This window comes from Quercus lobata, chromosome 9, assembly GCF_001633185.2.
Source record: "Quercus lobata isolate SW786 chromosome 9, ValleyOak3.0 Primary Assembly, whole genome shotgun sequence".
Classification (NCBI taxonomy): Eukaryota; Viridiplantae; Streptophyta; class Magnoliopsida; order Fagales; family Fagaceae; genus Quercus; species Quercus lobata.
The window spans coordinates 11603027-11733432 of NC_044912.1; the positions used below are offsets into that span (position 1 = coordinate 11603027).

The 130406-nt window shown below is 34.1% G+C and overlaps 9 protein-coding genes and 7 pseudogenes across 11 annotated transcripts; 9 read left to right on the forward strand and 7 right to left on the reverse strand.

Annotated features, from left to right (window-relative positions):
- Positions 1-3218: 3218 nt before the first annotated feature.
- Positions 3219-5191, forward strand: LOC115959351 (annotated as a pseudogene).
- A 20887-nt stretch (positions 5192-26078) lies between these two features.
- LOC115960733 (kunitz trypsin inhibitor 5-like) lies at positions 26079-26945 on the reverse strand. Its single transcript, XM_031079714.1, has one exon. The coding sequence runs from the start codon at positions 26851-26853 to the stop codon at positions 26233-26235; it is 621 nt and encodes a 206-aa protein (XP_030935574.1). The 5' UTR covers positions 26854-26945; the 3' UTR covers positions 26079-26232.
- Positions 26946-32016: 5071 nt separating this feature from the next.
- On the reverse strand, positions 32017-32894 carry LOC115960694 (alpha-amylase/subtilisin inhibitor-like). Its single transcript, XM_031079665.1, has one exon. It carries the CDS (start codon positions 32797-32799, stop codon positions 32179-32181), a length of 621 nt encoding a protein of 206 aa, XP_030935525.1. The 5' UTR covers positions 32800-32894; the 3' UTR covers positions 32017-32178.
- A 4916-nt stretch (positions 32895-37810) lies between these two features.
- On the reverse strand, positions 37811-38683 carry LOC115960627 (kunitz trypsin inhibitor 5-like). The gene has a single exon (XM_031079562.1). The coding sequence runs from the start codon at positions 38589-38591 to the stop codon at positions 37971-37973; it is 621 nt and encodes a 206-aa protein (XP_030935422.1). The 5' UTR covers positions 38592-38683; the 3' UTR covers positions 37811-37970.
- Positions 38684-42306: 3623 nt separating this feature from the next.
- On the reverse strand, positions 42307-43125 carry LOC115961037 (annotated as a pseudogene). Its single transcript, XR_004085285.1, has one exon. The product of XR_004085285.1 is annotated as a kunitz trypsin inhibitor 5-like (transcript).
- Positions 43126-46233: 3108 nt separating this feature from the next.
- Positions 46234-47094, reverse strand: LOC115960490 (alpha-amylase/subtilisin inhibitor-like). The gene has a single exon (XM_031079422.1). It carries the CDS (start codon positions 47014-47016, stop codon positions 46396-46398), a length of 621 nt encoding a protein of 206 aa, XP_030935282.1. The 5' UTR covers positions 47017-47094; the 3' UTR covers positions 46234-46395.
- Positions 47095-54593: 7499 nt separating this feature from the next.
- On the forward strand, positions 54594-55469 carry LOC115960582 (annotated as a pseudogene).
- A 1505-nt stretch (positions 55470-56974) lies between these two features.
- On the forward strand, positions 56975-58128 carry LOC115960581 (acidic endochitinase-like). Its single transcript, XM_031079524.1, has one exon. The coding sequence runs from the start codon at positions 57017-57019 to the stop codon at positions 57899-57901; it is 885 nt and encodes a 294-aa protein (XP_030935384.1). The 5' UTR covers positions 56975-57016; the 3' UTR covers positions 57902-58128.
- An 8345-nt stretch (positions 58129-66473) lies between these two features.
- Positions 66474-67545, forward strand: LOC115960580 (annotated as a pseudogene).
- A 7751-nt stretch (positions 67546-75296) lies between these two features.
- On the forward strand, positions 75297-76190 carry LOC115958938 (acidic endochitinase-like). The gene has a single exon (XM_031077213.1). It carries the CDS (start codon positions 75297-75299, stop codon positions 76188-76190), a length of 894 nt encoding a protein of 297 aa, XP_030933073.1.
- Positions 76191-82033: 5843 nt separating this feature from the next.
- LOC115960122 (hevamine-A-like) lies at positions 82034-82933 on the forward strand. Its single transcript, XM_031078838.1, has one exon. The coding sequence runs from the start codon at positions 82034-82036 to the stop codon at positions 82931-82933; it is 900 nt and encodes a 299-aa protein (XP_030934698.1).
- Positions 82934-88365: 5432 nt separating this feature from the next.
- Positions 88366-88960, forward strand: LOC115960123 (annotated as a pseudogene).
- Positions 88961-89966: 1006 nt separating this feature from the next.
- Positions 89967-96475, reverse strand: LOC115960124 (plastidial pyruvate kinase 2). Its single transcript, XM_031078839.1, has 12 exons — positions 96020-96475; positions 95636-95923; positions 94779-94944; positions 93574-93708; positions 93326-93436; positions 93130-93218; positions 92855-92917; positions 92542-92717; positions 91986-92088; positions 91704-91852; positions 91088-91196; positions 89967-90299 (listed from the first exon to the last, which is right to left on the reverse strand). Exons 1-12 carry the CDS (start codon positions 96227-96229, stop codon positions 90192-90194), a joined length of 1707 nt encoding a protein of 568 aa, XP_030934699.1. The 5' UTR covers positions 96230-96475; the 3' UTR covers positions 89967-90191.
- A 5665-nt stretch (positions 96476-102140) lies between these two features.
- On the forward strand, positions 102141-105738 carry LOC115961057 (receptor-like protein EIX2). Of its 2 annotated transcripts, XM_031080105.1 has the most exons (3): positions 102141-102257; positions 102338-105001; positions 105326-105738. In XM_031080105.1, the coding sequence occupies exons 1-2, from the start codon at positions 102251-102253 to the stop codon at positions 104974-104976; spliced, it is 2646 nt and encodes an 881-aa protein (XP_030935965.1). In that variant the 5' UTR covers positions 102141-102250; the 3' UTR covers positions 104977-105001; positions 105326-105738. The 2 variants fall into 2 exon arrangements, with proteins under 2 accessions (XP_030935965.1, XP_030935964.1); XM_031080104.1 differs by having other exon boundaries at positions 102141-105001.
- A 2645-nt stretch (positions 105739-108383) lies between these two features.
- LOC115962216 lies at positions 108384-110340 on the forward strand (annotated as a pseudogene).
- A 246-nt stretch (positions 110341-110586) lies between these two features.
- Positions 110587-114905, reverse strand: LOC115962217 (annotated as a pseudogene).
- Positions 114906-130406: the final 15501 nt, after the last annotated feature.

Sequence of the window (130406 nt, forward strand, 5' to 3'; positions counted from 1 at the left end):
TCATTCCATAAAACTGCTGCTAAACATGGTTTTTCTGTGCTTCATTGAAGTTCAGTTCCGCTGAGTTTCTTAAGGAAGCCCCCATCACTTTGCACCTGATATTGACCCCCACAATTGGATGTAATCTTTGTGTATCAGGGTGATCACTTGTAGTGTCTGCTGAACTTCCAGTGAAAACAATTCCACCAAATGTATTGATTCTCTGAATAGCTAAATAATGGTGGCTGGTAAAATAAGTGAAAAGAACATTTGAATTCATACCCTTTATTATTTTTATTGCTAAGAAAATGTATAACATTTAACAGATTAAAAGATGCAGCTCAGATTTTCAAACATTTTGATCGCTGATATTGACTTTCAACTGACACATCTATTTGGCTGAACTTTTTTTTTTTTTTTTTTTTTTTTTTTTTTTTTTTTTTTTTTTTTTGTTTTTTGTTTTTTGTTGTTGTTGTTGTTGTTGTTGTTGTTGTGATTTTTGATTATTTGGTTTGATCACTTTGCATATAAGAATGTGGACAACTGTAATTTGGGTTATTGTTAGATATTTAACTTTTTATCATGGAAAAATTATAGATTTATGCTTAGTTGAATGATAGAAATCCTCAAAGATAGGTCTGAATATATTGTAGTGTGTCACTAATAGGGCTTTTGTAATTTGTAGATGCTGAAAACTGTGAAGACTTGATTTAGTATGAAAGTAACATTGTTGATAGGTGATTATGAGAAAGATTCTGATTTTCAAATATAATAGTGCAGACAAGCCAATTGATAGAAGCAAGAACCTTATCATATGAAAATACAATTATTTTTTGTTGATATATTTAACCAAATAACTAACCTTTGAATATGTTTCTTGGAATTTCAACTTCTTCTAGTCTCCCTGGAGTGTTTGATCGTTAACAGAAATGGCAGATGACTAGCTACCAAATAAATCCACTGCCCACATTTAGTGATGCAATATGACAGCTTTATCTGAAGAAATCTGTAAGAACAAAAGTGAAGAGATAACAGGTAGGAGTTTTCTTTAATGATATTTATATGGCAAATACCAAGCTACTTTGGTGTAAGCTAGTATTGTGTGTATGTGGAGAAGTAGTCTAGCAATATTCCTAGCCAGCACTTTTTTTTTCTTAGAAAAGTAAACCTCAAAAAGATTACCTTGAAAATGACTCTAATAAGTACAAACAGGTTCTAAAGAAAGAGGTTTTTCTGTTATCATGCTAGCTTTAGAAACAACAATGTGTAAGTTTTAAATTCCAGAGTAAGAACAAAATGAAGATAAAACTTACATTATATTTGCAAGAGTGATTCTAAAGGTATTGTGATCACATAAGCAATTGATGACCATTTCAACTCCACACAACCAAAGAATAAGAAGAAGCTGCTATGCAAAGAACCATACAAGAGTGATATTGGTTCGGCTCATCTTGGAGCTTTGGATGTGAAAGTAGAAGACGAGCCGTAACAGTATCACACCTTGTCTACTTCCTCACGAAGGAGTAGTTTTTAGAACTTTCTTCTCCATACTTGGAAAGGTGGAGCCTCCTTCCTATATATAGGGCTGAAAACTGAAAAGGGTTTGTGTGGATGATGGTTAATGACATGCATATAAGGCATATGGATTGTGGAGCAATTACAATGATCAAGATTTAGGAATACCACTAGCAATCCTTTTTTATATATAAAATCGCATAATGGAAGATCAATATTCTTTAGTTAGGGCACAAAGTCTAGTATGATATATAGCATGCCACATAATTTTGCAAAATTCCAGGTACCTAATGGTTATTGAATCTTCAAGCTCAACATAACAATGCACCTACTGTGGTTAATGAATCATTGATTAGATTTTTTCAAACTAATTATTTCATTGTATTTTGATTTTGTACGTAAAAATGTTACAACTTATGAGAGGTCAAGAATTGCAATCTTTTGATAGTAATTATTGACCTAAGCCTATAGTATAAGGGGGTGGATTTCAATCCATCATGAATGTAGATATATGGTGTTAAGGTTCAATTATTTTGAAAAAAGAAAAATGATTTATTTATTTATTATTATTATTATATATATTTTTTTTACGGTAATTCATTTATAAATCTCTAAATTTTTCAGTAGCCTTAGAATATCTAGTGGCCTAATTGTAATGTATAATCAAATGGGAGCTGAAATCCTATAATTTGAGAGAGAGAGAAAATTAATTGCTTGTAAGATCTTGAAAAAGAACATGCATATATTTGGAATCTAATTGGTTGACCAAATCTAAATGAGATTGCAAGGAAATGAGAGTTCGATGTATGGGACATATTCTTATTTCCTGAAAACATAATTGGGAGATGTGGACTAGCTGCCATGCATTTCCAGATTTAACTATGGTAGCCTACTTGAGAGTTCAACCAAAAGTGGTTAATAAACTTGTACTTTTTATCTCATTTGTATGGCCATTTCTTGTAAAATTGGTTCAATGTTTTTTTTTTCAAAATTATTTTAACTTGAATGTGTTGTATGATTGTATCTTTGTGCTAATATTTCATTTGCTCAGTTCCATGCATTTTAGACCCTTGATTAAATAAAATGGAAAGAGGGTGGACTGTGCCACTCCTCCACATGTAGGTACTTTATTTTGGTGAAACCATATGTAGAATGTATATACTAGTAGGGCGGGGGTGGTGGGAATAATAGTTTTTACTTGGTGGGAATTCAACCTAATCAAGTCTATTAATACTTTTTTGAAATTTATTGTAGTCCATTGCCATTAGGAACAGATCTTTTCAATGAAATTGGTAAAGAATTTACATCCTCACTAATTATTGTTGCACACTCTAGAGTTATACACTATTGTACACACTACAGATGAAAACACGATTTTAGCTATAATTGTGAAATGGTGTACACAAAGTGTGTAATTATCTCCGTTAAACCTTCTCTCTCACTCGAGTCTTGAGGTACATAGTTTAACGGGTCTAATAGACTAAGCCATTTTAACTGTTGGGAACTTGGGACTGATGGTAGCCTAGTAGTATAGGCCAAGGTTATGAAATCCATTGAGGATGATAGACCATGGAAGTTAGACACTGGCCATATATCAAACTCTTTTTTTTTTTTTTTTTTTTGGAGAAACGCCATATATCAAACCCGTGATCTAATATCTAAATCAAGTAATCCGACTTTACTGTCCCAAACCTCAATTTCCAAACTCTAGTCTTCAACCATTCATGAAATCAGTCACTCCTCTTTCCTGCCATTTTTCTACTGCCAGGCAACTGTAAAATCTAGTCTCCTCAACCCCAAAGCCTGAGTTCACCCAGAAAAGCACAGCTCTCACTGAAGAAATGTGTGGTGAAATATTGGACCAATACCCAGACATCAAAATCTTGAAGAAACTCCATTCTAAGATCATTGTTGATCAACCCCTACACTCAAACCCTTCCCTTGGCATGAAACTCACGAGGGCTTATGCTGCTCGTGGAGAACCCAGTATAACACACAACATATATGATGAAATTCCTGAGAAGAACATTGTTTTCCTTAATGTCATGATCAGAAGCTGTGTAAACAACCATATGTAATATGATGCTCTTCTGGTTTCAAAACCATGGCTTGCCAGGGATTTGAGCCTGATAATTATACACATCCTTGTGTGTTGAAAGCGTGTTCCAGATTGTATAATTTGAATGTTGGGATGAAAATTCAGGGTGCTGTTGTTGAATTTGGGCTTGATTTGAATTTTTTTATGGGGAATGGTCTAGTTGCAATGTATGGGAAATGTGGTTGTTTAATGGAGGTTCGGCGAGTTATTGATGAGATGCTGAGCAGAGATGTTGTTTCCTGGAATTCAAGGTTGCTGGGTATGTGCAAAATGCAAGGTTTGATGATTCATTATAGGTTTGTAAAGAGATGGAGGCATTGAGGTTAAAACCAGATGCTGGTACAATAGCTAGCCTCTTGCCGGCTGTAACTAACACTTCATCTAACAATGTTTCATATGTTAAAGAGATTTTCATGAAGTTGCCAAAGAAGAGTGTTGTTTCATGGAATGTGATGACGGCAGTGTATGTTAATAATTCAATGAATAGTGAAGCGGTTAATTTAAGAGAATGGTGAAGCGGTTAATTTATATTTACAGATGGAAAAAATATAGGATAGAACCTGATGCAGTCACTATTGCTAGTGTTCTTCCAGCTTGTGGGGATCCTTTGGCTCTATCTCTAGGAAGGCAGATGCATGAATATGTTGAGATGAAGAAACTTCGACCAAATTTGTTATTGGAGAATTCCTTGGTTGACATGTATGCTAAGTGTGGAAGTTTACAAGATGCAAGGGAAGTATTTGACCGGACGAAGTTCCATGATGTTGTATCACGGACCTCAATGATCTCTGCATTTGGTCTTAATGGACAAGGTCGTGATGCTGTGGTACTTTTTCTAAAAATGCGAGACTTGAAACAGTCCAGATTCGATTGCCATTGTTTCAGTTATCTCTGGTTGCAGCCATGCAGGACTATTGGAGAAGGGACAATATTACTTCAAATTGATGACTGAGGAGTATAGGATAATTCCAAGGATTGAACACTATGCTTGTGTGGTAGATTTCTTGAGACGTTCTGGACAAGTAGATGAGATGAGGCCTATAGTTTTATCAAGCAGATGCCAGTAGGGCCTGACGAGAGAGTTTGGGTTGCTCTGCTGAGTGCTCAAACCAGAATATTGGGCTTCTAGGTTTCTAGCTGCTGATCACTTTTTCAATTGGCTTCGAAGCAGTCAGGTTATTATGTCTTGTTATCCAACATATATGCAATGTTGTGCTGAATGATTGGATTCACACCTTTCTTGCTGGTGACCAATCGCATCCACATTCTGAGAAGATATATGAAGAGCTAGATGTATTGGTGGAGAAGATGAAAGAGTTAGGTTATGTTCCCGAGACTGGTTCTGCTCTACATGATGTGGAGGAGGATAAGGAATTCCATCTGGCAGTTCACAGTGAAAAGCTGTCTTTTGTCTTTGCTCTTCTGAACACTAAGCCAGGGACATGAATTAGAATTTCCAAGAATCTCCATGTTTGTGGGGATTTCCATATTGCAGCCAAGCTCATCTCTAAGATAGTTGAACTTGAAATAATTATCAGGGATGCTAATTGTTTCCACCATTTCAAGAATGGTCTGTGCTCATTTGGTGATTCTTGGTGAGCCTTCTTTTTGAAGTACTGCTCACTTGCACTATTTCTTGGAGCTTCTTTTTGCCTTTTGGTTGAAAGATGTGGGTTGAAAACAATAGAAACCTTTACTGCAGCTGCCACCCTTATGAGATCGTGGATTTATTTTTTTATTTTTTATTTTTCTGACTGCAGCTGCCACCCTTGACCTTTACATGATCATCATTCCTCATTCTCCTAATGATATAACGCATGCAATTTGCATTGGCAAAAGCCCTATATATTTCCCAGATTTTTGAATTCCTGTATGGATATGTGATGATAAAAATATGTAGATTGAGATTTTGGTGATTCTAACTTTTTAGGGATACTGTATGAGCAGTGGCAGATATCAGTTCATTTTTCCCAGATTTTTGTTAGTTATTGTAGACCTGTTCAAGTGATTATGTAGATTGTTGTAAGGATGATTCTAACTTAAGGCTACTGTGGCAATGGTAGATGTGGAAGTCATAAAAATGTGCGTGAGACTTGCATGACTGCAATTGGGACAAGTCCAAGTCAAATACCAAATTTGGGTTAGAAAGAAAATTTATGAGAATGGATAGGTTATTTTGGGGTTTGTCAACCTGTATATATGTGCTCTGCTGAAAAGTTACCTATGAAGGGAAAGGCTAGTCCACCCACGCCTGCCATTTGCAAAAAAAGTTGCATCTATACCTGATACTAAGTAATTTTCATAAGTTATTGACAAGTTGGTCAAAGCTCTGATACCTATCCTCCGTACCAGTAAAAATTTTCAATTCCTAGAATTTTGTTTAGTTGCAAATTTTTATTATTATAATCTCATTTTCCTAGTTGATTCTAGCTGATTCTCTCATCAATGTCCACCTAAAGTTTCAGAGCATATCACGCATAGTTCAAATTATACTTTGTTATAAAAAAGCTACTGCACAAACATGAGTGATTACACCCTTCATATTGTCTTTGATAGTTTTGTTTGCCACAAATTGTCCACCAAATCATGCAGACAAACTTTCAGAACCATGGATATTATTCCATCCATTTATGAATTTTGCATTTTTCATTTATCAATCTTTTGCAATTCCTTCTTTTAGGAAACAGATATATCATTGAAAAGCCTGAGCTCATGCTGACAAGAAAAAACATGTAGCCTAAGATTCTTGTGCTGGTTGCTTAGTCCTCCTGTTGCTCCATAAAACTGCTGCTACACATGGTTTTTCTTTGCTTCATTGAAGTTCAGTCCTGCTGACTGGCTTAAGGAAGCCTCCCCATCTCTTCGCACCTGATATTGACTCCCACAATTGAATGTAATCTTTATTTATCAAGTTGATTACTTGTGGTGTCCAATGACCTTCCAGTGAAAACAACTTCACTGAACATATTGAATATCTGTATAGCTAAATAATGGTGGCCGGGAAAATGTGAGAAAAGAACATTTGAATTCATACTTTCATAGTCATACCCTTTATTATATTTTTTGCTAAGAAAATGTAAAACAATTAACAGACTAAAAATCAGCAGCTTGGATTTCCAAAAATTTTGATTGCTGATTAAAACATCTATTTTTTGACGTTTAAAACATCTATTTGGCTTAACTTTTTTTTTTTTTTTGGGGGGGGGGGGGGGTGGGGGGAGAAGCAAACTTGTATAATCATAATTTACATGAATAAAGGTGAACTGTGATTCGGCTTTATTGTTAGATATTTGATGACTTTTTATCATGGAAAGAAAAAGAATTGTAGATTTTTGCTTAGTTGAATAATAGCAACCCTCAGAGATGCCTGAATATATTGCACTGTTTGAGTAATTCAGGTTTTGTAATTTTTAGATGAAGGCTTCATTTAGTAAGAAAGTAACATTGTTAATAGGTGATTATGAGAAAGATTCATTTTTTTTCAAATAGAATAGTGTAGACGTGCAATCAATAGAAGCAAGAAGTCAATAACCTTATCATATTGAAAATACAATTATTTTATGATGATATTTAACGAAGTAACTAACCTTTGAATGTGTTTCTTGGAATTTCAACCTCTTCTAGTCTCCTTGGAGTTTTGGATTGATTACAGAAATGGCAAATGACTCGGCTGGCTACCTAAGAAATTCACTGCCCGCCCACCTTTAGTGATGCAATATGACAGCTTTATCTGAAGAAATTTGTAAGCACAAAAGTGAAGAGATAACAGGTAGGAGTTTTCTTTAAAGATATTGATAAGGCAAATACCAAGCTGCTTCGGTGTATGCTAGTATTCTGTGTGTGGAGAAATAGTCTAGCAATATATAACTAGCCAGCACTTTTTTTTCTTAGAAAAGTAAACCTCAAAAAGATTACCTTGAAAATGACTCTTTAAAGTACAAAGATGGTCTAAATAATTGAGCTTTTTCTGTTATCATTCTAGCAATAGAAACAAGCATGCGTAAGTTCAAATTATAGAGTAAGAACAAACTGAAGATAAAATGTACGGAAACTTTGCAAGAGAGATTCTCAAGGTATTATGATCACTTAAGCAGCTGATGACGGCTTCAATCCCACTCAACCAAAGAAGAAGAAGAAGCATACAGGTGTGATATTGGTTCGGCTCATCTCGGAGCTTTGGATGTGAAAGTAGAAGACGAGCCGTACCCCAATATCTCACATTGTCTACTTCCTCAGGAATGAGTAGTTTTTAGAACTTTCTCCTCCGTACTTGGAAAGTTGGAACTTACTTTCTATTTATAGGGATGAAAACTGAAAAGGGTTTGTGTGGATGGGTCCTATGCTATATGACATGCATATACTAAGCATACGGATTGTGGAGCATCCATGATCAAGATTTAGGAACCCATGTGCATGTGCACATAGGCTTCTTCAAATTGCCTTTATTTTTTTTTTCTTCTCCCCCTAGGCAGTAAAGTTGCCCCTTTTTTTTTTTTTTTTCAGGGTTTGGGCATGATAGTTGTTTTTTCAAAAAAAGAAAAAACTAGATGTGATTTTTTTTTTTGGTACATGATTTTTTTTAAAAAAAAATTTGAGTGATTGCTCTTTTTTTTATGTGATTATTTGTCACTTTTTTGTTTTAATTGGGCTTCATTTTTTAATAAAGGTATATGAGTGAATTTATTTAATCTCATTTTTTTTTCTATCCCTCAATTTTTCCACTTTCAACCAAACAAAAAAGAGAGAAAATAAATTTTTTTCTATCCTCTCACTTTTCCTGATGCTTAGTCTTTGCGTAATTTAACGATTGGTTGCACTTGCAAACAAGTCCAAAGTCTAACTTAATTTTTTGATGATGGGGCCACGGTTACTATTTGGCTCTTCCATTGTCGTTGGCGCTGTCATTAGGGATGGCAATTTTTGCCCGATCTGCGGGTACCCGGCCCGGCCCGACCCTAATGGGCCGGGTTTTACCCGGTCCGATTAGAAATAGGGTCGAGTATGGGTTTCCAAAAAAAAATCCGAAGCGGGTCCGGGTCGGGTCCGGGTTTTATTTAAAAACCCCGAGACCCGACCCGAAACCCGGCCCGAAACCCGATCCGTGTAAAAACCCGGAACCTAAAATTACAAAACTACCCCCTATATATATATACCTTAATCTAACCCTAACTTTCTTCACTCTTTCACTCTTCAGCAGCCTCCCTCCCTACTCAGTTCGACAGTCCCTCTCTCTCATTTCAGCTCTGACACTCCATCACCCTCACTCCCACACCACACTCCGACACTCCCTCACGCCGCCGTCCCTCAGTCCGACCCTCACAACCCTCACTCCCACACTCCGTCCCTCAGCGTCTCTGGTACCCTCCATCCCTCAGTCCCTCAGTCCGACCCTCACAAGCCTCCCTCTACTCCTGGTTACGGCAGCCGTTCGCGTCTCTGGTACCGTCGGCGTCTCTGGAACCGATCCGAACGTCGTTGCCTGCTTCAAGATCGCCGATCAGGACGGGAGTGATCTTGGACTTTCGGTTTCATCACCTACTCCAACCGCAATCACTGAGGATCTTGGACTTGAAGCAATCACCTGCAAGAAGGTTCGTCCTTCCACACAACAATGCCGCTCTATTTCCTTTCTTTCTATTCAAATTCTTTTTTTTTTTTTCGTCTTCTATTTTGCTTCGAATTGTGTTTGCATTTTGTAATTTCCATAGTGTGTTTGTTGTGTATGATATTGATATGATCAGCCCTACGTTTCAACAATCTTGTTCTATTTGTTTGAAGCAATGAATTACTTAGGGTTTTATGATGGACATTGCAATTGAATATTTTGTTGCTTTGGATTAACTTGTGATTTTTGATTTAGTAAAGCAAATGTTGAATTATCCAAAAAAATAGAATCAAATATTTAGTTTGTGGTTTTGGTGCCTTTGGATCAGAACTGATGTGTCATTCTTATTATTATGTTTTGGAGAGGTTGCGGCAGTTGGTGTTGATTATTGCTTTGTTTATGCAAATTGCGTGTATTTGATTTCATGGATTTGTAATAGTTGAGCTTGCTCTGTTTTTTGTGGCTGTTATAGTGATGCTTTAGATTGCATTGAAACTTTTGATACCATGCTACTTGAATTACCATTGGGTGAACATTTCTTTCCCCAAGTTGCTGAGAAACTTGGTAAGTATGGAAAGTTAGAACTTGCAACTGGACAAGAGAAACTGTGGTGCTTTGGGTAGACAATTGGATTATCGTGTGGTGACCAAGGTTGCATCAGTTTGGGTGGTTTTAGTCTGGTACAAATCAAGGTTTCAACAAAGTTTATTTTCAAATTAACTTTGTTAACTTGCATTTCTTGTGAAACTAAGTGTGAAATATGGTAGTGAAATATTGTTTTTTGTGTTTGTTGGGAATGTAGAGCCTAAAATTGTGTTTTTATATTTGCTAGTTACAATTTGATGAGATTTATTACATTTTTTAATTCATTGTTGTTGTAGGTTCTTTAATTATACCTGGAGATAGTACATTTCAGTCCATTCTTAATGATGGGGAGCCAAATGAAGATGATGGGGGTTGTGCCACAATTGATGGGAGTTGCATCACAATTGATGAAGATTAAATATTTTGTATTAATTTAGTAGTTTTATTAATTTCTTGGACTTGTTGAATTAATTTGTTGGTTTGTAATTATTCTAAACTTGTGGCCTTGTGGGATTTATTTTGTAGCTTTTTAATTTCTTGAACTCGTTGGACTTTTGATACTTATTTCTTAAACTTGTTGGATTTATTTTATTTTTATGTTTAGCTAGTGATTATGATTATGATATTAGTTATAGTTTATTGGTTTATTGATTTATAATTAACAGGTGATTTATTGATTTATTATTAGTAGCCTATGATTTGGCATTTGAGCCATGTTATTTATTGGCATTTGGGTCATATTATTTAGGCTTGAATTGCATTAGAATATGCAGGCTTAATGTAGGCAAAAATAAATTTAGGCTTATTTTATTTTTTTATTTTTGGATTGGGCCCAAAAATGCAAGCTTAATGTAGGCAAAAATAAATTTGGGCTTATTTTTTTTTTTTATTTGATTGGGCCCAAAAATGCAGGCTTAATGTAGGCAAAAATAAATTTGGGCTTAATTTTTTTTTTTTTTTGCATGGGCCACAAATTGGGCCCAATCTCTAAACGGGCCCGGCTGGGGCGGGTCCGGGCCCCGGAAAAAACCCGGTACCCTAAACGGGCCGGGTCCGGATTACGGGTCTTGCCCCGCGGGTCGGGTCCGGGTATGAAAAAACCCGGCCCGAACCCGACCCGTTGCCATTCCTAGCTGTCATCTCAGTCCCTTTGTAAGTAATATACTACATTCTTCTGTATAATTCAATTATAATCAATTCTTATTCTTCTTTTTCTATTAAGGCGGATACTGTTGCTCTCTTTGATGCCTAGCACCACCTACCAATAATCTTTTGGCTTTGCTCTCTGACTTCTTTTAGTGGACATTTCTGAATTGATTCTCTACTGATCACCAGCTGACCTAAGACAAATAGAGGTGTTGCCATGGATATGTTGGTTGGTTTCTCTACGCAACAGGTGCGTTGATCTAGTACCCTTATGAAATGAATTATGTCCAAATTACTAATTGATTTGAACCATGAAATGAATTCATTTTAAACAGAGATGGTCAATTTCTGTTAGAAGTATATATGGTCTAAGAAGTAATAAACGAGTTTATTGATAGTTCACAAATAACATATATAAGTTGTGAAATACTATTTGATAGTTCACAGATTACCAATATATTTGGTTTTTGAATTATACAAAACTATGATGCTCTTGCGGCCTGCTTTTGCTTTCATTCCCCTTTATACTTTTCCATGCCGGAGGGGTACAATGAACAATTTTCATTGCACTTTGTAATAGAAGGGACAGGGAGCTCGGTGCAATATGGAATAAGCTTGCCAACCTTTATGCACCCTTCATGGGCACTAACAAGAAAATTTTACAGCTTATGTGAGCATCAGAAAAGATGATTTTATAGTAGTCCTTAATTAACCAAAGTTGTCTTGCTATCATCTTTCATTTCTACATTTCTTTAAAACCAAACTTGTTTTAAGTTTTAAAAAACCACATATAAAAAAGCAAAATAGCTATAACATGCAGTAGAGTGAAATTTGCAAGAGGGCCTACCGAACTACCATGATCAAACACAAGCTGCTGCGAATGGGACTTCAATAGGAGACATAAGGAAGAGCTAAGCAAAGAAGCATACAAGAGTGATATTGGTTCCGGCTCATCTCTTAGCTCTTGATGGTATGCTAGATGTAGAAGATAAGCCGAACAAACATCACGCCATGTCTACTTCTCCGGAAATTGCTATTATACTATGCTTCTGTACTACTTTCTCTCCATGTTGGAAGTGTTGGAACCTGACCCCTATAAATAGACATAACGGTTTGTGACATTGCGTTGAGTTGTATATGACTCATCTTATTAAAAAAAAAAAAAAAAAAAAAAGAGTAATCATAAGGAAACAGCATATACTATATGAGCATATAGAAGATTTATTATGACAAAGATATATTGGGGAATCCCACAATAGCAATCCCTCTCATTGTTTATAAAACCAGCATAATAGAGGATTCTTGCATAAATGCATGTCATCACCAATGTCGTAAAACTAAAGCAAACCAGTTTTATTCAACTTTTAATTAAGTCCAACAAATCGAATGCACCTGATATGATTAATAGGCCTTATTGAATAGTATATTTCATAGACCATTAAATTGCTATAAAGTTCTTAGCAAAGATGCATATATTTTGGAATCTTACTGATTGACCAAATCTAATTAAGTTTTGATATTCCAGTTTCTAGCAAGATCTCAGCAAAGATGCAGATTAATTTATAAATATATAAATTACTAGTAACTTCTTTGCAAAAATGCATATATTTTTTAAATCATACCGAGGGACCAAATCTATTAATTAGAGATCTTCCCATTTCTGGCAACATCATTGTAAAGATGCAGGTGTGTTCAATGTATGGAACATATTCTAATTACCTAACAAAGTTGAGGAGGGGCTATTAATATTAATATATTAGTGGTAGAGACGAGTGATGCATATGGCATATATTACAGCCCAACAATCGAGTTAATTCATAGATTATAGAAATTGTACAATTGTTTTTTTGATGAAAAAGTATGCTTAAAAACATTCAATAGAAAAGGGACTATTATTCAAATGCTTTTGTGCGGTCTCATTAATTAGTCTTCTCCTTCTTGCTGTTAAGACTTAAGATCTTTTTTTTAATAACATTTCTATACTCTTTACGTACATAACCTAGATCATAGTTATGGCTGAGGTGTGTTTATGAATGATATGAAATTTCTATCTTAAGCTGTTACTACCTAGTATTTTGCTCCATGCCATGCATGATAAAGATACTTTTAGAATAGCTTTTACTATGAATTATATGAAAATTTTGTGAAAAAAGGAAATAAGGATACTTTTGGAGAAATTGATGATTTATGATAATATCAAATTCTCCTACATGTCGCGAAAGAGTGTTGAAAATAGATAGGACTGTAATTTCATTAGATTTTATGATTACCCTTTTAGTGAATATTTACAAAGAACAATTAGAGAGAGAGGAACTCTTTCAAAGTTTTGAAAGGAATGAAGATTAAAGAGCAAATAATCAATTTTAAGGGTTCATCAAGCAATTGATTCCCTGATGTGAGAACAAAGAGAATTCATTCTTGATATATTATATCTCTAAAAATACCTAGCTTGGACTTTTAAATTTAGGGGGCCTAACTTTGGGCTTTCAAATTTAGGGAGTTAATGTTAAGTATTCAGTTGTTTTAAATCAATTTGTTTGTTTGTTTAAACCCCTTAAAGCGGATTGTTTAACTTAATATATTAGTTAAGTGATTACTTAGGTTAATTATGAGATCTAGGTTAAATAAGGACAAATCACATCATGCATAACAGCGGAAAATAAAGAATACAACGATATGATGACTCAGGAAAAACAATGAAACCAACAATTTCAAGGTAAAAACCTAGGAAAGATTTGACCTAACTATTCTCAAGGTAAAACAAATTTACTATAGAGAATCGAAGTTTTTACAATCAAATTTAACTCTATATCTGATGCTACCTCTAGTAGTAACTTATTGATATGATCACGTGCAAGTTCCGAATTCATGGACTCATTCTCTCTTAGATTTGCAGAATACAAACTCCCACATTTGTGACTTTGAGATTTTACTCAAAGGTTTAGCAACACAAACTCTCCAGTTTGTAACTCTAAGACCACCCTTAAAGGTTTAAATCATTAGCTATGTATGATCTTGTAGCAGCTACTTCAGATCTAACGATTCTAAGAATGATTTCCGGTAGAGACTTTGATAGGAGAAGGTACAACACCTTTTAGATCTCCACAAGAGCACCTCCAAAGTCTCTTTAAAACGTGTCTTAGGATTTCCTTTAAATACTATGTGAAATAAATCTAAAACCCTAATCACTTAATGGGCTTAACAGGCTGATGGGCTTAATTAAAATTCTGTAGACCCAAGTTTCGATCGGTTGAACATGTTCTCTCGATCAGTCAAACTTGGCAAGTTTCCGAATTCATCTTTCTGCAGCTTCCTTTTCCTTATATTCTGACTAGCAACATTTTGAGTATTGTCTAATAAATCCTATAGACTCTAAGATTTATACCTAGACAAGTTTGTGCTCACAGTTTGCCAGTTGTTCTAAACTTTTAGAACCTAACACAATTTAATGTTTATGCTTCTATTCTATGTTACGGTGGATACTGGAGATTAATGGTAGATTATTGATTATAGAGTATCAATAAACTTGTTTTTCAGGATGTTTAGTGAGCAAATCGATCAAAAGCATGATCTTAGTGTTTGGGTTTCAAAAACAGAGAATGGGTAAATTGAATTTTTTATCTCTTAAATATGGGAGTTTTTGAGTTTGGTCTCTTGGAATTTCAAAAAAGGAATACTTTAGTCCCTTCATCCTTTTTCTATTTACATAACTAATAGAATGTATAGACGTCCCATTCTGTAGGAACCAAACCAAACCAATCACATAAGATCAAAATCGAAGTAAATATTAATTTCAAGATGAAATTATATTTGTTTTTGAAATTTCATGCAAGAACCAAAAATACAATTAATTATATAAAAAATCACGTATGTATTTTTTATTTTTAAAGTGGGGAGTTGGTTTGGTTTGTGAAAGGGAAGTAACACAAAAAGAAATTAAAAAAAGAAGGGAAAAAATTGTAAAAAAATTAGGGTTTCTATAAAAGCCCAATAGCATAGGGGAGAGTATGCCCAACTTCCCATCAAATCTAGTCGTGTGGAACGTACTTCTTCTTCTTTTTCTTTTCTTTTTTTTTTTCTTTTTCTTTTTTTTTGAGAACAAAAAAAAGGAGACTCGTATGTGGCAGTCATTGTCTCACACCCCACGGTACAGTTGGGTAAGTACATGGATACTACCAGCTCGAACTGGAGCTCGGAAACTCTGAACCCACACACACCCCAAGCTCTATTAGTTTGTGGGACTTCCAGAAATTGCAATTACAGTCCTCATGAGAACTCGAACCTAGGATGTGATGAAGTCTCAACAGTCACCTACCAGTTGTACCACACCCATTGGTGGTGTCTGGAACGTACTTCAGGCAGCAAAAGTTGACCTATATTATGTATGTCCTAAAAAGTTATAAACTTTGAGAGAATACTTGACCGAGGTACTCATACTAGCTATAATGAAATTTTAAGGATGGTTTCATTGTAGTTCCATATATAGATAAAATATATTTTTGCACTCACTTTGGAGGTATCTTAATTTTTCTTTTGGGGTATCTCATATCAAAATTAATTTAATAATTGATATTGAAAATTAATTAACAATTAATATTAGTGGGTGATTTGTCAAGAACTTTAGTATTTCCAGCAGAGACATCTGAGATTCAAATTCCCACTCTCCTCCCTCTCTGTTATAACTATCAAATTATAAAATTAAAAAAAAAAAAAGGTATTATTAACTCGAAGTAATAGAAACTTAAGTAAAATGCAATTTAAATTTATTTTCACGCTAAGAATATGTTGGAAAAACACCAAGTTGTATTCTATTTGAAAAAAACCTTACAAAAATGACGATATCTTCGTTAAAATGTTCTTATTTGTTAGGTTTTAAAGTCATTTAGTAATCTTTTTTTGTGCCAAAATACTATCTAAGATTGACATGAAGCAATTTTGGTGTTTAAATAGGTTATAAATACAATTTACTTAAAAATTTGTTATTTTTAACCTAAAGAGAATTAATAAAAATTCAAATTGCAATCTTTTGAAACAATAAGATTGAGATTGATGAAACTTGAAAATTCAAGATTTATTGAAAATTGGTGTCAAATCCTAGGATGTTTTATGTAATTATTCCTACTTTATTTGTTATAGGCTTGATTTGACTAATCTCGGTATTTGACTTAATGTGCGTTTGGGTTGAGCTAAATTTTTTAGCTTATTTTCATTTTCAGTTTATTTTTGCTACTATTCGTGAGTCTCATTACACTTTTTAGTACTATTCATGGACCTTACTACAGTATTCAGCTAATTTTTACTTTTATCTACAATACTTCCAGTAAAAAGTTTTCAGTTTCTGCTAAATAAGTTGTTCCCAAACGAACACTTAACATAGACTTTAAATCACTAGATTATTGTTTTAGCCAATGGGTTATTGGTAGGACCATAGGTTCAATTGAAAATTAAACAAAAAATAAGAATATTTATAAAAATAAAAATGGAAAAAATTGATATATCAATTTTGAAAAAGTACAAAAAAATTATATGAAATATTCACAATAAAATATATAAGCATATAATTGACATATTAAATAATTAATAATATTAATTAATTATTGAGCTCTCTTTATAAAAGGTAAACATAAAATGAACTTCACATTATTTTTTATAAGAGTTTTTCGTAATCAATCATTAAATGTATGAAATAAATGCGTTCAAATAAATAATACATGAGATAAGTCATAAAGTGAATTTGATTTAGTAAGGAAATAAATTAATAGATACTATTTTAATCACTGTGCATCTTTAGCATAATGGTTACTCTACAAATACAAAGTTCTTGCGAGAGATAATGATTAGATCGAGTTCAAAGATTATTAGAAAGAAACTTTATATACATATAAAAAAATATGTATAATTCCTCAGAAGAAACTTCCGATATTGTTAAAGTTGGTGAAGTATTCATAATTCATCGACTTGATGGTAACTCGAGCTAGAGGAAATCACAGAGCTCCTCGCACATCTAAACTAAAATATGTTCTGTTGATTTGCATGTAGCTCGATCTGCACCTGAAAGACCTTTCGAGTCATAGTTCACAAGGTGGGTCCACCAGCTACTATTTTGCACTTAGCTTTTTCACTACCGTTTATGCTGTCATTTCAATCCCTTTGTTTGGTGATAAAACAATACTAATCTTATATATGTACTGATCTATTAAAATGATTTGGTTTCTCAAAAAAAAAATCTATTAAAATGATTCTTCATTTCTTTTTTTTATTTTTTATATTTTATATTTAAGACAGATTCTTTCACACTCTTTGACGCCAAGTATCACTTGTCAATTCTTCATTTCTGAATTTTTAGAGTGAACCTTTCTGAATTAATTCTTTATTTACTAGCTAGCTACCAAAATTCTTGGAGATTGACCTTGGATATGCTGGCTAGTTTCTCGAATAGAATTTATCCTTATGTTAGCATAAGAATCATCGTCAGAATTGATATGGTCAACTTACTTGCATTGATAATGATGTATGCTACCATGCCATAACTATGGTTCCGCAAAGTAATAAAATGAGCATACTGAGTCAACTGTTTTGCATGCACTGTGATACCCAACACAATTTATTCCTTTCGTTATTCTTTGTTTTGCATATCTAACTTTGGATTACAACATAGTTCCCAGATTATCAGGATATTTCATTTACTACAACTGTTGAACAAAAGAACCCAAAAGTATGGAACTTGCCCACTGGCTGCCCCTTTTGTGTATTCTTCTTCTTCCTTTTCTTCACTCATCTCCTGGTGTACTTTAACTTTAAGATGCATGAGAAAAATGGCAGTGGCAAAACAGTTTCAGGTTTCAGCTTTTTTTTTTTAGAGAATAATTTCAGGCTTCAGCTATAATTTCTCTGACAACTACTAGATCTTCATTCATAAATTTCTGGCACATACTCTGGAACAATTTTTGGCATCTACCATTCATAACAGAAGTCTCACAAGATTAACTTATATATATATATAGTGAACAATAGAAATCTCACAAAATGCTTCTTATATCTACAATATTACTTTTCCTTTGATTGGCCACTGCATCCTTTGTTCCAGATCAACCTGAAACTTAGCACGCAGCCACACATAACACAACACACACTCATTCAATACACAATCAAATTAGGGCATCACATTTTGTGTTTACAAAAAATTGGGATATAATTTTATTCACAATAAAAAAAGAGTTCAATCATTATGCCTACATTAATTCTCACTCTTTAATTATGTGCGCAGTCTGCATAAGGAAAACTACATTTATGTAAGCACAAAAAAGACGGCATAATAGCAGTAATTACCAAAGTATTTATCTACAGATTTTGGCTTGAGGTGGTACTTTGGATTAATAACCATATGATGATAACAGCTGCCATTCTCATTTCTGTCAAGCAGTAGGGGACTAGAAAGTAGAAACCAAGATGGAGATATATTATATTATGAGAAATGATATGTCTACAATATTTTTACAACAAATCCTAAATGGCAAGTTGTTACTAGTTGTTATTGTTGGGGCAAAAAAGTAATCTTTGCATTAGTTTGAAATTTGAACCAATAACAACTAACCACCTGTGATTTATTGTAAAAATGTTATAAAAATGTTGTAGACGTAACATCTCTCTTATATTATATACGTTCAACAACACTTTTATCTATTTTTTATAGATAAAAAGGTGTATATTAAAACTTTCCACGTGGTTTGCTCCCATTAATGATATAACATCGACGTAGATGTAATTTCTAGGGCATGGTAGAGACTCGATTCAAAGATTTCTTTTATACTGTCATATAGCTAGGTTAATTTACTAGTTAGTACTAATCAATTACCATGACTACTAATTAATTAGAGCATTAATGACCAAAAACTTTGAAGGGGGATAATAAGTGGGAATTTGCTACTAATTAGGGTGTGCGGTAGTAGTAGTTTTTGGTTATTTTTTTTTTTCCTTTCAAAAAAAGTAACCAAAAACTAATACTACCGCAAACTCTTGGTGTGATGGTCACTCCACAAGTATAAGTGCTTGTGGGGTGTGGGGGGTAAGAGTCGAGATTCAAGTTTCCAGAAAGGAGTTTCACACACATATATACTTAAATTAAACTAAAGTAGAATTCTATCTTGTATATATATATATATATATAAACCAAAAACTACTAATTAGTGTACTAATTTGCTACTTTTGATCGTAAATAATAAGTATGAAAAAAATCATAATGCCTGTTTGTACAAGATGAGTATATAAGGTTTTTTGGCTATGATTTTACTGCTCTACATTTCCTTAAAAGCAAGCACCAAAATTTTTCAAAGCCACAATATAGGAGCATATGAAAATAAACAAAGAGAAAGAAATTTGCAAGAGAGAGACACTTTGAGTTACCGTGATCAAGCATAAGCTGCTGCTGATGGTTCAGGCTATATATGCAAAGAAGCATACAAGAGTGATATTGGTTCAGGCCCATCTTAGAGCTTTCGATGTGACCGTGAAGATGAGCCCGATCAATATCACGCCATGTCTACTTCCTTGTAAATTACTTCTTAGAACTTTCTCTTGGTTTTGAGAGAGCTGGAGTCTGCCCTCTATATATAGGACGACTACTAACATACCGTTCATCATAGTCGTTGAACTGTGAAAAGTGCTCTTGTTACAAAAGGACTAATAATAAAGAAGCAGCATATACTAGGGACATTTAGTCATAATCAATATCTAAGAATCCCACTAGGTCGGTCTCATGTTTATCAATGGCCAAGCTAAGATAGAGTTCATCTTGGAAAAGCCCAACTAAATCTCTCTCGATCATATATTATACTTACCAAGAGTCTTGTAACTTAAGACATTATCTACTCTCCTTTATTAGAAATACTATAGTTCCAATCTCTCTCTTATTGTTTTACCTATTGAATTATTAAAAAAAAAATATGATTATTTTTCTCATTCTTCGTCTATGTCATGTAGCACACTTGAAGCACATTAAATTAAAGTAGTTGTTCTAGGTGAAGCTCTATTGCTAAAAAAAAAAAAAAAAAATACTCTGATTAAAATTCTACCACTAAGAGTTCTAAAACTTTAAAAGAAGTTTCAATATTTATTTAATATTATTTTATAATCTATTATATTTTTTTTTTAATAATAAAAGTTGGGTCTTACACACAGTACTAGCACTATATGGTTCATGTAAGGATTACAAGTTGTACATCTTCATTTCGCCATTTGACTCATTATAAGTGTATCGAAATTATTAACATAGTTTACTTTAAGTGAAACTTCATAACTATAGTTCATTTTATATGTGTGTATGTATATAATTAAATTTTAATTATATTATTATATAATTAAATTTTAATTATGTTATTTAAATACTTTCATTAATCTACATACGATAGAAACACATTAAATTTACAATGTGTAAGACACATTTTTAATCCACTAGGTGTAAATATGGTGTATAGTTTTTATTTTAAATTACTTAATTTTTGATAATAGAATTTTCATTGAAGTAAATTTTTAATTTTTTTCAAACTTAGGTAATAGAGTTTTACGTAGAGTAAATTATTAGTAATAGATTCCTAATAATTAATATGAGGATAGAGTCTTGTCACGAAGAGAATATAGCCATTAAACTCAACCATGATTTCTATTTATTGTATAGTATATTATATAATAACTATTTGTAGGACAATACCCTGTGCTCTTTTTGAAAATATGTGAAGATAAGCCTAAATAATATGGGGTAAAAAAGAGATTTCTATTAATGATGGTATGTTTCACCTTTTCTATTTTTAATGTTGAAAAATTTTAGGTAAAAATTAGTCAATAACTTACATATATGAGTTTTATAAAATAATTCTTCTACTTTATTATTAATATTTTTTAAATATAAAATTATAAGTATGATAGTTATTAATGGGAATCTGTTGTGATAATTATTATTGTATATTTTTAGACCCTTTAAAATACAACCAAAATAACCTAGGTAATTAGCCAAGTGATTACTTAGCCAAATTATCAAGTCTAGGTTAACACAAATATCATATTATTGTAAAGTACGGAAAATAAAGAACACAACAATATGATAACCCAGGAAAACCAAACCGGTAAAAAATCTGAGGAGGATTTAACCTAAATATCCTCAAGGTAAAACTGAATTCACTATGAAAGAATTGAAATTTACACAATAGAGACTTAGACCATTAACATCCTATTGCTACCTCGAGTAGGAAACTTACTACCACAACCACGTGACAGTTCCGAGTCCACAGACTACTTCTTTCTTGAATTCCCAGCAAGTACAAGCACACCCGCTTGTGTATCTTTAAGCTCTTAATGCAGCAACTGAATCGATCACCAAGTTCTTGACATAATCTTGAAACTTGGAAACCCTAAGTATGTGTGAAGGTAAACACCTCTTGATCTCACAAAAGATTCACACACACAGTATAAGGAGCATCTTCAAAACATGGCTAGGGTTTTTCCTTTTATACTTAAGACAAAACATAAAACTTACACGTCAAACAGGCTTGGACTGAGTTGGAAATTTCTGCAGAAAAACAATCTGCACGACTTTTGATCGATCGAGTTTAATTCTCGATCGATCGAGCCAGACAAAATTGCACAATAAATTATGCAATAACTCAATTCCAACTTTACATAAAAAACAAATACTTTGAGCAAGTCTAAACAAGACTAAAATATTTTGATCATGGTTTGCCAAACATTACAAATTGAAGTTATAATACATTTAAACCTAAAGTCTTAGAACCCAACAATTATAATTCTTAATAAACATTTATTATAATTTTATTTATATATTAATTATATATGATTCCATTTAAAAAGAAAATGAATTGACATGAATATAGGATGTACAAATATAGGAGGTTTTATAGAAATCCTAATAAATTTTAATTCAATTAAAAAAAAATATATATATATATATATATTTCAATAAAGATGTGAAAAATTGTGAAGTCTCAGTTTTATGTGGCAAAATAATAAGAGGTCAAGCCAAAGTCAAAATGTTTTGATTTTATATATGTTATAGATGTAAATCGTCAATAAATATATGAGATAATAACCTCCTCAAATTCTTGTTTCAATAGTTTTGTGCTAAAATTATTTGAAAATAGCTTTAAAGTTTCCTAATAATAATTTTTATATAAAAAAAGGATATTAGTAGTTATTTATGAAAAGGGATTAAATATTTATTTGGGGATGCATTAAATCCTTATGCATCGTCTCCCTATAGTTTACGTGTGGCTTGGCCATTGATGTTTATTTAAAAAATGAACAAGGATTAAATCTTTGATTAGGGCACGTATATTAGTATATATATAGCATGCTACATGCATGGTCATGATTTTTACTTTTTATTTTTTAGATACTATATAATTTCTTCTTTTAGTCTTGACAAATTATATTTGTAGTCGAAATTGTTGCACTCGGTGAAAAGATGTTGGAAATGGCGTATTATCAATCAATTAATTAATTGATAGTTTTAATTGTTAGTACGATCTTCGCAAAGATGCAGATATTTTGTAATCTCACCACTTGACCTAATCAATGTGACATTGCGAGGAAATTGATGAATTCAATGTATGGAACAAATTCTAATAACCTAAATTAACAGTCGTTTGGAGAATTGTAAGATGGAAAAGTTAAGTTCCATTGTGTATTTTAATTTGAATTAAATATTGCAAAGAATGAAAAGGGAAAGGCATAAAGTTAAGGATAGGATGAGTTACTAGTAAGTGCCACCACGTTGTGGCAATCAATGTTAAAGTATAGCAATCAATTAAGGATTGGAGACTGTGAGATTCAAATTCTATTATTTGCTGAGTACTAGTTATATATCATATCAAATACTCATTGCACGTTGGTTGGAGTACCATTATCCAAATAATATTCCATATTTGATCTCGTTTGGGCGGGTGACTTAATTTACAAAAGAAATGTAATAAAAGTTAGTAAAATCTACTCCATTTCAAGTTTTATCATTTTCATCGATTTTATGGTTCAAATTAATTTTAAAAATTTTAAAGGTGTACTAGTTGCCATATCATTTAAAGTTTTAAACATGATATGATGATATAGTATTTTATACATTATTAGATCCAAAAAATAAAATATAAACTTTAAAATGGATGAAATGGACATAAACCTTAGGGTGTGTTTGTTTGGAGGTGAAATAGAGTAAATGGAAAACTTTGGAGAGAAAATGAGAAGGAAAACTTTTTTGAAGTGTGTTTGGTTGGGTGGGGATGAAGGAATATAAATGGTGGGGGTCTAGGTGTTATCTCTCTAAAATAGAGAGAAAACTGAAGGGAAAAATTAGGCATCATTTTTGGACGAAAATGCCCATGTGTAGTTGCACATGGGCTTCATCCATGATGCTTTTTTTCACACTTTTTTTTTCTTATTTTCCTCTTGGACGTTGCCTGCCTCTTCTTCTTTTTTCTTTTGATTTACTGGGCAGGCTTCTCCAATAATTTTTTTTTTCTTTTGCTTTCTTTTGGTTTTTTATTTTGTTAGATGTGATTTTTTTTTAATGGACATGATTTTTATTTTTTAATAAATTTAGGTGATTGATTTTTTTTTTTTTGTTTATCTTTTTTTGTTTTAATTGGGCATCATTTTTTAACAGGGGTATATGCCTAAATTTATACAAAATCACTTTTTCCATCCTTCCATTTATCCACTCCCAACCAAACAAAAATAAGGGAAATTAAAATCTTTTCTGTCCTTCCACTTTTTCATCCTCTCACCATTTTCTGTCTTCCCACTTTTCCATCCCTCCAACCAAACGGACCAAGATTGTGGTTAACTTAGGTGGATGTTTTTATTGTCTTTATATTTTCTTTCTCCTTACATTATGTACCATATGTTTTCTCCATATCTATATTATATATAAGAGGATTCCCTTCTTTGAATTGGACTTTTATATGATTCAAAAATACCCCTAAATCTTGCGTTTAATAGGGAAAAAAAACTTGAAGACAACCTAATAAAAATATATCTCCAACTCCACTTAAAATTCCTACAAAATATGACACTCTCCTATTAATTTATGTTTTCGAAAAAAAACTTATTCAAAAAAAAAGGGGACAATTATGACAATTATCCATAATTAAAAAAAAAAAAAAAAAGCGTCATCGCACCCGCAAAGCATGTGTGATGAGGCTAGTAATGTCTATAAGTATGAAAATATTATTATAATACGTTAAGTGTTTTTTTTTTTTTTTTCCCCTCCAAAAAAAAAAAAAAAAAAAAAAAAAATCAAGGAAACCCAAATCCCATGAAGCACAGCAATTCACTACTTCCGGAAAACTCTCAATTTGAGTCTAGGACCTTTCGTGTTGGCCACACTTCTCTCATATTGTTAGGATCTTAACGAACTCTCCTATGTAAACTCAAGAAAAGATCATTTTGCACTGATAGTGTTTTGAGTAAATCTAATTTGTCGTGTCTTCAGTCTGTTATTATCCCTTTAGTCAGTTCAAAGGTCTAACTACCCCCACTGTATGGTGCATGGAGGAACTCGATATTCATAACTCACACTCAGACTTCCAAAGAACAGTGAGTCCTCCAGTTTGCCTTGCACTCAAAAGTCGAAACTATCAAGTATTAACCCATTTGGAAATCCCAACCTCAGTTTGTAAGTCCAAATCCATATGTGATAGCTTCATTAGGAAAACAACATTGGGCTCTTCTTCCTACACTAGCATGTGTAATGCACAAACTGATCGAGAGTTTCCAAATAGATTAAGATCCTTTAAAGTTCTTTAGGTGTTCTACTATGTAGAGTTCTTTAAATTCTTACCATCCACTTAAAATAAAAGGTTAAGATTATGCCACATCATGAATCCACTATTAGGAACATTAAAAAAAAAAATGATTTCTCATAAAAAGTTCAAATCATTCATTGTAAAACCCTAAAATTCCCCTTCCTTCTTCCACTTCCGATCTTCGGCGATCAAATCCATTATTGATGGTTGATTTTGTTTATGGAGTTTGGTTGGAGTTGATGGGTTTGGCAGTAGTGTTTGATGAGAGATGGTAGCCGACAATAGATTTTCCATGGATTCTCTCTAAAGATTAGCAGGAAAAGAGAAAGAGGGACAAATTTTGCCTTTTTGGTTTTATAATGAATGATTTTGAACTTTTTAGGGAAAATTTTATTTTTGTTAGTAGATTCATGATGTAGCATAATCTTAACATTTCATTTTAAGTGAGTGGTGAAGATTTAAAGAACTTTACATTGTAGAGTACCCTAAAAATTCTAGAGGATCTTAATCCTTCCCAAACCCCTAAGAATTCTAACTTAAGGTTTTCCTGTAGTATATAAGCGTTTATTGCAACAAAACTTTTAGTTGCAATAAATCTTTTCTCTTGTAGTTAATTATTGTAGTGTGCGTCTATATATATATATATATATATATATATATATTTGAAATTCAATAAAAACATCAAAATTCTTTTAATTAATTAACTATATTTAGATTTAAAATTTATGATAGATAAAGATAACATTTATTTATATAAATTGGGTCATTTTTGTTTAATTGTGGATTAAGCAAGTTAACTTAAAATTGACCTATCTATTAATCGTGTTACATGAACACATTTACATAAAACATTGATCCTAAAAAATTTGTGCCGTATTTGTGCTGGGTGAAATGTTGCCACCTCTACCGTGGAGGGAGAAGCAACGTCATGTTTAGATGCTCTTATTGCTGGTACCTAGCTATTATGTTCTTTAGCATGTATCAAGTATGATAAGAAATATAACCGAGCTTAGAAGCTCTTATGAATGCTGCAAATTCTGCTAGCTGGGTTTGAAGAGAGGCAAGTGAAAAAAAAAGAAAAAAGAACAGTGCATGTTATGCAAATTTGCATTTCCTTTGAGGTCCTTACTGTGTTGTAATCAGTCCTGAGTCCTATCCTCAAGCTGTTTGGGATGTGTGGATGAGAGATATATTTTCTTTTTCGGTTAATGGAATTTTTCATTTAAAAAAAAAAAAAAAAAAGCAATAAAGGATGAAGAATGGTAAACATAAAACAACTCATCTTTGCCCACAGAAATAAGAGATTTATGTTAACACAAAAGAATGCACGTATATGAGAGAGATCTAAAACATAAAATTTACCTTTTTTTTCTTTGTTGAAAATATAATCACAACTTCCCAAAAGTTACAAAACACATGCCTAGCTTAATTTATTTATTATTGGAAGGAGCTAACTCCATTTATTTACTCTTACCTTTCAATAAGGAAGACTAATAAATTTAAGCCTTCCTCTCAAAGGTAACAGGAATCACATTACCATCAAAGGCTAACAACCTCTTTCCATTCTCAACCAAGTTACCAACAGTACCACAGTCAAACTTACAAATAGGACAAACTTCTGTAGGACACCATGAAATCTGGTAGATATCACCTCCAACACTAGCTTTCCCTATCCGGAAGTAATTTCTGGCTTTTCGTGAGCCTTCGTCTTCTCCGGTGACAATTAATCTCCTATTAGTCTCGGGGTCCTTCTCGCCTAACTTCCATGCAGTCGACTGAACACAGATTGTGGCCGCTGAGAAAGCAACCCTGAAGTCCCTATTCTCCCTAATCACTGTCTCTCCCTCCACGAAAGGTGTGAAGATGACAGGGAGACCTTCTAAGCCTGAAACATTTTCCTGCCCAACATAAAAGGGGCATGAGCCATTTCGATTAATCAAGGTGAAACGACCGCCACTGTCAGTAATAGCAGGATTGATGTAGTATTCTACACCACGTTGAAGAGGACGTCCGGCACTGTCAAGCACCGGTGCGGGTGAGGATGATGGTTGAGCTACTGCTGATATGGCCATCACTAGCATTATGCAGCTAAGGCTTCCAATCAATCTCATCGACTTCATTTTCAAGGATTGCTCACATAAAACTAAGAATTTGCTCTCTGGGGTTTGTAGTTTTTGAACTTGTAATCTTGTATAGGAATATTATTTGGTGTTTTGCCAATGGCCTTGGCATGGTATTTATACTATTTGGTTCGGCGATATATGGCACGTCATTGAGATCTCCACTCGTTGAGATATGATGAATAAAAAAGTCCATGAAAACTTATCCCATTGAGAATTACTTGTACCTTACGGTTGTCATTAATAGTATTAAACACGGTAAGGGCCAAGGCTTTTGCAACCTGCACATGTGAGATATTGGTCATTTCTGTACGACACAGTGGGCAGAAAGTTATATTAATTTGTAAACTCCAAAGATTTTAAGACGGTAGAAGAAGTTGAACCCAAGTACAGCCGTACAGGGGAAAAGTCGAAGCCTAGCCGTACATGCAAAGCTTTTCAATTTGGATATATACACCGAGGCCACCTTTTTAGAATGTTTGAATTGTCACTTGGTTACCTATTCACACATAAGACTTGAAGCTACTATCTATGCATGGACATTTCTTGGTTAGCCTCAAAACATGGTTAAGGTCTAGATAGTTGACTCTTTATTTTAATGTTTATTTTTGGTGAAAATATATTGTCAATGCTTAATATTTACAAATTGAGTGCAATTAGTTCTGGAAGTTTGAAATGAGCGCTATTAGCTCATAAAGTTTTAAAAATAAGCACTATTAATCCCTATATATTACCAAAGTATTTATGTAAATATTTTGGTGTGGATTAATAACAATTTGAGGCTAACAAGATGTTTTCTGTCAAGCAAAAGGGAGACTAGCAGCCAAGATAGATTTATATATTCAACAACTCTATCTACTTTTTTCTTCTTTAGATAAAAAGTTTGATAATAAACGAGGATGTGTTATGAGCAACTCTTTGTTTTGGTAAAAAAAATTAAATTGGTAAATAAAGGATAGTAGAAATACAGCCAATTCCAAAAATAAATAAATAAATAAATAAATAAATCGAGCTCTTAATTACAGCTTAAGTTGATAGAAAGGAGTTATTGATCAATTATTTCTATGTAAACCAACACTTCTCCCGTGGTTTGGTTTCATGCGAATGATATACCATCGACACTTCTCACACTCAGACTTGCAAAGAACAGTGAGTCCTCCACTTTGCCTTGTGGTGTGCTGTCGCAGACAACTAAAAATAAAACCTATACTCCTAAAAATATATGTAATAGTGCGAGCAAGGATCGTTCCCACAGAGAGTATCTAGCCTAGTTTTGTGCTACGTGAACAAGGAGGGGTGAGGTTTGAGTATAATGAAAACAATTTTAAGAAAAAAAAACACTAAGGAACAACTCAAATTAAAATATCGAAATCAATCAAAAGAACAAACCTTGGTCTAAGTCAACATCCACCATCGAAATTTTACAACTGATCATCGATGCAAGTATATATCAATTCACACTTTGAATATTCACCATTGGAACTATTTTCCTATCTCTCCTTAGTCGTAGTTAATTAGAAAACAAGCGATCTAATTAATCCTAACTACTAAACAACCCAAGACAAGCACTAAAGGTTTAATCTAGTAGCAGCCTTAAGAATTAGAGAGATCAATGAAATTAAACAACACAAACACAGGCAGTTGTATTTAATTTAGTCGAGCATTCTTCTTAAGATCTAATAATTTCTAACGCAGCAAATCATTAAATCTTGGTTGCTTCAAAAGTTAGAGAGACCAAACAATTACGGATTTGATATCTAACCTAACAGTAGATTGCAATGAATAATAAACTAGTAAGCCTCATAGTAATTAAACAAAACAATCATGAAAATAGGCATAGAAGAACATTCGATATTCAAAGCATAAATTGAACAATAAAAACAAATTAGATCTCACAGTTTTATTGATTCCGAGGCTTCAGTTTCCTTCAACCAAGTATAAAAGTTTAGCCACGTAGGGCCATGATGAAAACTCAAAGGAGAAAATCAGAGAAGAGGGGAGAGAGAGAGGCATGTGTGTCCAATTCTAATTTCTCCTCCCCCTTTTACACGTTAATTCCCTCTTTCCCAAGCCTACAAAATCTCCTAAAAATATTCTAAATAACAATATCCAAATCTGACTAATTAAGGAAACATATTAAAAATAAAACAAAATCCTACTATAACTAGGAAAGTGGTGTTTTTCAGCTAGAATTTTCGTGCGATCTGGAACCTTCCAAAAAAAAAAACGCATTAGATCTGCGTATTAGAATTGCAGGCAAAAGAACATTCTAGAACGTCAGCAGTGCAGGTGCAGCAACTTCAAGCCCAATTTCGACCTTGATTCAGCCTGTATCTCTCAAAACTCAAAACATGAAAGTTGTATAGCTTTGTCTTTCCATTCCATAGCATCTTGAATCATCTCAATCAGAGCTCAGATGAGAGAGTTATGCCTAGATTACGAAACAATGTCAAAGCTGTCTAGAATCACCCAATTAGCTACGTTTTGCACTTAATGTCTCCATTTGCATCCTAAATCAAAATATAAGAATAATGAGTACATTTAGGCACCAAATAAATATAAAAGACTAAATATTAAAGGAGAAAAATATGACATTTTGCATTACCATCACCTTGCACTTGAAAGATGAAACTATTAAGTATTAACCCAATTGGAAATCGCAACCGCAGTTTGTCCAAATCCATATGTGATATGCTTAGCTTTATCAGGAAAACAACCTTGGCTCTTCTTCCTACACTAGCATCTGTAATGCACAAACTGATCGAGAGTTCCCAAACGGATTAAAATCCTTTAAAGTTCCTAGAGTACTCTACCATGTAGAGCTATTTAAATTCTCACTATCCACTTAAAATAAAAGGTTAAGTTTATGGCACATCATGAAACCACTAATAGAAACATTAAAAAAATGTAATATTTCCAGTATATAAAAAGTTCAAATCATTCACAGTAAAACCTAAAAAATCCCCTTTCTTCATCCACTTCCGATCTTTGACGATAGAATCCATTATTGATGGCCAATTTTGTTTATGGAGTCTGGTTGGAGTTGATGGGTTTGGCCGTAGAGTTTGATTAAAGATGGCAGCCGACAATGGATTTGTTTTTGTGGCCTGAAATTTCCATTGATTCTCATTGAAGATTGGTAGGGAGGGAGAAAGAGGCACAAATTTCTCTTTTTTGGTTTTATTGTGAATGACTTCGAACTTTTTATTGAAAAATTTTGCTTTTGTTAAGTTTTTGTTAGTGTATTCATGATGTAGCATAACCTCAACATTTTATTTTAAGTGGATGGTGTGGATTTAAAGAACATTACATTGTCTAGTACCCTATAGAAACTCTAGAGGATCTTGATCCTTCCCAAACCCCTAAAAATTCTAACTTAAGGTTTTCATGGCTCTCAGTAGGATTGGTCATGACCAATTACCATTGAAGTGTATTTCATCCAACCTGCTACATCTACAACGTTTAGCTTCTTACCTGCATGTTTTAACCAAGCTGTAAATACAAAATTTCAAGTTTTAAAATTAAACTACAAAATAATTTTCCCAAAATTAATACATTAATAGAAAAAACTACTGCTTGGGTTAACCCTAATCTCAAGGAAAATATCAATATTAGGATTGAATTATTACAATTGAGACTTAACCAAATTCCTTATTGCTACTCAGTATGTAGATACTTATAGATGTGATCCCACAATTTGCTCTAAGCCACTTGAGCTCTTCTAATTTGAAATCTTCCACACAAACCATATCTATGACTTCAAGGATCACCTTAAAAATTTGACTCCACAATAATTATATTGTGATGATACTTTGTGGCTTCAACCTTGATTAGGAAATAAGAACTTTGTCTTTAGATTTGCTTTTTACACTCACACTTGTGGTGAACAAAGGTTTTTGATCATTCTATGGTAGCACACAACACAAGCCTTCTAAAATCTCTCAAATCTTTGTTTTGGTTGGCTATATTGTGACCTTGTATATATAGTTTAGCATGTAGATCATGGGTTCCAAGTTAGTAGTTGACTATATAAAACATATCGGGAATCTACATTCTACTTTGATCGAACAATCAACGAGTGTGCTGAGAACAAAGCTTGTATTGACTGAAGGGGAATTGAAGGCCTAATGAAAAACCCAACACATCTTTTTCTTAAGTTGCTTCTTGGATAATTGATCTTGTACTTCTGAGTGAAACTTTGCAATCAAACAATATTACAAGTTAGGAAATTTGTCTTTGTACTAACCAAACACATTAATTGAACAACATTCGCTATAAAAAATTATTTAACTGTGTTGCAATAAGTTATAGCAATGATTTATTTTGTTGCAATAACCTTATTTAAAAAATTATTAAAAATCTTTTAATGCAACAAAAGCTTATTGCAATAGTTGGGAACAAATTTTTTTTATTGCAACAAAAAATTTTGTTACAATAAATCTTTTTTCTTGTAGTTAATTTTTGAAGTATTTATATTTGAAACTCAATATAAACATCAAAATTATTTAATTAATTAATTATATTTAGATTTAAAATTTATGATAGATAAAAATAACATTTATTTATATAAATTGGGTCATTTTTGGTAAATTGTGGATTATACAAGTTAACTCAGAATTGACCTATTTATTGATTGTATTAAAACATATCGACTCACTTCGACATAAACACAATTGCATTAAACATTGATCCTAAAAAATTTGTGGCGTATTTGTGTCGGGTGAAATGTTGCCACCACTACTGTGGAGGGAGATGCGAAGTCATGTTTTGATGCTCTTATTACCTAGCTATTATGTTTTTTAGCATGTATCAAGTATGAAAATTAAGTAATATAACTGAGCTTAGAAGCTCTTTTGAATGCTGCAATTTCTGCAGGGTTTGAAGAGAGGCAAATGAAAAAAATGAATAGTGCAGGTTAATTATGCCAAATTTGCATTTCCTTTAACGTCCTTATTGTGTTATAATCAGTCCTATCCTCAAGCTGTTTGGGATGTGTTGATGAGAGATATAATTTCTTTTTCTGGTTAACGGAATTTTTCATTAAAAAAAAAAAGGTAACAGGAATAAAAAAAAAATGAAGAATGGAAATATAAAACAACTCATCTTTGCCCACAGAAATAAGAGATTTATGTTAACACAAATGAATACACATACATGAGGGAGAGAGATCTAAAACATAGCATTTACCTTTTTATTCTTTGTTGAAAATATAATCACAACTTCCCGAAGGAGTTATAAAACATATGCCTACCCTTTATTTAATATTGGAAGGAGCTAACTCCATTTATTTACTCTACCTTTCAATAATAAGGAGGACTAATAAACTTAAGCCTTCCTCTCAAAGGTAACTGGAATCACATTACCATCCAAGGCTAACAGCCTCTTTCCATTCTCAACCAAGTTACCAGCAGTACCACAGTCAAACCTACAAGTAGGACAAACATCTGTAGGACACCACGAAATCTGGTAGATATCACCTCCAACACTAGCTTTCTCTATCCGGAAGTAATTTGCGGTTCTTCGTGAGCTTTGGTCTTCTCCAGTGACAATTAATCTCCTATTAGACTCGGGGTCCTTCTCGCCTAACTTCCATGCAGTTGACTGAACACAGATTGTGGCCGCTGAGAAAGCAACCCTGAAGTCCCTATTCTCCCTAATCACTGTCTCTCCCTCCACGAAAGGTGTGAAGATGACAGGGAGACCTTCTAAGCCTGAACCATTTTCCTGCCCAACATAAAAGGGGCATGAGCCATTTCGATTAATCAAGGTGAAACGACCGCCACTGTCAGTAATAGCAGGATTGATGTAGTATTCTACACCACGTTGAAGAGGACGTCCGGCACTGTCAAGCACCGGTGCGGGTGAGGATGATGGTTGAGCTACTGCTGATATGGCCATCACTAGCATTATGCAGCTAAGGCTTCCAATCAATCTCATCGACTTCATTTTCAAGGATTGCTCACAAAAGACTAAGAATTTGCTCTCTGGGGTTTGTAGTTTTTGAACTTGTAATCTTGTATAGGAATATTATTTGGTGTTTTGCCAATGGCCTTGGCATGGTATTTATACTATTTGGTGCGGTGATATGGCACGTCATTGAGATCTCGACTGGTTGAGATATGATGAATGAAAAAGTCCATGAAAGTTTATCCGATTGTGAATTACTTGTACCTTACGGTGGTCATTAATAGCATTAAACACGGTAAGGGCCAAGACTTTTGCAACCTGCACATGTGAGATATTGGTCATTTCTGTACAACACAGTGGGCAGAAAGCTATATTAATTTGTAAACTCCAAAGATTTTAAGACGGCGGAAGAAGTTGAGCCCAAGTACAGGGTAAAAGTCGAAGCCAAGCCTTACATGCACAGCCTTTCAATTTGGATATATACACCGAGGCCACCTTTTTAGAATGTTTGAATTGTCAGTTGGTTATCTGTTCACACATATAAGACTTGAAGCTACTATCTATGCTTGGACATTTTTTTTGTTAGTGTATCAGCAGCAGTGAAGCTATTTTTTTTAGTTATTTGGTACTACAAAAAGTTATTTTATCTATTTTACCTATGCATTTTACAAAACATCCAGTAGCAGTGGATTAATTTTAACTTTCAACACTATAAAATAATATAAATATCACAATAAAAAAATATTTCTACTAAAATAAAATAATACATTACACTACCAAAAAAAAAAAAAACACCACAAACTGATCAATGACACTATCCACAACCATTGCCAACCAAGAACAACCACCCAACAACAACGAAACCCAAAGAAACCCACGAAATCTAGAGAAACCCAGAGCTTAGATCGACGATGAAACCCAAGAAATCTAGAGAAACCCACGAAATCTAGAGAAATCTAGGCTTGTCGGCGTTGGGTGAACGGTGAGATGGAGGACTGGGTGGAGGCGTGGGTCGAAGGCATGGGGCTTGGGTCAGCTTAGGACTTCGACATAGTGGGTCAGTGGTGGGCTGGTGACGTTAAGGTTGGCGGTAGTGAGACAGAGAGGTGATGTTGAAGCCAATGGCAGTGAGATAGAGAGGTGAGAGTTCTGAGGGAGTTGAGACACATGTTGGAGAGTTCAGAAGGAGTTGAGATTGAGTCATGGTTGGATAAAAAGAATAGAAAAAAAAAAATCAACAAACAAATAATATTTTAATCGGATGGAGAACAAAAAAGTATGTATATATATATATATATATATTTTTTTTTAGCTCTTAGCTACAGTGCACAACCATATATAGTTGTGCACTATAGCAAGGTAGGTAAAAAATATACCTATACCTTCACTACTGTAGCACTCTTTTTAATATATAGTGGTGTTAAAAATAGTTTTTTAGCTTTTTAGCACTACTATTGTGGATGCTCTTAGCCTCAAAACATGGTTAAGGTCTAGATAGTTGACTCTTTATTTTAATGTTTATTTTTGGTGAAAACACATTGTTAATGCTTAATATTTACATATTGAGCACTATTAGTTCTGAAAGTTTGAAATAAGCGCTATTGGCTCCTAAAGTTTTAAAAATGAGCACTATTAGTCCCTACGTTAATTACCAAAGTATTTTTCTAAATATTTTGGCTTGGATTAATAACCATTCGATGCTAACAAGATGTTTTCAGTAAAGCAGAAGGGAGACTAGCAACCAAGATGGATTTATATGTTCAACAACTCTATCTACTTTTTTTTTTCTTTAGATAAAAAGTTTGATAATTGTAAGGTTGAATTTAATCAACCATCTTGTTGGCTTTATTCCGTGCCAAATTTGCTTGTATTTCAGCATTTAGTAACCCTGTATTTAGGTGGGTTTGTTGTAAGGGTAGTAAGTGAGATAGAGTGTTGATTGTTCAAGAGTGTGCAAGAAAATAGAGACTCGCGGCTGCAAGCCGCTAGATTCAGCACACGTGCCAAGCATGCCAGAAAGTGAACAGTCATGCTAGCTGGAGCACTACAGGACAAAATAGGACAACTGGCCTTACGGTTATCTCGCGACTGGATCTCGCGACTCAGTCAAGTCGCGAGGCCAAGCCACGAGCCACCCCTATTTTGAAAAACCTGACATTTCACATTCTCTTCTCACCCCAGTATAAATACCCCTTATACCCACAAATGAAAGAGAGCTTCCAGAGAGAATTTTGAGAGAGAAACCCTATAGTAAAACAAGATTGATTCATCTACAATCTTTACATAAGAGTCTCTTCAAATTCCTCAACTCTCTTCCTCTCCATTGTTAAATGTTTGAGAGGCATTTTATCAAAACATTTTTCTCACCATATCCATTACTGTGAAAGGGCTGTTTGGTATTCTGGGAAGCAGTTAGGAAGGAACCAATCTACATTGGTTGATATTATGGTCAAGTAGCGGAATCTAGGAAGCTAGAAAAGAAAAAGGTTCGGCGCAACCTCGTTGGAGTAAGAAGCTTGGAGGGCTTAGGTGCACTGGGTAGATTAGGCTTGGAGGGTCTATTGTTGTCCATGTATCCCAACTATATTTTCTAGTGGATTGTTTACCACTTGGAGGGCGGCGGAGAGGTTTTACGCCGAGGGCTTCGGTTTCCTCTTCGATAACACATCGCGTGTTGTCCTTGTGTTTGCATCTTCCTTTCCTTTTATCTTTGCCTTTTATTATCTGCTGTGGGTTGTGATTTTAATTTGGCTTAGATAGTTTTCCAATTCTATATTATAGCTTTTGTTCATTTTCCGCACACTAGTTGTTTGACATAAAACTTGAATTAGTTAATTTGTAAATTGGGGGTCTAAACATTCAAGGGTGTTTTTACACTATTTGAACTTTCAATAATAAACAAGGATGTGTTATGAGCAACTTTTTGTTTTGGTAAAAAAAAATTAAATTAGTAATTAAAGGACAATAGAAATAAGGAGTGTGCTTTGTGGCCGTGTTGAAAGTAGCTAATTGTGATCATAGTTGTCAGTATCATACGATACGTATCGTACAATGTAGTAACTTTGTCTTTAGATTCACTTTTTATACTCACATTTGTGGTGAATAGAGGTTTTTGATCTTCCTATGGCTGCACACAATACAAGCCTTCTAAAATCTCTCTAATCTTTGTTTTGGTTGGCCATATTGTGACCTTGTATAAATAGTTTAGCATGCAGATCATAGGTTCCAAGTTAGTAGTTGACTATATAAAAACATATCAAGAATTAAGATTCTAGTTTGACTGAGCAGTCAACAAGAGTGTGCCGAGAACCAAGCTTCTACTGACCCAGGGGGAATTGAAGGTCTAACGAAAAACCAAATACATCTTTTTCTTAAGTTGCTTCTTGGACCATTGATCTTGTACTTCTGAGTGAAACTTTGCAACTCAAACAATATTACAAGTCATGAAATTTGTCTTTGTACTAAACCAAACACATTAATTGAGCAACATTCGCTATCAAATATTATTTAACTATATTGTATTGCAATAAGTTATAGTAATGATTTATTTTGTTGCAATAAATTTTTAAAAAAAATTATTAAAATTCTTTTATTGCAACAAAAGCTTATCACAACGAAATTTATTGCAAAAATTGGCAACAATTTTTTTTTTTATTTTATTATTGCAATAAGCGTTTATTGAAACAAAAATTTTTGTTACAATAAATCTTTTTTTCTTGTAGTTAATTATTGTAGTATATATATTTGGAACTCATTATAAACATCAAGATTCTTTTCATTAATTAACTATATTTAGATTTAAAATTCATAATAGATAAAAATAACATTTTTCTATATATATATTGGGTCTTTTTTGGTAAATTGTGCAAGTTAACTCAGAATTGACCTATTTATTAATCGTGTTAAAGCATATTGACCCACTTCGACATGAACACACTCAAATTAAAACGTTATCCTAAAAAATGTCTGTCGTATATGTCTTGGGTGAAACATTGCCACCTCTACTGTGGAGGGAGATGTAAAGTCGTGTCTTGATGCAAGGATGGAGCCAAAACTTTGTGTTAAGGAGGCAGCTTTACTATTGGTTGTGTGCAACGATTTCAACCTCTAACTCAGCTACTACTTAGCTACTGATTTTTTTTTTTTTTTTTTTTTTGGGTGGGGAAGAACAAAATTATTTTGGATAAAATTGGTTAATTGAGCTTAATTTTTTTAAGTTTTACCTTTGGAAATTTTTGTTGTTGAATCTTTTTTTTTTTTTTTTGGGGGGCTTGTATATTATGTTTTAGGTTTTAGATCTTTTTTTGTTTTTTTTAATAGTCACTAAAATGAGGAAAATACTATAGATACAAGCTTTTTTTATAAATTACTGATGTGATAAGTGGTTACTGGTAAGTAAAAAAATGATGTGAGTGGTGAACCCATATGCGAATCAATAAGAATTTGCAACCAAAACAGTTTGTAAAAATGTTATAAAAAGTTTGTGAGTATAGTGTTACTCTTAAAAGAATCAATGATATTGTTTAACAAAAACAAAATGTAATTTTATAGAACAAAATTGCTAAAATTAGTACACATATATATATAATAATATTTTTAAAAAAAATTGGGGAGCCATTGCCCCCCAAGTCTAATGGTGGCTCCGTCCCTGTTTTGATGCTCTTATTGCTGGTACCTAGCTATGATGTTCCTTAGCATGTCTCAAGTATGATAATTAAGAAATATAACTGAGCTTAGAAGCCCTTTTGAATGCTGCAATTTCTGCTGGGTTTGAAGAGAGGCAAATGAAAAAATGAATAGTGCATGTTATGCCAAATTTGCATTTCCTTTGAGGTCCTTATTGTGTTGTAATCATTCCTATCCTCAAGCTGTTTGGGATGTGTGGATGAGAGATATATTTTCTTTTTTCGGTTAATGGAATTTTTCATTAAAAAAAAAAAAGTAACAGGAATAAAGGATGAAGAGTGGTAAACATAAAACAACTCATATTTGCCCAAAGAAATAAGAGATTTATGTTAACACAAATGAAAGCACATACATGAGAGAGATCTAAAACATAAAATTTACCTTTTTTTTTTTCTTTGTTTAAAATATAATCACAACTTCCCAAAAGGAGTTACAAAACACATGCCTATGCTTAATTTATTTATTACTGGAAGGAGCTAACTCCATTTATTTACTCTACCTTTCAATAAGGAAGACTAATAAATTTAAGCCTTTCTCTCAAAGGTAACAGGAATCACATTACCATCCAAGGCTAACAACCTCTTTCCATTCTCAACCAAGTTACCAACAGTACCACAGTCAAACTTACAAATAGGACAAACTTCTGTAGGACACCATGAAATCTGGTAGATATCACCTCCAACACTAGCTTTCCCTATCCGGAAGTAATTTCTGGCTTTTCGTGAGCCTTCGTCTTCTCCGGTGACAATTAATCTCCTATTAGTCTCGGGGTCCTTCTCGCCTAACTTCCATGCAGTCGACTGAACACAGATTGTGGCCGCTGAGAAAGCAACCCTGAAGTCCCTATTCTCCCTAATCACTGTCTCTCCCTCCACGAAAGGTGTGAAGATGACAGGGAGACCTTCTAGGCCTGAAACATTTTCCTGCCCAACATAAAAGGGGCATGAGCCATTTCGATTAATCAAGGTGAAACGACCGCCACTGTCAGTAATAGCAGGATTGATGTAGTATTCTACACCGCGTTGAAGAGGACGTCCGGCACTGTCAAGCACCGGTGCGGGTGAGGATGATGGTTGAGCTACTGCTGATATGGCCATCACTAGCATTATGCAGCTAAGGCTTCCAATCAATCTCATCGACTTCATTTTCAAGGATTGCTCACAAAAGACTAAGAATTTGCTCTCTGGGGTTTGTAGTTTTTGAACTTGTAATCTTGTATAGGAATATTATTTGGTGTTTTGCCAATGGCCTTGGCATGGTATTTATACTATTTGGTGCGGTGATATGGCACGTCATTGAGATCTCGACTGGTTGAGATATGATGAATAAAAAAGTCCATGAAAGCTTATCCGATTGTGAATTACTTGTACCTTACGGTGGTCATTAATAGCATTAAACACGGTAAGGGCCAAGACTTTTGCAACCTGCACATGTGAGATATTGGTCATTTCTGTACAACACAGTGGCAGAAAGTTATATTAATTTGTAAACTCCAAAAATTTCAAGACGGTGGAAGAAGTTGAACCCAAGTACAGCCGTACAGGGGAAAAGTCGAAGCCTAGCCGTACATGCAATGCTTTTCAATTTGGATATATACACCGAGGCCACCTTTTTAGAATGTTTAAATTGTCACGTGGTTTCCTATTCACACGTATAAGACTTGAAGCTACTATCTATGCATGGACATTTCTTGGTTAGCCTCAAAACATGGTTAAGGTCTAGATAGTTGACTCTTTATTTTAATGTTTATTTTTGCCGAAAATATATTGTTAATGCTTATAATTTAATTACAAATTGAGTGCTATTAGTTATGAAAGTTTGAAATGAGCGTTATTGGCTTATAAAGTTTTAAAAATAAGCACCATTAGTCTCTATGTATTGTCAAAGTATTTATGTAAATATTTTGGCTTGGATTAATAACCATTCGATGCTAACAAGGTGTTTTCAGTCAAGCAGAAGGGAGACTAGCAACCAAGATAGATTTATATATTCAACAACTCTATCTACTTTTTTTTCTTTAGATAAAAAGTTTGATAATAAACGAGGATGTGTTATGAGCAACTCTTTGTTTTGGTAAAAAGAATTAAATTAGTAATTAAAGGACAGTAGAAATACAGTCAATTCCCAAAAAAAAAAAAAAAAAAAAAATCAAATTGAACTCTTAACAGCTTAAGTTGATAGAAAGGAGTTATTGATCAGTCATTTCTATATGAACCAACACTTCTCCCGTGGTTTTGGTTTCATGTGAATGATACTCCATCGACACTTCTCACACTCAAACTTGCAAAGAACAATGAGTCCTCCACTTTGCCCTGCACTCGAAAGATGAATCTATTAAGTATTAACCCAATTGGAAATCCCAACCTCAGATTATCCAAATCCATATGTGATACGCTTAGCTTCATCATGAAAACAACCTTGGCTCTTCTTCCTACACTAGCATGTGTAATGCACAAATTGATCGAGAGTTCCCAAATGGATTAAAATCCTTTAAAGTTCCTATGGTACACTACCATGTAGAGTTTTTTAAATTCTCACTATCCACTGAAAATAAAAAGTTAAGTTTATGCCACATCATGAATCCACTAATAGAAAAATTAAAAAAATGTAATATTTCCCATATATAAAAAGTTCAAATCATTCATAGAAAAACCCAAAAAATCCCCTTTCTTCATCCACTTCCGATCTTTGACGATAGAATCCATTATTGATGGCCAATTTTGTTTATGGAGTTTGGTTGGAATTGATGGGTTTGGCCGTAGAGTTTGATTAGAGATGGCAGCCGACAATGGATTTGTTTTTGTGGCCTGAATTTTCCATGGATTCTCATTGAAGATTGGTAGGGAGGGAGAAAGAGGTACAAATTTTGCTTTTTTGGTTTTATCGTGAATGATTTTGAACTTTTTATGGAAAAATTTTACTTTTGTTAAGTTTTTGTTAGTGTATTCATGATGTAGCATAACCTTAACATTTTATTTTAAGTGGATTGTGTCGATTTAAAGAACTTTACATTGTCTAGTACCCTATACTCTAGAGGATCTTGATCCTTCCCAAACCCTTAAAAATTCTAGCTTAAGGTTTTCATGGCTCTCAGTAGGATTGGTCATGACCAATTACCATTGAAGGATATTTCATCCAACCTGCTGCATCAACAACGTTTAGCTTCTTACATGCATGTTTTAACCAAGCTGTAAATTCAAAATTTTAAGTTTTGAAATTAAACTACAAAATAATTTCCCCAAAATTAATACATTAATAGAAAAAACTACTACTGGGGTTAACCCTAACCTCAAGGAAAATATCAATATTAGGATTGAATTATTGCAATTGAGACTTAACCAAATTCCTTATTGCTACTCAGTATGTAGACACTTATAGATGTGATCCCACAATTTGCTCAAGCCACTTGAGCTCTTCTAATTTGAAATCTTCCACATGAACCATATCTATGACTTCAAGGATCACCTTAAAAATTTGACTCCACAATATTTATATTGTGATGATACTTTGTGGCTTCAACCTTGATTAGGAAATAAGAACTTTATCTTTAGATTTGCTTTTTATACTCAAACTTGTGGTGAATAGAGGTTTTTGATCTTTCTATGGTAGCACACAACACAAGCCTTCTAAAATATCTCAAATCTTTGTTTTGGTTGGCTATATTTTGGCGTTGTATATATAGTTTACATGTAGATCATGGATTCCAAGTTAGTAGTTGACTATATAAAACATATCAGGAAACTACATTCTAGTTTCATTGAAGAGTCAACGTATGTGCCGAGAACCAAGCTTGTATTGACCGAAGGGGAATTGAAGGCCTAACGAAAAACCAAACACATCTTTTTCTTAAGTTGCTTCTTGGATAATTGATCTTGTACTTCTGAGTGAAACTTTGCAACTCAAACAATATTACAAGTCAGCAAATTTGTCTTTGTACTAAACCAAACACATTAATTGAACAACATTCGCTAATCCAAAATTATTTAACTGTATTGCAATAAGTTATAGCAATGATTTATTTTGTTGCAATAACCTTATTTAAAAAATTATTAAAAATCTTTTATTGCAACAAAAGCTTATTGCAATAGTTGGCAACAAATTTTTTTATTGCAACAAAAACTTTTGTTACAATAAATCTTTTTTCTTGTAGTTAATTATTGAAGTATTTATATTTGAAACTCAATATAAACATCAAAATTATTTAATTAATTAACTATATTTAGATTTAAAATTTATGATAGATAAAAATAACATTTATTTATATAAATTGGGTCATTTTTTGGTAAATTGTGGATTACGCAAGTTAACTCAGAATTGACCTATTTATTAATCGTGTTAAAACATATCGACCCACTTCGACATAAACGCATTTGCCTTAAACATTGATCCTAAAATATTTGTGCCGTATTTGTGTTGGGTGAAACATTGCCACCACTACTGTGGAGGGAGATGCAAAGTCATGTTTTGATGCTCTTATTACCTAGCTATTATGTTTTTTAGCATGTATCAAGTATGATAATTAAGTAATATAACTGAGCTTAGAAGCTCTTTTGAATGCTGCAATTTCTGCTGGGATTGAAGAGAGGCAAATGAAAAAAATGAATAGTGCTTGTTACGCCAAATTTGCATTTCCTTTGAGGTCCTTATTGTGTTGTAATCAGTCTTATCCTCAAGCTGTTTGGGATGTGTTGATGAGAGATATATTTTCTTTTTTTGGTTAATGGAATTTTTCATTAAAAAAAAAGGTAACAGGAATTAAAAAAAAAAATGAAGAATGGTAAGTATAAAACAACTCATCTTTGCCCACAGAAATAAGAGATTTATGTTAATACAAATGAATACACATATATGAGAGAGATCGAGAGATCTAAAACATAACATTTACCTTTTTTTTCTTTGTTGAAAATATAATCACAACTTCCCAAAGGAGTTACAAAACACATGCCTACCCTTTATTTAATATTGGAAGGAGCTAACTCCATTTATTTACTCCCCCTTTCAATAATGAGGACTAATAAATTTAAGCCTTCCTCTCAAAGGTAACGGGAATCACATTACCATCCAAGGCTAACAACCTCTTTCCATTCTCAACCAAGTTACCAGCAGTACCACAGTCAAACCTACAAGTAGGACAAACATCTGTAGGACACCATCAAATCTGGTAGATATCTCCTCCAACACTAGCTTTCTCTATCCGGAAGTAATTTGCGGTTCTTCGTGAGCTTTGGTCTTCTCCGGTGACAATTAATCTCCTATTAGACTCGGGGTCCTTCTCGCCTAACTTCCAAGCATTCGACTGAACACAGATTGTGGCCGCTGAGAAAGCAACCCTGAAGTCCCTATTCTCCCTAATCACTCTCTCTCCCTCCACGAAAGGTGTGAAGATGACAGGGAGACCTTCTAGGCCTGAAACATTTTCCTGCCCAACATAAAAGGGGCATGAGCCATTTCGATTAATCAAGGTGAAACGACCGCCACTGTCAGTAATAGCAGGATTGATGTAGTATTCTACACCACGTTGAAGAGGACGTCCGGCACTGTCAAGCACCGGTGCAGGTGAGGATAATGGTTGAGCTACTGCTGATATGGCCATCACTAGCATTATGCAGCTAAGGATTCCAATCAATCTCATCGACTTCATTTTCAAGGATTGCTCACAAAAGACTAAGAATTTGCTCTCTGGGGTTTGTAGTTTTTAAACTTGTAATCTTGTATAGGAATATTATTTGGTGTTTTGCCAATGGCCTTGGCATGGTATTTATACCATTTGGTGAGGTGATATATGTCACGTCATTGAGATCTTGAATGGTTGAGATATGATTGTAAGGTTGAATTTAATTAACCATCTTGTTGGCTTTATTCTGTGCCAAATTTGCTTGTATTTCAGCAATTTGTAACCCTGTATTTAGGTGGGTTTGTTGTAAGGGTAGTGAGTGCGATAGAGTGTTGAATGCTCAAGAGTGTGTAAGAAAACAGAGTCTCACTGCTGGATCTCGCGGCTGCAAGCCGCCAGAAGCTACACACGTGTCAAGCATGCCAGAAGTTGAAGCGTCATGCTAGCTGGAGCACTACAGGAAAAAATAAGACAACTGGCCGTTCTGTTATCTCGCGGCTGGATCTCGCGACTCAGTCAAGTCGCGAGGCTAAGCCGCGAGCCAGCCCTGTTTTGAAAAACCTAACGTTTCACATTCCATTCTCACCCTAATATAAATACCCCTTATACCCACGAAAGAATGAGAGCTTCCAAAGAGAATTTTGAGAGAGAAACCCTAGAGTAAAACAAGATTGATTCATCCACAATCTTTACATAAGAGACTCTTCAAATTCCTCAGCTCTCTTCCTCTCCATTGTTAAATCTTTAAGAGATATTTTACCAAAACATTTTCTCACCATATCCATTACTGTGAGAGGGCTGTTTGGTGTTTTAGGAAGCAGTCAGGGAGGAACCAATTTACATTTGTTGATGCTATGGTCAAGTAGCGGAATCTGGGAAGCTAGAAAAGAAATAGGTTCATCGCAACCTCGTTGGAGCAAGAAGTTTGGAGGGTTTAGGTACACTGGGTAGATTAGGCTTGGAGGGTCTATTACTGTTCATGTATCCCAACTACATTTTCTAGTGGATTGCTTACCGATTGGAGAGCAGCGGAGAGGTTTTACACCGAGGGCTTTGGTTTCCTCTTCGATAACACATCATGTGTTGTCCTTGTGTTTACATCTCTCTTCCCTTTATCTTTGCCTTTTATTTTCTACTGTGGATGAGATTTTAATTGGCTTAGAGTGTTTACCAATTCTGTATTAAGCTTTTATTTCATGTTCCGTACATTAATTGTTTGATATAAAGCTTAAATTGGTAATTTATAAATTGAGGGTCTAAACGTTCAAGAGTGTTTTTACACTATTTGAACTTTCAATGATGAATAAAAAAGTCCATGAAAGCTTATCCGATTGAGAATTACTTGTGCGTTACGGATGTCATTAATAGCATTAAACACGGTAAGGGCCAAGACTTTTGCAACCTGCACATGTGAGATCTTGGCCATTTCTGTGCAACACAGTGGGCAGAAAGTTAAATTTGTAATTTCTGAAGATTTTAAGACGGCGGAAGAAGTTGAACCCAAGTACAGGGGAAAAGTCGAAGCCTAGCCGTACATGCACTGTTTTTCAATTTGGATACTTACACCGAGCCTACCTTTTTATATAGAATGTTTGAATTGTCCCTTGGTTACCTATTCACACAGATATAAGACTTGAAGCTACTATCTATGCATGGACATTGCTTGGTTAGCCTCAAAACATGGTTAAGGTGTAGATAGTTGACTCTTTATTTTAATGTTTATTTTTGGCAAAAATACATTGGTAATCCTAATATTTACATATTGAGCATTATTAATTCTTAAAGTTTGAAATGAGTGCTATTGGTCTCTGAAGTTAAAAAAAAAAAACACTATTAGTCTCTACGTTAATTACCAAAGTATTTATCTAGATATTTGGCTTGGATTGATAACCATTCAACGCTAACAAGATGTTTTCAGCCAAGCAGAAGGGACACTAGCAACTAAGATGGATTTATACGTTCAACAATTCTATCTACTTTTTTTCCTTTAGATAAAAAGTTTTATAATAAACGAGGATATGTTATGAGCAACTCTTTGTTTCAGTAAAAGAATTAAAATGGTAAGTAATGGACAGTAGAAATACAGTTAAGGAGTGTGCTTTGTGGCCGCGTTGGGAGTAGTTGTGATATATGATAATTATTATATTTATTCGCATATATATATATATATATATATATATAATTCTTTTTTTGGTTGAGAAAAGTGATGTATGATAAATTTGCTCTTCTAGAAAATAGACTGGTCACGGAGAAAATTGGTCTCTACCCTTTTCAGGCAAAATAAATAGCATTCTACCCCCTTTCTCAAACTAATTAGGGAAATGCCCCTTTTTGAAACTCGACTTTCTCAAAATCGAGTTAAAAAAAAAAAAAATTATGGAGCTCTAAGTGGCGTTTTAAGGAGCCTATAGTGACGTTTTAATGATCAATAGTGGCGTTCTGTAACTTGATTTCCATGAAGTCAAGTTACATGCAATTTTTTTACCTATAACTTGATTTAATGAGCTTGAATTAAAAAACGCCATTATAGATCCTTAAAAACGTCACTATAGGACTTAACTCGATTTTGAGAAAATCAATTTTCAAAAGAGGGGCATTTCCCTAATTAGTTTGAAAAATGGAGTAGAATACTATTTATTTTGCCTGAAAAGGACAGAAGCCAATTTTGTCCGATTGGCCACGCAAATTTTAGGAAGATTAGTTTTAAACATAATAGTCTGAATAGATTTCATAGGGTTTCAGAATTGCGTTTGACATAAAAATCATTAGCTATAGGCCATAGCCATGCATATGATTGTTGAATTAATGCTGTATGTACACAGATACCATCATCAATTCCAATATATATATATATATATATATATATATATATCAAAGCCTCCAATCGAACTCTTAAAAGCTTAAGTTGATAGAAAGGAGTTATTGATCAGTCATTTCTATGTAAACAAACACTTCTCACGTGGTTTGGTTCCATGTGAACGATATACCGTCGACACTTCTCACACTCAGACTTGCGAAGAACAGTGAATCCTCCACTTTGCCTTGCACTTGAAAGACGAAACTATTAAGTAAAAATTAACCCATTTGGAAATCCCAACCTCAGTTTGTCCAAATCCATGTACAGAAAATAAGAGATTTATGTTAACACAAATGAATACACATACATGAAGGAGAGAGATCTAAAACATAGCATTTACCTTTTTATTCTTTGTTGAAAATATAATCACAACTTCCCAAAGGAGTTATAAAACACAAGTCTACCCTTTATTTAATATTGGAAGGAGCTAACTCCATTTATTTACTCTACCTTTCAATAATATGGAGGACTAATAAATTTAAGCCTTCCTCTCAAAGGTAACAGGAATCACATTACCATCCAAGCCTAACAACCTCTTTCCATTCTCAACCAAGTTACCAGCAGTACCACAGTCAAACCTACAAGTAGGACAAACATCTGTAGGACACCAAGAAATCTGGTAGATATCACCTCCAACACTAGCTTTCTGTATCCGGAAGTAATTTGCGGTTCTTCGTGAGCTTTGGTCTTCTCCGGTGACAATTAATCTCCTATTAGACTCGGGGTCCTTCTCGCCTAACTTCCATGCTGTCGACTGAACACAGATTGTGGCTGCTGAGAAAGCAACCCTGAAGTCCCTATTCTCCCTAATCACTGTCTCTCCCTCCACGAAGGGTGTGAAGATGACAGGGAGACCTTCTAAGCCTGAACCATTTTCCTGCCCAACATAAAGGGGGCATGAGCCATTTCGATCAATCAAGGTGAAACGACCGCCACTGTCAGTAATAGCAGGATTGATGTAGTATTCTACACCACGTTGAAGAGGACGTCCGGCACTGTCAAGCACCGGTGCGGGTGAGGATGATGGTTGAGCTACTGCTGATATGGCCATCACTAGCATCATGCAGCTAAGGCTTCCAATCAATCTCATCGACTTCATTTTCAAGGATTGCTCACAAAAGACTAAGAATTTGCTCTCTGGGGTTTGTAGTTTTTGAACTTGTATATATGGATTATTTGGTGTTTTGCCATCGGCCTTGGCATGGTATTTATACTATTTGGTGCGGTGATATGTGTGGCACGTCATTGAGATCTTGACGGCTTGAGATATGATGAATAAAAAAGTCCATGAAAGCTTATCCGATTGAGAATTACTTGTACCTTACGGATGTCATTAATAGCATTAAACACGGTAAGGGCCAAGACTTTTGCAACCTGCATATGTGAGATCTTGGTCATTTCTGTACAACACTGGGCAGAAAGTTCTTCTTGTAAGAAGTTGAACCCAAGTACAGGGAAAAAGTCAGAAGCCTAGCCGTACATGCACAGTTTTTCAATTTGGATACATATACCGAGACCACCTTTTAGAATGTTTTAATTGTCCCTTGGTTACCTATTCACACATAGTATAAGACTTGAAGCATGGACATTTCTTGGTTAGCCTCAAAACATGGTGAAGTTCTAGATACTCAACTCTTTATTTTAATGTTTATTTTTGGTGAAAATATACTGTTAACCTTTAATATTTACCTAATCGAGATTTATTGGTTTCTAAAATTTGAAATGAACACTATTAGTAGTTCATATGTTAATTGCCAAAGTATTTATCTAAATCAAGATAGATATATATGTTGAACAATTCTATCTACTTTTTTTCTTTAGATAAAAAGTTTGATAATAAACGTACGAGGATGTCTTATGAGCAACTCTTTGTTTTGGTAAAAAAAATTAAATTGGTAATGAAAGGACAGTAGAAATATAGTTAAGGAGTATGCTTTGGTGACCATGTTGGAAGTTGTGATATATGATAATTATTATATTATATTATATATATATATATATATATATATATTTTGTTGTTGAGAAAAGTGATGTATGATAAATTAAGCAGTCTTTATGCGTGGCCAGTATATTTTCTCGAAGGGCAAATTTCAGGAAGACTTGTTTTTAACATAATAATCTGAAAATTTTCATAGAGATACAGAATTGAGTTTGGCATGAAAATCATCAGCTATAGCCTTGCATATGATTGTTGAATTAATGCTACATGTACACAGATACCATCGTCATTTCTTAAAAAAAAAAAAAAAAAACAAAAACAAAAACAAAGCATCCAGTTGAAGTAATGAAAATTTTTAAACATTTTCATAAAAGCGTCATTAATTTATCAGTGGCTCTAATAGCTCAAGTTTTTTTTTTTTTTTTGAGAGAAATAGTAGCTCAAGTTGATAGAAAGGAGTTATTCGGTCATTTCTATGTAAACCAACACTTCCCACGTAGTTTGGTCCCATGTGAGTGATATACCATCGACGTACGTAGTTGTAATTTTTAGGGCATGGTAGAGACTCCAGAAAAACAAATTCTGTTCATTTACGAGTTAGCACTAAATTACTAATCAATCACCTTGACTATTAACTATTATATTAGTACAAAGTGTACAACCAAAAACTTTGAAGGGGGTCGATGCCCTATTTTTTCAAAAGGTACTCTTCTCCTGAACACCAACTTCTGAGAAAAATTTACTCTAATCATAAAAGATGGCCTAAAAAAAACCTTCTTTATCACTCTTATCGCGGATAAGTATGATACAGGTTTTTCATCTATATATCATTGTTCTGATCTATATCTACTTAAAAGCATGCATAAAAAATTATAAAAATAAAAAAATAAAAAAAGTTTAAAACCACAAGAACAACATGAAAATAAAAGAGCAGCCAGAAATTTACAGGGGAAGTCACTCTTAAGCTACCATAATCAAGCATAATAAGCTGCACGCTGTGCTGATAACTTCACCTCAGGAATGCAAAGAAGCACACAAGAGTGATATTGGTTCCGGCTCGTCTTAGCTCATGATGTGATAGTGAAGAAGAGCCGAACCAATATCACACCATGTCTACTTCCCTGGAAATCAATTCTTACATCTTTGTCTTGATGTTGAGAGAGCTGAAGCCTACCTCTTATTTATGTCACGAACTGTGTAGTGCTCTTGTTACAGGGGACTAATCACAAGGAAGCAGCATATTCTAAGCGTATGCAAAACATTAATTTATCATGATCAATATTTAGGAATCCCACTAGCTAGGTCGTTTCATGTTTATCAATGGCCAGACTAGGAATCTACCTTCTAAAAGCTACACTAAAACTATTCATCTCGCCCAATCGTATATTATATAATAAAAATTGTGTCGTGTTATGTTGTTGCACTAAGTGATCACCCTCTTAGTTTTTTAAAAATATTTTTTCTCATCCTTTCTCCATATTATGTCGTATGTCACACTTTAAGTACATTACATTAACATAGTTGCATTACTTGATTTTTCCAATAGAGATAACTTGAGTTCAAATTTCCCCCTCCCTACTTATTGTAAACAAAAAGAAAAAAAAAATCAGTTTTAGAAGGCCAAAAAAAAAATACTACTTGTATTAGAATTTTTCCACTAAGTGTTTCTAATTTCTTTTTTAAAATTTTATTATTTATTTTATATTATTTTTAAATAATAAAAATTGGTTCTTATACGTTGTACTTACACTATGAGCTTCCTCTAAGTATTACAAATTATATGACTTAATATTTTCATGTGACTCATTATAATATATTAAAATTATTATTATATTTTATTATTCATTATTCAATTTTAATTATTTAATTTGAAAAATTTTTAATTTAATTATGATTCTTAATAATTAAATTATGCATATATACGTGGATGGTAGATATATAATATTATTATATCTGAGAGCACAAATATAAAATATATGTGTGGGGCCGGGAAACTTATGATCCGGCCCACGCTCTATTAGGGCTCAGGGCCCATGCCGAGGAGGGTGTGTGCCGAGGACGAATGATGAAAGGCCGAGGTGTCAAGGGGAACAGCTGGGGACGACCCTGTCCTCGGCACTCCAGGACCTCAAAGGGAAGAGCAACGCCTTGATGAAGGACGCCCCCAAAAAGCCCTCTGAAAGAGATTTGAGTAGAATGGGACCCACATGGGGGTACGGTGCAAAACTGGTTCAGGGTAAACATGTCCCCTCCGCATTAAATACACCAGCCAGCGTCCTGACCATGTTAATGAGAAAAGATGCCTGGGCAGGGCGACTTCGATCATCGCAACTAACAGAAAGTAAGGAGGGACAGCTGATGGGACGGGTACAGAAGTAAGCACCTGCCTGACCAACAAGTGGAGGGCTAAGATCAACCAAGAAGGACTATATAATGTAAAGGTTAATGTACCAAGGAGGGGACTGGGAAAAATGGCCAAAAACCAAAACCTCCCAGCCCGCCTCCAGGAGAGAGATTCCTGGGGCGAACACGATTTAACTATGTATGAACACCACGGAAAACCCACCATCTGGTGACTAAGACCTAACCTTTCAAACCCACGCTCTATAAATGATATTGTTTAGGCCTTTTTACGTGCGAACCCGACACTATTATCGGTCGTTACAAATCGTGTCCTCACAATATGTATTGCATATCATATATTCTTGCTATAAATACTATCCGAGGAAAAATGGTATAAACACGATAATGAAACTTATATTGGTCAATGAATTGCAATTCCAAATTTAAAACAAATGCCATGAAAGATGACAAGTAATCCATATATGAAAACCAATCATAGGATTATCATATCTTCGTACACTTCTTGAAAAAATATGAAGATAAGTAATGCTAGGAATACTACCATTATACGAGATAGAGCTTACAAAATAAAATGTCACCAATCACAAAAATACATTTCAAACATTCATTTATTAGGTGGTTGAAGTTTATTAATTATATTCATTATCACATCAATTTATAATTTAATGTAATAAAACTTGTAGTAAGTTTAACATTTTCTTATATGAAAATAAGCAAACAAAAATGAAGGAGGCTCGAAAGATAGAGCTTTAATAATTATGATTTTTTTCCACTTTTAATTTAGAAAAATATAAACGTGGAATGTTTGCTATATAAATTATAAAAAGTCGATCAATGAGGAAATTAAGATAATAAGCTCCTCAAACATTCAGTTTCAATAGTGTTGTACTAATGATAGTTAAGAAATTTTAAAAATCTAAAATCATAATAGCTTTTTATATGACAAGACAGCAACCTCTCTTGCGATTTTATGAAATGATACTCCTCTTTTGAGGTTTGTATAAATGAAATACTTAATTTTCACTAACATAATATTTTATTTTATTTTAAATTCCTATTAATTTATACATACTGAAGGGGGAGGGCGTCATGCATCCACAAATCGCAAGAGAATAGAGTGTCATTTCATTGGGTAAGAATCTTTTTTAAAAATGAAACATTATGTTAGTTTAATCACAGTTTAAAAGAGTATTAGTTAAACCATTGCATTCATACAAAGCTTAATGAGTGAGTATTATTTATACAAATTTTTGGGAGGGAATATCATTTTCATAAACATCAAGAGAGGGGCAATGCATGTAATTTTCCAAAAGTTTTAATAATATTCATTAGTGATGCACATATTTAATATTTGAATAACCACAGCGCACTCTTGGCGCGATGGTTGTACTTGTGGAGTGTGACGGGTAAAAGCCAGGATTCAAGTCTCTAAGAAGGAGCTTCACACACATATACACTTAGATTATGTTAGAATATAATTTCTATATTGTATAATAATAATAATGATTCTCAAAAGAAAATTCTGAATATTAATTATTATAGGAAAATCACGTGTATTTCAAAGAACCTAGGGGCGTTTGGTAATACTGTTCTAATAACGTTATTTGTATTTTTTGGAAATACATGTGGTTGAAAGAGTGTATGAAAATACATGTAATGTTGTTTAAAAACTGAAAACATGTGTTTAAACACATGTACCAAACGACCCCTAAACTTTTGGGCATAGGCTCCCTAGCTTAGGAATAATTATCACAGTTTTAGGATACGTGCTAGAGATACCGTCTCCTAATTTACATGTGGCTTTCCATTAATGTTTCCTAATTGAGCACTGCGAAGGATTAAATGTTTGGTCATGGCCGGTGAATATGCTATATATATGTATATAGTCATGGTCCATGGTTATTGAATCTTTGAGCCTTTATAGATTATATTTGCATTCGAAATTTGTGCACTTGATGAAAAGAAGTTGGAAATGGGGTAATATCAATCAGTATATTTGATGGTTTTAATTTCTCGTAAGATCTTGGCAAAGATGCATATATTTTGTAATCTGACCAAATCAATGTGACACTGAGAGGCAATTGATAAAGTTCAATGTATGGAACAAATTCTGTTACCTTAAATTAACAGTCGATTGGAGGATTGTTAAATGGAAAAGCTAAAGGTCCCCTTTGTGTATTTTAATTTGAATTAAATATTGGAAATCATGAAAGGGAAAGGCATAAAGTTGAGGATAGCATTAGTGACTCGTAGGTGTCTCAACGTTGTGGCAAGCTAGGTTAAAGTATAGCAATCAAATAATTAAGGAGTGGAGGTTGGGAAATTCAAATTTAAAAATAAGTTTCATTATTATTTTAATAATTAAAATCTTTGATAGTAGATTTTTCTTGGCTATGATTTGCAAATTATTGATTTGTCAACTCAATGAAAATATTGATCAACATGCATGGGTCAATTGAGTAATTATTTAATATTGTGGGAATAATATTGCTTCATTCTTTGTCATAATACTATGTTTTAGTAATTAAAAATATGGTGAGACTGACCCAGATAAAAATCATTTGTCCCAACCTACATGCTATACTCTATGTTCCACCAATTGTAGCCTACCATTTGTCATTTTTTTTCTTACATATTTTTTTTTTTTTTAGAGTTCCTTATAAATTAAACAAAGCATAAACGAAAAATCAAAAATCAAACACTTAGCATTCTGTAATTAGTGAAGTATAAAGCAAAACACTCATAGTGGGATAAATTTTTTTATTTTTTTATTTTTTATGAATCTAACCATTCATAAAAAAGAGGGAACATTTATTAAATAATTTTCGGGTTAAATTAGCAATATGGTGCTAAATCTAGATCTTAGAAAAGCGCACTAAATGACGTTGAGGGAAAGGGGACGTTGAGGAGTTCAGTATGTACTACTCCAATAATTGCTTCTCCAAATCTTCCAATAATATCTTTTTATACGGGAAAAAAAATAGTGACATCTTTAAAAAAAATTAAACAAAATGACAGCATTTGGTTATTTTAATACATGTGTTTATTGTATGAACAATATTACTTCATGATATATATGTTTAGCAAAAAAAAAAAAAAAAAAAAAAACCCAAAACTATAGGGTTAATTTAAAATATAGTATATATATCCAAATTAATAATATTTTGATGTGTTCAGTAATCAGTAATGTGCTATAGAGTACTCTGAAGTGCTCAATAATTTTTAAATGCAAGGTAATAAAATAATATCATCCTCAAAAAACATTTAGACTCCATAGTCCATAGTCATTTTTTAAATGTAAGATAAAACTTTCTATATATATATATATATATATATATATAAGATAAACTAAATAATCATAATTGGTTCTTGCAGTCAAATGGTGCCTCTCTTCCCTTAAAAAGAAATATGAATTGCATTCAAGGCAAGGACGAGGAGGACTTTGAGAGAAGAAAGGCTACCATCCATTGTGTGGATAAAAAGGATAAGCTAAACAAAAAGGTATAAGCTAAGCAGTAGTAATTAATCAGATTGACATCTTCTGGAAGACTATTGGAATTTTTTGTCCCTATCATGAAGCATATGCCACGTACTAGGTCTTGTTTCACATTCTTGACTATCGGATAGTATGCGCATCCTTTTCAAGATTGACGGCTTTAAAGTTCGAAAACCAATTAGACGTAGCTTGTTCTTGAATTTGGGTGACAATATCTGATGGGAATAGGTCCATAATAAATAAAAATATACTTGTACCGCAACTTATAACCGATTTTCTAGGTAAGAGCTTATAGTTCAACAAGTTTTCACTTCTTAATGTTTTTAACGACAACATTCAGAATTCATATCCTTCCTAACTCTTTTGTAATATCTACCTTATTTTTAAAAAAAATTGCAAAGTAAATTTGTTTCCTTAAATAAAATCCTCAAATAAGATTAATATACAAACAAGTCATACATGCATAATATTTCTTTCAAGCAGAGACTACACCGGAGCATATGTACCCATGCACAAGTTCAACTTTGCTTTTTAACTCTTTCTTTGAGGGAGGGACCAGGTTGTCGTAGCTTGATTGATGGGATGCTTGAATTGTTAAATGAATTTTGGGCTAGAATTCGTTAACTGCAAGACACGGCTGTCATACTTTTCTACCCTTATAAACCTTGTGGCATGACCCTACTTCAAATTTTCACATGAAATCCATTTTATAGTTAAGTTTTTTTTTTTGTTTTTTTTATATTTAATAGTGTACATAATAAAATCAAACCAATTCACAATAAATTTGTACCCACTCCACTATTCTTGATCCCAAAAAAAATAAAATAAATTAAATTAAATAAAAAATAATAATAAAAAAACCTAAGAGGATCCCAATATGGCTGCCCATAAACAAGCATCATTAATCTTATTGTCCCTCTTAATCATCTCTTTATGTAAATCCTTACAGGCTGCTGGGATTGCCATATATTGGGCCCAAAACTCTAATGAAGTCTCCTTGGCTGACAATTGTGCTACAAGGAACTACCAATATGTGAACTTAGCTTTCTTAAACAAATTCGGTAATGGTCAAACCCCAATGCTAAACCTAGCTGGGCACAGTGACCCCAGTGCCAATACTTGTACCCGTTTCAGCTCTGAAATCAAAGCTTGCCAAGGGCAAGGCATCAAAGTCTTCCTTTCACTTGGAGGCTATGATGGCAGCTACACACTTTCTACAGCTGATGATGCAAAGCAAGTAGCAAATTACCTTTGGAAAAACTATCTAGGAGGTGAGTCCTAGGTGATGCAGTTTTGGATGGCATTGATTTTGGCATTGAGATTGGTTCAACCCAACACAATGGTGAACTTGCTAGGACACTTAAATGGAATTAGCCAACAAAAAAAGGTGTACTTAGCAGCAGCTCCACAATGTCCATTCCCAGATACTCATCTAGATACCGATATCAAAACCGGTTTGTTTGATTATGTTTGGGTTCAATTCTACAACAACCGTGATTGTCAGTACGCAGGCAATGCTAATGACCTTTTGAATTCATGGAAAACATGGACTACGGTTCAAGCAAAGCAAGTGTTCTTGGGGGTACCATCTCGGCTCCAGAGGCTGCTGAAAATGGTGGATTTATCCCAGCTGATGTGATCAAAAATCAGGTCCTTCCATCTATTAGGAGACTTCTCCCAAGTATGGAGGGGTTATGATTTGGAACAAAATTTTGATAAGGGGTATAGTGCATCCATAAAGAGTGCAGTCTAAGTCTAAGTCAATGCCTAAACCACTCAATGCCCTCCTGAATAAGGAATGCATGGTAGCATTTTCACTACCTATGGATTGTAACAGAGATTTATGACAATAAAACTTGCTTGCATGTACTTCATTTGGAAAAATATTGAATATAATGTTGCAATTGACACCTATCATATTCAAGTTTGTTTTGAGCCTTTGCATTCGTAAATTGTATGATTTTTCACTCCAAGCAATAGCTTAAAGATTTATGTTGATTTTTTTGGAAAGTGTAGGGCTTAATTTGAAATTTCTGAAAATGTAAGATTTTAAAATATAGTTTATCCAAATAATATTCTGTTGTGTTCAGTATTATGTTATACATAGAATACTCTGTAGTGCTGCCATCTTTAATCAATACTTTTTAAATGTAATCTAATAAAATAATATCATCCTTAAAAATTATATAGACTCCATACAGTAATTTTTTTAACTGTAAGATAAATTATATATATAATCATCATTAATTAGTTTTTCAGTGAATTGGTGCATCTCTTCTCTTATAAGGAAATATGAATTGCATTCAAGATATTAAACCATGAGCTATGTCATTCTACCTTAAAACTAATTGACAATAAAAAAGACACACTCAAATCTTTTATGCATTTGATATCATGTCCTATGAACCTATTTTTAGAGTAGTTGTTAGAAGTCAAATTATGGTCCCCCCAATCCCTCCCTCAAAATAATGCCCCCGCAACTCAAACCCATAACTTTAGGTCTGATACCACTTATCAAACCGTAAGCTATATCACATTCAAATATTTTATGACATTTAATATAATGTTTTGTGGACTAGTTTTTAGAGCAATTGTGGGGGGTGAAATTGTGCCCCCAACACAAGGCAAGCAAAAAGAAAAGGACTTTAAGGGAAGAAAGACCATCTACTGTGTGGACTTGTCGAACCGTAAGATATATCACATTCAAATATTTTATGACATTTAATATAATGTTTTGTGGACTAGTTTTTAGAGCAATTGTGGGGGGTGAAATTGTGCCCCCAACACAAGGCAAGCAAAAAGAAAAGGACTTTAAGGGAAGAAAGACCATCTACTGTGTGGATAAAAATTAAAAAGGATAAGCTAAGCAGTCATCATATTGGCATCTTCTGGAAGACAGTTGGAAATTTATGTACCTTCATGAAGCATATGCCATTGAAGCCTTACAAACTTCCAATTAGATAAAGTAATTTGGCAGGTGTCTATTTGCCACGTACGAGGTCATATGTCACTTTCATGGCTATCGGATAGTAAGCTCTTTTTCAAGATTGGTGGCTTCAAAGTTTGAAAACCAATTAGACATAGCTTGTTCTTGAATTTGGGTGACATGTGATGGGAGTGGGTCCATTATAAATTAAAAAAAAAAACTATATAGTTCTTTTTTTTTTCTTTTTCTTTTTTTTTTCCTTTTTTTTTTTCATTTTTTTGGATTTAATAGTGTACATAATAGACTTAATCAGCTATAAATTTGCACCCCCTCGACCATTCTTGAGCCAAAAAAGAACCCAAAAGGATCCCAACATGGCCGCCCAAAAACAATCATCATTCCTTTTATTGTCCCTCTTAATCATCTCTTTATGCAAATCCTCACAGGCTGCTGGGATTGCCATATATTGGGGCCAAAACTCCAATGAAGGCTCCTTGGCTGACACTTGTGCCACAGGGAACTACCAATATGTGAACATAGCTTTCTTATCCACATTCGGTAATGGCCAAACCGCAGTGCTAAACCTAGCTGGGCACTGTAACCCCAGTGCCAATACTTGTACCCGTTTAAGCTCTGAAATCAAAGCTTGCCAAGGGCGAGGCATCAAAGTCCTTCTTTCGATTGGAGGCGGTGCTGGAAGCTACTCTCTTTCTTCAGCTGATGATGCAAAGCAAGTTGCAAATTACCTTTGGAATACCTATCTAGGAGGTAAGTCCAATTCACGTCCACTGGGCGACGCAGTTTTGGATGGCATTGATTTTGACATCGAGTTGGGTTCAACCCAACACTACGATGAACTTGCTAGATCACTTAATGGATTTAGCCAACAAAAAAAGGTGTACTTAGCCGCAGCTCCACAATGTCCATCCCCAGATGCTCATCTAGATGCCGCCATCAAAACCGGTCTGTTTGATTATGTTTGGGTTCAATTCTACAACAACCCTGGATGTCAGTACTCAGGCAATGCAAACAACCTTTTGAATTCGTGGAAAACATGGACTGCTGTTCAAGCTAAGCAAGTGTTCTTGGGACTACCAGCCGCTACCGCGGCGGCTCCAAGTGGTGGATTTATCCCAGCTGATGTGCTCAAATCTCAGGTCCTTCCATCTATTAAGACTTCTCCCAAGTATGGAGGGGTTATGATTTGGAACAAAAATTTTGATAATGGGTATAGTGCATCCATAAAGAGCGCTGTCTAGGTCATTGCCTAACTTGCAAACAATATGGCATGCTGAATAAGCTACTCATCAATAGGTTCACTACCTATGAACTGTAACAAATATCTATGACAATAAAGCATGGTTGCATGTAATTCATAATTTTGATGCATATAGCAGACTGTAATGTGACATTTGATATCTATCATATTCAAGCATTAAATCAAAGTAAAAAGAAATAAAACAAGATAATCTATACTGAGTTGTAATGCTTTTGATTTAGGAAACTTTGAATGTTTGATGCACTGAATGAAGACAATATTAGGAATAATATTAATCCTTATGGTCGGAAATGAAAGATTCAGTAGATTCATTGTTTCTCTTCATAAGTTGGTTGTTACTATTTTTTATATAATCTCCGTATGGTGTACCAAACATGCGCTACAAAAACATTACAATTCAATGATATTATCTTATTCTTCTATGCAGAGTTGATCTTCCTCATCTATAATAATAATAATAATAATAACAACGAAAACACAACACGACGATAAACCAGTTGTCGAACTAATTCAACAACTAGCTCAAGTGGAAGTTGAATTATTCTCATAGGATTCAGGAGCTAAGCCACTTCTCTATTAATCTAATATCAAATACCATTTAAATATATATATATATATATATATATATGTTGGGTGTACTGCACCATGAGTCCAGCCCACATAATAGACATGCTCATGGTTCTTAACTTTTCTTCATTATGTACAAAGTCAGCATGGGTTGGTTGGCTTAGGCGTGTCCAACACACTGAAGGAAGAAAGAAAAGAAAGAAGTAAAGGGCAAGGTCATTCGGCTAAGGGAGAGTTGAAGAAAAGAAATTGGTTAAAGCAAAGTCAAGATAAGTTGGCTTGCATTTATTGTGACTTGATGTGAAGAGTGTGAAAGGGAGAAAAGAAGGAAAAGATGAAGCACTACAAAAAAAAAGGTCATGTAGCCACGTTTTTAAAACGCGGCTATAGATTAGAAAAACGTGGCTATAGGACGATTTGGCCTATAGCTACGTTTTTTTAGGCCACGTTTTCAAATGTGGCCTAAACCTCATGACTATAGGCCTAAGGAGGTCTATGGCCGCGCTTTTCAAACGCGGCCTAAAACCAGGACTTATGGCCGTGTTTAAAACATGGCCTATACCTATAACCGCGTTTAAAACGTGGTTATAGGATCGGACCAATGGCTGCGTTTGTGCAAAGGGAAAAAAGAAGTGAAGTCCCAGAGTGTGGTGAGGACTTGGTGCAATCTTGAAGAACTGCGTGAGTGAGAGGAAGCAAAAGAGAAGAGAAAAATAGAGAGAGTAAGAGAAAATACACATTGAGAAAGAGAGCAGTGAGTGAAAAGAAAAATAGAGTTTTTTTTACTCAAGTTGTATCTCTAAGTGTTGTAATCTCTATTTAATATAGTGAAATTATTCGAAATTTGTCCTGTGGTTTTTCCCTTCAAGGATAAAGGGTTTCTACGTAAATTTTTGAGTTCTTATGTGGTTGTGCTTCCGCTGTGCTTGCTGAAATTTATTCACAGTTATATATATAGAATTTTTCCCAACAATATAAATATATATATATATATATATTTGAAGTCGGTTTTAATTTTTAAATGAGGCGGATCTTATCACCCGCAAAGCTTCTCATCTCCTTACTCCTAAACTCCTCACTTGGCCATTGTTTATTTATTTTTATTATTTTATGAAAAGACTGTAACTTTATTAAGAAAAAGATAAATTTAGTACATCTTGAGTCAAAACAGACTCAATAAAAGCTTAATTTTCTTTTATCCAAGTTACATAATTTTCAATACTCTTGACATGCTAAGCCAAGATGTAAACTAGTCGGTTCCCTGAACATGTGAGATCTGTGAAGTCTTGAATGCTTGTAACTTCTAACAAATGCTTGCGATGATGTTTAGACAGACACTCAAGGACTACTAACACCAAACACGGCGTCTACAATCAGTTTTGAATCACATTCAAAATGAACATCCCTTATACCAACGTCCCAAGCGAAGTCCACGGCTTCCTCCAAAGCTTTGGCTTTGGCTTCTAATGGACCCGAAGGGCAGTACACCTTTTAGTCAGAAGTATTATATTTGGGCCTAAATTAAAATTATATTATTCCTATTTATATTGCCTCCCATGCTTTTGATGTATTATGTGTAAATATAAGGAAGAAGTCAACGGATCCACTATGAACCTCATGCGGACTATTTTTAAGTTCCGTACCTCCTTAATTATGTCACTCATATTATATTTAGTGTTATATCAATGCTGATATTTGAAATTGTAAGGATGAATTTATTTAACCATGTGTTGGCTTTATTCCATGACAAATTTGCTTGTAATACAGCACTTAGAAACCATGTATTTAGATGGGAATCATGTAAGGGTAATGTGTGAGAGAGTGTGAAGAAATGCTCAAGACAGTGCAGTGAAGCAGGGACTCGCGGCTGGATCTCGCGGGAGGCTCGCGGCTTGCAAGCCGCCAAAAGTTGCACACGCGCAGAGCATGCAGGGGAGCTGAACAGTCATGCCAGCTGGAGCACTACAGGACAAAAATCCAGACTGGCCCTTTAGTTAGCTCGCGGCTTGAACTCGCGACTCAGTCAAGTTGCCAGCCAGCCCTATTTTGGAAAAACTGACTCTTTGCATTCCCTTCTCACACCAGTATAAATACCCCTCATTCCCACAAAATATGAGTGGCTATTCAGAAAGAAAAAAACCCTAAGAGAGGTTTCTTCAAAACACCCACCCAATTAGAGAGAGCTACTCATTCTTAGAGAGAAATATTTGTAGTCTCTTCTCATTCCCTCTCTCATTGTCATACCTATTGAGAGGAGATTTCTATCAAAACACTACCCACACCCATTTAGAGTGTTAAGTGTTTTTGGAGCTTTGGGAAGCATTGGAAGATGCCAAGGATGGCGGATGCTATGGATTATAGCGGAATCCGGTAAGTTAGAAAAGAAAAAGGTTCGGCGCAACCTTGTTGGAGCAAGAAGCTTGGAGGGCTTAGGTACATCGGGTAGATTAGGCTTGGAGGGTCTATTGTTGTTCATGTATACCAACTACATTTTCTAGTGGATTATTAACCGCTTGGAGGGCGGCGGAGAGGTTTTACGCCGAGAGCTTCGATTTCTTCTTCGATAACACATCGTGTGTTGTTCTTGTGTTTGCATCTCTCTTCCCTTTATCTTTGCCTTTTATTTTCTGCTGTGGATGTGATTTTAATTGGCATAGATTGTTTACCAATTCTGTTTTATAGTTTTTGTTCATTTTCCGCACACTAGTTATTTGTCATAAAGTTTGAATTGGTTAATTTGTAAATTGGGGGTCTAAACGTTCGAGGATGTTTTTACACTATTTGAACTTTCAGAAATGATAGTTTAGTAGTAATGACATTTTTTTTTTTTTTTGATATCTCATATTTTTTATTCTAACTTCATAATTCCCTTCTCATTATCTTTTTTTTTTTTTAAATTAAAGTTAAGAGTCTCTTTATATTTCAATTGTTACCATAAGCGTAAAAGGGAGAGAATTTGACTTGTATAAAAAATTAGAATCTACTTAAATTACAACCTCTTGAATCATGACAATCCTTCATTCTCCTGTATTTAACTGTAAACTTTTGTGTGATGCGATGAACATGATGAATCTCGTAATGTATAATCAAATGACACTTAACACTTATACTATTTCGTATGTAATTAATAAAGCTACCCATCTCAGGAAAAAAGAAAAAAAGTTTAAGTCTATCTCTACTCTCTAGTGGCAGAAAGTTGGCCATCTTTAATTGTGAGCTAGCATTTGGAATTTATGCTACTTCAAAAAGCATATGCCATTGAAGCACAAACGTCCAATTAAATGTTTGATGAATAGGAAATTCCTGTTTCCCTAAAAATTTGTACAAAATATCTATGCATTATACACCAGGTTTGGCTTAGCCTAAGCTAAGGAAACACACAATTGAATCCCAGGAAAAAATATGTTACAACTTACAAGTTACGACAGTCATTATACTTATTCGATTTTTCCACACAAAAATATTGTCTTATACACGGAAAGACACGTTATAATTTTTCTTCCTTTGTCTTTGCTTTGGAGCCCCACATGAACGGGACAAGTTGTCTTCTAATGCCATGTTCATTTATAATAGACGACAAGGTGATGGTATTTATTCAGTGTAAGACCCGTTACTCCTATGTAAGAAGAAAAGCAGGCATTAATTTATTGTGCTTTGAGAGAGAATTGAATAATTACACGAAAATTACAGACATGATAATGACAACTCGGAAACAAGAATACAAAAATATGTTAGAGCTGTCAATAAGAAAAAATGGTTGTAGTTTGTATTGACTTATTTCCTCATTCTTAAAGAGAAAAAAATTGCCTCTATTTCCTCTTCTTCTTTTTTTTTTTTTTTTTTAATGAGAGCCAATAAAACTACAAAAAGATCTGTAAGATTTATCTATAAATTTTTTTTTTAAAAAAAATTTATACTACCATGCTATAATTCCCTTGTGACTTTGGAGACCGACATGCACCTGTATCTTTCAGTGCCACCTTCACCTATATTGGCCCAAAAGACGGGGTTAAATACCCAGATGCTGCCAAATCTTCCTATCCCTTGGACCTAGGCAAAACAAGGAAATGTCTACTTATCTGCGGTTCCACAAGACCCAATTCCTAATGAGAATCTAGATTTGTTCTATCGAAAATGGCCACTTTGATTATTTTAGTTTCAAATTTCAATTCTACAACAACCTAAAAGTGTCATTATACGAACAATGCTGCAAATCTTTCAAGCACTTGGAACCAATTATATTCAATCCAAGCAGCTATATCTTTTTTGGGATTCCTGCAGATCTTGAGTTGGATATATTTCGCCTGATCAATTTACTAAAGTCTCAGATTCGTCCATGTACATAAGATGGGGAGGAATCATGCTATTGAAAATGAAAAAAAAATTAGTTTGACAAAGTGTACAGTACTTCAACGCTATCAGGGACAGTATCTGTAATTTATTAGTGCCATATTACCATAATTACCTTCATGTTATGTCACGTTCATTTTTGTATATATAATTCGATAATTATAAGTTAAAACCTGAGAGGGATTCAAACTCTGGTTCTCTTAACATGACCAAATTATGCCATTAAGATATAAGATTTTTAAATATTTTACATTTCCTTTTCATAATCTATTATGATTACATGTTTGCATGTACTTTAAAAAAAATACTAAACTGTTTCTTTTTCAGCAGTCTAATGAATAAATTATTCTGGCCCCCTAAAAAATAAGTCCATAATTTTGAATGGAATTATTCAAAAATCTGACCAGCAACCACCACTTGATAACTTTGTAAATCCTATATACATACAGCTGTTAAAATTTCTGTATTTCATTCACTTTTTATGGCGCTGTGGGTTTTTTCTTTTCTTCATCATTGGCCTACTTGAAAATTGGTGATTGAGGTGTTATTGTAAGGCCCTCTTAAAATTCATGATGGACAAGGAACTAAACAAGAACGAAGGGAATCCCAAAGCGTGGGTTGAAGAGTGAAAAAGCGTGGGTTGTTTCGTCATTTTGGCTCTGCATCCTTGTGTTATATATAGAAATACTCTGAAGTGCTGCCATCTTTAATCAAAACTTTTTAAATGTAACGTAATAAAATAATATCATCCTTAAAATTTATATAGACTCCATACAGTAATTTTTTTTATTTAAATGTAAGATAAATTATATATATATATATATATATAGTAAGATAAACTAAATAATTATCATTAATTGGTTTTTGCAGTGAATTGGTTCATCTCTTCCCTTATAAGGAAATATGAATTGCATTCAGGCTGTGAGTTATGTTATTCTAACTTAAAACTAATTGGTAATGAAAAAGACACATTTAAATTTTTTATGCATTTGATATTGTGCCTCACGAGCCTGTTTTTAGAGTGATTATTAGAAGTCGAATTGTGATCCCCCCAATTCCTCTCTCAAAATAACGCTCCCGCAACTCAAACTCATAACCTTGACTCTGATACCACTTGTCAAACCATGAGTTATATCACACTTAAATCTTTTATGACATTTGATATACTAATATTTTGTAGACTTGTTTTTAGCATAGTTGTAGAGGGAGTGAAATTATAGTACCCAACACAAGTCAAGCAAAAAGAAGAGGACTTTAAGGGAAGAAAGACCACCATCCATTGTGTGGATAAAAATTAAAAAGGATAAGCTAAACAAAAAAAAGATAAGCTAAAGCAGTCATCATATTGGCATCTTCTGGAAGACAATTCGAAATTTATGTCCCTTCATGAAGCATATGCCATTGAAGCTTTACAAACTGCCAATTAGATAAAGTAATTAGGCAGGTGTCTATTTGCCACGTACGAGGTCATGTTTCACTTTCATGGCTATCAGATAGTAAGCTCTTTTTCAAGATTGGTGGCTTCAAAGTTCGATCGAAAACCAATTAGACATAGCTTGTTCTTGAATTTGGTGACAATATGTGATGGGAGTTGGTCCATTATAAATAAAAATGCACCTGTACTGTAGCCTATAACCATTTTTCGAGCAAAACTTAGGTACAGTACTTATATACTGTTTCTTAGATTCCCCTTTTAAGATTTTACCATGTGAATTTTTTCTCATGGAAAGGAAATGTATTTTTTAGTTAAGTAACCACATGACTGAATCTTAAGAGGGGAACTTAAGAAACAGCACATAAGGTACTGTACCTAAATTTTGTCATTTTCTTTAAAAGTAACATTTGCAATGTAAATTCTTATCCTTAAAAAAAATAAAATAAATAAAAATAAATAAATAAATCCTTAAATCATTGAGATTATACAAACATGTCATACAAACATAATATTACTTTAAAGCAGAGGCTACACTAGATAGAACATGAGAGAAATCATGAACTCTCTTGCTATTCCAACCTTTACCCATCCTTTATAAGCCTCATTTAGTCATTTCCCACAAAATTAACCCCTAAATCACATCTGAAAGTTGAGAGAAACCCAATGAACTTTGATAGCCAAACACCTATTTATCAATTCTCTCTACTTTCTCAACTCTCACTGTAACCAAATCCTTAAGAGGTGATCATTTCCATCACACTCATCAATACTGTTGCGCTGTGAGCTGTGCCATTTTACCTCAAAACCAATTGGGGATAAGGAAGACACTCAAATCATTTATGGCATTTAACATCACGTTACGTAGGCCTGTTTTTAGAGTGGTTGTAGGGAGTCAAATTGTAGTCCCCCCAACAATCCCTCCCTCACAATGACACTCCCATGATTTGAACCCATGACCTTGGCTCTGATACCATTTATCGAACCGTGAGCTGTGCCATTCTATCTCAAAACCAATTGATGATGAGGAAAACACACTCAAATCTTTTATGGAATTCAACATCATGATGTGCGACCTGTTTTTAGAATGGTTGTAAGGGATCAAATTGTGGTCCCCTAACAAAAACCATTCAATGTTGATATATGAGAGTTGATTGGAGCTGTCGGTATAATTGGAACACACCCATTTTTATCATTATTATTATTATTATTATTATTATTATTATTATTTTAAGACTTCAAAATTTTAAGTCTTAAATCGTCAACCTAAATACAAATGGACCTACACAAAAAAGGTATTTTATTTTTAATAAAGAAAGTTAATTCCACACCGTACCAGCCGGTTCAGCATCTTTCTCTCTTTCAGATTTACATTCTCTTTCCTCTTTCTTGGTTGCGTACAACTTAAGTCGAATAGCTTGAATTTCAGCTTCTTTAAATGCCCAATAAATTTGAGAGCTTACAAAAGTTATGTTTAAAGTCAAAAGAAACTTTCATATGTCAGATTTTTTTTTCATTCTTTTATTATTTTCTAGCCCCTAAAAACTGTCAAAAGTCCTCTTAAATGTCAGTTATTCCACTTTTTTTTTTTTTTTGATGAATTTTTAAGCCCTCATTTAGTTCACGTGTGAAAGGTAAGCTTAGTATCTTAAATTTAAATTAATTTTTAATTCTTTTCATAGATATAGATGTTTAGCCTTGGGCTTGGGTCGGGTTTAAGATTACAAATTAGTCTAATCTATGAATTTATATATATGGACTTTGAACACTATTTAATTATATATATATATATATATATTTAGCGGTAATTTCAAAACGGTACATCGGTATTAACTGCTATTGAAATATATATCGTTCTTTTGGCCAAACCAAAACGGCTTCTGGTACGAAATTGACTCCCTTAATTTTAATGATAAATACAAGCAAATTTTGACATGGAATATGGCAACACAAAATAAAACATAACACTTATAACCATTTACTTCACATGACCTTATTTTAAATTTAAAATATATATATATATATTATAGTTTTTTTAATATAATTATAGGTAGAAGATTTGAACTTTGAATGTTTTCATTGAAGACACCATAATATGATGGTTGAACAATTGAAGTGAAAGACTCTTGGCAATCAATTTTATAATTTTTTTTTTTTTCATTTTTTGGATTTAATAGTGTACATAATAGACTCCACTCAAACAGCTATAAATTTGCACCCCCTCAACCATTCTTGAGCCAAAAAAGAACCCAAAAGGATCCCAACATGGCCGCCCATAAACAATCATCATTCCTTTTATTGTCCCTCTTAATCATCTCTTTATGCAAATCCTCACAGGCTGCTGGGATTGCCATATATTGGGGTCAAAACTCCAATGAAGGCTCCTTGGCTGAAACTTGTGCCACAGGGAACTACCAATATGTGAACATAGCTTTCCTATCCACATTCGGTAATGGCCAAACCGCAGTGCTAAACCTAGCTGGGCACTGTAACCCCAGTGCCAATACTTGTACCCGTTTAAGCTCTGAAATCAAAGCTTGCCAAGGGCGAGGCATCAAAGGTCCTTCTTTCAATTGGAGGCGGTGCTGGAAGCTACTCTCTTTCTTCAGCTGATGATGCAAAGCAAGTTGCAAATTACCTTTGGAATACCTATCTAGGAGGTAAGTCCAATTCACGTCCACTGGGCGACGCAGTTTTGGATGGCATTGATTTTGACATCGAGTTGGGTTCAACCCAACACTACGATGAGCTTGCTAGATCACTTAATGCATTTAGCCAACAAAAAAAGGTGTACTTAGCCGCAGCTCCACAATGTCCGTCCCCAGATGCTCATCTAGATGCCGCCATCAAAACCGGTCTGTTTGATTATGTTTGGGTTCAATTCTACAACAACCCTGGATGTCAGTACTCAGGCAATGCAAACAACCTTTGAATTCGTGGAAAACATGGACTGCTGTTCAAGCTAAGCAAGTGTTCTTGGGACTACCAGCGGCTACCGCGGCGGCTCCAAGTGGTGGATTTATCCCAGCTGATGTGCTCAAATCTCAGGTCCTTCCATCTATTAAGACTTCTCCCAAGTACGGAGGGGTTATGGTTTGGAACAAAAATTTTGATAATGGGTATAGTGCATCCATAAAGAGCGCTGTCTAGGTCATTGCCTAAACTTGCAAACAATATGGCATGCTGAACAAGCTACTCATCAATAGGTTCAATACCTATGAACTGTAACAAATATCTATGACAATAAAGCATGGTTGCATGTACTTCATAATTTTGGTGCATATAGCAGAAAATAATGTGACATTTGATATCTATCATATTTAAGCATTAAATCCAAGTAAAAAAAAATTGTAGGGTCACGTTTTTCAGGCCAAGCCCAATATGCATGGGACCTTAAACCAATGAACCCGATACAATGAATTTGTAGAGAGTTGGCCAAAGAGTTAGGCTTTAGAGTATGGACAGCGGTCGTCATGGCGTTCTTTACGTTACATTAAGACGGGCTGGGTTCATCTGAGAGGACTGATCCTCGGCCCAGCCTGGGGAGCCCTTTTTTTGGGGCCTCTGGTGTGTTGAGGGGTCTTCGCCCCGCCCTCTTTGTCTCTCTTTACTCCCTTTTTATAGTAGTTTTCTTCCTCCTTAATGGGGTCCCTAGAGTAGGTACTTGTCCCATCAGCCCTTCCTTCCAGTTGTTGGGAGTGGTTGTAAGGATAGAGAAGTATGGCTGTGTTAGGCACAAGATACTGAATGCAATAATGGCAGTCTTTCCTTTAGACACTTTCGTTTTCCTTTTCTACTTTAGTATTTTTCCTACTCCGTGGGATGATAGGGAGTGTCACTACCAGTGGCAGGTTGCCTCCTTCATCTTCGGCTACACCGTGCCAAGGAGGATTCTCCCCATGACCGAGAAGGGGTTTTCCTCCCCGCAACCGAGGAGGGATTTTTCCCTTGGGCTGGGCCTTTGGCCCAATGTAGACATCGACATGGGCCTACTGGTCTTTTACCCCCCACAGAAATAAAACAAAATAATCTTTACTAAGTTGTAATGCTTTTGATTTAGGAAAATGAATGTTTGATGCACAGAATAAAGACAATATTACGAATAATATTAATCCTTATGACCGAAAATAAAAGATTTAGTAGATTCATTGTTTCTATTCATAAGTTGGTTGTTACTATTTTTTATATAATCTATGTATGGTGTACCAATCATGCGCTACATCAAAAACATTACAATTCAGTGATATGTTATCCTATTCTCAATGATATCATCTTATTCTTCTATGCAGAGTTGACCTTCCTCACCTATAATAAATAATAATAATAATAATAACAACTACAACGAAAACACAACACAACGATAAACCAGTTGTCGAACTAATTCAACAACTAGCTCAAGTGGAAGTTGAATTATTCCCATAGGATTCAGGAGCTAAGCCACTTCTCTGTTAATCTAATATCAAATACCATTTTTTTTTTAAAAAAAAATTGACGACGGTTTTAATTTTTAAATGAGGCGGGTCTTATATATCACCCGCAAAGCAATTCATCTCCCTAGTCCCTACTCCTAAACTCCTCACTTGGCCATTGTTTATTTATTTTTTATTTTTGATGAAAAGACTACAACTTTATTAAAAAGAAAATGAATTCATTACATCTTGAGCCAAAATGGACTCAATAAAAGCTAGATTTTCTTCTATCAAAGTAACATAATTCTCAATACTCTTGGCATGCTAAGCCAAAACGTGAGCCGACCGATTCTCTGTTTGCTTAACATGTGAGATCTGTGAAATTCAGAATGCTTGTAACTTCTGATAAATACTTGCGATGATGTCATAGATGAACACTTGGACTGCTAACACCGAGCACGGCGTCTACAATCAATTTTGAATCACATTCAAAATGAACATCCCTTATACCAATGTCTCAAGCAAAGTCCACAGCCTCCTCCAAAGCTTTGGCTTCGGCTTCTAAATGGACCCAAAGGGCAGTACACCTTCTAGTTAGTAGTATTATATTTGGGCCTAAATTAAAATTATATTATTCCTATTTATATTGCCTCCCAGACTTTTGATGTACTATGTGTATATATGGTCTAGGAAGAAGTCAACGGATCCACTACCAACCTCCTGCGAACTATTTTTTAGTTCTGGACCTCCTTAATTATGTCACTCATATTATATTTAGTGTCGTATCAATGTTAATATTTGAAGTGATAATTTAGTGGTAATAACATTTTTTATGATATCTCATATTTTTTATTCATAATCTTTTTATAAAAAAAATTAAAATTAAAAGTTTCTTCATAATTCAATTATTACAAAAAGCGTAAAAGGGGGAGAATTTGACTCGTATAAAAAATTAGAATCTACGTAAATTACTAGCTCATGTGTCTTGACAATCCTTCATTCTTCTATATATATAACTGTAAACTTTTGTTTGATGTGATGAACATAATGAATCTCGTTATGCATAATCAAATGACACTTACACTATTTAGTATGTAATTAATAAAGCTTCCCATTTCAGGAAAAAAGAAAGAAAGTAAAGTCTATCTCTACTCTCTAGTGGCAGAAAGTTGGCCATCTTTAATTGTGAGCTAGCATTTGGAATTTATGCTACTTCAAAAAGCATATGCCATTGAAGCACAAACGTTCAATTAAATGTTAATTTGATGAATAGGAAATGTCTGTTTACCTAAAAATTTGTACAAAATATTTACGCTGCATTATACACCAGGTTTGGCTTAGCCTAAGCTAAGGGACACACAATTTTACACAATTGAATCCCAGCAAAAATATGTCACAACTTACAACAGTCATTATACTTTTTCGATTTTTCCACCCAAAATTATTGTCCTACACGTAAAGACACGTTATAATCTTTCTTCCTTTGTCTGTGCTTTGGAGTCCCACATGAACGGGACAAGTTGTCTTCTAATGCCATGTTCATTTATAACAGACGACAAGGTGATGGTATTTATTCAATGTAAGACCCATTATTATATGTAAGAAAGAAGACCAGCACGCATTTAATGTGCTCAGAGACAGAATTGAATAATTACACGAAAATTACAGACATGATAATGACAACCCAGAAACAAGCATAAAAAAATATGTTAGAGCTGTCAATTTGATAATTTTTTTTTTACATACCAATAAAAAAAATGGTTGTATAGCTATGTGTATTTGTCTATACTTATTTCCACTTGGAACCAATTATATTCAATCCAAGCAGCTATCTTTTTTGGGATTCCTGCAGATCTTGAGTTGGATATATTTCGCCAGATCAATTCACTAAAGACTAGATTCGTCCATGTGCATAAGATGGGGTGGAATCATGCTATTGAAAATGAAAAAAAAATTAGTTTGACAAAGTGTACGGTACTTCAACGCTATCAGGGACATTATCTTTAATTTATTAGTGCTATATTACCATAATTACCTTCGTGTTATGTCACGTTCATTTTTGTATATATAATTCGAAAATTATAAGTTAAAACTTGAGAGGGATTCAAACTCTGGTTATCTTAATAGGAGCAAATTATGCCATTAAGATATAAGATTTTTAAATATTTTATATTTCTTTTTGATAATCTAATATGAACAAAGTTTAGATACAAAATAGGTTTTAACCTTAAATTATAACCTTATTCAATATATTTTTATTAGAAGTGAATTTTAATAAGTCCACAATTAGATTATATCTTCTTCTTATATCCTCCATACTTGCAAAATTTCTAGAAAATTAAAGAACAATAGCTATGTTATCAATAAGTTATTTAAATTGTAAATTTTTGTAGTTTAAAATTATCCACAAAATATAAAGTTATAAATTATATAGTAAATAATATCCGACTGACACAAAATTTGACATGTGTATTAAGAGTGTAAAGAACATGCAATTCAATGGTTAGATTTTCAAAATATTTAGTAATGTTTATTTTATTGAGTAAAGTTGTAGTCTAAGGCTACAACCAATTTTGTCTGGTAAATTTTGTTCATATAATTATATGATTGCATGTACTTTAAAAAAAATACTAAACTATTTCTTTCTCAGCTGTCTAATGAATAAATTATTCTGGCCCCCTAAAAAATAAATCCATCATTTTGAATGGAATTGTTCAAAAATCTGACCAGCAACCACCACTTGATAACTTTGTAAATCCTACATATATATATATATATATATATATACAGTAGTCAAAATTTCTGTATTTCATTCACTTTTTATGGCGCTGTGGGTTTTTTCTTTTCTTCATCATTAGCCCACTTGAAAATTGGTGATTGAGGTGTTATTGTAAGGCCCTCTTAAAATTCATGATGGACAAGGAACTAAACAAGAACGAGGGGAATCCATAGAAGTCCTTCATTTGTTGTTTATCAGGTTGGGTTGCGAGTTGCTGTGAACCCAATCCGACCTAACCCAACCCAAAATCACACTTACAAAGAAGATAGGGAGGGTGTCACTTAAAGATGAAGAATCATTTCTGGTACACAAAATGGCCCATGTCTCAGCCTAATACCCGATTAGACTAGGCATACTCAATGCTATATTAACCCCTAGGCCCAAAAGAGACCAGGAACCAAAGCTTGCGCAAGTAAGCGTGCTTAATTGACGGGTCCATAAGTGAATTGAGTTGTTTAAGAATAACTCGACTTTGATTAAGATAAAGCTTGTTTATATTTACCTGTCTAGCAAGCAACTCAATATCAAGTCCAGGTTTAGACTCAACTCATCTATTAAACAAGTCAAACCTAAACATAATAATATATTTATAAAAAAATTTGTTAACATGTAGGCTCAATTTAACTAATAATGTTATATTTTAATATGTATATTTATCTTCCCTTTCAAAAAAAAAATGTATATTTATCTAAAAATATAGTTATATTTTAATTGAATTATTCCGGCCTCACATTGGGTAATATCATGTTAGGTCAAAATTGTAGATAAATTTAGTACAAGATAACATATCCAAGAAAGCAAATTGATAAGGATGAAATAATTCGGTTGATTGTGATGAGGTTTTGGGTTTTTTTTTTTTTTTTTTGGAAGGCTGATGAGGTTTTGGGGTTGTGTACCGAGATATGCATTATTAGTTTAACCTAAGCTTGATTGAAGGAGCCTCCCCACGAATTATGGCGCAAAAATTGAAACTACATGCCTTGTGCACGAACTTAATTTTTATTTATACATTTATTTAAGTATTCAACAAAGAATGATAATAGAACTCATCAAAAAAAAAAAAAAAAAGAATGATAATAGAATAAAGGACCACAACTACGTTACATATAATGCAACAAAAGGAAAAAAGAGAAGTATCTATCGAATACAAATGGATGGCATGATCAAAGATAATTTTGGGTCCTTTTAAAAAAATATTGAGAAAGCGCTTGAAAATAATTTTTTTAAAGAGATTTAAAAAAAATAAAAAGACTAACTCTTGATTGGATCTTACAAATATAAATGTTTGTGGGGTATGAGGAAGGGGGGGACAGAGGCCGAGGTTCAAGTGTCTATAAATGAGTTTCACAAACATACACTTAGTGTAAGTTTGGATCCACGTTACTTTTGCGTTTTGCGTTTTGCTTCTTTTTTTTTTTTTTTTTTTTTTTTTTTTTTTTCTTTTCTTTTCTTTTCTTTTCTTTTCTTTTCTACACGCGTTTCAGACTTTCAGGGGACAAGCGAACAGTAGAGTACTGTTTGGCCCTTTTTTTTGACTTTTCTGTCAATCAGTGGATCCGTGCACTGTTCATGGACCCACAAATTTCATTTTTTATCAATTTTTTCATTAAAAATGGGTCCCACAGCACTATTCACACATTTAAAAATTATTTTGCTACAGTGTTTTCAGTTTCAGCAAAATAAGTTCTATCCAAACAGACCCTTAGATTAAATTATAATAGAATTCTATATCAGACAAACAAAAAAAAAAAAAAGCTTATACATGTTGTGTCCTTTTGTAGGGTCAATGCAATGGTGGATCTTGACCCTTTTTTTTTTTTTTTTGGATAATTCAATAGTAAAAAGAAAAGATATTTGAACCCTAAGCATCATGTTGAATATGTCTGAACGTGCCAACAAACTTATAAAGCTCTTGTCTCGAACTAATGCTATGTAATAACGTAGCAATCAATAAATTTTAATTAACTAGAACTATATATAATTCAAGCTGCGGCATTAATATCCTTTTTTTATTCTTAAATAATTATCCATGATTTAAGTCTAAAAGCCCAAAGTTTATGCCTTCAAAAAATTAAGAAATTACCACTACACTTCCTTGGCGTGATTGTCACTCCATAAATATAAATACTTGTTGGGTACTAGGGGGGGAAGACAAAGGTCGGAGTTCAAGTCTCCAAAAATGAGTTTCACACATATTCACTTAGATTTAACTAAAGTAGAGTTCTATATCAGTCAAAAAAAATTTCTTATACATGTGTCCTTTTGTAGGGTCAATGCAGTGGTGGATCCTAGACCATTTATTTATTTGTTTTTTATTTATTCATTTATTTTTTATAATTCAATAGTTAAGAGAGAAGATTTGATCCCTAAGCATGTTGAAAACGTCATAAGTTGTCAAGAAACCTACAAAGCACTTGTAGAGATATGCATTATTAGTTTAACCTAAGCTTGATCGAAGAAGCCTCCCCATGAATTATGGCGCAAAAATGGATCCTGGACCTTTTTTTTTTTTTTTTTTTGATAATTCAATAGTTAGGAGAGGAGATTTGATCCCTAAGCATCATGTTGAAAATGTAGAAGGTGCCAACAAACCAACAAAGCTCTTGTCCCAAACCAATATTATGTAATAATTTAGTGATAAGGAAATTTTAATAAACTAATTGCTAATCCGTGTGATGTACGGAAAACTTTTAGATCAAATATTAAAATGTTCTAGTTTAAATATTGTTCTAATTTCAACTATTTGAAAGCTGAATAGTTATGTTTGGGTTTTTTGGGTAGATAAGAGATTGGATTGGAGTGAGAGAGAAGGAAGGTGGCAATTGACACTTAAGGTTTTCACCGTGTGTTGAGTTTTCAAAACTTTGGACTCAAGTTCTTCAAAATAAATAGTAAAGATGGTTTTACAAATATAAAATCAAAATTTTTGTTTTTTTTATTTAAATAATGCTGAAAATTTGAGTGAGTATTAAGGGTTTCAACCTTGGTAGGAGTTTATATTTGTTGAAAATTTTGTTATAGAATTTTAGTTGAAGTAGAATTTTCAAGCTCTTAAAACATATATCTAATAGAGTTTTACTTAAAATAAAGAGAAATAATAAATATATAAGATATAAAACTTAAAATAAAATAAAAAGAAAAATCTAAAATAAAAAGAAAAAGAAAAAGAAAATAGTAATGACGTGGAAAATTGTAGTAGTTTCAGAGGTTTTGGTTATATATATATATATATATATTAGAACTATATATAATTCAGGCTGAGGAAATAATATACTCTTAATTTCCTAATAATTATCCATGATTTAAGTCTAAAAGCCCAAAATTTATGCTTTCAAAAAAATTGAGAAATTTTTAATACGCTCCCTTGATGTAATGATCACTCCACAAGTATAAATGTTTTTGAAATGTAAGGGAAGGGGATAAAGGTCAGGGTTCAAGTTTCTAGAAATGAACTTCACAAGTATAAACTTAAATTAAACTAGAACAGATTAAAATATCAAGAAAAAAAATTGCTTATACATGTGTCCTTTTGTAGGTTCTATGTAACGATGAATCCTAGATCATTTATTTATTTGTTTTAATTATTTGATAATTCAATAGTTAAAAGAGAAAATATTTGAACCCTAAGCTTTATGTTGAAAACGTCAGAAGGTATCAACAAAGCTACAACTTTTAACTGAGACAGTATACAACCCTATTTGACTAAGTTTTGTATTAAAACTGAAACGATTGGTCAAGTTTCCAAACTTAACTCTGAAATTTGAATTCTATAAAAGAAGCCTCTTATTGTCTTAAGAAAGCACATGAGACGCAAGATTTTAGATTGAGACAAGCGAAAATGGCTAGAAATCTTCAACTTACACCTTTAGTCTTTTCCCTCTTATTCCTTATGACCCTAATCAAAACCTCTCAAGCTGGTAGCATCGCCACCTACTGGGGTCTAAATGTCAGTGAGGGAAACCTATCAACTACCTGTGGCACTGGAATATATGCCTATGTAAACTTAGCCTTCCTAAACGTATTTGGCAATGGCCAAACCCCAGAAATCAACCTTAATGGTCATTGCAACCCAGCATCCAATGGGTGCACCTTTCTTAGTGAAGATATAAAGTTTTGCCAAAAATTTGGACTTAAGGTCATGCTCTCAATTGGAGGTGGAGTTGGAAAGTACTTTCTAGCTTCTCCCAATGACGCAGAAAATGTAGCAACATATTTATGGAACAATTTCTTGGGTGGCAACTCCTCTTCGCGTCCATTTGAGGATGCCATATTGGATGGCATAAACTTTGACATTCAGCGTGGTTCAACACAATATTGGCAAGACCTAGCAAAGAACTTAAAGAATCATTCCAATGTGTACTTATCCGCATCTCCACAATGTCCATTTCCTGATAACTTTCTTGGTACTGCACTTAACACAAATCTTTTTGACTATCTTTGGGTTCAATTCTATAACAATCCTCAATGCCAATATGATTTCAGTAACAGTAACACCACTAATCTTATAAGTTCATGGAACCAATGGAGTAGCTCATTAAAGGTGGAGAAATTATTTTTAGGCATACCTGCGGCTCCTCAGGCTGCTGTAAGTGGATATGTTCCATCTCAAGTGTTGAATGCTGAAATTCTTCCTTTCTTTAGGAAGTCACCAAATTATGGAGGTGTGATGCTTTGGAATAGGTATTATGATGAGTTAACTCGATTTTTTGCCTCCATTCTTGAAAGTGTATGATGAATTATGCTTTGGTTAGTTTGAGAATGATAATAAATTGGGTATCTTTATTACCAATTTAAGATTATGTACAATTGGTTATTACCCTCCAAAGAGAGAATAAATCACTATAATGATGATTGTGTTCTTATTTTTTTTCTTTTTCTTATTTTTATTATTTTTTTGTGTTTTGGCCCAAAGTCAAAGTAATTTTTTGCATGCACGTGGATGGAAACAAAGATAAAGTCCAGGGACAATATTATTTTTATTTAAAGTGATGGTTGTAGTTCCTTCATCAATTAAGAGGAGTGTCTGAGGGTACTCAGACAATAGTGAATATTCTTTTCATTTTATTTGTTTGACATTATAGATGTGGATGTGGTCGAATAGCCATGGAGGGGAAAATAAATTGGAAATTTTAAGCTAGTAAGGAATAATTATTTGGAATGATTCGATCTATATGTAGATTTGAATGTTGAGCTTGACTTTCTTGGCTTGGAATATTTTTTCAGTCACGGTGTTGTGATTTCATGTATGCCTTTTTTTTTTCTTTTTTTCTTTTGGAAAACAAGCACAAAGTACGGATGTGGTTGGATATTTCCTTCAATTTGATACGTGCCCATCTGAAAACTTGGAACATTGTTAAGATCATAGTGGATATTGGATACTATATAGTACGTAGATGGAAATGGTGAATATTCTCTATTGTTTTTTTTTTCCCCACAAAATAAGTTAGAGAGAATATACTTTGAATTTTCAGATTCAAAAAGCCTAGCTATCAGTGAAATCTAGCACCCACACACGAGGAGATATGGGACCAAACATATGGCCATTAAGACACATGTTACGTCTAGTGCACATGAGCATTTGATGTAAGCCAAACCCAAAGGTTATTATATAATGTATATCCTATTTAAATATAGGCGAAAAACACATTTTGGTCCCTACATTTTCGCACAATTTCTACTTTGGTCCCTAAATTTTATTTTTACCGCTTTTAGTCCCTGTTTAGAAAAACGCCTTCAGTTTTAGTCCTTTCCGTCAGTGCCATTAGGGCACTGACCTACGTGGCAAACGGAATTATTAAAATAATAATAAAAAAATGTTATTTTGTCATTAAAAAATGCCAAGTCAGTATTTAAATTTTAAAAAATAATTTATTAAATTTAACTAAATAAAAAAAATAAAAAACAGAAAAAAAAAAATCACATTTATCAAGATTGAAGTGTGTCTTGAGCAAGAACACTAACCCAGATTTAAGTACACAAACCCAGAATACAAGAACACAAAATTAAAATTCAAAAATCTCAAACCCAAAAAATAAGAACATCAAATTAAACCTGAACAAAAAATTAAACATAAAAACAAACACAAAACACATACCCAAAAAATTAAAATAAAATCAGCACAACACAACACTTCCACGGTGTCCAGATCCATTATTTGTCTTTGTTTTTCTTCCAACACAACACAACATTTCCAGATCCATTATTTGTCTTTGTTTTTCTTCCAACACAACACAACATTTCCAGATCTTTCTTTTCAGATCCATGACTCTCTCTTTCTCTCTCAAATACCAACACCTTAATGTTCAGCATATGGTACGAGGGGATTTCGTGTCGCCGACGACTGCAACGGTGTCGGAATCTGAAGCTTCTCTTCAAGTCACCTCGGTGAAACTTGGGTTTCTCGGTGAGTTGGATGGGGACCACCCAAGGACCGATGGGTGTACTATGACTCACTTTTCTTCGGCGGGAAGCCAGTTTAGTGAAGGATCAGACCCCCACGGCTCATCTGAGAAGTCTTTGATGGTGTTTCCGGGCACCGACAAGATGGGTGGTGTCCTTACAAGGTTCGATGGGTGCGGTGGTCAGGGTGGGGCTGTCGATGGTCTTTCAGTGGACCCTAAATCAAGCGGGGCTGAGGTAGGCTGTATGGGTTTTAGTGTGATGGTCGCTGATGATCCAGTGGAGGACTTCCCAAACTCCGGGGATGTCTTTTCCTTTGGTGGGCAACCTGTCAATGGCAAACCCTCTTCTTCCCCATCTTTATTGGTTTCTGGATTTTTCGATATGTTCCGATACCACCAGTTGCTGGGTAAAAATTGTGTTCTTGTGTTCTGGGTTTGTGTACTTAAATCTGGGTTAGTGTTCTTGTTGTTCTTGCTCAAGATACACTTCAATCTTGATAAATGTGATTTTTTATTTTTATTTCTGTTTTTTATTTTTTTTTTATTTAGTTAAATTTAATAAATTATTTTTTTAAATTTAAATGCTGACTTGGCATTTTTTAATGACAAAATAAAAATTTTTATTATTATTTTAATAATTCCGTTTGCCACGTAGGTCAGTGCCCTAACGGCACTGACGGAAAGGACTAAAACAGAAGGCGTTTTTCTAAACAGGGACTAAAAGCGGTAAAAATAAAATTTAGGGACTAAAGTAGGAATCATGCGAAAATGTAGGGACCAAAATGTGTTTTTCGCCTTAAATATATGGATTGTTCCCATGTTGAAGTGCTGACCCTGAAAGCCAGATGCACAACAACCCATCTATGTTTGGGTTTCAAAGAGAAAAACGCGTTGAAGTTTGAAATTTATTATTATATCGTACTATTTAATCCTGATCTTTGTTAGCTAAATTTGAGCAGACCAGTACATCTACATTACCGTCAAAGTCAAAGGGTGCAAGTGAATCCACTTGTAAAAACCTTTACCTGTTGCAACTTGCAAAGCTAAGGCATTTGAAAATGTCTCTTCAGCATCTTCTGAGAATTGCATGTAGATAGGAGTACACACTCCTTGATACAATGCCAGCCTCTGTTGTATAGTTTTCCTGCATAGCCATCAAAGTTACGTGATCAGCCACACTTCTAGATTTACATTCCTTGCCTTTTCTCCAAACTCTCAATTAACTCATCAAGCAGACAATAGACCTCATTCATGAACTTCCGACTCAACGATATTTAAACAAAATGTAAATTAATAGCAATAAACTCTCAAAAGTAGCTGATCTCAGGGAATTAATTTGGTTTTCCAAGCTCCAGGTTAATTTTGGATTGCAGTAATTAATCCAGACACTAACGAACTTAGCAGTCCTATATTTTCAGCCACATAGTCAAAACTAAGACAAGATAGGACATTTATTATGCCAAATTTTGCATCACAATGACCAGCTAATTAAGAGACTTTCAAGAGTAGACTTTATGCCTAAAGAAAAATCTAATAGACACAGAAAAATCTACTAAAGACTCAGATTCGTCCATCTATAAGAGGTGGAGGGGTCAAGCTATTGAAATTGAAATAATACAGTTTGACAAAGTGTACAGTTTAACGCTATCAGGGACAGTATATTTATTAGTGCTATATTAAGAACGTTTTTTAGTAAGCTATATTAAGCACACTATTCCTATTGAGTCCTCGTTAAATTTCATGTATATTACCACAATTGCATTCATGTTATGTTACATTTCACTTAATTTTGTATATATAATTTGATAGTTATAAGTTACAACATGACTACAAAGGATTAGTGCTTCTTTAAGATTAAAACTAGAATTACATACAGAACGCTGTTAAAATTTTGGTATTTTATTCACCGTTCATGGCCCTGTGGGTTTTAAAAATTTGTTTTTTTTTCACTGTTGATGGCCCTGTGGGTTTTTTTTTTTTCTTCATCAACGGCCCACTTAAAAATTGGTGATTGGGGTGTTATTATAAGGCCCACTTAAAATTCATTACGGACAAGGAACAAAACAAGAACAAGGAGAAATGGAGAATCCATCGAAGTCCTTCACTTGTTTTTTATTTTTATTTTTTGGGAATCCATTAAAGATGAAGAATCATTTCTGGTGCACAAAATGACTCATGTCTTAACCCAATATCCAATTGGACTAGACTAATCCAATGCTACATTTAGGGGTGTCCACAAATCGGTTCGAGTCAGGTTTGTGGTCAACCTGAACTCAATCCAATTACTTTAGGTGGAAAAGAATAGAACCCACCATCAATCTCGAAGGAACTGTGGATCTGAGAGATTAAGATCAACCCACCCAGGTTGATCTAGAACTTGGGAAGGCCAGAAAGACTTTTATCAGTCAGTACCGCTAGTCATCTGCCCAAGATTTGATTCCAAATGAATATTTGGCAATTATGTTATGATTGAATTATTCTGGCCTCACATTGGGTAATCATGTTAGGTCAATACTGTAGATAAATTTAGTACAAGATAACATCCAAGAGAGCAAATTGATAAGGATGAAACAACTTAGTTGATTGTGATGAGGTTTTGGCGTTGCGTACCGAGAGATGCACTATTGGTTTAGTCAAACCTAAGCTTTGATCAAAGGAGCCTCCCCATGAAGTATGGCGCAAAAGTTGAGACTCCATGCCTTGTGCACGAATTAATTTTTATATATTTTATTATTTAACTATTCGATAATAAAGAATCATAATTAGAGTAAAGAAGCACAACTACGTTACATACAGTGCTACGTACAAAAGGAAAAACAAATGGAAAAAGGAAAGTATCTATCGAATACAAAAATGGCCGGCATGATTAAAGATAATTATTGAGAGAGAGAGAGAGAGAGAGAATGATTATTTTTAAAAATAAAATAAAAAAGTCAAACTCTGGATCTTGCAAATTAACCCACTACAATAAACTTGAATTTTTTCAACATATTTATATTCACGGTCACTAAAAAATGTAGATAAAAATTGAATTTTCTACGGTTGAGTACAACCGTAGAGTAAAAATAAGGAAATTTATAAACTTATTTATGCAGTTGTTATAACTATTGAAAAAAATATTAAAAAGTATTTGGTTTTAGTTTTTTTCTTTAGGCACCATAGTAAAAGGGGGTCTAAAAAATATTAAAAAGAGAATAGTTTTATCAACAACTTCATCAACTGTGGATAAAATAAATTAAATTTTGTATCAACGGTTGTAAAACGTTGGAAATCAATAACACTCTATTGTATTGTATAAAAGCTCATTTTAAACTCAGAGTTTAAAATGTTAAGGTAGGTTCTCTCTTGCTCTCACTCCCGTTCTCTTTCATAGCTCACATCTCTCTTGGCCTAAAATAAATTAGGGTTTTTTTTTTTTTAAATACTTATTTCAATGGTTTCAAACGGTTGAAATTTATCTCAAGCCAACATACATTTCAACAGTTTTCAATAACATTTCAACGTTTAATAATTGTTGATAAAGGTGAATTGCATTTTTCGACGGTCACAAAAAAAATTTTCAACATAATTTTTAGTGGCGGTTCTCAACGGTCACTTAAACTGCCGAAAATACTTTTTTCGACGGTTTCTAATACTTTTTTTGATGTTTTCAACCGTTGAAAATAGAAAATTTTCTTGTAGTGACATGCTCATGGAAAATTCTTAGGTACTTCGGATCACGGAGAAATAGTGCTTCATTTTCTCACATTCACGGTAAACCCCACTATAAATTTAATAAGTGGACTCCACCATAAGTATGAGAGAAATAAACACCATTTTCATGCTTCAAGAGTACCTAAAAATTACTCCATGCCCATGTCTTTTTTCATAAATTAACCTGATTTTTTTAAGAAGAATAATTAATTTCAGTTTTCATTATAGCTCCCAATAGAGCATTTGTTTTCACCTTCTTGGAGCAAGTCCACCAGAGAACCTTTAACCAAATTTGACTAAGTTTTTTATTAAAACTTAACCAAATTTGACTTAGTTTTTTTATTAAAACTTAAACGAATTGGTCAAGTTTTTAAACTCAACTCTAAAATCTGAACGACTGAACCCTATAAAAGGAGCTTATTATAGTCTTATGAAAGCACAGGAGACACAAGTATTTTAAATTGAGACACTAGCAAAAATCATGGCTAGAAATCTTCAACTTACACCTTTAGTCTTTTCCCTCTTATTCCTTATGACCTTAATCAAAACCTCTCATGCTAGAGGCATCGCTATCTACTGGGGTCAAAATGGCAATGAGGGAAACCTAACAACTACCTGTGCTACAGGAAGATATTCCTATGTAAACTTAGCCTTCCTAAACGTATTTGGCAATGGCCAAACCCCAGAAATCAACCTTGCTGGTCATTGCAACCCAGCATCCAATGGGTGCACCATTATTAGTGAAGGAATAAGGTTCTGCCAAAAGCATGGAATTAAGGTCATGCTCTCAATTGGAGGTGGAGTTGGAAACTACTCTCTAGCTTCTCCCAAGGATGCAGAAAAAGTAGCAAAATATTTATGGCACAATTTCTTGGGTGGAAAGTCATCTTCGCGGCCATTAGGGGATGCCATATTGGATGGCATAGACTTTGACATTGAGCTTGGCTCAACAAAATATTGGGAAGACCTAGCAAAGCACTTGAAGAAACATTGCAAGAAAAGAAGGAAGGTGTACTTGACAGCAGCTCCACAATGTCCATTTCCTGACAGATTTCTTGGTACTGCACTTAACACAGGTCATTTTGACCATGTTTGGGTTCAATTCTATAACAATCCTCAATGCCAATATAGTTCGGGTAACACCACTAATCTTATGAGCTCATGGAACCGATGGAGTACCTCGATAAAGGTAGGGAAATTATTTTTAGGCTTACCTGCGGCTCCTCAGGCAGCTGGAAGTGGATATGTTCCACCTGATGTGTTGACTTCTCAAATTCTTCCTGTGATTAGGAAGTCACCAAAGTATGGAGGTGTGATGCTTTGGTCAAGATATTATGATGGTTTAACTGGATATAGTTCCTCCATTATTGAAAGTGTGTGATGAAATATGCTTAATTTGGTTGGTTTGAGATTCATAATAAATTGGATATCTTTATCAATTTAAGATTTTGTGCGTTTGGTTATTACACTCCAAAGAGAAAATAGATCATTAAAATGATGATTGTGTTCTTTTTCTTTTGTTTTTTTTTTTTTTTTTTTTTGTGTTTTGGCCCAAAGTCAATGTATTTTTGTGCAATGGAAACAACGACTAAGTCCATATTTTAAGGGACAACATTATTTTATTTGAAGTGGTGGTTGTAGCCTCACGTAATAAGGTTATGATATTGGCAACTTGGAAGCTTCCTTTTTACTTTCTGTTATTTTAATTTTGGTTGGTTTGGGGTTGAAGGTTTCTTTGGTGTAAGTAACTGGCGTGCAAAATGTTTAACCTTACAAAATTTTGACATATTCACGGACGTTTGCAACCTTTGTACTAATTCAAATCTTTTTTTTTTTTTTTCTTATTTCATAGTTGTAGATCCAAAAGAAAGGTCTTCATTTCTGCGGCTCCACTAGGTAGTGCCATAAAAAGTATTTCTTTGATTATGTTTAGGTGCAATCTACAACAAATAATTCATTATAGGAACAATAATGCTGCAAATCTTTTAAGGTCTTGAAACCAATGGACACTAATTTCAGTCCAAGATAAGTAGCCTTTTTTGGGGATTCCTGCAGACTGCTGCTCTTGATGGTACTGGCATGGCTATACTCCGCCAGATGAACTAAAGGTTTAGGTTCTGCTAACTATGGAGGGATCGATCATGCTATGAAATACACGGTTTGACAAAGCGTGTGTAGTTAAACTATTAAGGGCAATATCGGTATCGCCGTATTATGTACAATATGATCTATATAATAAGACATTCAATTTTGATACTCCTATATTATAAGACATTTACTTAAATATATATATATATATATATATAATTTATAAATATCTAAAAACCGAAGTGTGGTGATTATTGTTACTAACTTGTTATGCACCCAGTGGCAGCTCTAGGAAATTTTTTGAGGGTGTTCATTAAGAGACTTAAATTATACAAAATCAAATAAAAAAGAAAACTTCATATATTGGTGACAAAAATAAAAAAATACACACAGACAAACACATAAAGTCTTACAATTTCCTTTTACGAATTTTCCTATTTTAAAATCGTTACATGATAATCTCGTTATTAATGTTGAAAGCTGCATCTCTTTCAAAATTTTAATCAAATATAATTTTTCTTGAACTTTTTCTTTTTGTTTGTAAGAACATAATATATTGTTAAGGGAACCAAAGTATAAGGACAAACTTAGTTGTAGCCTAATGTTACAACTCTCATTAAACAAATTAACATTGTAATATATTTTGAAAATCTAACTGTTGAATTGCATATTAATTCTTTATGTTCTTAAAACACGAGTCAAATTTTATGCTAATTGGATATTATTTATTATTCGATTCATAAACTTATTTTTTATGTATAATTTTAGATTACAAAAACTTAAAATTTAAACATTTGGTTGATGACATAGTTATTAATTTTTAATTTTTTTAAAATTTTGCAGTTATGGAGGATATAAGAAGAAAATATAATTAAATAGTGGATTTATCAAAATCCACATCTAATAAAAAAAATATTAAATAAAGTTGTAGCCTTAGTCTACAACTAAGTTTGTTGCCAAATTTTGTCCAAATTTTAATTATGTTGGGCCTAAAAAAAAAAATTAGGGTGGTCACAAAATTTTTTTAAGGATAAAAAAATTATATATTTTTGAAATTTATACATAATAATTTTTTTTTTCGAGGTCAGGGTGGTCTAGTGACCATCTTGGACTCTATGTGAAGCCGCCTATGTACGCTTCTATTAAGCAACATCAATTTAGCATTTCAGTCCACCTCGGTCCTTTTCGGTCTACTTCGATCTATTTGGCCCATTTGCTATATTTCGGTCTAGTTCAGTCCATTCAGTTTATTTCGGTCCACTTTGATCAATTCCACTTCATTGATGTTTTGGGAGGAAAGGTTTGTATAGAAAAATGAGCCATTTCATTGATGTTTATAGGGTAAGTCCAAGAGAATAATGTTTATGTTATAAGGATTTATTCATTTGGATATCTGATATTTAAACTGTTGTTTTCTCGGGGGATTAAAATCAAACATTGCTCAAGCCTATGTAACAGAGGATGATTCACTACAAAACGCGGGGGCATTAGGCCGCGTTTTTTTGGGCCGCGTTTCTAAAAACGTGGCCCCAGATGGACTAAAGCCGCGTTTTTTAAAAACACGGCTTAATGTAAATACAAGAGCTGCGTTTTAAACACGGGGCCATAGATCAGTCCTAAAGCCACGTTTTTTTTTATCTGTAGACGCATTTTTGGGGGTGGACCTATAGCCACGTTTTTTAAAAGTAAAAAAACGCGGACATAGGACCTTCCTATTTAATTTTTTTGGCAAACCAAATTTTTTTTTTTTTCCTTAACTGTGGCCGCATTTAAAAAATGTGGCTCTAGCCCTCCTAAAGCCGCGTTTTATAGACACGGCTTTAAATTTGGTCTAAAGCCGCGTGTTTAAAACGCGGCTTTAAATTTGGTCTGAAGCTGCGTTTTTAAAACGCGGCTTTAGTTTGGGATGGGGCCGCATTTCTTAAGCGCAGCCTAAAAATTTTGCCTATAGCCGCAAGTTAAAAACGCGGCTTTAGGCTTTGTATAAATAGTAAGCTAAAACCATTTTCAGCCCTAGCCTTTCCCATCGCACATCAGCCTTCATCTGTCAAGCCCGATCTCAACCCTCACCCTCCAAGCCTCCATCTCTCAAGGCCTCACCCTCCATCTCTCCGATCTCAAGCTAGCCCTTACCCTCCACTTCCAAACCTTTCGTCTCCAACCTCTTGACATTTCAAATCTTTGGTTGTTTCACACAGAAAGAGAGAGAGAGCGAAACGCAGAGAGTCGAAGAGAAAGAGAGGGAAAATGGTAGAGGTAATTATATTTTTATTTTTTGTTTTCAATTTTTGAATTTAGGGTTTTAAGTTATGTGTTTATGGGCACACCAGCTTGGTGGGTTTAGGGAAAAGATTGATGAGAAAGAGAGGGAGATTGGTGGGTTTAGGAAGAAAGTTCATGAGTCAACCAGCTTGGTCTTAAAAGGGTTGGTGGGTGTTAAAAGGGTTGTTCATGAGAAAGTACCGGCTGGAGTCAACCAGCTTGGTCTTACCCTTACAAGGTTCCTTTATCTCCATGCTCTTTTCATTGAAAAAGGTCGTATTGAGATGACCTGGGCTGTCTTGAGGAAATTTGGATATGATGATGATCTAAAACTCAGGCGATTTTCTTCCAGTTCCATCTAAGCGTGCTTCTGATTAGGTTTATCCCACTCTTACCTTGCTTTTGTTCTTATAAAATTACATTGCTTTTCCTCTAAAACAGGTGTGGCACATGTGATGAAGTGATAGACAACTGGTTAAGAAGTTGAACAAAATTCACGACCTTTTGGAATCAACTGGGCATCTCTAAAAAAAATACTTTGACTCTTGAATGACTTGAATGATATGAGTGTCTAAATAATATTTTTAAAATGATATATACAAGAGCATTTAAAACACAGAAGGGCCTAATTTTCAATGGAAATACTCAAGTGGTGCGCTCATTGATCTGGAGAGTAACATAAACTCAAACTCTCAAGTTTAATTAATCACACTATCAGTTCATGAGCTTTCTGAGATGTCTCGTGGTAGAGAATGGATCATCCTAACTAAAGATTGGGACATTACTAAAGACTTGGTCAACTTAATGAGTAAAAATTGTACATAAATTTTGAAAGTGCTGCATAAAATAATTTGATGGTCAATATTCAATAATTCTTATATAAAAAAAATAAAAAAATAAAAAAGATATTTCATAATTTATTTACACTATGTTTGAATGGAAGGAGATGGCACTTCTAATATGCTCAACATAAATATTTGGTACAATATTTTTTTGTAAAGATCTTCTTTTTGGAGAAAATATAATAATATAAAAGGTAAATTATAAATTGCACCCCTAAAGTTTGGAGGTGTTTGGATTTTATACCCTGAAGTTTCAAACTTTAAATTTTACTCCCTAAAGTTTGAGATGTTTGGATTTTACACCCTAAAGTTTCAAACTTTGTATTTACCCCCTAAAGTTAGGAAATGTTTGGATTTCACACCCCAAATTCTGAAACAGTAAAGTGTAAAATCGAAACACTTCTAAACTTTAGAGAGTAAAATCTAATCACCCCTAAAATATAGGGGGCAAAATCTAAATTCTAAAACGTTAGGACGTAAAATCCAGACACCTCCAAACGTCAGGGGGTAAAATCCAAATTCTAAAACTTCAGTTTGTAAAATCCAAATTATCCAATCACCTCCAAACTTTAGGAATGTAATTTGCAATTTACCCTAATATAAATGATAATAAGTTAATATGGCTGGACCATCGAATATATAAGTATACGTAAGAAAGAAGAGGGACATGAACTGATGAAAGCTTTACAGATAGTTACTTTCATTGCCTCAACTCACAAGTAAATCTCCTTATAAGTCTTTTTAACCATACGGTACGCACTCTCTCCTACCATATTTGAAATTTTTGGTATATATAATACAATAAAGTTGCTGTCTTTTAGAGCAACTTCTCTTCTCAGCTAGTTGTTGTTCCATATTTTCTTTCTTTCTCTTCTCTTCAGCAGCCGCAATAATTGTCTCCCTTTCTCTTTCTCAGTTTACTGTAACTGTGGATTTGTAATTACTATAATGTAACGAAGGATTTAGCTTCAGTAATATTATAGAAATGATAGGATGTGATGCGTGACTAACACTCATTTCACAGCTAAGGCAACAAAGCTATGGTTTGCATGTGGTCCTTCTAAGATATCAATTGCTTTGCAATTCACAGAAAAATTCAAATAACAAACAAAAAAGGAAAAAACTAACAACTAATCATAAGGCAATACACAAGCTTTCTCTCTACCTTCTTTGGAATATCAAAGTTGCTAGTGTCTAAACAATTTATAATATGGACTTTGCACCCAAAAAAAAAGAGAGAGATTTTGCAGTAGGATTATATATGATGTCAAAACTTGGCTTCCAAGAGATCACTTGCCGCATAAAAGATCTTATTCATAAAAATATTTAAAACTATAATTTTTTATATTTTAACATTTAGTAAACTACAAAAAATTGAATTAAATGGTAAACACACATCAAATTAACATGAAATGTACTTCAAATTACCAAAATATTAGGGGCATAATATATTATTAAGTAAAATGTTTTGAAATTTTGAAGCAAAACATGTCGTTGTCAAATTTTAAAAATGAGGTGCGTATATCCTGATTCCTGAATCCTATAAAAGGGAGCAACCCCCATAGCATGGCAGTAACAAAAACCAAAGACATTGCCATATATTGATAACTAGCAAAATTAAATGGCTGAAATTCCTCTGCCTACAGCTCTACTCCTTCCTCTCCTCATCCTAGTCTTTTCATCAGAACCTCTCAAGCTGGTGGCATTGCCGTTTACTGGGGTCAGAGTGGCTATGAAGGAACTCTAACTGAAACATGTGCCACTGGAAAATATTCCCATATAATCATATCTTTTCTGAACCATTTTGGCAATGGTCGAACCCCAGAAATCAGCCTTGCAGGTCATTGTAACCCAGCTTCCAATGGGTGCACCATGGTTAGCCCTTGCATAAGATATTGCCAAAGCCGAGGAATTAAGGTGATACTTTCAATTGGAGGTGGCATTGGAAGCTACTCTCTAGCTTCTTCAATGGATGCCAAAAATGTAGCTGATTATGTATGGAACAATTTCTTGGATGGACAGTCACCTTCACGTCCACTAGGTAATGCAATATTAGATGGCATAGATTTTGACATAGAGCTTGGCTCAACACTTCATTGGGATGATCTTGCTAGGTACCTAAAGGCATATAGTCAGTCAGGAAGAGTTGTGCACTTAAGTGCAGCTCCTCAATGTCCATTTCCTGATAGTTTTTATGGACTTACGTAATGATTAATGACTTGTTATAAAACTTTTTACTGTTTGTTGTTATATTGAGGTTTAAGACTTAAAAGTTAAGACTAAATGTTTTGTATTATTTGATATTTTGTTATTGACTTGTAAATCTTCTTATTGTGTGATGTTAAATGGATGTTATATTGATGTTTAAGACTGAAGAGTTAAGACTAAATGATTTGTATCATTTGATATTTAGTTATTTATTTATTTGAATTAATAATTTTATGTTGTACTAGAATACATATAAATTATTTTTTAGGAATCCCAAAACACCCTAAAATGGTACACCAAAATCGGCCGGTATAGAAATATTTTATTCCACTAGACAAACCGAAACAAAGACCAAAACGATATTCATAACATTGACTTGTATGACACTATAGATGTGGATGTGGTTGGATAGCCATGAAGGGAAAAAAATAAATAAATTGGGATTTAAGCTAGTACGGATTAATTATTTGGCATGATTCTATACATAAATTTGAATGTTGAGCTAGACTTTCTTGGCTTGGACTATTTTTTCAGTCACGGTGTTGTGATTTCATCTATGCCTTTTATTTTTTCTGGAAAACAAGCACAAAGAATCAAAGATGTGGATGTGGTTGGATATTTCCTTCAGTTTGATACATGCCCATGTGAAAACTTGAAACATTGTTATAATCATAGTGGATATTGGATGCCTTATAGTATACACATGGACATGGAGAATATACTCTATTTGCCATATAGTGTGTACATGGAAATGGAGAATATACTCTATATTGTTTTTTTTTTTTTTTTTCCTAGAAAATAAGTTAGAGATAATATTCTTTATTTGAACCGGAACAAAATGAAAATTCAAGAAAATATATATTAAATATTAGTTTATTATAAACAATCTGGTTTTTATGCCGTTGCATGATTGGTTGACATTAGTGATCGAATTTTATATCATCTGGTTTCTATAGTGATTGTATTGTGATTAATATTTTGGATGACCAAATTGTGTTAAGTACTGTGTTGGTGTTTAACAAGATAAAACGGCAAGCTCTATAGATTTCTGAACATATATCAGGAAATTTAAAAAGCAGTATTCTACCAAAAACAAAACAGAACAAAGCACCAAAGAGAAGCAAGTGGAACCATGAAATACACATAAATAATAATGCAAGCAAAATTCACGTCTATCCATCAGAGGGAAACCCCAGAACAGATTCGAGTGCCCTGACAGTTCAAAATAATCACAGGCATCTACGCTTTCCGGACCTGGATATTGTGGGTAGATTGGAACCGCCAGATGGGTTGTCTTCCACTCTGGAGAAGTGCTACCTCTTCTCCTTCCTTCACCATCCCTTGCTTCTGTACATGAAAACCAAAAAAAGTATATTACAATGATGAAGATGTGATCATATGAAACCTATTTAATTTGAATTTTCGGATTCAGAAAATCTAGCTGTCAGAGAAATCTAGCACTCTATGGCAAGAACACTGGTTGAATTATGGATAGCATCTATTCATCACTTATGGGCTTACACAATTCAACAAGCTCTGATTTCCAAGAAAACTATAAAGATTGCGTAAGGATAGTCCACTTAAGGTTGGGAGTGCCAAATCTCCAGTTGTCTTTTATAGAGATATACCCTCTAAATTGAAATGTCATTCATCAGTCCAAATGGACAGCATGGTCAGTCATAAAGTATACCATGTAAGATACATGGAAAAGCAAAAGCACAAATGTCACAGGGCAAGAGATATTGGGCCGATGTTGAAGGTTATTGGGGTAAGGCTTCCATCCAATGCTCCTATGCACAAGACAAGATACGGGACCAACACATGGCCATGTAGGACACATGTGCGTCCAGTGCACAGGAGCATTTGATGCAAGCCAAACCCAAAGGTTATTATATAATATATATATCCTATCTAAATATGGATTGTTCCCAGGTTGAAGTTCTGACCCTGAAAGCCAGATGCACCACAACCCATCTATGTTTGGGTTTCAAAGAGAAACACATAGAAGTTTGAACTTATAATTCTATTGTATTATTTAATGCTGATCTTTGTTAGCTAAATTTGAGCAGACCAGTACATCTTCATTACTGCCCAAGTCAAATGATGCAAGTGAATTCACTTGTGAAAACCTTTACCCGTAATAAAGCTAAGGCATTTGAAAATGTCTCTTCAGCATCTTCTGAGAATTGCATGTAGATAGGACAGACTCCTTGATACACTGCCAACCTCTGTTGAATAGTCTTCCTGCATGGCCATCAAAGTTATGTGATCAGCCACATTATTAGATTTACATTCCTTGGCTTTTCTCCGAACTCTCAATTAACTCATCAAGCAGACAATAGACCTCATTCATGAACTTCCGACTCAACGATATTTAAACAAAATGTAAATTAATAGAAATAAACTCTCAAAAGTAGCTGATCTCAGGAAAATAATTTGATTTTCCCAGCTCCAGGTTAATTTTGGCTTTCAGTAATTAATCCAGACACTAACGAACTTAGCAGTTCTATATTTTCAGCCATACAGTCAACTAAGACAAGATAGGACATTTATTATGCCAGATTTTGCATCACAATGACCAGCTAAGAGTCTGTCAAGAGTAGACTAATGCCTAAAGAAAAATATAATAGAGACAGAAAATATGCCTGCAGCATGATGAGGTCCAATATGCAATACTGTATCATAACCTCCCATGTAAACAGTATCCTCATTGCATAACAGTTTTGGGACTTAAGGATAGAAGAAACTCACTCATTTGTAAAAGCAAAAATAGTGCCAGAAGGCCGATAGTGGCTCAGTAGAGTAGCCATGAAACCAGTTCTGGTGAAGACAACAATTGAGGTTCCAAGAGTGTTAGACATCATGGTTGCATGGTAAGCAAACATTTCGCTCATATGATTCTACACACAACAAAAAAACTTCCAGTCAGTATTCAGTGTTAAAAATCAAATCGGTTTTTTTTCGGAGGGGGGGAGGCGGTGCAGATAAAGACTCCATGAAACATCAAAATATATGAAATTTGCATAAAATAACCTTGAAAGCTTGACCAAGATTAGCTGGCATTTCACCGCCTGATATTGTAGCCTCAGTCCGTAATGCAACTGTGTGCATGACTTTCACAGCTTTCAAAGGGAACCTGCATGGCAGTGAAATCATGTCATTTGAGTGCATTAAGGTGTAAAAGTTTACACATAAATAATCCATATTATTTAAGCCCATAGTGGCTGGTAAGCAATATGGATGTCACTTGCTCTATTGCAACCTGAGCAACGCCACTGAAACACAAATCTGCAGTGAACAAAATTTGACAGCAAGGAACCAAACCATTCAATCTTAGGTATTTTTCCAGGAACATCAAATCTCTCCGTACCCACCAAGGATTGATCAGAAGTAAGTAAATACTTCTCATTGTGCATGATGCTTACACTCAAAAAAAAAATCTCCAATCACATCCAAAGTAACAGACTAGTGTCTAACTGTATACAGCTAGTGTAATTGGGTACCACTTTCTCTGTTTTTAATTAAATTAATTACTTATCCAAAAAAAATCCGAAGTAACAGACTACAAAGTCAAAAAGAAGTAGCTTACTTTCCATGAGCAGTTTCACCAGAAAGCATGACTGCATCAGCACCCTCTCGGACAGCAATGGCAATGTCTGATACCTCCGCTCTGGTTGGTGTTGGGTGTACAATCATGCTTTCCAGCATATTTGTTGCCACAATAACAGCCTTCCCCATGCTACGGCAGATCCTGATTATCTCTTCCTGCATTTCATATTGAAATGTTCTGAATGTCAAAGAGTAACTCAACTTGACCTCTTAAAAGTTCCTATAAAAGGCCACCAAAACAGGCAATGACATCCCTTTTGTTGCTATTCTATTAAAACTTAAAAGTAAAATACCTGCAGAAGTGGAACCTCCTCAATAGGGAGCTCTGCACCAAGGTCTCCTCTTGCAACCATTGCCTGGAATAGGAAAAGCATGTGTTACTTCAAGCAGGTGCCAGGTAGTACACAAGACAGGCAAGAATCCAGATTTTTTATTTTTTTATTGATAAGTAAGAAGCCAGATTTAGATCAATATTAAAGAAAACTGGTGAAATTCTAGGTCTAAATGATAACTGTCCATCAAATGGGGCAGCAACTAGAAGATAAAATGCAAGGATTAGGGAGATCACCCCATCAGATGCTGTGATAATGGAATGCAAATTTGGGATAGAGTCTGCACTTTCAATTTTGACAATGACATGTATATCTGCACCACAGCCTGCCATAGAAAATGGAAAAATTATATTATAATTGGTACTCCAGGGAAGCCCAACAAGCATGTTCAAATTTCTTTTTTAAATTAAGGTATTTTGTCTATATGTTTACTTTGCAGATAATTCTTCAATTCATGAACTACTTGTGCATCTTTAACAAAGGAGACGGCATAAAAATCAACTTTGTTGTCCACTCCGAATTTGATATCATCCCAATCCTTCTCTGCAACAAACCAATATAAACATTTATGTCCATTTGGAAAATGAAAAAATTTCAGTAACTGCTCACCAAGAGAGAGAGAGAGAGGAAAAGGCAAATCAGTAGGATAGTACAGAGGGCATAAAGATTCAAGGTCTAACCAGTGATGGAAGGTAGTGTTGCACTCTTTCCTCGAACATTTAAGTGACGCCTAGACTTGAGCTCTCCTCCATCAACGACTACACATTTCACTGAATCTTCTGTCTTGGATTTCACCATCAACGACATCATACCACCTATAGCATAGATCAAGAGTCAGCCGTGCAGTGCACATGTCATAAAAGGAAATGTTACATCATTCCTAATTCTGATCTGGTATACAGAGAACAGAGCTTGCCTCTTTAATAACACTTGCAATCCAAAGACAATCATCTCTCAACAGAATATACAGTTAGCTTAAAATCTGTGGTTCTTAAAGGCTCTGAAGAGTCTGAACTGGTGGAAACAGGTACTAATTTGAACTTGTTATGAAAATTCATCTCAAGTGCTTCAAGAGAATTCCATGGGCAGAAACCCTTCACAATACTAAAGCTGATAACCCCTTATAAAAGTATTACGGGTTCTAAAATCTTAAACAAAGTGTGAAATCTCAGCATACGACATAGGCCTCTTTTTACCCAATTCAAATGCTCTCGGTCACAAATTCTTAAAAATCTTTAAAAGCAGAGCCCACTGGACTGATATCAGCAAAATTACATGTTTATCAACAGTGTGAGAGACATGGTACATGGTGGCTCATATTCCATTCAGTAGTTAATGATATTTTTCTGTCACACAACAATATAATAAACATTTCTAAAAGCATATGGAATTCATATTTGGGAATATAACATAACTTTCACAGTGATATTCACAGGCATGCACATATACAATAGTCTGATCTCAGTACTCAGAAAATTTGGTAAGTGACAGAACATGCGGATACCACTCAAATGTGTGTGTAAAGATGCATGTGTATTTGTGCATGTACAGCATATTTTGGTCTGTAGTTATTGATACAAAATTTAAATAAACCTTCTCAGAAAAAAATTAACAAAAATCTATGTATGTATCAAATAAAAGGGTTGTGAATCTGGCAAGACTTACAGACAAGGATTTTTTTAACCTCATCCTGTAGTGAAAAAAAAAATTCAATAAATATCCTTTAGTAAATATTAAAATATATGACATCCTAGTATTTGAAAAAAAAAATGATAGAACTTTGAGCATGAATGATATTCTCTCTTCTAAGTGATACTTTAATCAATGACCATGGTCTAGATGATAGAAACGTCCTTGTTTAATAGAAAGGACAAGTATAGCATACCATCAACAAGAAGCATGTCATTCTCTTCTACATCATTAACAAAATCATCATAGTTCACGCTAACACAATCCGCTGAGCCAACCCCTCTCCGAATCGTAAAAGTGAATTCTTGCCCACTTGTCAACATGATTGGTTGGGGCAGGTCCCCACTCCTAACTTCAGGGCCCTGATGACAACCAATAATACATAAACAAAGACATTAAACCAACCCAAATATAATATTAATAATCAATATATAGTTACACATGGAAATATGTAACTATTATGTGAAATAGCATGTTAAAATTTTGTTCTTCATAATACCCTTGTGAAAAGAATGTCAATAAGTCTTTTGACACAAAAAATTTTACATTTATAAAAGTCGTGTTAGCGATGTACCCATGTGAAAGTAATGTTGCACCAATCACAACTAGCCACCTTAACAACTCAGGAATTTTTTTAAAAAAAAATTTGCAAACTTTTTTGTGTCCCCAACATTGCTCTATGAAAACAGCCTCTCCTTTACACTTTACACAATGAAACCATTCAGTTAATATGCAATTATCAGTTTTTTATCCAAGTAATGCCAAACCCACTTGTGCAAAATGGTGTACTAACTTAACATAAAAGCGAAAAATACGAAACAAATACACGACTTGCACTTTGTGAATGGTGTACAATAAAAGTCGTGTTAGCGAAGTACCCATGTGAAAGTAATGTTGCACCAATCACAACTAGCTACCTCAACATTCAGTTAATATGCAATTGTCAGTTCTTATCCAAGAAATGCCAAAACCCACTTATGCAAAACGGTGTACTAACTAAACATAAAACCCAAAAACACGAAACGAATACACAACGATTAAAAACTTGCTTGCCTTGGTGTCAAGCATGATAGCAATGACATTGTCTTTGCTCTGTGCATTGTACTCCTTAACCAAGTCTATGACTCTCTGATGAGACGCGTGGTCCCCGTGCGACATGTTCATCCTCGCAACATTCATTCCAGCCTCAGCAAGCTTCCATATCATCTCCCTCGTGTTCGTCGAAGGCCCGATCGTGCAAACGATCTTCGTCTTTCGCCTCACTATCGGCTTCGACCACATCGACCCCACAGGATTGTCAAGCAGTTCCTGAACATCTACGTGCTCAAATTGCTCCACTCTCTAATCAAACAAAATCGTAAAGAAAGATTCAAAATTCGCAACTTCCAATAATTCAATAACACGGTGAGTAGTAGTAGTAGTAGTAGTAGCACAGACCTTTGGTACATCTTCGGGTGAGACGGGAATGAGCTCGGGCTCGGCACGTGCGGATCTCATTGCCACAATGCGAGAGGCGGAGGTGGTGGTGTTGTTCTCACGTGGGAAGAAGACTCTGGAGGCGAGAGTTGAAGGGTTGAGCTGTGGGGATCGAGAGTTAGGGCAGAGTAAGGAGGTTTGAATGGATCGGGTGGCGACGACTTGAGCCATTGTTGCAGAGAGAGAGAAAGAGAAGAAAGGAATTGGAGATTTTCAGAGAGAGAGAGAGTTTTGAAGAGAATGGGAGTGATGAGTATTTTGGAGGTTGGAGATATCGATGATTGTTGAATTTTTGGCGGAGGAATTGAGGAGAGACAGAGAGAGCTTTGGTTGTATCGAAGAGATAGAGAAATGAATAGCGATTTTCTGTACGGTTTTAATTTCAATTCAACCGCATTTGGATCTGTGGGTTTAAGCAAGGAAAGAAAATGGGAGTGTGCGTGTGAATTTGGGTTTTAGAGGTTTAACTTTGACCTCTGGAAGGAATAAATGCGACGTCGTTTAAGTATTTTGGGATTTAGGTTGTGACGAATTTGCCTATTTTGAAGTGGATGTTCATGTAGTTCCGAATTCAATTTTCTATCATTGAATTTGATGGATTATAAAAGAATCAAATCCAAATGAATATGTTTTTTCCCCCTCGTTAATGTGCGGGAATTTAAATATTTTTTTTTTTTTGGGAGTTTAAAAAAATTAATTTATAATTGTGTATTTGTGTGTGTATATATATAGTTTTAGTTTTATTATTATAATGTGTGTCATTTATTTAATAAATTGAATTGAATTGTTAAATCTAAAATTTGAGTAAACCACACTTTTAGCCCTTTAACAATGGAGTATTTTCTAACGTTCAATTATAAAAATAAAATAAAATAAAAAAGAACAACAATGGGGTAATTTTAATTTAGTTCATATATATTTAATCTAGCCAATTTTTTTCTTTACTATTAATTATGTCAATTTCATCTATAATTGTATTAACCAAGTCAATTTCCATGAATAAAATTAACTTGGTAATTACAACAAAGATGAGATATTTTAATTTTGGAATTCTTCATTGGAAACACTAGGAGATGCCAACTAATTGAGTTACAAGGCTCTTAGTATACAATAGAATTTCAATTTATAACATTCGTTCATAATAATTGTTCTTTATCATTAGACTGAAGGTACCAATTGGTTTGTTCTCAAAAAAAAGGTACCAATTGGTTCGGATCGACTAATAACAAATGTAAAAAGGACTATTAACATCATAGTGACCCTAACATTTTGCAATAAAAAAAATTAAAAAAAAATTTAAAAAAAAAAAAACCTGGTATAATTTAAAAAAATAAAAATAAAAAACCGAACCTAATTAACTCAAAACAATCGGTTTGGGTCTTCCACAATGCAGATATGATAAAGGTTATAGTAGACGCAACTACATAAAGGATTATTCTTCTCTTTTTTGCTAGATAATCCCTCCCATAATCCCATTACTTGATACTCACATAAAAATGATGATGACATTGGGGATTAAAAATACCAATTTGTCTTAGAATTTAACTTTGACTGGGTTAGCTTTGTTGGGTCACCAACTGCGCAATTCTCTACCAAATAATAAATTTGAATCTTGATGAGAAGAAAGGGAGAATATATAAGAGTGAGATCATGGATTTATCATGGAATCGTATTATGGAATCGTTGTCTAATTTTGTGATATTTTCATCTTCAAAGAAATTAATATATAATTTAAAAAATAAAGTGTAGCATTTATTGTTGCTACCTTCTTCTGAGCCACATTAACATAGCTATTTGGTCCACTTTGGTTCACTTGGTCCAATCGGTACATTTCAGTTCATTCCGTCCACTTTGCTTCATATCGGTCCAATTCAGTACTTTCAGTCCATTTAGTATACTTCGGTCCAATTCAGCTAATTTGGTCCATTTTGGTTTACTTCGGTCAATTTCGGTCCACTCGGTCCATTAGGTCCATTTCGTTCTAATTAGTCTACTTCGGTCAATTTCAGTCTACTTCAGTCAATTGAGACCATTTCAGTCCAATTCAGTCCATTTAGTCTACTCCGTCTATTCAGTCCACTTCGATCCAATTTGGTAATGCTTTGAAAGGAAAATTTTATGTAAAAAGAAGAGATGATTCATTGAGAATTATTCTTTTGAATGTAATGTTGGTAAGTTTTTTTATAAAATTACATTTTTTTAATGTTATTAAAGTCTTGTAATTTTTTTTTTCTAATATAAGTAATTGATTTATTTATATCTTTCTCTTTAGATCATTCAGGATGTATAAAGGACAAATCGTTTGTAAGGAGTACTAAAAACAAATTACTACCATACATTACATTATTTATATACAAAATATCTCACCTTATATAATAATTGAATGTAAATGTATTATGTTTCTTTAAAAAATTACAAAATTGAAAACACTTTCAAATAACAAATATAAATAACTTAATTTAAAAAATTTAAACCAGCTAATTGGGTTCTAACAGCTGTACAAGCACATCACGTGACTTGCACGCTATTTACCAACTAAACCTATACAATACAAAAGCTACAAGTCGTATACAGTAAAAGTAAACAATAGGCTACTGTCGTTTACGTTCAGTCTTCTTCATAGGCTGCTTCTCCTTATTTTCTTCTTTCAATCTCTGATTAAATCGATGCTCTTTAACCTGTGAATTCTTAATACTCTGATAAAAAGCACATGAGAGGCTAGTGAAAAATGCATATATTTGCTTTTAGCTCAAATCAAATAAGCTATAACCCTTTACAGTTTACACACAAGCGCTTACCCTTTACGTTTGTGAGTATATAAACTATCTGTTAGTCTCTGTGTGTGTGTCAATTAGGTTGTGAATGTGATTGCCTATTTTGAAGTGGATGTCATGTAGTTCTAAATTCAATTTCAATTATTAAATTTGATTGAGTATTTTAAAAAAAAAAATCAAATCCAAAAGAATATGTTTTTTTTTCTCTCTCTAATGTGATGGAGTTTAAAGTGTGATTTTTTTTTTTTGGAGTTAAAAAGAAAATTTATTATAATTGTGTGTGTATATATACTATTTTGGTTCCTAAATATTATCAAAAGTTTATTTTTTATCCATAAACTTTGAAAAAGTTTTTTTTTTTTCATCGTTAAACTTTGTAGACATTTTTTTTTCAATAGTTTCGAGACAAAAATAGGAATGAAAAAAAAAAACTTTTTTTAATAGTTTAGAGATGAAAGAAGAAATTTTTTAAAGTTTAAGGACAAAAGTAAAACATTTTCAATAGTTTAGGGATGAAAAAACAAACTTATCTAGTTTAGGGGGAAAAAAGAAATTTATTAAAGTTTAAGGATGAAAAATGAACTTTTTGTAAAATTTAAGGACTAAAAAAATATTTTACCGTTATTATAATGTTTGTCATTTATTTAATACATTGAGTTGAATTGTTGAATCTAAAATTTAACTAAACCTCACTTTTTAGTCCTTTTAAAAATGGGGTCATTTTCGTATTAAATAAACAATGGAGTCATTTTATGTCATTCAAATACAAAAATAAAAAGGAAAAAGAAGAACAATGGGATAATTTTGATTTAGTTCATATATATATATATATATTTATTTATTTATCAAGTCAATTTTTTAATTATTATTTATTATGTCAATTTCATCTATTATTGTATAAACCAAGTCAATTTTTTTGGAAAACTTGTTGATTTCATAAATTCTGATAGAGTTTGTTGTTTGGAAGTAGCTTGGATTTTGGCGGATATTGAGCTTATTTGTGAAAGTTTTGTTGATATATCATTTGTTAATGTTCCTATACATCCAGAAAACATCATAATTATTAAACTAAACAAGAACAAACTTAAAAATAAACTTTTCTATAGTTTAGGGACAAAAAAGGAATTTATTAAAGTTTATTACAAAAACAAACTTTTGGTAAAGTTTAGGGACCAAAATAATATTTTACTATAATTATAATGTTTGTCATTTATTTAATACATTGAGTTGAATTGTTGAACTTGAATCTAAAATTTAACTAAACCCCACTTTTTAGTCCTTTTAATAATGTTGTAATTTTCATATTAAAAAATACAATGGGGTCATTTTCTGTCGTTCAAATAAAAACATAAAATAAAAAATCTTCTATTAAAAAAAGAAGAACGATGGGATAATTTTGATTTAGTTCATATATATATATATATATATTTATTTATTTATTTATTTATCGAGTCAATTTTTTAATTATTATTTCATCTATTATTGTATAAACCAAGTCAATTTTTTTTGGAAAACTTGTTGATTTCATCAATTCTGATAGAGTTTATTGTTTGGAAGTAGCTTAGATTTTAGAGGATATTGAGCTTATTTATGAAATTTTTGTTGACATATCATTTGTTAATGTTCCTATACATCAAGAAAACATCATAATTATTAAAATAAACAAGAACAAACTTAAAAATAAACTTTTCTATAGTTTAGGGACAAAAAAAGAATTTACTAGAGTTTATGGACGAAAAATGAATTTTTGGTAAAAGTTAGGGATCAAAATAATATTTTACCGTTATTACAATGTTTGTCATTTATTTAATACATTGAGTTGAATTGTTGAATCTAAAATTTAACTAAACCCCACTTTTTAGTCCTTTTAACAGTGTTGTCATTTTCGTATTAAAAAAAACAATAGGATTATTTTCTATCATTCAAATAAAAAAAATAAAAAAGAAGAAGAAGATCAATAGGAATTGGATTTGCTATAGGTTTTTGGGGCATATGCAGTTCTTTGATTCTAAAGCGGTCATGGAGACATGCCTATTTCTTATTATTGGACAACATGAAGGATTGGCTATACGTAACAATGGAGGTGAAGAAGGCAAGATTTTGGTGGATGTTTCAAAGGCAGGGGTAACCACTTTTAATGTGAGGTAAACAAAGTAAGTCATCTATAGCTCTTTTTCACATGTTTTTAGATTTTTTTTTTTTTTTTTTTTTGAGAATCTATTTTTAGATATATTTTGTTGTTGTTGTTGAGTTATTTTTATAGGTACTTTGGAGCACTAAAAATGGTGTTATCTTCTCTTACATTCATAATTAGGTCTACTCATTAAATTCATAATATGATCCATCATGAATGTTGAAGGAGGGGGCACCATTTCTCTGTGCTTCAAAAGTATCTAAGAATTTTTCATTGTTGCTACTCTACGGCAATTTATTTCTGTCTTGTTCTTTAAATTGTTTTTGATTTTATTTTCTACTCTTTTTTGCACCTTTTTTTTATTCGCTACGCATGCTAAGAATCATTACTAATGCTTTTCATATTTCAAATTACATATCAGGAAGTAGAGATTACCACTGAAGGCAATACACTTAACCAGTGGCGGAGCCATGATTTTAGGTTAGGGGGGGCAAGATCAAAAGAGAGTAAAATTAATTCGAAAATCTATTAATTTGATATTAATAACAAAATAAATAAAAAACTATATGCAAATGTAATTGTCATATACAATTAAAATTTGGGTTTGTAAAAAAAAAAAAAAAAAAAACTTGGGTTTGAGACTGAAAAATGTTGGTGAGGAAAGAAAAAAGGGTTATACATAACAGAGGTGATATGAGTAGTTCTAGACCATAAATTATTTCACAATGTTTTTGTCAAAACTTTGATATGATAGACTGTAAGTGATTAATAAATACTAACACATAAATTCACAATTTTATTTTCAACAATCACACTTTGCCATGCAACAATTGTGATAAAAAGTTGTAAAAAATTATGAACGCATTTTTGAGGTGCTATGAGTGAAAGTAGGTTTTTTTTTTCATAATTCTTTTCAGCAAAATAGTGGTGGAGAAGTAGGCTGTACAAGTGGTTTTATTTTATTATAATATTATTATAAGGTGGGACCTATTTTTTTTTTAAAAGAGTTGCAGTGGCCCCAAATGTGAAATTGTTTTCCTACAATAAACTAATGCACGGTACAAGTACAATAGGTATGTAAAAAAGCCGATTGTCCTAGCGTATGCAAATAACACCTTGTACTATATATTACTTAGAATTTTTGGGCGCCCCTGGTTCTGAGTACTCAAGAAAAAAAAAAAAAAATAAAATAACCACACTACTATACTTTCTCGATGTTGTCCACATCCTTATCTTCTACATATCAATTGCCTGTATGTTCATTGGTCATGACTATGATCATGGATGGAAGGTCCTTTAAGCTACCTTATGCATTTATGACGCTATTCGTTTTAGTGCACTTGAGATTAACCCTTGGCAAATTCATTCCAGGGGTTGGAGATGCTAACAACATCAGTTGCCCAGAAGATGAGAGACAAGCGCTGCTCGAGTTCAAAAAAGGAATCAGTGATCCCCTAGGCTGGCTCTCTTCATGGGGGAGCGAAGAAGAAAAAAAGAATTGCTGCAATTGGCAAGGGATTCAGTGCAGCAACCAAACAGGCCATGTAATTCAGCTTCAGCTTGGTATTTGTAATTTGAGAGGTATGATTAGTCCTTCAATACTGGAGTTGCCTTATTTGACTTATTTGGATCTCAGTTTCAATGATTTTAATCATAGCCATATCCCAGACTTCATTGGTTCTCTAAGTAACTTAGAACACCTTGATCTCTCTCAGACCAATCTTAGTGGCCCAATTCCACATCAACTTGGAAACCTTTCACGCTTGCAATATCTTTATCTTGGCTTGAATAATTTGACAAAATCTGAAAATCTTGAATGGTTGTCTCATATGTTTTCAATAGAAGATCTTGACCTAAGTTTTACAAATCTCAGTGTTGCCAATGATTGGCTTGAAGTTGTGAGTAGTCTCCCTAATTTAAAAACCTTGGATATGTCGGCCTGTAATCTTCCTCTGATGAGTCTTTCATCTTTTTCCCAATTCAATCATTCAAAATCTTTTACTTCTCTTGAAAGTCTGCAACTCCGCGATAATGAAATTAATGACATTCCAAAATTCATTGGGGATATATGTACTTTACGTGAATTGGGTTTGTCAGGGAACAATCTCAATGGACAACTCATTGAGCATATCAATGACTTGTTTGGATGTGCAAAAGACTCATTAGAGGTTTTGGAATTAGCAAGGAACCAATTATGGGGATCATTGCCTGATTTTGCAATGTTTCCATCATTAAAAGAAATACAACTTTGGTCCAACAAATTAAATGGGACTATGCCCAAAACCATTGGAAACCTTCATAATCTGGAGCATTTGGATGTTTCGTTGAATTATTTGCAAGACGTCATCTCTGGAGCACATTTCTCAAATCTTTCCAAATTATTGTCATTGGACTTATCTGGTAATTCTCTTACTCTTGAATTTGACTTCAATTGGGTTCCCCCTTTCCAATTGGATGAACTACAATTGAGATCTTGCAAGTTAGGGCCTAGATTTCCAAATTGGATCCGAACCCAAAGGAATGTTACCATCCTTGACATCTCCAATGCTCAAATTTCTGATACCGTTCCAGCAGAGTGGTTTGCGAACTTGCCTCCTAAATTATATAGGTTAAATATTTCTAGCAACCAAATACATGGACAGCTACCTAATGTGTCGAAAATGAGTTCGAGTGAACTGAAATTTGATTTGAGTGCTAACCGTTTAGAGGGTCCACTGCCACTTTTTTCAACTAATGTCAGCTCCTTGAATCTCTCCAGAAATCGCTTTTCGGGGCCACTGTCACCTCTTTGTAAAGTCAATGATGGGGGGTTGGGTTTTCTAGACCTATCTGATAACCTATTATCTGGGCAACTTCCTAATTGTTTTATGAATTGGCCGAATCTACTTATCTTGAATTTGGCAAACAACAATTTCTTTGGTGAAGTTCCAGGCTCTTTCGGCTTCTTGTCGATGCTCCACACATTGAGTCTACATGATAACACTTTCTCTGGAGATTTTCCTAATTCCTTGAAAAATTGTAGCAACTTGAGATTTATGGACTTGGGAAACAATAGGTTCTCCGAAAAAATACCAGCATGGATTGCAGAAGACCTACCACAATTGATTGTTCTCATCCTGCGTTCCAATAAGTTTAGTGGAAGCATACCATGGGATACATGTAAGTTGAAATATTTACGAATCTTGGACCTCTCTTTAAATGACATCTCTGGAACTATACCACAGTGCCTCAATAATTTCACTGCCATGGCTCACAAAGCTGACTCTTCAACTAATCTTTTTGAGGGTGGTTACTATGACTCATATGGAAATAGTAATGGAGATTATGTTGACAGTGCTATGGTTGCATGGAAAGGAAGGGAGTACAAGTTTGGCAAAAATCTTGGACTACTAAAGATCATTAACCTTTCAAGTAACAAGTTGACAGGAAAACTTCCTACTGAAATTACTAGCCTTTTGGAGTTAGTTGTACTGAACATATCCAAAAACAACTTAATTGGAGAAATTCCGCAAACAATTGGTCAGTTGAAGCTGTTAGAATCATTTGATATGTCATGGAATCAGTTTTCAGGTGAAATCCCATCAAGTATGTCAGAATTACAGTTTTTGAGCCACCTAAACCTATCTTTCAACAATTTATCTGGAAAAATTCCTTCAGGCACTCAACTCCAGGGCTTTGATGCAACTTGTTTCACTGGAAATAGGGCTCTTTGTGGGCCTCCACTGACACAAAAGTGTCCAGGTGAAGAAACACCAAACCAATGTTTACCAACTGACAATGGCAGTATTGAAGATGACAAGGACAATAGAGATGAATTCGAGAAATGGTTTTATGTTGGAGCAGGAATTGGATTTGCTGTAGGTTTTTGGGGCATATGCAGTTCTTTGATTCTAAAGCGGTCATGGAGACATGCCTATTTCCTATTATTGGACAACATGAAGGATTGGCTGTACGTAACAATGGAAGTGAACAAGGCAAGATTTTGGAGGATGTTTCAGAGGCAGGGGTAACCACTTTTAACGTGAGGTTAACAAAGTAAGTCATCTATAGCTCTTTTTCACATGTTTTTAGATATATTTTGTTGTTGTTGAGTAATTCTTAGGTATTTCATGATTGGGTCCATTCATTAAATTCATGATAAGGTCCATCATGAATGTGAGAGGAGAGAGCACCATTTCTCCTTGCTTCAAGAATACCTAAGAATTTTCTATTTCTGCTACTCTGCGACAATTTATTTCGATCGTGTTCTTTAATTTGTTTTTGATTTTATTTTTTTACTCTTTTTCACATTTTTTTCTTATTAGCTACACATGCTAAGAATCATTACTAATGCTTTTCATATTTCAAATTACATATCAGGAAGTAGCAGGGATTGCTACTGAAGGCGATACATTTAACCTGGATGGTAAATTTCACTTAGCAATTGCATGAAGTTGAAGAGGTTCTATCTAGTGCCTTTACTCTAATGGTTTTCTTTTACCTTGGTGTTAATGTCTGTCTACTGCAGCTGCACATGTATACATGAATGTCAGGACTCGTTTGTAATATTTGTGTGGGTGTGGTCTAGATGGTTTATTTTATTGCCTTTTCTCTTATCGCCGTCATTGTCAGCTTCAAAAATGTAAATTTACAAACAGATCATATGTAATTTTAATTTAGTTGAAGTGTACTTGTACCTTCGATTGTGATGTTATTGGTGGTTATTAGCCATGTGGCCCCTCTTTCGGGGGCATTTAGACATTGTTGAATGGATATGCGTGTTAGTTGAAGAATCTCGAGAGTCAAGAGTATGCTTTCTTTAACCCAGTTCATGTTAGGAGGTGGCTCATGAAAAATGACTCTTCTTTTCTCTAAGAACAATTCATAATAGCTGCATGGTAGGAACAGTTCATTCTCATTTTGTCACCTTCTCTCTCAGCAATTCTTTACTACTTTGTAATTTAATTAGATACTTGGTGATAAACCATTTTTTTTTCCTCTTGGAAGTTGTTAAAAGTTAAAATTGATGATTCTGATTGCACTTGCAGCAAATGAACACGTTGCACTGCTAAATTCTTTTAGCTACAAACTTTGCATGCTTCTGTAGTTACAAGAATGACGTTCTTTCTGACATTTTACTTACAATTTTTCACAAATTCATCAAACTTATTTACAAATGGCCAACAGTTGTATAATTTGTAAACTTTTTTTTTTATACATAGATGTTGACATTCTACTGCGGTAGATTAAAGTTGAATGTAATCAAATGGTTAAGTTCATGTCATCTGCATGGTGAGGAAGAAAAGATCGAGAGAGCGGAATTTTGTCTGCTGTCAAGATTCATACTACATCTACAACAAAAACAAAAACAAAACAAAAAAGTTATGGTGAGAAAACTAAGATTGAAAAGTGGAGAAGAAGCATCTGTATAACTACTTGAAAATTTTCACAATTTTCATAGTTTCTTCAGGCCCTTTGCAAAGTTTGGATATCGAAGCAAAGTTTTTAGGCTTACTAAAGTATTGGACTGTTCTTGTTGACTTAAGTTTGTCAAGAAACATGGCTTCTAATATAATATGGACTGGAGTGACCGAACAAGCATCTGTACAACTACTTGAAAATTTTCAGATACATCACCAACTCTCACAACCAATTACTTGCACCTAGACCCTTGGTACTAAATCAGTGTTTAGTTGACTAGCATTGAAAGAAAAAAAAGTTGAACATAGATTTGAGGTGCAGTAAGCCAACACCAAAATCACCAAAATTTAGGAGCAACGGAGCTCAATCTAGGCAAGAAAAAGCTTAACTAAACCTTATTGCTTGTTTGACCTTGTAATCAGCATTTCAGCGCATGTTTCAAAGACATACAAGGCCCTCACATTATAAATGTGTGTGTGTGTATTCATTGAAGTGCTTTCAAAAACATGACTTCTCTGATTTGAAAAACATAAATATGTTGACCACATCTATTGTTCATGCTATTTGCAAGGAGTCTTTCTAACGTTGCAACAAGAAGCATTCATTCGTGTTATAGAAAAAGCAAGTTTGCCTCAATTTCTATACTAAGAAATAAACAAATTTTATTGGCTTCAATAATGATACCACTCTAAAGAGAAGATCTATGCTTTAACATGATATTATTTCCATGAGGTGTGTAAAGACCCAAATTGAACAGCAGCCATGTCACTGTGCAGCAGTCCAACAAATTGAACAGCATCAGTCCAACAAATTTGTCTTGTAACTTGTAAGAATCTAGAGCTACATCCTTCAAAAGAATCAAGGAATTGTAATTCTTTTTATCCTCTGTTTAATAAATTTCCTAATTAATTATCACGTCTCTATGTTCCATTCAATTGTCATTACTATGACAGAAATTTAGAACAAAAGGATGAAACTCAGAGATATCACCACTGACACCACAACACCACCAATTGATTTGCCAAAACCTCCCGTCAAAACCCCAAGCACATTGAAACTCATTAATGAGAAAATAATCATTGCAGCATGTAAAAGACAACAAAATTCTCATTAATGAGTAAATAACACAAAATACTTTAGATCATCATCATTGCAGCATATAAAAGACAACAAAATTCTCATCTTGATTAGTAAATTTACTACTTTTTAGTAAGTTTCAACAAAATAATCAAAGTCCCACATAAAACAGAACCTAATATTACCCAAAATCAGAAAAGATATCAAAGTAGAGCAACATACCTGTAATCAACGGCGGCGGGTACGGTGAGGGTTTGACGGAAGCAACGACGACTGATCGAAGAGGGTGAGGGAGACTGGATAGGGAGAGTGAGACTGATGGAGAGTGGGGGAGAGTGGGGAAGATTGATCACAGAGCAGAGAGCGAGGAAGAGTGTAAAGGGAGAGTGATGGTAGAGGGCGAGGGAGTGTACAGGGAGAGAGTAGAGAGTGAATAGGCATTGTGAGACGTTAGGGAATCAAATCATTAAGGCAAACTCAATTTCCTACTTACCGAGTTATGCATGTTCACACAAGCATTTTTTTTATTGGAAAAAGCCACGTCTGCTTTGCCAACATGGCACAACGGTCAGACAAACTCGACCATACGAATATTGACTTCTTTAGTAAAACTCGATCCACACATTCTCGAGTTTCAAAACAATGGCATTTTCCTAAATAGTTTGAGAAAAGGGGAAAAATGCTGAAAAGTTTGTGAGAAAGGGGCAAATGCCCATTTTGACCCGCTTTTCACAGCTAGATAGGGCAACAAAGCTATGGTTTGCACGTAGTCCCTCTAAGATATCAATTGCTTTTTTTACATTGTAGGCGGGATTCAAACGCAACTCTATTATAAAACACAATAAACTTTACTTGTGAAACTAATTGCAATCCACAATAAAATTAAAATAACAAACAAAAAAGCAAAAAACTAACTAACAATTAATCATAAGGCAATACACAAGCTTTCTCTCTACCTTCTTTGGAAAATCAAAGTTGCTAGTGTCTAAACAATTTATAATATGGATTTTGCACCCATAAACTCCACCTTTTTTTACTTATTTATTTAGCCACCGAAAAAAAACAAAAACAAAAACAAAAACAAAAAACAAAAAAAACAAGAGATTTTGCAGTAGGAATTTAGGATTATATATGATGTCAAAACTTGGAGAAATTATAATGTTCTCACGGTGGACAAGTGACGTAGTTCACCATTCCAGTAAAAGACTCCCACTTGTTTAAAATTGTGGAGTTTTAAATAAAAACTGACTACTGACTTGGCAATTTTAAACAGGTGAGAGTCTTTTACTGGAATGGTGGACAAGTAACGTGATCCATCATGAGGACTATATAATTTCTCCAAAACTTATTGGCTTCCAAGAGATCACTAGCCACATAAAAGATCTTATCCAAAAAAATATTTAAAATTGTAATTTTTACAATTTAACATTTACTAAACTAAAAATTTGAACTAAATTGTGAACACATCAAATTAACATGAAATGTACTTGAAATTACCGAAATATTAAGGGCATAATTATTAAGTAAAATGTTTCGAAATTTTGAACCAAAACATGTCATTGTCAAAATTTAAAAATCAGGTACGTATATCCTGATTCCTGAATCCTATAAAAGGGAACAACCCCCCATAGCATGGCAGCAACAAAAACCAAAGACATTGCCATATTGATAACTGGTAAAATTAAATGGCTAAAATTCCTCTAGCTACAGCTCTAGTACTCTTTCCTCTCCTCGTCCTAGTCTTCATCAGAACCTCTCAAGCCGGTGGCATTGCTGTTTACTGGGGTCAGAGTGGCTATGAAGGAACTCAAACTGAAACATGTGCCACTGGAAAATATTCCCATGTAATCATATCTTTTCTGAACCATTTTGGCAATGGTAGAACCCCAGAAATCAGCCTTGCGGGCCATTGTAACCCAGCTTCGAATGGGTGCACCATGGTTAGCCCTTCCATAAGATATTGCCCAAGTCGAGGAATTAAGGTGCTACTCTCAATTGGAGGTAGAATTGGAAGCTACTCTCTAGCTTCTTCAATGGATGCCAAAAATGTAGCTAATTATTTTTGGAACAATGTCTTGGGTGGACAGTCACCTTCACGTCCACTAGGTGATGCAATATTAGATGGCATAGATTTTGACATAGAGCTTGGCTCAACACTTCATTGGGATGATCTTGCTAGGTACCTAAAGGCATATAGTCAGTCAGGAAGAGTTGTGCACTTAAATGCAGCTCCTCAATGTCCATTTCCTGATAGTTTTGTTGGTAATGCTCTTAATATGGGGCTTTTTGACCATGTTTGGGTTCAGTTCTTTTTTTTTTTTTTTTTTTTTTTTGAGAAACAAACACACACACACAAGGGAGAGGGAAACAATCATCCATGCCAATACAGTGTTGGCAACATCAATAACCCTAATATTCATGGAAAAAATGGACTGCATCGATAAATGCTGGAAGCATATTTATAGGGTTACCGGCAGCTTCTGTGGCATCAGGTAGCAGGTATATTCCACCCAATGTGTTGGCATCTCAAATACTTCCATTGATAAAGGGATCACCTAAATATGGAGGTGTGATGCTTTGGTCCAGGTATTTTGATTATAGAAGTGGATATAGTTCCTACATCAAGGGAAGTGTCTGAGGGTACTTAATATGTCTCTACCCAAAACTATTACAAAATAGTGAATATTCTTTTCATTTTATTTGGATGACACTAGATGTGGATGTGGTCGGATAGCCACGAAAGGGAAAAATAATTAAATAAATTGGAAATTTTAAGCTAGTATGGATTAATTACTTGGAATGATTCCATACATAAATTCGAATGTTGAGCTTGACTTTCTTGGCTTGTACAATTTTTTCAGTCACGGTGTTGTGATTTCATGTATGCCTTTTTCTTTTCTTTTCTTTTCTTTTCTCTTTTTTTTTTTTTTTTTTTTTTTTTTTTTCTGGAAAACAAGAACGAAGAATCAAAGATGCGGATGTGGTTGGATATTTCCTTCAATTTGATACATGCCCATGTGAAAACTTGAAACACTGCTATAATTATAGTGGATATCGGATGCCACATAGTATGTACATGGAAATGGAGAATATACTCTTATTGTTTTTTTGTTTTTTTCCCTATAAAATAAGTTAGAGATAATATACTTTATTTGAACCGGAACAAAATGAAAATTCAAGAATATATAGATTAAATATTAGTTTATTAAAAACCATCTGGTTTTTATACCATTGCTTGATTGGTTGACATTAGTGATTGAATTTTATATCATCTGGTTTCCACAGTGATTGTATTGTGATTAATACTTTGGATGACCATCAAATTGTGTTATGTCCTTACAGACAAACTGTGTTGGTGTTTAACAAGATAAAACTGCAAGCTCTAGATTTCTGAACATATATCAGGAAATTTATAAAGCGGTATTCTACCAAAAACAAAAAATAAAACAGAACAAAGCACCAAAGAGAAGCAAGTGGAACCATGAAATACACATAGATAATAATGCAAGCAAAATTCACGTCTATCCATCAGAGGGAAACCCCAGAACAGATACGACTGCCCGGACAGTTCAAAATAATCACAGGCATCTACACTTTCCGTACCTGGATATTGTGGGTAGATTGGAACCGCCAGATGGGTTGTCTTCCACTCTGGAGAAGTGCTACCTCTTCTCCTTCCTTCACCATCCCTTGCTTCTGTACATGGAAACCAAATGAGTATATTACAATGATGAAGATGTGATCGTATGAAACCTATATAATTTGAATTTTCGGATTCAAAAAATCTAGCTGTCAGTGAAATCTAGCACTCTATGGCAACAACACTGGTTGAATTATGGATAGCATCTATTCATCACCTTATGGGCTTACACAATTCAACAAGCTCTGAGTCTCTGACTTCCAAGAAAACTATAAAGATTGCGAAAGGATAGTCCACTTAAGATTGGGAGTGCCATATCTCCAATTGTCTTTTATAGAGATATGCCCTCTAAATTGAAATGCCATTCATCAGTCCAAATGGACAGCATGGTCAGTCATAAAGTATACCATGTAAGATACATGGAAAAGCAAAAGCACAAATGTCACAGGGCAAGAGATATTGGGCCCATGTTGAAGGTTATTGGGGTAAGGCTTCAATCCAATGCTTCCATGCACAAGACGAGATATGGGACCAACACATGGCCATTTAGGACACATGTTGCGTACAGTGCACAGGAGCATTTAATGCAAGCCAAACACAAAGGTTATTATATAATATATATATCCTATCTAAATATGGATTGTTCCCAGGTTGAAGTTCTGCCCTGAAAGCCAGATGCACCACAACCCATCTAAGTTTGGGTTTCAAAGAAAAACACATTGAAGTTTGAACTTATAAGTTATAATTCTATTGTAATATTTAATCCTGATCTTTGTTAGCTAAATTTTAGCACACCAGTACATCTTCATTATTGCCCAAGTCAAATGGTGCAAGTAAATTCACTTGCGAAAACCTTTACCTGTAGTAAAGCTAAGGCATTTGAAAATGTCTCTTCAGCATCTTCTGAGAATTGCATGCAGATAAGACAGACTCCTTGACACACTGCCAACCTCTGTTGAATAGTCTTCCTGCATGGCCATCAAAGTTATGTGATCAGCCACATTATTAGATTTACATTCCTTGGCTTTTCTCCGAACTCTCAATTAACTCATCAAGCAGACAATAGACCTCATTCATGAACTTCCGACTCAACGATATTTAAACAAAATGTAAATTAATAGAAATAAACTCTCAAAAGTAGCTGATCTCAGGGAAATAATTTGGTTTTCCAAGCTCCAGGTTAATTTTGGATTTCAATAATTAATCCAGACACTAACGAACTTAGCAGTTCTATATTTTCAGCCATAAGACAAGATAGGACATTTAGTATGCATTTGGATATCACTTATTTTGCTGAAAACTGATAACAATAAAAAATCATTTTCCGGTTACTATTCACTTTTAAAATTACTGTTCACATGACTATTTGCACAGAACATGAACAATGCAATAGGCACAAGTTTAAAAATAAATAAAAAAAGCCTGAAACGCGGACACGCAAACCAAACAAACACTTATTATGCCAGATTTTGCATCACAATGACCAGCTAAGAGTCTGTCAAGAGTAGACTTATGCCTAAAGAAAAATCTAATAGAGACAGAAAATATGCCTGCAGCATGATGAGGTCCAATATGCAATACTGTATCATAACCTCCCATGTAAACAGTATCCTCATTGCATAACAGTTTTAAGACTTAAGGATAGAAGAAACTCACTCATTTATAAAAGCAAAAATAGTGCCAGAAGGCTGATAGTGGCTCAGTAGTGTAGCCATGAAACCAGTTCTGGTGAAGACAACAATTGAGGTTCCAAGAGTGTTAGACATAATGGTTGCATGGTAAGCAAACATTTCGCTCATATGATTCTACACACAACCAAAAAAACTTCCAGTCAGTATTCAGTGTTAAAAATCAAATAGGTTTTTTTCCAGGGGGGGGGGGGGGGCAGATAGAGACTCCATGAAACATCAAAATACATGAAATTTGCATCAAATAACCTTAAAGGCTTGACCAAGATTAGCTGGCATTTCACTGCCTGATATTGTAGCCTCAGTCCATAATGCAACTGTGTGCATGACTTTCACAGCTTTCAAAGGGAACCTGCACAGCAGTGAAATCATGTCATTTGAGTGCATTAAGGTGTAAAAGTTTACACATAAATAATTTATATTATTTAAGCCCATAGTGGCTTGTAAGCAATGTGGATGTTACTTGCTCTACTGCAACCTGAGCAACACCACTGAAACACAAATCTGCAGTGACCAAAATTTGACAGCCAGGAACCAAACCTGAAGTAAGTAAATACTTCCAGGGACATCAAATCTCTTCGTACCCACCAAGGATTGATCAGAAGTAAGTAAATACTTCTCATTGTGCATGATGCTTGCACCAAAAAATAAAATAAAATCTCCAATCACATCCAAAGTAACAGACTAGTGTCTAACTGTATACAGCTAATTGGGTACCACTTTCTCTGTTTTTAATTAAATTAATTATTTATCCAAAAAAAAAAAACCATCCGAAGTAACAGACTACAAAGTCAAAAAGAAGTAGCTTACTTTCCATGAGCAGTTTCACCAGAAAGCATGACTGCATCAGCACCCTCTCAGACAGCAATGGCAATGTCTGATACCTCTGCTCTGGTTGGTGTTGGGTGTACAATCATGCTTTCCAGCATATTTGTTGCCACAATAACAGCCTTTCCTGCATTTCGTATTGAAATGTTCTGAATGTCAAAGAGTAACTCGACTTGATGTCTTAAAAGTTCCTATAAAAGGCCACCAAAACAGGCAATGACATCCCTTTTGTTGCTATTCTATTAAAACTTAAAAGTAAAATACCTGCAGAAGTGGAACCTCCTCAATAGGGAGCTCTGCACCAAGGTCTCCTCTTGCAACCATTGCCTGGAATAGGAAGAGCGTGTTACTTCAAGCAGGTGCCAGGTAGTACACAAGTAAGGCAAGAATCCAGATTTTTTATTTTTTTCATCGATAAGTAAGAAGCCAGATTTAGATCAATATTAAAGAAAACTGGTGGAATTCTAGGTCTAAATGATAACTGTCCATCAAATGGAGCAGCAACTAGAAGATAAAATGCAAGGATTAGGGAGATCACCCCATCAGATGCTGTGATAATGGAATGCAAATTTGGGATAGAGTCTGCGCTTTCAATTTTGACAATGACATGTATATCTGCACCACAGCCTGCCATAGAAAATGGAAAAATTATATTATAATTGGTACTTTGGGGAAGACTAACAAGCATGTTCAAATTTCTTTTTTAAATTAAGGTATTTTGTCTATATGTTTACTTTGCAGATAATTCTTCAATTTATGAACTACTTGTGCATCTTTAACAAAGGAGACGGCATAACAATCAACTTTGTTGCCCACTCCGAATTTGATATCATCCCAATCCTTCACTGCAACAAACCAATATAAACATTTATACCCATTTGGAAAATGAAAAAATTTCTCACCTAGAGAGAGAGAGAGAGAGAGGAAAAGGCAAATCAGTAGGATAGTACAGAGGGCATAAAGATTCAAGGTCTAACCAGTGATGGAAGGTAGTGTTGCACTCTTTCCTTGAACATTTAAGTGACGCCTAGACTTGAGCTCTCCTCCATCAACGACTACACATTTCACTGAATCTTCTGTCTTGGATTTCACCATCAACGACATCATACCACCTATAGCATAGATCAAGAGTCAGCCATGCAGTGACATATGTCATAAAAGGAAATGTTACATCATTCCAAATTCTGATCTGATATACAAAGAACAGAGCTTGCCTCTTTAATCACAGTTGCAATCCAAAGACAATCATCTCGCAACAGAATCTACAGTTAGCTTAAAATCTGTGGTTCTTAAAGGCTCTGAAGTGTCTGAACTGGTGGAAACAGGTACTAATTAGAACTTGTTATGATAATTCATCTCAAGTGCTTCAAGAGAATTCCATGGGCAGAAACCCTTCACAATACTAAGGGTGTGTTTGGATAGAACTTATTTTGCTGAAACTGAAAACTGAAAACTGAAAACACTGTAGCAAAATAATTTTTAAATGTATGAATAGTGCTGTGGGACCCATTTTTAATGAAAAAATTGATAAAAAATGAAATTTGTGGGTCCGTGAACAGTGCACATGTGCACTGTTCACTGCAAAAAGTCAACATTTGCGGTTACTGTTCAATGAACAGTAACCGCTACAGTACCGCTACAGTACCGTTTGACTCCCTTTTCTGCAAAACGCGTGATATGTAAAAAAAAAAAAAAAAAGTGTGAAACACAGAAAACGCAACGCAACGCTCAATACAAACACACACTAAAGCTGACAACCCCTTATAAAAGTATTATGGGTTCTAAAATCTTAAACAAAGTGTGAAATCTAGGAATGGCAACGGGTCGGGTTTTTCCATATCCGGACCCGACCCGCGGGGCAAGATCCGCAGCCCGGATCCGGTCCGTTTAGGGTACCGGGTTTTTTTCTGGGGCCCGGATCCGCCCCAGCCAGGCTCCGCGGGCCCCACGGGCCCCGTTTAGGGATTGGGCCCAATTCGTGGCCCAACTAAAAAAAAAAAAAAAATTAAGCCCAGATTTATTTTTTCCTACGTTCAAGCCCAGATTTATTTTTGCCGTTGAAGTCACGGACTCCGCCTGACTGAATGAGGGAGTGTGTGAGTGAGGGAGGGTCGGACTGAGGGAGGGAGGCGTGAGGGAGTGTCGGTCCTGTCGGAGTGTGGGAGTGAAGGACTGCGCAAAGGGAGATGGAGGGTCGGAGTGACTGAGCTGAGGGAGAGGAAGGGTCGGCCCCCCGCTGTTGCCGGCGTCGGCGTTGGCGGCTGGGGTTCTCAGCCGCTGCAGCAACAACCACAACAGCCGCCTCAACAACAACAGCAGCCTCTTCCTCCTCCTGCTGCTCCGGTAGCTCTTTTAAATAATCCTAGTTTCGCCCTCCAAAACCCCCAAGCTGCCTTAGTTTTCCTTCAACAACATCAACAACAACAACAACTTCTACAACAACAACTACAGCAACAGCAACAGCAACAGCAACAACAACAACAACAACAACAACAACAGCAATTCCTTCTCCAAAACCAAAACCCTAACACCTTCCCAATCCAAAACCCTCCTCCTCCGAATAACCCTAACCTCCATATCCCTCCTCCCCAGAATCTGAATCTGACTCAGAATCAAAATCAGCAGTTTTCCAATTCGAAACAAACCCACCCAATCGAAAAGGTCGATCGCCAAAACATCTCCCCTCCCCAGAATCCGAAGTTGCCCAATTCAAAGCAAACCCACTCAATCGACAAGGTCGACCGCGCCGTCACTGAGGGACTGTCGGAGGGAGGCGTGATCGGACTGAGGGACTGTCGGAGAGAGGCGTGATCGGACTGAGCTGGTCGGACTGCAATTGCAAAGTGCAGAAATGAGGGAGAGGGACTGCGGATCGGACTGAGGTGAGGGAGGGAGGCAGCTGAAGATTGAAGAGTGAAGACTGAAGATATGAGGAATTTGTTAGGGTTAGATTATAGGCGTATATATATATTAGGGTATTTTTGTAATTTTGGGTACCGGGTTTTAAACGGGTCGGGTCTCGGGTCGGGTCTGGGTTTTTTAAATAAAACCCGAACCCGACCCGAACCCGTTTCGGGTTTTTTTTAAAAAAACCCATACCCGACCCTATTTCTAATCGGACCGGGTAAAACCCGGTCCATTAGGATCGGGCCGGACCGGATATCCGCGGGTCGGGTAAAAATTGCCATCCCTAGTGAAATCTCAGCATACGACATAAGCCTCTTTTTACCCAATTCAAATGCTCTCGGTCACAAATTCTTAAAAATCTTTAAAAGCAGAGCCCACCGGACTGATATCAGCAAATTACATATTTATCAACAGTATGAGAGACATGGTACATGGTGGCTCATATTCCATTCAGTAGTTAATGATATTTTTCTGTCACACAACAATATAATAAACATTTCTAAAAGCATATTGACTTCATATTTGGGAATATAACATAACTTTCACAGTGATATTCACAGGCATGCACACATACAATAGTCTGATCTCAGTACTCAGAAAATTTGGTAAGTGACAGAACATGCGGATACCACTCAAATGTGTGTGTAAATATGCATGTGTAGTTTACAGCTTTGTTGGGTCACCAACTGCGCAATTCTCTACCAAATAATAAATTTGAACCTTGATGAGATGAAAGGGAGAATATATAAGAGTGAGATTTTGGATTTATCATGGAATCGTATTATGGGATTGTTGTCTAATTTTGTGATATTTTCATCCTTAAAGAATTATATATAAAAATATATATAAAAGATAAACCATAGTATTTATTGTTGCTACCCTCTTCTGAGTCACATTAATTTAACATAGCTATTCAGTCCATTATGGTCCAGTTTGGTTTACTCCGTCCAATCGGTACATTTTGGTTCATTTGATCCACTTCGGTCCATCTTGGTCCAATTCGGTCCTCTCAATCCATGTCGGTCCATTTAGTCTACTTCGGTCCAAGTTGGCTAATTTGGTCTGTTTCGGTTTACTTCGGTCAATTTCAGCCCACTCGGTCCTTTAGGTCTATTTCGGTTTATTTAGTTCACTTAGGTCTAGTTCGGTCCATTTAGTCTATTTCAGTCTACTTCTGTCAATTAAGACCATTTCGGTCCAATTCGGTTCATTTAGTCTACTTCGGTCCATTTAATCCACTTCGGTCTACTTCGGTGATGCTTTAAAATGAGAGATTTGTGTAAAAAGATGAGATGATTCATTGAGAATTATTCTTTTCAATGTAATGTTGGTAATTTTTTTTTTTAAATTACATTTTTTTAATGTAATTAAAGTTTTGTATTTTTTTTCTAATATAAGTAATTGATTTATTTATATATTTCTCTTTAGGTTTTTCAAGATATATAGATGATGAATCGTTTGTAAGGAGTACTAAAACAAATTACAATCATACATTACATTATTTATATACAAACTATCTCGCCTTATATAATAATTGAATGTAAATGTATTATGTTTCTTTAAAAAAATTACAAAATTTAAAACACTTTCAAACAACAAATATAGATAACTTTTCTTTTTCATAAGAAAAATGTGGGGCCCGGCCCAGAAATAATGGGCTATTCCAAATTCAGGCCCGTCCGAGGAGCGTCCTGTCCGAAGAGAAACCACATATGAAGCACTATTCAATCCCAATAACAACGAGGTAACCTTTCCGAGGAGTAACTCCTCCTCGGACGTCACGAAGTCCAGACGAGGAACTCTCCCTAGCCAACTCAGTTTCACCCTCTCAACATATAAAATGAATAAAATCCAAAATATCCCATGGAGAGCTACCACCACATTAATTGCGCCCCAACCACCCTCTTGGCCGCATTAATGAGGAAATGACCCCTGAACAGTACCGCCTTGGCCTCTGCAACTCACATGGGGAGAGATGAGGGCGTCTGATGGGACAGGCACTCAAGTAGATGTTTAGATGATCAACAAGTGTAAGGTTGAGATGAGAGGAGGGGAACTATATAATGTAGTGGAGTCCCTCAAAGAAGAGGACGAAAAATATTGTATGAGGAACTAAAGAAATAGAAATATACGTGAGAGATCCATTCTTGTGCTGGGGTTTTCTGCAACAATACTGTCCATGTATCAGACCGAATAGGCTCACTGAGGCTAAGTTCTTTGACCCATCCTCTACAAATATTTATTGTGAGTTGCGCTTTGGGCCAGAGCCTGATCAATAGAACTTGGGCCAGGAAAATCGTGCAACTACAAAAAAATATAGATAACTTAATGTAGAAAATAATTAAATCATTTTAAGAATGGTTTGAATCTAGGACTTATGAGTTTCATCTATTATTTTAATTTTTCACTTAACAAAAAATTGTCAAATTTTTTCACCTAACTAATTGACTGTATTAAATCTAAAACCGGCTAATTGAGTTCAAATACGTGACTGGCACGCTATTTACTGGATCAAAATGGCACAACAGCATTATTTACCAAAATATATATCAATCTAATTCTGTTTCCGAAATATGTAAAGATCTACCACTTTTTGGGTACTTGAATTTGAAGAACTCGAGTTTTCCATGGTAATCGAAGTTCCATGGAAAAATTTTCTGGCAAATTTAAAGTCTGTTTTTTCAAAGAACTCGAGTTCACGAAATTCGAGTACCCTGGAAAACTCGAGTACCCAAAAAGTGATAGATTCCTACATATTTCTGAAATAATAGTAAATTGATATATATTTCGGTAAACAGTGGTATTTGGCCGTATTTACCAACTAAACTTATACGGTACAAAAGCTCCAAGTCGTATACAGTAAGAGCAAACAATAGGCTACTGTCGTTTACGTTCAGTCTTCTTCCTAGGCTGCTTCTTCTTATTTTCTTTTTTCTGTTCTTTTCTTTTCTTTTCTTTTTTGGTAAACTTCAATATATTACTCGAGAAGGAACTAACAGGCCAAGGCATCTTCCTCACAGCAGCCAAACTGGCTGGAAGATTGCCTGGTACAAAACTAAGAGAACCTAAACAATCTAGTGCGTACTTTGCTGTCACATGGGCAGCAGCATTTCCACTTCTATTAATCCAAAGAAAAAGACAGGAGGAAAAGGACTTAGCCAATAGACTGATGTTGAAGACCTTAGTAGAGATGGCCCACACGGGGTTGCCTGAACCATCCAAGATGGCATTGATGCTGATTTTTGAGTCGCTTTCCACAATAATATGCCTACAATTTTTTCCATAAGCTAGGTGCAGTGCCTAGAGGATTGCTTCAGTTTCAGCAAGAAGGGGGGGAACATGTGAATTCTTCTTATTTTCTTCTTTCAATCTCTTATCTTATGCTTATGGATTCACATCCATGCTATGGTGAAAGCTTAATTTTATTTATTTTGTGATAAACAAAGCTTAATTTGGTTTACACCTTATCTTAAAATTCTAGTAGAATGAGATTGTGTGTACTTTGCAAGTTAGCAGGACCTGGAATTGTCTTTAATAAAGTACTTGTACCAAATTTCATAAATAATAAGGTTTCTTCGTAAATTTATATTTTAATTGGTTCCAACATACTAAACTTCTAGTTGATATTAAGAGCATTCCTATCAATTTGTGCAAAAATAATTTATGTCTATTTTAGTATGAGAACCTACTTTTTTTTTTTCATATTCACTTTTCAAAACACCTAAAATTAGATTATCTATTTACACTATATTTTATTAAAATATAATTTTATTTATTTATTTCATTATTTCTCTTTCTTCACACAGAGCAACCATCATCTACTTTTTTTTTTAATTCTCAAGATATGTAGAAAAAAAAAACTAAATGCAAAATGAGTAGTGTCAGTATAAATTTATACTATTATTGTAGAAATTATGTATTTTTATACAATTTTGAATGGTTTAACGTGATTTTTTTTTTTTTTTTGTTGCTTAATTGGCTAAAATATGGTCATTTTTCTATTATAGAAACAATCATAAAAGTACTATAATATTTTCATCCATTAGGTGGCATTTAAAAAATATATATATATCTGAAATAGAAGTCTTTTTTTAAAAAAAATAAAAATTATAGATGTTTCGAATATGGACTACTGTTCTCTAAAAAAAACGTATGGAATAATGTACATTCTACATTGTTTGCCCTACATATTTTCTGCATATTTTGTAGTATTACTTTGTTTGGGCTTCTGGGCCTCCTGGCATAGTGAAGTTTCTTTGCTGAATACCTAGCATTGTGAACAAGGCCGAACTCTAGGCCTAGGCCTAAGCCTAAGGTGTAAGATCTTACATGACCCATTCTTATCCTGCCACGTCTCATGATACACACACATAATAGGATATTAAATCCATAACTTAAAACTAAAATCAACCTAAAAATAAAAAATTTCTATGTCCATAAGATTTTCATTATAGATTAAGGTGATAAGTTGTTACTGGTTCTAATTTGAACTCACAATTGAAATTACTTTTTTACCATCTGTAATAACTAATAACAACTTGTCACTTGAAATTTTTATAAAAGATAAGCACAATCAAATAAATTTCTATAAAAGATAAGCACAATCAAATAAAATTTTTGAAAATTACATTTATATAAAAAAAAGTGTAATTTCCGGACAAAAAAAAAAAGTAAGCATACCAAAAATAAAAAACTATCAAATAAAAAATTATGTTTATTGCCAACTCAACTCATTTATTCTATGTGGGACCCAACAGTCCACTTTTTTTTTTTTTTTTTGAGAAGAAGTTTGTGTCTTATTCATTAAGGGAGGCTATTAAGATAAGCCTAAAGTATGGGCGCAACGTCTAGTAGTACATCTTCCATTCACATTAACAAGTAACAAAAGTGGCGCAAATTGCTCATCTGGCTAATTAAAGAATGTGCTATAGAGTTACAATGCCTTACGCCCTTACCTAAATACACATTCATAGACATATACATAAGTTGTGTTTGTTTTGGGTGTAAATGATTTCCGAAAAATATTTTACACCCAGGTCCATGTTTGGCACCACTTGAAAATAAAGTCAAACTAAAAATAGAATTCAATTTGACCGAAAAAATCCTTGTCAACCCATAAAATCATTTTCGTTCCCATTTTACCTTCAAGTGCTTTCTGGAATTACTCACTCCTCACACACTCCTCTCACACACGCACCAACCTCATTTCAGCTCCAACCCACGCACCAACCTCAACTCCACATACAGTCCAACGCCAAGCTCCAGCCGCCCAGCCAAGCCAAGGCCAGCCCAGATCATGTCGCCCCCATCGCCGCTCCTTCTGCCCAGATCACATCGTACCATCGAGATTGCACCTCAGCACTGGCTCTTTCGCACCAAGATCGCACCCCAACACTGGCTCGTTCGCACCGAGATCACACCCCAGCACCAGCGAAATCGCACCCACTCAACCTTACCGCCATGCTTCACCGCTACATATCTCCGATCCACCACCGCCATCACCACCCCCGCCATCATCCAAGCTACCCTCCTCCATGAGCTCTGATCCACATCCAAGCTACCCATCTACCCACACAACCCAATCCCCATTTTGGCAAACCTACACCCACCTTGCTCGATCCACACCCACCCGATCTAGCTGTCGTCGTCCTCCATTGGTATCGATCTCTCTCTTTCCCGATCTGGCTATCGCCGTCCTTCATTGATACCAATCTATCTCTCACTCTTTCTTCCTCCTCTCGTCAAGTATACTATGTATATATTGTGAATAAATGATTTTATTTTGATTTTTGGTTGTGTTAAGTGTATATTTTGAAATTTTCTGTTATAAAATTTGTTTGGAAGCTGAGAAAATGTGAAGCATTTGTAGGAAAATAGCATTTTCAAAATGTTACCAAACACTGAAAATCATTTTCCGAATTATTTTCCATTGCAAAACCAAACACTCGGATTTCATTTTCCTTACGGGAATTCATTTTCCTTTGCATTCATTTTACACTCGAAATTCGATTTACATCAAACCAAACGCAGCCATAATTGCAAATATTTGAAATCACAAAAAGAATACTTGAAACTTGTGCGACCTGTTAAAGTTTTAGGTGTAATTTTGTAAGTTTTGAGACTCATGATCATCTACAGGTTTTGAGGATTTCGTTTCATTTTTCTGATGGTTTTGGTGCCATTTTAGTGGTTTTATGGGTTATTTAGTCAAGTTAGCCTTTTTCACTTTAAAAAAAAAAAAATTATTTTGGAGATTTAAAGATTATTTTATTCAATTTATATGTTTCACAAGAGGGGGGTTATAACGGTAATTTTGAAGGTGTTGAGGGTGTTTTGATTAGTTTATAGGCCATAAGGGTATTTATGTCATTTTATAATTCTTAAGGGTTTTTCAATCATGAAAGTTTTAAAGGAGCATTTTTTTAGGTTGTGAAGGTATTTTTTTTAAACATTTTGGAGAGAGAAAGAGAGATTTTTGTTCTCTTGAGACCAAAATAAAAAATGTTTCACACTTCTTTTAGGGTCATTGTAAGAGCAGGTTTTGGATCCTCAGCCCAAAAGGTAGATGGATTAAGGCCCAAAGAGCCCAATATAATGAATTTGTAGAGAGTGAGCTAAAAACTAGGCTTCAATGAATTGGATAACGCTCACAATGGACCAAAGATAGTGAGAAAGCAAGAAAAACAATGAAAAAACAAGTTTGTATAAAGAAATTCTTCGTCGGCCATGTTTGAGGAGAGTAAGTCTTGGATATATATATATATATATATATATATATATATATATATATTTCTCTTAAACTTGGTTACAATTAAAGTTCTTAGTGCTACAATGTTTTTCCTTTTTTCAATTATCAGATCCCTCTCTGTAATGGGATTCTTCTCCTTTATTTTACCCCCTTGTGCTCTATCTCAGCCCTCCACGTGTAGATTAAATGACTAGCTCTCGTCCTTATCCCATCAGCACATTCCTAAAGCTTTTAGAGGTAGCTGTAAGGCTGAACATCACTGTTCAGGCATCACTTCCACATTAATGTGGTCAGAGAATTAGCTACAGAGCATTTAATGCAGTGGTAGCAACTTTCTCTCAGATATTTCTTACCTTCCCTTTGCCTCATTCCTTCCTAATGCTTATCCTTAACAGTGGAACTGCCCGGAATGTTGCTCTTGATGGTAGGTCAACCTTTCTGACCTTTGCACCGTCAAAGCAGATGAGGAATTTATCCTCGGACCACCTTCCTGAACTCTCATGACTAGTCACCTTCCTCCATTCACTAGCCCGCACTCCTATATCAACGTTTACCTGTCCTTGAACTAATAAGTGTTCTCGAACAGGGCCCACGGCCCAACATACGCTTCTGGGCCTATCATCCCTACAATCATAAAATAAAGGGCAATGTTTATTCCACATAATGTGTGAATAACTTAAAATTGTGACTTAAAGTCACAAGTTTAGTTATTATTTGGTAGTGTGTGGATCCACACATTATATGGAACAAGTTTTTTCCCCAAAGTAAAATATTATTATCCCTAAAGAGGCCATTTTTCCTACTTAAAGGAAAATGATTTTGATTTGACCAAATTTTTTGTTGTCCCAATTGATTAGAAATAAAGAAATTATTTTCTCGTAAAAATAAATTTTATGTTGAAACAAACTAACCTAATTCCACATTGTTCTTAACATAAATATACCAAAGAGTAATGTTAGGGGAATTTTTTTTTCATAACATTTTTATTTTGTTAAGGTGATAAATTATGATTAGAATAATATTATTTTTATAAGAGCCCATCATTAATAACTCTTTTAGGATAATATGTACCAATTATAACTAACTATATGTGAAAAATTTTGTTTACCGAAACTAATTATATTCCAAACACTAAGTCTAATACCACAATAAATTTCAGATTTGATAAGTTGGTAGGTTATTATAGGTATTTGGTGGTATGCCATTTGTTTAATTTTTTTTTTTCATTATAAACTTTGATTTATTTGATAATAAAAATAGAAATAATATGTAACAAAGTTGTTATTTATGAAATATAAAATGAAAACCAATGTGACGGGTAGTGAAGTGAACAAAAAATTTTGTATTTTTTGTAATTATTATCTGTGTATAAAATGATATTAAGCATGATCCCATGTTTCCCATAAAAAAATAAATAAAAATAAAAATAAAAAGCATGATCCCATGTGAAAAGCAACCTTGTACTACTTTATAAATTTTTTTTTTTTGAGGGAATGTACTACTTTATAATTGATCACGTCAACCGTAGTAGTTTTTTGGAATTTTAAGGCAGCGTAGCAAGGAAGTCTAGTCCACATTATTATTGGCTCAATATTATTTTCACAATTAGAATAATAATATTTTCAAATAGGTGTGCGGATCATTTGGCCAAGCCAAAGTTCTACGCTTAGTATTCTCATCAAGAATACTAAATATTTTAGCATTATACCACTTCAATCCTACTTTATCAATTTTAAAATACAATTTTACAATCCACCAAATATCAAACATTCTATTTTTTTACAACTTCAATTAAATAATATTGTAGGTACCAAGAAATTTTGCCTTTGACTTTGGCTTTTTTGACTTGATTGCCTTGGCTTGAATTCTTAATCCCACATTGGAAAGATGACTTCCCTCTTTCTACCTTATAAGGCATGAACCAATGAGAAAGAGTACCACTAGTTTGGTTAACCCACATTAGAAAGATGACTTCCCTCTTTCTACCTTATAAGGCATGGACCAATGAGAAAGAGTACCACTAGTTTGGTTAACCCACATTAGAAAGATGACTTCCCTCTTTCTACCTTATAAGGCATGGACCAATGAGAAAGAGTACCACTAGTTTGGTTACCTTATAAGACATAAATCAATGAGAAAGAATTTGTCACTAGTTTGGTTAACAATTAGCATCCATCCAAAAATCGACCCCATAGCCAAAAAAAAAAAAAAAAACAACGACAACAACAAAAACTAAACTAAACTTAAGAGAGAGAAGTCTCACCATGAGAGGAAGAGAGGGTGGTCGAGGATAGAGCGGCAAACAAAACCCATAAACCCAAGACCCACGGCGACCACGGCAAGCAAAACTCATCAAACCCAGAGACCCACGCCTCAGCCACAGCAACCCACCTCAGTCACCACCCACCCAGAGACCTATGAACTTAGACCCACAAAATCGTCAGAGCACATTAGGGAGAGAAGAGTGGGTTTGGTGGGTTCGGTCAGGGAGAGAAGAGTGGGTTCGGTATGGGTTCACTCAGAGGAAGAAGTGGTTGTGTTTGTGATGGTGGTTCGATCAGAGGGAGTAGTGAAGCAGAGATGGGTTTGGCAGCGTGGATTGAGGGAAGGGAAGAGCGGCTCGGGTTGAGGGAGAACGAAGAAAAAAAAAAAAAAAGGAGAGGAGGCAGAGGCGTAGGCGTGGTAGAAAGAGTGAACCAGAAAAAAAAAAAAAAAAAAAAAAAAAAAAAAAAAAAAAAAAAAAAAAACCAGTAGAGATAGGCACGAAAAGGGAAGTGAGTGGGAGGGAAAGTGATTAAACAATTTTTTTTTTTTTTTTTACAATCTTACTACAGTGGGCTGCTAGAGATAGCAGTCCACTGTAGCCGGATTGCAAATTTTATAGGATTTAAAAGTTTTGATGGAGCATGCTTTTTAACATTTATAGCATTTAGCATGCTAAAATTTAGCATTTATACCTTTTAGCATTCTTAATGAGAATGCTCTAACACATTATTGCTTTCCTAATTTGAAAAATATATGGTAACTCTCTTTTTTATTTTTTGACTTTCTCCAATGTGATTCATATATCATACAATAAAAATGTTATATTCACAGCATTTTCATAACAAATTTTAAGTGACAGGTTGTTATTAGTTGTTATATGTAGGCAAAAAAGTAATTTAACTTATAAATTCAAATTATAACCAATAACAATTTACCACTTATGATTTGTTGTAAAAATATTGTGAATGAAATCTCCAACTTCCCAATGCCAAACTCCATGTTCAACCAACCAATATCGACCACTTGTCCTCTTTTATTTTTATTTTTTTTCCTCGTCTTAGGATCCATTTGGAATCTGTTTATTTTTCTAAAATTGAAAACTTATTGATAAAAGTACTGTAAATAAAAGTAAAAGTTAGCTGAAATAGTACCGTTGAACCCATTAATAGTACTAAAAAGTGCAGTAGGACCAATGAATAGTAATAAAAATAAACTAAATAGTAAAATAAGTTGACAAAAATAATTTTCGCCAAACAGACACTTAAGAAAGTAAATGAAATCCCCAACTTAACAAAACTAATCAAATCATCCTCAGTTAATTTTTAAAGTTAAGCATTTGACAAGAGTGTGAAACCCAGAAACATTACCGATGCCATACCTAGAAACATCATTTGGTAAGTAGTTTTTACTTTCCTATAAATTCCTGAAGTTGACAATATTGATGCCACGTACGTTCCTTTTCCCCTGCACCATTGGCCAATGGGTCTGTGTTTAAAGGGAAGTGCCTTTCATCGTTATCCCATCTTTCACAGTAAAATTAATCACTATTCTCATTTGCTATGACAATGATCAAGTTCCCAGGTGGAGGGTTCCTGAAACTTCTTCATGCATTTTTAATGCTTTTAGTGCACTTGAGTCCATACCCACATACGATCCTTGTTATTTTGTTTATTAAAACAAAATAAAGATAGCTAATGTATTAACAATTTAATCTTGAGCATTTTATGAATGGTGGAGACCTGAAAGTATAGTGCAAAAAGAAATACAGAGGAAGAGGATGATGATATAAAGGGGGAAAAAAAAAAAAAGAGTTAATGCTGCATTTTTTTTTTAATAATAAGAATTAATGCCTAAATCACTAATTTTCAGGGAGTAATAATGACATTACTATGAGTGTTTTTTTACCTTTAAATTGAATAGTAATCAATGGTCTATAAAATGTGTAATTCTTGTGAAGTTATACAAGGTGTAACTTGAACCCATCTCTTATTTAATACATTTAATACATTGAGTTGAATTGTTGAATGTAAAATTTAACTAAACCCCACTTTTTAGTCCTTTTAACAAGGGGGACATTTTCTATCTTTCAAAAAAAAAAAAAAAAAAAAAAAAGAAGAAGAACAAGAAGAACAATGGGATAATTTTGATCACGTCATATATATATATATATATTTTTTTTTATCAAGTCAAAATTTTTTTTTATTATTTATTATGTCAATTTCATCTATTATTGTATAAACCAAGTCAATTTTTTTGGAAAATTTGTTGATTTCATAAATTTTGATAGAGTTTATTGTTAGTAGCTTGGATTTTAGAGGATATTGAGCTTATTTGTGAAAGTTTTGTTGATATATCATTTGTTAATGTTCCTATATATATCAAGAAAATATCATAATTATTAAACTAAACGAACTAGGGCTGTCCAGAAGACCTGCTGAACCGCTCAACTTGGCCAACCCACCCGAGTCCCACCCATCGCCACCTGATTCGACGACTCTGGCAGTCGAATGTGGGTTCTGAACTGTTAAACTTGACCCCAGCGGGTCAGTTGTCGGTTTTGCATTTCAAAACTTGTGAAGCCAGGCTTGAACCAATACCTTTAATGTTTTTGGCGAAATATTATGCATCTCGGACCAAATCCGATGAGATCTCGCCATTATCCGACGAAATCTAGGCCAAATCTCGTTGGATCAAGCTAGATCTCAGCTAGATCTCACTGGATCCGGCCAAAAATCGTTCCCGACGATGAAACCTGATACTTGAATCGATACAACCCTAAACCGAAGAGACTCGAACTGGAAAATCCGACCAGATCATCTGGGTCAATTTCGGGCCATATTTTCCTCCACTCGAATAATTCGGGTCAGGTTCGGGTTGGGCACAAACTCGACCCGGCCCTACCCGTGGACACCCCTAACAAGAACAAACTTAAAAGTAAACTATAACTTGGAAAAATCATGGAAAAAAAAAAAAAAAACTCACCTTGCTCTACGATCATAAATTGGAGGATATTTAACTGACCTCTCAGTGCCTGCAATACAAAGATTAAATTGATAAAACAAAAAAGATTAAAGAACCAATAGAACTAAGATTATCACAATTCAAGAATAAGAAAAATAATTGAATGGATTTGAAAATGATTTAGAAAACTAGTTTCTGCCTCAGTAAACTACTAGAGAAAGGCTTTGAATACTGTAAAAAAAATGTGCTTAGATGTTATGTTAGTATTATGATTAGATGAAATGGGTTTTTAGAAAACATAAAGGCCAAAAATAAACTTTCCCAAGCCAGGATTTGGATTGGAAACATAAAGTGAGTATTTATATGAATAAACTAGGGTTTTGGGGCATTTAAGATTCTTTTGAATGTTCCTAAAGGTCTAGGAGGCGGCCCAACCCAAAGATTAAAGTTTTGGGGCCCTAAATATGAAAATCTAGGTTTCTGGAACTAAGGGTGTGTGTGTGCCCTTGAATATTCACATGCATTCTTGCTGAAACCCTAATTCCTAACAAAATTGATAGCCCGACTTCAAATAACCATAACTCTCTTAGTTGCGTTCAAATTAAGTCTAGGATGTCTACTTTCTAATGAAACAAACCTCACCAGAAAATTATTTGTGGTTCAAAAGTTATGGTAAAAATTAAAATATGAGCAAATGTCATTTTTCAACATTGTTTTCAACGCGATTTAATCACTTTTGAGTTGTGATTGCCTCCAAAGTATTGAGAACTCTTTAATTATCCTTAGTTGATGTATGTCAAGCTCATCATTGGGGTTGGAGACCAAAGATTATTAACAGGTACAAATGAGGTGTCTACAAATGGAGTGTAGACTACTTTTATCATGGTCCATGTCGTGCATTTCATGGTTCACTTTCTTCTTCTTCTTGTTAATGTAAAAATATCTGGATATGAAAAACTTGAAAAATGAATATAAAAAAATAGTAGAGGAATAAAATAATTAATGCAATCTAACAAATGTTTCATAGATAAATTTGTTACTAACAATAAACACAATATAGTAGAAAATTTAGGTAAAAATCTCACAAATGAACAAGAAATTCATCAAAAGATTTACAAGAAAAATTATATGAAAATCTCACAAATGAATAAGAAATTAAAAAAAAAATGAGAATTAAAATTTTTAGAAGTAGTTTTACAATAGAAAAAAAATACCCTCAATTGACATACAAAATTACATGAAAATATTAGAATCTTTTCCTAATGCATGTATAGTTTATAGAATTATACTAATAATACCTATTAGGCTATTACAATTAGTTTCAATAAAAAGAAAATTTTCCAAATTAAAGTTGATAAAATTATATCTAAGATCAACTATGTCATAAAAAAAAAAATCAAATGGATTAATTATATTATTAGTTGAAAAATATATGTTAGTACTTGGTAAAACTCATACAAAAATTTAATTAGTAATTTTGCATCTAAAGAAAAAGAAAGAATAGACTTTAAGTATTAAAAAAAATTAAGTAATATTTAAATGTATAAAAAAAACCTTAATTTACTTATCACCTCAAAATGCGTTGAGCCATCAACTCTCTTTCTTGAAATTAATTAATTTTTTTTCTTATCTAGACATAATATTTGGCTTGTCTTTAGGGTTTCAAGATAATGGAGTCAATCTTGTATCGGAAGTTGTACCGGTTTGACGAATGGAACGATATATATTTGCTATCGGTCAATACCGATACACCGTTTTAGGTTTACCGCTATTTAAAATATATATATTATTTATATATTTTTTTAAAATAAATAAATATCATTTGTATATTTATAATTTTAATTATTTGGTAAAAGTTAATTTGTTAAGCAATTAAAAGTACAAGGCCAAAAACGTATAAGGTCAAAGATGAACAAAGTAGAAGGC

Excerpts from the sequence above, each read along its gene's own strand:
- LOC115960627 (XM_031079562.1), bottom strand. The coding sequence starts at position 38,591 with ATGAAGTCGATGAGATTGATTGGAAGCCTTAGCTGCATAATGCTAGTG.
- LOC115960490 (XM_031079422.1), bottom strand. The coding sequence starts at position 47,016 with ATGAAGTCGATGAGATTGATTGGAAGCCTTAGCTGCATGATGCTAGTG.
- LOC115960124 (XM_031078839.1), bottom strand. The coding sequence starts at position 96,229 with ATGGCTCAAGTCGTCGCCACCCGATCCATTCAAACCTCCTTACTCTGC. Across the intron at positions 93,709-94,778 it reads TGACATGCTTCTTGTTGATG|GTGGTATGATGTCGTTGATG; the intron begins GTATGCTATACT and ends TCTATGCTATAG. Across the intron at positions 92,718-92,854 it reads AGGAGGTTCCACTTCTGCAG|GAAGAGATAATCAGGATCTG; the intron begins GTATTTTACTTT and ends TATGAAATGCAG.
- LOC115960122 (XM_031078838.1), top strand. The coding sequence starts at position 82,034 with ATGGCTAGAAATCTTCAACTTACACCTTTAGTCTTTTCCCTCTTATTC.
- LOC115960733 (XM_031079714.1), bottom strand. The coding sequence starts at position 26,853 with ATGAAGTCGATGAGATTGATTGGAAGCCTTAGCTGCATAATGCTAGTG.
- LOC115960694 (XM_031079665.1), bottom strand. The coding sequence starts at position 32,799 with ATGAAGTCGATGAGATTGATTGGAAGCCTTAGCTGCATAATGCTAGTG.
- LOC115958938 (XM_031077213.1), top strand. The coding sequence starts at position 75,297 with ATGGCTAGAAATCTTCAACTTACACCTTTAGTCTTTTCCCTCTTATTC.
- LOC115960581 (XM_031079524.1), top strand. The coding sequence starts at position 57,017 with ATGGCCGCCCAAAAACAATCATCATTCCTTTTATTGTCCCTCTTAATC.
- LOC115961057 (XM_031080104.1), top strand. The coding sequence starts at position 102,181 with ATGTTGTCCACATCCTTATCTTCTACATATCAATTGCCTGTATGTTCA.